This window comes from Oncorhynchus keta, chromosome 4, assembly GCF_023373465.1.
Source record: "Oncorhynchus keta strain PuntledgeMale-10-30-2019 chromosome 4, Oket_V2, whole genome shotgun sequence".
NCBI lineage: Eukaryota > Metazoa > Chordata > Actinopteri > Salmoniformes > Salmonidae > Oncorhynchus > Oncorhynchus keta.
Genome location: NC_068424.1, coordinates 66,267,414 through 66,386,988, shown reverse-complemented (window position 1 = coordinate 66,386,988; position 119,575 = coordinate 66,267,414). Strand labels below are relative to the sequence as shown.

Here is a 119,575-nt window from a genome sequence, read left to right as displayed (position 1 = left end):
GTCTGAGCCGTTTAATTGAGATTCTACTTTGTCTCTATACTGACGATAGCTTGTTTGATTGCCTTGCGGAGGTAATAGTTACACTGTTTGTATTCGGTCATGTTTCCGGTCACCTTGCCCTGATTAAAAGCAGTGGTTCGCGCTTTCAGTTTCACGCGAATGCTGCCATCAATCCACGGTTTCTGGTTTGGGAATGTTTTAATCGTTGCTATGGGAACGACATCTTCAACGCACGTTCTAATGAACTCGCTCACCGAATCAGCGTATTCCTCAATGTTGTTGTTTGATGCAATACGAAACATATCCCAGTCCACGTGATGGAAGCAGTCTTGGAGTGTGGAATCAGATTGGTCGGACCAGCGTTGAACAGACCTAAGCGCGGGAGCTTCTTGTTTTAGTTTCTGTCTGTAGACAGAGATCAACAAAATGGAGTCGTGGTCAGCTTTTCCGAAAGGAGAGCGGGGCAGGGCCTTATATGCGTCTCGGAAGTTAGAATAGCAATGATCCAAGGTTTTTCCAGCCCTGGTTGCGCAATCGATATGCTGATACAATTTAGGGAGTCTTGTTTTCAGATTATCCTTGTTAAAATCCCCAGCTACAATGAATGCAGCCTCAGGATATATGGATTCCAGTTTGCAAAGAGTCAAATAAAGTTTGTTTAGAGCCATCGATGTGTCTGCTTGGGGGGGAATATATACGGCTGTGATTATAATCGAAGAGAATTCCCTTGGTAGATAATGCGGTCGACATTTGATTGTGAGGAATTCTAAATCAGGTGAACAGAAGGACTTGAGTTCCTGTATGTTGTTGTGACCACACCACGTCTCGTTAACCATGAAGCATACGCCCCCGCCCCTCTTCTTACCAGAAAGATGTTTGTTTCTGTCGGCGCGATGCGTGGAGAAACCAGCTGGCTGCACCGACTCCGATAGCGTCTCTCCAGTGAGCCATGTTTCCGTGAAGCAAAGAACGTTACAGTCTCTGATGTCCTTCTGGAATGCTACCCTTGCTCGGATTTCATCAACCTTGTTGTCAAGAGACTGGACATTGGCGAGAAGTATGCTCGGGAGTGGTGCACGATGTGCCCGTCTCCGGAGTCTGACCAGAAGACCGCTTCGTTTCCCCCTTTTACGAAGTTGTTTTTTGGGTCGCCGGCTGGGATCCATTCCGTTGTCCTGGGTGAAAGGTTGCGTGCCAGCAAAGCCACAACACAACACTAAACAATACATTATTTCCACTATAACAAACTGTTAGGGCCTACATAAAGCTGTGCCAACATCAGAGTCCCAACAGTAGTCCCAACACCTTTACCACTGCTACACCTGGCTATCAGCGGAGCCTTGTCTGGCAGCGAAACAGTTCATTATGCTTCATTTACTGCCTTTAAAAAACATAGCTGATATGGATGACTTGCTTAAACAAGTGTGGTTTCTACTGACAATTGAGATGTACAAACTATGGCATAAGGGGATGACAAACGGATAATTGGCAATCTGTAATTTCGATTAAGACATTAATGAGCAAACTAGGACGAACGTAGTCAATGTAACTATTTGTTCAGCACTTTTGAAATGTACAGCGACAGAATTCAGATTATTGGGCAGATTATTAACATTAATTAAAATGACAATACAGACAGACAATGAGCACATGCAGAGCAGCACAGAATACAACAGGACAAGGAAACATATGACAACCAACCCTTAGCAGGCAGACAGACAAAAAGCAACCAAACAATACAACAGAAACATAACAAGGTATACAAAGCTCTCAAGCCATTTGGGAAAAAGTTCAGTTAATAGTTAGCTAATTTAAACCCCTTTCTCCCCTACAATGTTGCAACACGGGTGCAGGGGATCCCAAATCAAAGTTCATGAAAGTGTATATATAAGTCGAGATTCAGGTTAGAGTTACTCACTTCACAGTGGAGACACTCAAACAGGTAAGATGTAATTACCTCAGCATTACAGTACTAGAACATAAAATAATAACTCTGAATCTGAAGAGTGTTGTCTCTGGTTAACGCTGTATTGTATCCGTAGATATCTGAGGACAAAAAATACCTTATCAGTCACACTGAAGGCCATTGAACCCAGTTGCCAGAGGTAAGTGCTTTCTCTCTCAAGTAAAATCTAGCCATTTAAAAAAAGAAAAATTATTCAAATTATATAATATAATTTATATTTGCATAACTTATACAAAATGGCTTTGGAGTATGATGACTCTACTTACTCTATCTAACTTCATCAAATATTTGACAAGCGTTGACAATTTATTTTTCCTTGTTTGACATAAAATACTGTAAAATCACCAGGAAATCATCTAAAAGTAATTTAAATATATGACACCTGTTCATAAGTATTCCCACGCATTAAAAAAAAAATGTTTTAACTTTATTTAACTAGGCAAGTCAGTCAAGAACAAATTGTTATTTTCAATGAGAGCCTAGGAACAGTGGGTTAACTGCCTGTTCAGGGGCAGAACAACAGATTTGTACCTTGTCCCCTCAGGGGTTTGAACTTGCAACCTTCCAGTTACTAGTCCAACAATCTAACCACTAGGCTACCCTGCCTATATGTCATTGTATGACAATGTAATCAAGGTCTGAAATTATTCTGTTCTTCTCAAAATACTGTACTTTATCTGTTTGGGATTATTGCTGTCAATTTGCAGGGAACAAATTATTTATTTTCCAGCCCCCTGACCATCTGAAAAATCAGACCATGGCTGAATGTAATTGGGGACCCCTGGCTTATGGTCTACACTGGTACAGTAATTAATAGTATTAGTAATAAACTTGTAAGAGTCTAACTTACCCCTCCTGTTTCTCCATTTAGTTGATGCCATGGGGTTCCAGAGGGCTTTCCTGTTCCTGGTGTTGATGTGTGCCACAGTGATGGTACACAGTCAACCGGCCGACATCAGCCGTCGTTATACACACTTCCTCCGACAGCACGTCAAGGGGGATATGACAATACAGAAGTGTCAGGGTGTGATGGGCTACTTGGAGTTGACTGAGACTGATAGCGCAAATTGCAAAGTAAAAAACACATTCATTAAAGCCAATTCAAATCAGGTCAGGGCCATTTGTACTGGGGGTGGCACACCTATGGGCAACAGTCTGTTTGAAAGCAATAATCGCTTCCCTGTAGTCATATGTAAGCACAAGTGTAAAAAGAAAACACTATGTCAACACACTCATCCCCGATGTGAATATGAGGGTTCTTCGTCCACCAGGAAAGTTGTCATTGCTTGTGAACGAGAATGGCCAGTGCACTATGGCGACGATATACTTATTGTCTAATTTAGCATATTGCTATGAACTGGTTCACTGAAATAAATAATAATATGCCTAATTTGACACCTGAATTACTGTATCCTGTTTTGTTTTTCACTATGATGACAACACATTACTGGGGATTTTGGACCAATCTTCCTAGTTGTATAAATTGATTAGTGTCCATTGATCTGGAAACAATTAATTATCTGAAAGAATGACCAAAATACGTCTCAGGGTTTGATTAAATTTCAGTCAGTTTTAGTCTTTGAAGGGGGCATACATGATTGTTGGATATTTATGTCAAGGCTTGCTTCATTTATAGGCCATAGTCCCATATTACAGTAATGCTTAACTAGACAGTAAACAAATGAAGCTAATTTCCAAACAAAAGAACAGAAGTGTAACCATAACCTTTGAACTCTCTTGTTTTCTACCACGAACTGAAATACAATTCCAGATTAGGTTTAAGTTTGTTTGATATAGATTTTTCACCAAATCTCCTAATACTTTTTAAATGTTTTATTATTAACCAAAAAACAGCTTGAAATACTGTATAGAGAATTGCTAACAAGATGTCTCACAATTTGGTTTCATAAAGTTAGAAAGTCACATGCATACCATAAAATATTGTTAAAATGTTTGAGCCAAACAGTATATTCAACCAGAGGAAATACCATTGTTTACATATAGATTTCAGTGGGCTTTGTGTGTGGCGCTCCCACATAAAGCGGTTGCTTAATTTTCATGTGTATTTCTGCTGTCATTCCAGGTTCAAGTTTGACATGACTAAATTAGCTGAAGTTGGCTAGCTATAGCTATCAAGTTACAATAATGTTATCTAGACTCTATAGCAAGCATTTTATGTAGAAAGGACGACCAGTCCTTTCGCAACTAAGGAAAAATAATATGACTGGAGGTGTGTTCGTAAATTCAATCAGGAGTGTGAGAGTGCACTCAGAGTGCGCTCTGTGCATTCGTAAATTCAAAATGTTGTCAGATTGTCCTTTCTTAAATTCAGAGAGGATCGCTCTCTGAGAGTTCAGAGCGCTCACTGACTCTCTGGCTGAGGAGTAGGGTTTATAGGAGCGTTCTGACAGTCAAGCACCCAAGCTAACTGGCTAAAGTTGGCTAGCTTGCTAGGTACTTCCAGACACAACTGGTTAGAACTGGTTAGGGTGTTTCCATGTTATCCAGAACATTAGTTTCCTGAGGGGGAATAGACTCTTCATGACTGTCTTGGTGTGTTTGGACCATTCTTGGTGTGTTTGGCTCACATCAACACCATTATCACAGAAACCCTAGACCCACTCCAATTTGCATACCGCCCAAACAGATCCACAGATGATGCAATCTCTTTTGTACTCCACACTGCCCTTTTCCACCTGGACAAAAGGAACACTTATGTGAGAATGCTATTCATTGACTACAGCTCAGCATTCAACACCATAGTACCCTCAAAGCTCATCGCTAAGCTAAGGATCCTGGGGCTAAACACATTTACATTTACATTTAAGTCATTTAGCAGACGCTCTTATCCAGAGCGACTTACAAATTGGTGCATTCACCTTATGACCTCCAGTGGAACAGCCACTTTACAATAGTGCATCTAAATCTTTTAGGGGGGTGAGAAGGATTACTTATCCTTCTCCAACTGGATCCTGGACTTCCTGACGGGCCACCCCCAGGTGATGAGGGTAGGTCCAACTTACATACACCTTCGCCAAATACATTTAAACTCAGTTTTTCACAATTCCTGACATTTAATCATAGTAAAAAAATCCCTGTTTTAGGTCAGTTGGGATCACCACTTTATTTTAAGAATGTGAAATAATAATAGTAGAAAGAATTATTTATTTCAGCTTTTATTTCTTTCATCAAATTCCCAGAAGGTAATTAGTATTTGGTAGGATTGCCTTTAAATTGTTTAACTTGGGTCAAATGTTTCGTGTCGACTTCCACAAGCTTCCCACAATAAGTTGGGTGAATTTTGGCCCATTTCTCCTGACAGAGCTGGTGTAACTGAGTCAGGTTTGTAGGCCTCCTTGCTCGCACACGCTTTTTCAGTTCTGCTCACAAATGTTTTATAGGATTGAGGTCAGGGCTTTGTGATGGCCACTCCAATACCTTGACTTTGTTGTCCTTAAGCCATTTTGTCACAACTTTGGAAATATGCTTGGGGTCATTGTCCATTTGGAAGACCCATTTGCGACCAAGATTTAACTTCCTGACTGATGTCTTGAGATGTTGCTTCAATATATCCACAGAATTTTCTATTCTCATGATGCCATCTATTTTGTGAAATGCACCAGTCCCTCCTGCAGCAAAGCACCCCCATAACATGATGCTGCCACCCCTGTGCTTCACGGTTGGGATGGTGTACTTCGGCTTGCAAGCCTCCCCCTTTTTCCTCCAAACATAACAATGGTCATTATGGCCAAACAGTTCTATTATTATTTCATCAGACCAGAGGACATTTCTCAAAAAAGTACAATAGTTGTCCCCATGTGCAGTTGCAAACCGTAGTCTGGCTTTTTTTATGGTGGTTTTGGAGCAGTGGCTTCTTCCTTGCTGAGTGGCCTTTTAGGTTATGTCGATGTAGGACTCGTTTTACTGTGGATATAGATACTTTTCTACCTGTTTTCTCCAACATCTTCACAAGTACCTTTGCTGTTGTTCTGGGATTGATTTGCACTTTTCGCACCAAAGTACGTTCATCTTTAGGAGACAGAACGTGTCTTCTTCCTGAGCGGAATGACGGCTGCGTGTCCCATGGTGTTTATACTTGCGTACCATTGTTTGTACAGATGATCGTGGTACTTTCGGGCACTTGGAAATTGCTCCCAAGGATGAACCAGACTTGTGGAGGTCTACAACTTTTTTTCTGAGGTCTTGGCTGATTTCTTTTGATTTGGTATGATGTCATTTTCCCCCTTTCCTGGAATATTTTTGAAGTTTCTTATTGAATACCCCAACCAGCTGGTGGTGGTAATGCACCATTAACATTGGATGCCAACCATCATTAAACCCCATCGAAGAAGTGTTCTGGGCTTTGACTTGAGCAGAGAAAGTCTCTGTGGGAATCAGGCCCCTATGCAAGTGGCCATACTTGCATAGTCTTACTGGTGTAACAGTGTTGCTTCCATCCCTCTCCTCACCCCTACCCAGGCTTGAACCAGGGACCCTCTATGCACATCATCATTGGTACAACGCACATCTAGGAACTTTAGCTCCGCCAAGTAATGGATGTGATTTTTCCTGTATTCCTTCAGTTTGATTGTGTTTGATGTCTCAACTAAATACTGTAAAGTAACTTCAGTTTGATGGCTTGATGGTGTGTTTGCAGGTGAGGCTGACAGGGTCATATTCCTCTCAGTAATGGTAGAACTGCTCCTGCTGGCTCTATTCGGCTTTCTGCTGTGGATGGTAACACAATGTGGAATACATACTGTGGAAGCCAGAGGAGGTTGGTGGGAGGAGCTATAGGACTGACTCCTTGAATGTATTAATGGAGCACAAACACTTCAAACATGGAAAACACGTTTGACTCCGTTCAATTGAGTCCATGCCATTATTCCATTACAATGAGCCCATCCTGCTATAGCTTCTCCCACCAGCCTCTGGTGGAAGCTGAATATTGAAATGTCTGATCTTTTGGTTTGTGTTTACCCCAGCTACAAATAAAGTTGTCTATTTTATCCTGTTGTAGTGCAGATGCATCAAGTACTCTGTGGCTAAGACGTACCACATTGTCATACGATGACATATGCCTTTATTTATGCTATTTATGGGGTGGCAGGGTAGCCTGGTGGTTAGAGTGTTGGACTAGTAACCGGAAGGTGGGAAGTTCAAATCCCTGAGCTGACAAGGTACAAATCTGTTGTTCTGCCCCTGAACAGGCAGTTAACCCACTGTTCCCATGCTGTCAAAATAAGAATTTGTTCTTAACTGACTTGCCTAGTTAAATAAAGATTAGAACACAGAGGAAAAGTCACCCCATTAGAAACCCCTCTTTGGTTCCAACTGCATAGGCACAGGAACTTTTATACACTTCAATACAATTGATTGAACAAAATGGTGAAAAGCTCATTTTAAGATTGTGTACTGTGGGGGCTAAACTCTTGACTATGATTACATTTCCATTATTAGCAGCATCTAGGCTGTCCACTTTGAAGAACTGAGACAGAATTGCTATATAAGGAACGGAACATATATGACCAGGGCCTGCTACCATAATAACCTATACAGCTGTGAGATGTGGGCGTTAACAAGCAGGAATCAAATCAAATCAATTTTTATTTGTCACATATACATGGTTAGCAGATGTTAATGCGAGTGTAGCGAAATGCTTGTGCTTCTAGTTCCGACAATGCAGTAATAACCAACAAGTAATCTAGCTAACAATTCCAAAACTACTACCTTATAGACACACGTGTAAGGGAATAAAGAATATGTACATAAAGATATATGAATGAGTGATGGTACAGAGCGGCATAGGCAAGATACAGTAGATGGTATTGAGTACAGTATATACATATGAGATGAGTATGGAAACAAAGTGGCATAGTTAAAGTGGCTAGTGATACATGTATTACATAAAGATGCAGTAGATGATATAGAGTACAGTATATATGTATACATATGAGCTGAATAATGTAGGGTATGTAAACATTATATTAGGTAGCATTGTTTAAAGTGGCTAGTGATATATTTTACATCATTTCCCATCAATTCCCAGTGTATGGAGTTGAGTCAGTGTGTTGGCAGCAGCCACTCAATGTGAGTGGTGGCTGTTTAACAGTCTGATGGCCTTGAGATAGAAGCTGTTTTTCAGTCTCTCGGTCCCAGCTTTGATGCACCTGTACTGACCTCGCCTTCTGGATGATAGCAGGGTGAACAGGCAGTGGCTCGGGTGGTTGTTGTCCTTGATGATCTTTTTGGCCTTCCTGTGACATCGGGTGGTGTAGGTGTCCTGGAGGGCAGGTAGTTTGCCCCCAGTGATGCGTTGTGCAGACCTCACTACCCTCTGGAGAGCCTTAAGGTTGTGGGCGGAGCAGTTGCCGTACCAGGCGGTGATACAGCCCGACAGGATGCTCTCGATTGTGCATCTGTAGACGTTTGTGAGTGCTTTTGGTGACAAGCCGAATTTCTTCAGCCTCCTGAGGTTGAAGAGGCGCTGCTGCGCGTTCTTCACGATGCTGTCTGTGTGGGTGGACCAATTCAGTTTGTCTGTGATGTGTACGCCGAGGAACTTAAAACTTACTACCCTCTCCACTACTGTTCCATCAATGTGGATAGGGGGGTGTTCCCTCTGCTGTTTCCTGAAGTCCACAATCATCTCCTTGGTTTTGTTGACGTTGAGTGTGAGGTTATTTTCCTGACACCACACTCCGAGGGCCCTCACCTCCTCCCTGTAGGTCGTCTCGTCGTTGTTGGTAATCAAGCCTACCACTGTTGTGTCGTCCGCAAACTTGATGATTGAGTTGGAGGCGTGCGTGGCCACGCAGTCGTGGGTGAACAGGGAGTACAGGAGAGGGCTCAGAACGCACCCTTGTGGGGCCCCAGTGTTGAGGATCAGCGGGTGGAAATGTTGTTGCCTACCCTCACCACCTGGGGGCGGCCCGTCAGGAAGTCCAGTACCCAGTTGCACAGGGCGGGGTCGAGCTTGAGATGGAAAGATAATGTTGGAGAATGATCAAGGGAAGCTATTTCATATAGAGTGAGGGGATTATATACGTTATGCAAAGATGGAATACTATAAAGGCAGGGCTCTGTGATATGAGAATTTAGCTTTTTCCATGGAATTGCTCAGCTCTGTTACTCTGTAATAAAGTCTACCTGAATCTACAAGTTCCGGTATCTGTGCAAATATTTGACTCAATATTTTTCCACAACAGTATGCACACCAATGTTTACAAGCTTAGCAACTCTTTTGAAGCGCACCCCTCCACCCCCAAAATATACATAATTTCATGGTTTTCCCTTTTTTAACTTGTGTTTTAATGGTTGTATTGATGTCATACTGTACCTGTGAATCTGTCTGACTGCCATGTGGATATTAATACAAATGTGAGCTTGAACATTAGATCCACTGGTAGCAATAATACAGTTACCAGAAGATACTTGAATTCTGAAAACAGTCCAAATGAATTTACAGGCACAACATTTTCTTGACAGTTTAATGAAATGGAGTAATCTATTTCCCAAAATTGTTACATCTTAAAGTTGTACTGACTATCCTTTTACAGAAATGGAATGTGGTATCTTATATGGGAGTGTTGATATGAGGTCATAGTGGTTCCACTAACAGACTAGAAACCAAATGTTTTTTGAATAAAAACAAATCGCCATCCAGTGACCACTCATTAATTTGAATTGTGCACTTTGATAGTCAAAAGCATCTATCATTGTTTATTTTATTAATGATGCTTCATTAATAAACAGTCAAAATCCATATTTAGACCTGGCGTACATAAGCACTCCCACACAGATTTACTATCCTAACATACAAGGTTAAGAACCTTAGGAAACATACAATCCCATCAAACAAGGATCCTGCAATTTGTCATTAAAACAAGAAAAGAAAGAAGTGTGCTTGAATGTTCACTATACATTGTTATTCTATTAACCATCTTTATTTTTCTATTACACTTCTCTTCTTACACACTTTCATTTCCTTTTCAACCTCTCGTCTCTTGAATCAAGTCGATCCGTCTCTACTTCGTAGAGCTTTTTCTATTACGTTATGATTTAATACTTGCTGTAAGTGTTTGCTCTATGCTTGGTGGAGACTTGAACGTCGTTGGCTACTCTTTCTCATCTTTAACCAGTCTTGTGTCAAATCAGTTTTTATTGACGTTCCCAGTGAAACATTCACTTTCTCTCAACCATCGCTGTTGTGTTAGTAAATGAGACATTTAGGAAAGAATTGTCTGAGGTCCATTTAAAGTGGCTTTTCTTTAGGGTTAAGACACTCACCACACCTCCATTATACACTTTCATCAATCACACATTTCTTTAACACTCATAGCTCATTCAACCAAGCGGCCATTGGGATTTTGTTGATTTTTAGAAAAGTTCATACAAAAGTTTAAAGACTAAGAGCACCATTTTGTAACATCTGTCAACACCCCATTCCTTTTTTTTTTTAAACCTAAGCCTTACTCAAACAATACAAAACCACACACACACACGCTTCTCCAACCGATCATGAGTCTCAGATCTCTCCACAGAAGACCTCAAGGGAAAATTTGGACGAAGGCTAGTCCAGTGGTTCTCAAATATCCCTGGTTAATATCCCACCTTCAAACAAAGACGCATGAAATGCTTGTCCAGCGGTGTGGTGAGGAGAAATGATTCAGTAAAAATGCTATTCTACTTTTTCAATTGTTTCAAGGACATGTTATTGTAAGCTTTCTGACAGACAGTGCAACATAATCCTCTCCTTAATGCACTGCTCCCATAAAAAATAAAAAATAAACATTGACTTGCTTTTAGTGTTGTTTACACATCAGTTTGTCTGTTTTGAAGGAGACCTAAGCTTGTGATAAGCAACCGATTCCACAATGAACTGGCAATTGATGAACAATGAAATGGACATTAACTTCACAACATGCCAATGTTACAAGGAGGTTGTCATCTGAGATGCACATTCCATAGAAACCAGCAGACATAGGGGACCTCCAGGACTTGGGGGAAATACTGCCCCTAACACTTCCAATCAATTCCTGCATCAACATAAAACAACACTTATATCAATAAATACAAAAATACAAATGAACTGAATAAATTAGAAATCACTTCAGGGCAGGCTCCACAAAATGGTGGCATGCTCGAAGCACATTCCTAATAAGACCCTGACCTTACCGTTTATCTTTTCTTTCACTACAAGTTATACCTTCCTCATCTGACTAAAGTATGTGGAGGCTTTAACATTTATTTGTATGAGTGGACAGTGCTTGTGTCTATTTCTATGGGCACAAGCACTGTCCATGACACAAACTGTTCACACCCCTCTAGTTGGCAAAGAACATTTTTTGCTATTTTAAAGGTAATTTCCTGTTATTCTACACATTGTTCCACAGGTTGGAGAGAAAACGTTGCAGTTTTAAAGCTAATTACCTGCAATTCTAGACATTTTGTTCATGTAATACCTGAGGGACTCAAACATTATGACAAATTCAATGGGCTAAAAAAAAACATTAGCTGACATGGGTTAGTTCAGGGCTGCTCAACCCTCTTCCTTGAGATCTACCCTCCTGTGGGTTTTCAGTCCAACCCTAATTTAACACACCTGATTCTACTAATTAGCTGCTCAACAAGACCTTAACTAGCTTAATCAGATACTCAAAATTAGGGTTGGACTGGAAACCTACAGGACAATAGATCTCCAGGAAGAGGGTTGGGCAGCCCTGGGTTAGTTGATCTGCAACTTGCACCCCACAGTTTGGGAACCATTGGGATAGCCAATCATAGGAAATGTAATTTCCCTTGTGCTTGAATACATTTTCCACAAGGAGATTATATTGTGCTGGATTCATGCACATTTTAGATTCAACTCCTCTCTTTCTCCTCTAGAATAAGCAAACGTATTTGTCATTGTGCTGATGATTATAATAGGCACACTTACATCCCTCCTCAACCCAACCTCAGCTGGGTCGTATTCAATAGGCATCAAACAGAAGAAACTGCCTGAAACAAGGTGTGATTGCCTGGATTTATCCATTAAGAAATGCTTATTTTCATTTTGTGTTTCAAAAAGTTTTTTTCATGAGCTGCCATAATGAACACAACCCTGAGCTTCAGGCTGTAGTAACTGGTTATCTCCAAAAGGGGGCGACAGTGACCATAACTGATAACCAAAACAAAACCGCCAGTGAGAAGAAGGCTGGCCGGCTGACAGCTGAGATGGACTGTCCCTTGCTCCTGTTCCACTTTGATCCGGTTCGGTCTCTGACCCGAGGGGGCTTGATGGGTGTCTGGGGGTTAAGTGGGGGCTTACTGTAGGGAGGGGAGTAGGGCCTGTAGCCAGGCCAATCATCACTGTACCTCTCCCCTCCACCGCCTGATCCACTGCCCTCTTCGACCTCACCTTCAGGGAGAGACATGATATCAGACAGGCAGACAAAGGGCAGTTAAAGAGTGCAAATGTTGGGGGGGACAGTAGAAATAGGATTAGAAAGGGGATGACGAACCAGTCATAATATTTCTGTTGGGTGGGTGGTGGGGGACTTACTGTCCATGAAGTCAGTGTCCTGTCCAGCCTGTGCATGTTTCAGTCTGTTGGTGGCTACTCTGAGCTCCATGATGAGCTGTCTGGTCCTCACGTCTGGCCTGGCCATGTCCACCTCTACCTCTGGATTATTGATCTGACTCATCAGCCCATCGCCTGTCACGTCAGGGAGGTACCTGATACACACACACACACATCAAAATGACATAGCAACAGCACTGAAACGAATATCAATATGATAACAAAAACACTAAATATCAGTATGATACATTCTTAGTTACCCGCTCGCATATACAAATCCCCATCTTCTCTCTCCCTTGGACTAACATCCTCCTCGACCTTTACATCTGTCTCTTATCAAACACCCACCTCCCCCTGGTCTGTCCATTCCACCCTCACACCCACCTCCCCCTGGTCTGTCCATTCCACCCTCACACCCACCTCCCCCTGGTCTGTCCATTCCACCCTCAAACCCACCTCCCCCTGGTCTGTCCATTCCACCCTCAAACCCACCTCCCCCTGGTCTGTCCATTCCACCCTCACACCCACCTCCCCCTGGTCTGTCCATTCCACCCTCCTCCCCTGGTCTGTCCATTCCACCCTCCTCCCCCTGGTCTGTCCATTCCACCCTCCTCCCCCTGGTCTGTCCATTCCACCCTCAAACCCACCTCCCCCTGGTCTGTCCATTCCACCCTCAAACCCACCTCCCCCTGGTCTGTCCATTCCACCCTCACACCCACCTCCCCCTGGTCTGTCCATTCCACCCTCACACCCACCTCCCCCTGGTCTGTCCATTCCACCCTCACACCCACCTCCCCCTGGTCTGTCCATTCCACCCTCCTCCCCCTGGTCTGTCCATTCCACCCTCAAACCCACCTCCCCCTGGTCTGTCCATTCCACCCTCACACCCACCTCCCCTGGTCTGTCCATTCCACCCTCACACCCACCTCCCCTGGTCTGTCCATTCCACCCTCACACCCACCTCCCCCTGGTCTGTCCATTCCACCCTCCTCCCCCTGGTCTGTCCATTCCACCCTCCTCCCCCTGGTCTGTCCATTCCACCCTCCTCCCCCTGGTCTGTCCATTCCACCCTCACACCCACCTCCCCCTGGTCTGTCCATTCCAGCAGCGGTCCTCGTTGGTGACATCGGCGGCCACGTTCTTGTCATTGCAGATGGTGTGTGGGAGGGACACCCAGAAGCCCCGCATGGGCCGCAGTCGCTCCTTCAGCTCTGACACCTGGAGGCAGGCGGACGGAAACTGGTTGATGCAGGCTGTAAAGTAAACCCTTATATAGCTGTTGAACATATGGAGGTGGGAAGCTCATTTTAGCCACGTCCTCGTCATCAAACAAACTAGAATGTACTGTATATAAATGGCTGTTGGTATGGCTGTTGTTGAACATATGGACAGAGAGAGCTAACATGGGCATAAACTACAAAAATAATTGTCTTGAATATGAATTGCAGGTAAGAACTCATCTTTTCCTCTCCACCTCCTCTCCCCCTCTCTCCTCTTTCCTCCCCCCTTCTCTTTCCTCTCACACCTCACTCTCCTTTTTCCTCCTCTCCTGATCTTCCCTCATCTCCTACCAGTCGGTCCAGGTTGGTGCCTGTAGCAGTGGTGGGCTTCTCCTCAGGGCTGAACGTACGGAAGGGTCTCCTGTTGCCCCCTGACTCCTTGGGGGAGCGCCGAGAACGGCCCGGGGCCAGTCTGGGACTCCCACAGCCCTGGAACACCTAGAGCCAAACCACAGAGATAAAGCTATACATCAATATCGATGCATCTCTGCAACAATAAGGGTGAAACATGGATTTAAGAAAAAATAGCATCCCAACATTATCACATGCGTTAATAATGGTAGACAGAGGATACTTAAATTAAGAACAATATATGAAGAATAATATGATAACTAGTGAAATTGCACTATGCAGTTTTTACAGGTGCTTACACAATTTGATCAAGCAAAACAAAAGGGGTTTTGGACCCAAAATGGTATTCCATGGGCAGTAATACAACTGTTAAACATTAAGTCTTGTTTCAACCTAGGATGATAGCCGATGTGCATCTTATCAGCCATTCTATTATCTATATTCTATGTACATTCTATGATCTATATTCTATTGCACTGTGGATGTATAGCACATTCTTTTAATATCCCTCCATCCCCTCCTCCTCCTCTCTCCATCCCTGCCTTAGTGGAGGTGGCGATGCTGTTCTCCTGCATGTGCATGATGGCCTCGGACACTTTAACAGAGATGGAGTCTGCAGCCAGCTCCATGTTAAAGGGCCCCTCCAGCTTCTCAGATACTTGATACAGAGCATCTGACAGAGTAGAGTGAGAGAGATGAAAGATGGAACATTGAATAGTGTGAAAACAGAAGGATGAAGGTAGGAAAGGGAAGCGATATAATAAGATATACATTTTGTTTTTATGATGGGTGCCATTTTCAAAACTTTAGATAGAAATGCAATGTATAGAATAGACATGACTCATTTATTCTGTAGAATAGAAATGTGAGTAGGTTCTATACAGTACATTTCTACATGCATCATGTTTAACATCCCACTCTACCGAATCAGCCCAACAAAAGCCACCCACACCCTCCCTAATGCCCGCCTCCAATCTCCACTCACCAATGAAATTGTTCCACTCAGTGTCCAGATCGGCTGTATTGGCCAGGCAGCCCTTCATCACGTTGAGGCAGAGGGCATGGCAGGGGCGCAGGGAGGGCATGCCTCGACACAATGGGCAGTACCACTGACGCATCAGGGCACGCACACACCCTGCACCAGCACTCAACTGGAGGAGGAGACGAAGAGCAGAAGGTGTAGGATGTTAGGGAGATCAACGGAACCACTAAAAGCAGACCAACAGAAGACAGATTATTCTTCTTAATATAAATGCACGGCCACATACACACAGTGTACCTTTGCTGCCTTGTTGACAATGTCACGGCCTGTGGCCAAGCCTTGAACCAGTGCTCTGGCTGCAATGAATGCCCTGGACACCTGAATGAAAGAGAGATCAGCTAATAACTTCTGACACAAATCTACTCCACTGTATATCAATGCACTCAGTTAATTGTTTTCAAATAGTTCTCTCTAATACGATCGCCTATGTGTTACTGTAACATTATCATTGAGTTTCAGTGGTGATTTGAATTACTTATCACACCGGCTTCTTTTGTTAATTATGGTGAAAAACATTACAAATCAGACCAACTTAGAGGGATAATTCAATCAAATTACAAAATAACATATTGGTTTTCTTACCCTGTAAGCAGTCTATGGTCAAGGTAATACCAGTCTATGCTTTGGTTTTGTTAACCCAAATTCCAAAATGACATATTGGTAAACTATGCCTTTAATATGATTCAATATGAATGATGTTAGTTTTCAGTTGATATACCAACCAAGTCTGCCTGACCTGTAAGCCTAGTTTCCGGGGCAGGTCCCCAAAGGGCTGCAGCTGCTCTGCATGTTTGTTGACACACTCCAGGTACTCGTCACTGAACTGATACTGGGGGTTGACCAGAGAGAAGACCCGCTCTACCAGTCTGGACCAGAACTCTGACAGCACCTCCGTCAGGCTCACACTGCCCCCTGTAGACAAAAGAGGGAAAGAATTTAGCAAAATAAATGGAAAATTTGCATTTCTTGTTGGATAAGTCCAAGTACTCATTCCCTGTTTCAGTCAGTTTGGTGCCTCATGAAAATGTCCCTAGGTTAGGTCAGTCTGTTTCTACTTGTTCAGACATTTTGTTGTCGTCTTGTCAAACAAGGCAAAGATGTAGCATTGTCGAACTGATGAGATGGTGAGGGAAATGTACCATAGTGACACGTACACAAATGCAAAGTCCAACAAGAGAGGAGAGAGAGAGAGAACGCTGTCTCCACTAACCTGAGTAGTATCGACGGAGCTCCACAAACAGCTCCTGGAAGACATTGGCGTTCTGGGTGAAGAGGCGCCCGTAGGTCTTAGTAAACATCTGATTCATGGACTTTTCAGACAAGTCTATGAGCTCCCTGAAGAACTCTTGAGAGAAGAGAGGAAGGAATGAGATGGTCAAAAGCACAAGTTGTTGTGATTCAGTGGTTGCACTGGCAGTTAGAATAAGAATAAGCTAGCCATGACTAGCTTATCCCCACTATAGGATATTAGTCTAGCAATAAATAGCCCTCTCAATAGAGAACATTTTACATACCACTCCTCAATGTTGTTGTCATTTTACATCACATTATTTACAGTGTTCCCTTATGCATCCTTATTATGATTGGATTTGCATTCCAGCTCACCGTCAAACTTGCGGTGCCTCTGTGTGAAAGTGGTGTGAAGGAACTGGCTGGTGTCGTCGATGGCCGACAGGAAGTCCGTCTCACTCTGGTGGGCCAGCGTTTCCTCCATCTGACTGGAGCAGCAGGTGTAGTCCTGGGGACACAGACGCAGATGCTCGCCTGGACCAATAGAAAAACAGACAGGGTCAGATGCGAGCCAATCACAGACTTGGACAAGAGGTGTGTGGGCATATTGAGGTGTTCATCTGAACCAACGGTAAAACAAGACGGGATCAGATATGAGCCAATCAGAGACAAGAGGTGTGGGTAGATGCAATAATGGTGAAGACCAAAGGATACAGCAGCTCTTGCTTTGACATCATCAGCACTGAAGTCAACTTATGGTTATGGTTTAGGGGAGACATTTAGGCTACCTCAAATAAACCAGTATTTTTACCTCCTTTAGAGATAGTATGAAAAGAGAGGGGGAGACGTAGAAAGAAGGGCTGATTCGCACCCACACTGACGGTGATGCATATGTGCTTGATGCGACCACGTTATCTGCTAGACCATCCTCAGAAACAGGTTTCTTCACAAAATTACTTACCACCACTGCATATAAATGAGCAATGTATTAGGGCTTTGGTGATGACAGTGTAGCAATATTTTTTTACATGGATCTTTTTTTCTTTAAACGAAGAAGACCAAACTCTTTGGTCTTTTAAAAACCTGCTCCATGTAAAATAGTGTGCTATATCTTGGAAAGTAAATAAATGTGGATGACAACGTGTTTGTTTTTGTTTCCAACATTAGGGCTGTTTGCCTAAAGAAGTTAAGTCCAATTTGTGTTTTGTTTCCTTGCCACGATACTAACAAGTATCCCCCAGCCCTACAATGTATCATATGAGAAATACCGCATTATCAACAACTGAACATTCTATCCTTTTTAGGAAAATGTCAATTACCCTTCATTGTGTCATGCTACCATGATTTTTCAAATGTTTTCAATATAATAGCTCACAAAGTAGGCCTACTGTGTTCATTCATTGAATGTCTTATCAGTTTAGAACACCCACCAATACCAATGTGGCAGTGGTTCTTCTGATCAGGCACATATCCTTCTTCTTAATCCGTCTGTCATTAATAGAGCCTTATTAAACATAAGGTAGTAATTGAAAATGGGCATTTATAAACATGAATTATTAAAACACAATCCAGGTCAGCATCCCAAATGGCACACTATTCCCTATATAGTGCACTACTTTCGACCAGGACACATAGGGAAATAGTTTAAAGTAGTGCACTAGATATGGAATAGGGAGCCATTAGGGACGTAACCAATGTCTTTGTTCAAAAATACCCAGGTTGGACTTAACATGACCGGCGGTAATGATATGCAAACATTAACGAAGAGTAACAAGTCGGCGATCTCCAATGTCTCAACGTGGGCGGAAAAAACATCTTATTGAGGGAAACATAATATTACTTCATGATACCGACACCTGATTCTTTTTCCTCCGAAAAACTTGGAGCGAGGAGCCAAACTCCAACCTTTTATTTTTGGCTCTAGCTTTGATTTCTTCTCTGTCGCTCATTACCAGCCCTCTCTCATTCCTCCAATTCTACTCTCCCTCTCATCATCCCTCCTTCTCTCGGCCATCTGCTCCCCTGGCCCACGGGACAAGAAGAGCCAAGACCCAGACAGAGATAACCAGACACACAATCAATATTGCAGTTCCCACATTCAGCAATCACATATAGCCTACAGTCAAACAAACCCTCATACGTGCAAAGCAGTACAACAAAATCAACATTTGCAACTCAAATGACACTTTAAAAAAGGGCAATCAGCAGTTGTTACATACATTTTTGAACTTATAAATTAATTATATATACCCATTGATTCTTGAAGAATATAACTTAGAAATGCCTCATGAGCTTTGTTCAACTGTCATACACCATCAGAACCAAAAATACACTACATGAACAAAAGTATGTGGACACCGGCTGGTCGAACATCTAATTCCAAAATCATGGGCATTAATATGGAGTTGGTCCCCCTTTGCTGCTATAACAGCCCACTCTTCTGGGAAGGCTTTCCACTAGATGTTAGAACATTGCTGCAGGGACTTGCTTCCATTCAGCCACAAGGGCATTAGTGACGTCGGGCACTGATGTTGGGCGATTAGGCCCGGCTGGCAGTCGGCGTTTCAATTCATCCCAAAGGCATTTGATGGGGTTGAGGTCAGGGCTCTGTGCAGGCCTGTCAAGTTCTTCCACACTGATCTCGACAAACCATTTCTGTATGGACCTCGCTTTGTGCACGGGGGCATTGTCATGCTGAAACAGCAAAGGGTCTTACCCAAACTGTTGCCACAAAGTTGGAAGCACAGAATCGTCTATAATGTCATTGTATGCTGTAGCGTTAAGATTTCTCTTCACTAGAACTAAGCGGCCTAACCCGAAACATGAAAAACAGCCCCAGACCATTATTCATCATCCACCAAACTTTACAGTTGGCACTACGCATTCAGGCATGTAATTTTCTCCTGGCATCCTGAATTTGTCAGTCGGACTGACAGATGGTGAAGCGTGACTCATCACTCCAGAGAACGCGTTTCCACTGCTCCAGAGTCCAATGGCGGCGAGCTTTACACCAATCCAGGTGACGCTTGGCATTGTGCATGGTGATCTTAGGCTTAGGCTGCTAGGCCATGGAAACCCATTTCATGAATCTCCTGGCAACCAGTTCTTGTGCTGACGTTGCTTCCAGAGGCAGTTTGGAACTCGTGGTGAGAGTGTTGCAACCAAGGACTGATGATTTTTATGCGATCCAGCACTCGGCGGTCCTGTTCTGTGAGCTTATGTGGCCTACTACTTCACGACTGAACTGTTGTTGCTCCTAGACGTTTCTACTTCACAATAACAGCACTTACTGTTGACCGGGGCAGCTCTAGCAGGGCAGAAATTTGACAAACTTACTGGTTGGAAATATATCCACTTTGATCGTCACTGAGCTCTTCAGGAAGGCCATTCTACTGCCAATGTCTGTTTATGGAGATTGCATGGCTGTGTGCTCATTTTTATACACCTGTCAGCAATGTGTGTGGCTGAAATAGCTGAATCCACTAATTAGAAGGGGTGTCCACATACTTTTGTGTGTGTGTAATTTTATATAAAAGCTTATTTTACTCCAACTTTTGTAAACAAATAAAATGTAAACAAAGACTATACAGCCTCAAAACATGGTTAAAACTATAGAGATATCATGGATGGTCAGTCCTTGCATCCATAGCTGAATTTGGGAGTGATTACATTTCTTCAGCTCCTTCCCTCAGATTTTTACAGAAACAGGGGTGGGGGTGGATCCTTTTGTTATTGTTTCTACTGCGGATTGCCGCTTTAAAATATCCACAGCTCACTATCTTTGTCTGTCTGTTCTCTCACTTGAGCTCTCACACACACCCCTTGACAATGTCCCATGACAATGCAACAACTAACAGCAGTTCTCAAGTGTCACAAGCACAAAACACTAATTATAATAAAAGCAGTCTTCAAAAAAAGAAAAACGTTGATGATTATTTTCTTTCAGTCATTCCCTGCTCAGTCTAAAACAGCCATACTAATTAGGGGCGAGGCTCTTTGTTACACACCGGTGTAAGCAATTTACTTATCCCATAAATAAGCCTTCCTGACAGACAATCCTGTTAATTGTCAATTTCGCTTTATTCAGCAGTTTCTATCACATGGCATATTATCCAAGCAGTCTCTCAAACCCTTCATGTTGTGTAAAATAACCTATAGCCTACGTTTGATGATTATTTTAAAACAATAACCACCAGTTTATCTTGAATAGCCCGTCTTACCGGAGATTTGAGTCAGCGGGGCAGTGTTCGTACTGTAGCCCTTCTCTGCGTACACATGCCGTGTCTCCGAGCAACTCCTACCCGCTGTTACCGGGCCCCAAGTCCAAGACAGGGCAGCCAGCGTGCAGAGCAACACCAGGGGGTACTTCTGAGCATATAACCGGGAAACCATCTTCCACTGTCACTCACGGTAAATAGGCGAATTAATGTTTGACAAAAGATTGGCGACCAGGCAGCTCAAAAATGACAAAAGAAACGAGAAACTAAGACTAATAATTCCATAGATTTTTCGAGGAATTTATCTCCAGTTCCCAATTTTGTCTGTGAAAAGAAACACAACTTCCAAAGATCAACTAGTCTATATTTTTCCAGAAGGAAAAAAAAATCTATCGACAATTGGTCTGGGTGCCGTGAATAAATGAGCGCCTGGTTTGTCGGATGCTCAGGTCCCACCCGGTGTTTTCTCCATCCCTTGTCTCGCTCTCTGCTTCAGAACAATGAGCGGTGCAGCACGAGGGTGGCCGCAAGGGGTGAGGTGCGGCCATTGGGGGGCTGTTATAGCAGAGCCACCGCAAGGTCCTAAATTCGCAACCGCCAGACTGAACTATTATTTGGAGCCACTACAACCCCATGTGAAAAATGAAACACCCTTTTCTACATAATAAAAATACCACACAATCTATTGCAGGCACACAATTTAAATATACTAGAATCAAAATATCGCTGTTTTGAGATTTTTATGAGTTTATTGACATACCTAAAGAACAATTAATCCTGTATTTGCATTTCTGAAGGTCACATGCAAAATAATGTTGTCCAGCCACCAGAATGTTTTGTAAATTGGGTATGTCATACAAGATGCAACCGTTTCCATGGCCAGCAAGTAGGTCTATTTACAGAAAAATCCATTGGCTAATGCAAACAGGCTTTTCCATTGAATTGTTCTTTTTTTATTACTATTAATTGCTTGATTACAGTAACAAACCAACGCAAATGTGATCAGCAGTCCAGTACTAACACTGGCCCATTAAATGTCAATTGAGAGCTATATTACCTCTTTCATGATCATTGGAGCCCCTATGGGCCCCCAGAATCCAGATGTAGCCTATTGTGAGAGAGACATAATACCCAAAGATGATTCCATCTTCAACATGAACATTCTGCATTCATAGTGTTGTACATTAAATGTTAGAATCAAAGTAGCTAACACGTGACCTGGTATGAGCCAGTGATCATAGGCCTACAATCCAGTCTACCACAGTGTTGACCTGGCCTGGGCCTTTTTTATTACACTTGATTGAATGGAGGAAAACATATTTTAGGTCTGGTAAAGACCTGCAAAAGGGGTACACTTGTGTGTGTTTTCATACCAGCACTGCCTGTGGAACAGATGTTACTTTTCAACCACCCCCAGGCATTCTTTGCCTTATTCTGTTACTGATCAGTATTGGTGAGGGTAAATAGGCTATATGGATGTAGGCAGTGGGTAATTTAGAGCAGTAATAATTTTAAGTCATTTAGCAGACACTTATTGAGAGCAACGTACAGTAGTGAGTGCATACATTGTTGTACTGGTCCCCCATTGGAATCAAACTCACAACCCTGTTGTTGCAAGCACCATGCTCTACCAACTGAGCTACACGAGACATAATATATGAGACTGCAATATACAGCATCAAAATATTGTCCTATCAGAATTACAATCATTTCTTTACCCTATTAAAAGATATGCAGACTCTAAAGTATGTTGAAAATAGCACAACACAACCAGTATATTCTTTGTGAGAGTTTGTGTTATAGACATAGTTTATGTTGAGAGTTAATGGGGTCCTATGGTAATAAAATCCATGCCTATATAATTCCAAATCGACTTTTCAAAAGTGTTAGGCTGTACATTTTTAACGGAACGTCCGTTGTATATATCATTAGCGCTGACATGTGGTCAGTATTCCTTCTGTATCTTCCTCTAAATACAATTATTAAGGGTGTAAAGCATGATCCTAGGTCGGTTGTCTTTAGGGCCAATCCGTTCACAATTTTTCGTTACCGTGCGGAAATATGTGCTAACAACCAATCATATGAATCACATCACAATTTGTCAGCCAATCGCTGAACTCCACTGAGAATTGTGTGATTTTCGCGCCGGCGCGTAGTGTGTATTTTTTTCCAGTGATCGTCTGTCATCGGATCTGAGGGAAACCAGCTCTATCCACAATAGTTAGCTAGCTACCAAATCATTACTTCAGATTAACACTACACTACTATCCAGGTAGGTAGCTAGAGACCATTTTGTATTATTTGACACATGTTGTAGTTTAAAAAGTTAGCTTGCTAGTTTAAATTTCGTATTGTTGACTAACTTTTAAGGCTAACGTTAAACACCTAAGTTATCTGTAAGAGTAGCTAGCTAGCTAGCATGTTCGTTCTTGTCGGTTTTGCTTTTGCCAAGGTAGAATTGTAATATCCCGAACTCAATATGCTTGATCATATCCTAAAACTGTTGTTTCTTCTATTCGCCAACCTGTTTAGCCAAAGTTCCTGAATCCAACCGTCATCTACCTTTGTGAAGTGAACTCTATAATACCATTAACATTACTGGCTGACCAGAAATATGGAAGTGCAACACTCTGATGAATCAAGCCATGACAGGTAAGTTATGCTAGCTAGCTAAACATGACAGTCATGGGTATCACAAATATAAAAAGAACCAGCTAGCTATATAATTATGCAGACTTATTGCATTAGCTAGATGGTGTGATTGTTTATGACTTGTGTTGGCTTTGTTCATTACTACTTTTATTTGCAGTCTTGAGGAGATCGAGGACATCTCAGACTCTGGCAGTGACTTTGAAGTCCAGCTGAAGGACATGAAGCGGAGAAAACAGACCACTGCACTACTAGGACCTCGGGTCTGTAATGTTTTTTCTCACACACACACACACACACACACACACACACACACACACACACACACACACACACACACACACACACACACACACACACACACCCCACCACAGGAGGTTGGTGGCATTTTAATTGGGATTTACAGGCTTGTGGTAATGGCTGTATGGGAATGAGTGGAATGGTATCAAATTAGGGATGGGTGTGGATAATCAAGTTCTGGAACCGGATCTTTAACCAGAGATAACATTTTGTTCAAATACTGTAAAGCTATTTGGTCAAAATGTTGTCTTCAAGACAAAGTTAATGTGCTTTGACTAGTGTTCAATTTGTACATGTGTGTTTGCGGAACACAACAAAAAAGAAACCAAGCCAAGCATCACAAAGTTCTGCTCCCTAAAGGTCCTTTCCCCTTCATGTCTAAATCATTCAATTGTGTTTCCACCACTCCCTTTACACGCGAGTGCTGAGTGCACCTACAGAAATAAATTACCATAAAAATGTATCTAACTGTTGGGGAACACAAGCTACATTCCTTGCCAAATTACTTCAGTTTTATCACAAATTCAAAATGGACTGGTTAACTGAAGTGGGGAAATATGTGTTCCAACAAAGTTTTGGAATAATTGCATAATTTTTGTTTAGGGTTCTTTCCGGATGACACTAGCTACACAGCCACAAAGTCAACATTGGGTATTAGAAGTTGACTGATTATGATTTTTCAACACCGATACCAAAAAAGCCAATACTGATTAATCGGCCAATTTTATTTATTTATTTATTTGTAATAATGGCATTTACAGCAATACTGAATGAACACTTCTTTTTTAACTTAATATAATACATAAATAAAATCAATTTAGCCTCAAATAAATAATGAAACATGTTTAATATGGTTTAACTAATGCAAAAACAAAGTGTTGGAGAAGAAATTAAAAGTGCAATATGTGCCACGTAAGAAAGTTAAGTTCCTTGCTCAGAACAGGAGAACATATGAAAGCTGGTGATTCCTTTTAACATGAGTCTTCAATATTCCCAGGTAAGAAGTTTTAGGTTGTAGTTATTATAGAAATTATAGGGCTATTTATCTCTATACGATTTGTATTTCATATACCTTTGACTATTGGATGTTCTTATAGGCACTTTAGTATTGCCAGTGTAACAGTATAGCTTCCGTTCCTCTCCTCGCTCCTCCCTGGTCTCGAACCAGCAACACAATGACAATTAGCGCGCGCTAATTAGCTAGACATTTCACTTCGGTTACACGAGCCTCATCTCGGGAGTTGATAGGCTTGAAGTCATAAACAGCGCAATGCTTGACGCACAACGAAGAGCTGCTGGCAAACGCACAAAAGTGCTGTTTGAATGAATGTTTACACGCCTGCTTCTGCCTACCACCGCTCAGTCAGATACTTGTATGCTCAGTCAGATTATATGCAACGCAGGACATGCTAGATAATATCTAGTAATATCATCAACCATGTGTAGTAAACTAGTGATTATGATTGATTGTTTTTTATAAGATAAGTTTCATGCTAGCTAGCAACTTACCTTGGTTTACTGCATTCTCGTAACTCCTTGTGGAGTGCAACGAGAGAGAGGCAGGTCGTTATTGCGTTGGACTAGTTAAGGTTGCAAGATTGGATCCCCCGAGCTGACAAGGTGAAAATCTGTCGTTCTGCCCCTGAACAAGGCAGTTAACCCACTGTTCCTAGGACGTCATTGAAAATAAGAATCTGTTCTTAACTGACTTGCCTAGTTTATTAAAGATTAAATAAAGGTGTAAAAAAAAATATAAAAAAATAAAATCGGCGCCCAAAAATACCGATTTCCGATTGTTATGAAAACTTGAAATCGGCCCTAATTAATCGGCCATTCCGATTAATCGGTCGACCTCTAGTTATTATGTTATAATTAAATCTATGATTTAACATTTGATAGAGCAGTCTGACTGAGCGGTGGTAGGCAGCAGCAGGCTCGTAAGCATTCATTCAAACAGCACTTTCGTGCATTTGCCAGCAGCTCTTCGCTGTGCTTCAAGCTGTTTATGACTTCAAGCCTATCAACTCCCGAGATTAGGCTGGTGTAACCGATGTGAAATAGCGAGCTAGTTAGCGTGGTGCGCGCTAATAGCGTTTCAGTCAGTGACGTCACTCGCTTTGAGACCTTGAAGTAGTTGTTCCCCTTGCTCTGCAAGGGCCGAGGCTTTTGTGGAGCGATGGGTAACGATGCTGTTCGCAACGAGCCAGGCGGCCCTAACTGCTGCATATACCCTGACTGCTTGCACGGAACGCAAGAGAAGTGACACAATTTCCCTAGTTAAAAGAAATTCATGTTAGCCGGCAATATTAACTAAATATGCAGGTTTAAAAATATATACTTGTGCATTGATTTTAAAGAAAAAGATTGATGTTTATGGTTAGGTACACATTGGTGCAACGACAGTGCTTTTTTTGTGAATGCGCTTGTTAACTTCTTGGTGACAGGGGGCAGTATTTTCACGTCCGGATGAAATGCATGCCCAAATTCAACTGCCTGCTACTCATCCCCAGAAGATAAGATATGCATATTATTAGTAGATTTGGATAAAAAACACTGACATTTCTAAAACTGTTTGAATCATATCTGTGAGTATAACAAAACTTGTGTAGCAGGTGAAACCCAGAGGAAAAACCATTCAGATTACATTTTTTTGAGGTCACTCTCTTTTTAAATGGGTTTTCATTGGGAATCCCGATTTCTAAGGGACCTTCTTGCAGTTCCTACCGCTTCCACTGGATGTCACCGGTCTTTAAGAAATTGGTTAAGGTTTTTCCTTTGTGTAATGAAGTAGCCCTGTTCAAAACGAGAGTCACTTCAAGTGTACTGTTAGAGGCTCGTGCCAAGAACGGTAGCGTCAGTTTGTTTTCCTCCTGTATTGAACACATATCCTCTCGTCTTCAATTTTGTCGATTATTTACGTTTAAAAATACCTAAGTTGTATTACAAAAGTAGTTTGAAATGTTTTGGCAAAGTTTACAGGTAACCTTTGGGATATTTTGTAGTCACGTTGCGCAAGTTGGAACCGGTGTTTTTCTGGATCAAATGCGCCAAATAAATTGACATTTTGGATATATATGGACGGAATTAATCAAACAAAAGGACCATTTGTGATGTTTATGGGACATATTGGAGTGCCAACAAAAGAAGCTCGTCAAAGGTAAGGCATGATTTCTATTTTTATTTCTGCGTTTTGTGTCGCGCCTGCAGGGTTGAAATATGTTTTCTCACTTTGTTTACGGAGGTGCTACCCTCAGATAATAGCATCGTTTGCTTTCGCCGAAAAGCCTTTTTGAAATCTGACATGTTGGCTGAATTCACAACACGTGTAGCTTTAATTTGGTATCTTACATGTGTGATTTCATGAAAGTTAGATTTTTATAGTAATTTATTTGAATTTGGCGCTCTGCATCACCCGTTTGGCGAAGTAGGCTGTTATTCGATGAGAAATTAACAGGCACCGCATCGATTATATGCAACGCAGGACAAGCCAAATAAACTAATAATATCATCAACCATGTGTAGTTTGATTGTTTTTTATAAGTTAAGTTTAATGCTAGCTTGCAATTTACCTTGGTTTCTTGCTGCACTTGCATAACAGGTAGTCAGCCTGCCGCGCATGCTCCTCGTGGAGTGCAATGTAAACAGCCACGATCGGTGTCCAAAAATAGTGATAACCGGTTGTTATGAAAACATGAAATCGGCCTTAATTAATCGGCCATTCCGATTAATCGGTCGACCTCTTGTACTTACCCCAACCAGAATCCATGGATTACAGGCAACATTCGCACTGAGCTAAAGGGTAGAGCTGCCGCTTTCAAGTGCGGGACTCTAACCCGGAAGCTTACAAGAAATTCTGCTATGCCCTGCGACGAACCATCAAACAGGTAAAGTCAATACAGGGCTAAGATTGAATCATACTACACCGGCTCCGACGCTCATCTTATGTGGCAGGGCTTGCAAACTATTACAGACTACAAAGGGAAGCAAAACTGCAAGCTGCCCAGTGACACGAGCCTACCAGACGAGCTAAATCACTTCTATGCTCGCTTCGAGGCAAGCAACACTGAGGCATGCATGAGAGCATCAGCTGTTCCAGACCACTGTGTGATTATGCTCTTCGTAGCCGACGTGAGTAAGACCTTTAAACAGGTCAACATTCACAAGGCTGCGGGGTCAGACGGTTTACCAGGACGTGTGCTCCGGGCATGTGCTGACCAACTAGCATGTCCTTGATTGAGTCTGTAATACCAACATGTTTCAAGCAGACCACCATAGTCCATGTGCCCAAGAACAAAAAGGGAACCGGCCTAAATGACTACAGACCCGAAGCACTCACGCCCGTAGGCATGAAGTGCTTTGAAAGGTTGGTAATGGCTCACATCAACACCATTATCCCACCGATTATGCAATCTTTATTGTACTCCACACTGCCCTTTCCCACCTGGACAAAAGGAACATTTATGTGAGAATGCTATTCTTTGACTACAGCTCAGCGTTCAACACCATAGTGCCGTCAAAGCTCATCACTAATCAGGAGGATAGAGTTGTGGTCGGATTTACCAAATGGAGGGCAAGAGAGCTTTCTACGCGTCTCTGGAGTACAGGTGATCTAGAATTTTTTTTTTTCTCTGGTTGCACATTTAACATGTTGATCGAAATTTGGTGGAACTGATTTAAACCCTGCATTAAAGTCTCCGGCCACAAGGAGCGCCGCCTCTGGGTGAGTGGTTTCCTGTTTGCTTATTGCCTTATGCAGCTGACTGAGTGCGGTCTTAGTGCCAGCATCTGTCTGTGTTGGTAAATAAACAGCCACAAAAAGTATAGCTGAAAACTCTCTGTGCAGGTAGTGTGGCCTGCAATTTATCACAATATACTCCTACTTCAGGCGAGCAAAATCTAGAGACTTCCTTAGATTTTGTGCACCAGCTGTTGTTTACAAATATGAACAGACCACCCCCCACCCTCGTCTTGAGTGTGCTGTTCTTTCCTGTGCAGCGTATATCCCGCTAGCTGAATATCCATGTCGTCATATTGACTATAAATACACTAGGATATCAGCTCCAAGTGATTTTAATTTATGAAATCTGTTCCCAAGTATTCCCACACATAATAGAGAGATGTGTTTGTATAGAAATGTAAGCAAGGTTTGAAATTATTGTTTTAGTCACATTATATCTGTTTGGGCTCCTTGCGTCAATTTGCAGTCTACACATTTTCCGTTGTTATGTTACCCCCCCACCCGATCAACTGCAAAAATAATCGTCCCGTGGCTGAATCTAGTTGATGATCCCTGGCCTAGGCTATTACCCCTAAACATAGACATTTTCCACACTGAAAATATGCAAAAACATTAGTTTGATAAAGACAGAGTGTATTTCATTTGAATCATTAAGCCACACCAAACAGATTGTCTTGGCCATAATTCATCCCCATGCAGTGTTCAATTTAGAAAATTCCAAGGAACAGGCATAATAAACTCAATCAAAACGTCTTTCTGTTGAAAATAAGGGGGGAGGCTTTGGATCACTTCTGGCTGTAAGCGAACGAGTGATGCGCTTTTGGAGCAATACTGGCTGTATCCAAGGCTCAGCCAATCGTTCACATAACAGTATGCAGCACACGACTGAAGAGAGAAGAGACAACCAATTTGTAGTTACAGAATCATTGTGCGCTCTGGAAAGACAGCAGAGAGTGTAAAGGCAGTTTGCCAGTTACAGCATTGCGTCCCCTGAATGATAATGAAGAGGTAGGTGAGAAGCCTGACCACGGAGATGGGGGGGTGAGAAGGTGATGAAGTGTACCGAAAAACTGGCATTTGTAAAGTTTGAGGTGAGGGAGAAAGTGTGGTGGAACAAATATTATTAGCATTGCTAAGTATCTTGCTAACTGGATCAAATTCTCCATTAGCTAGCCAGAGAAATTTAGATAAATGTGCAAATATTTTTTCCAGTTATATAATTTTTTGCCCTTTTTCTCCCCAATTGGTAGTTACGGTCTTGTCCCATTGCTGCAATTACCGTATGGACTCGGGATAGGCAAAGGTAGAGAGCCATGCATCCTCAGAAACACGACCCTGCCAAGCTGCACTTTCTTGACACACTGCTCGCTTAACCCGGAAGCCATCCGCACCAATGTGTTGAAGGAAACACCGTACCACTGCCGACCGTGTCGGCGTCCATGCGCCCGCCTCACCACAGGAGTCGCTAGAGTGCGATGTGATAAGGACATCCCGGCCGGCCAAACCCTCCCCTAACATGAACAATGCTGGGCCAATTGTGCACCGCCTCATGGGTCTCCCGGTCGCGGCCGGCTGCGACACATCCCTGGATCGAAGACGGGTCTGTAGTGATGCTTCAAGCAGTGCCTTAGACCGCTGCCCCACTCGGGACACCCTTAAAAGTAGCTTTTCATAGCTTCCAGTCAAAAAAGGTCAAATGCCCATCCCTTTATAAAATACATCAAACACATGGGTTCCATTCCATTCACTCCTTTCTAGCCATTTTAATGAGCCGTCCTCCCCTCAGCAGCCTACACTGACACACACAGATTCAGACATAGCGACCACTATGAAAGTTAAGCAGGTGCCATAATTTTTTTTTCAACGAAGACATAGCTAACCCCTCACTGTAACATCTGTTTGTTTAGATGCTATAGAGCTACATAAACTGTTTTGGGGGGAGCACCAACACTAACTACACTATTTATAGAATTACATTAATTCACTCACAATAGCCTTTTGAACCCTTTGTTTTATCCCCAGCCACCCAAGAGACCTAGGCGTAAAGCTGCATCCCAGGCCAGCCCAAATCCCAGCACCACCTCCACCCAACAAGCCCGTTCCCCTCAGCCACCGCAGCCTTCCCTGGGGAGAACTAGGCAGCTCGGCTCCCCCAGGCGAGAGAGAGAGAGGAGGGGGAACCAGGGCATGAGCGCTGGGGATATGTATGAGGCTGTGAGGTCTGGAAAGAGTGCTATGGTGGTGAGAGAGGGAGTGAGGTATTGGTGTGGGGGGAGAAACAAAGAGAATAGGTAGTGGGAGGGATGCCGGGGAAATGAAGCCTTTACAGCCCACAATGGGGATGATTATCATGCACTGTCAGTAGCTGACAGATCTGATCCTACTAAGGCCCTTTGATGTAGAGGTAGGAGAGCTGCCATTGGGTCACATAGTCAATGATTGACAGCTCATGGTTGTCCCACCCACTGTTGGGCTCTGAAACTCCAGTTCCCCAGTCTCTTGGGGTTAGGGAGTAAAAGTGTGTTGAAAACAGTTCCCTATTATATATAGTTGCACAATACAGATTTTTTTTCAGCCTTCAGCACTCTCACATAGATGGATACGTTTACTCAACTCAATGAGTACAAATTGCAGCCTAGTACTTTAGAATAGTATCTCTGCTCTAGCGCTGACCCCAATAAATACGTTTACTCAACTCAATGAGTACAAATTGCAGCCTAGTACTTTAGAATAGTATCTCTGCTCTAGCGCTGACCCCAATAAGTCGACTAGTCGATTGTTTGGTTGTTAGACCGTTTTAGTCGATCAAATCCCCGCGCTGACTATATGGTACAAAATATGTCATTCTGCCCCTGAACAAGGCAGTTAACCCACTGTTCCTAGGCCGTCATTGAAAATAAGAATGCCTAGTTAATAAAATAAATTAAAAAATATATATATATATATATTACCGTTCAAAAGTTTGGAATCGCTTAGAAATGTCCTTTTTACATAGTTGACCATGGCAATAGAAGTTACTTTTTAGGTTTGTATCATTTAGATTTGGATATAATTTTTATTAACCACATGACAATGATTTTGAGACATGAAGACATTATTATAAGTTAAATGAAACTGTCACGAAAATGTGCATATGAAAAACATAAATTGCACACAGATCGGTAGAACTGGTAAGATAAATTGTCATTCAACATGAGAAAGGTTGCCGACTCCTCGTGTAGCCTATTACCGGCAACTTCAGGAGAGTAATGTCAGAATCTGCAAAAGCCAGCAGGAGAGAGAGGAGAATAGTTCGGTCAGGTTAGGTTTTTTTTTTCTTCTGTTTATCAAGATCTCTTGCGCCCTCTTGAGGCATTTGTCTTATTTCATTGAACCTTAAGCTCAATGCATACAGTTGATTTTATTAAAACACATAGGGTGTGTCTATGTGGAAAAATACACATACGACTTTCGGTACAGTCCTACTCTACTCATACTCTGCTGTCCTAGAGAGTTGGAGAGACTGGGCGGGAGAAGATGACAGACAGAAAATATGGTTAGAGGTTAAAGGGGAATGGGATGAAAGTGTGTATACCCATTTCTGTTTAGGGAATGATAATTAGAAAGAAGGGAGGAGGACGTTAACTGGTAAGAAAGGAGTAACTAATCGCCACATAATGATGACAGTTTTGACTTTGTATGCTGCTCTCCCCTCATTGGCTGTGGCCTCCCTGTCAATCTCCAGGCGGTGGTGGATGAGTGGCTAGACAGCTACAAGCAGGACCGGGATGCGGGCCTACTAGAGCTCATCAACTTCGTCGTTCAGTGCTGTGGCTGCAAAGGTCAGGGGTGTCTGAGAGACAGAGAGGGGGGTGATTGGGTTCAGGGGTCACTAGAATTTATTTTAACCTGATCCCCAAAACAGCTATTGATTAGCACTCCGTCTATTGATTTCTGGGCCGGCTAACAATGCAAGGACCAGCGTCAAGCGGCCTGTCATTCCAGTGTATACTTACACTGGTCTATGGATGGATGAAAGACTGATGAAGAATGTTATGGGGGATGGAGGTTTAAAACACATCATGTATTTAGCACTGGGTTTCACATCCAATTTTTTGTTCATTAACAAATATTAGTTTGTGTTAGCATTTCATGTTTAGAGAAAATGAACTGCTTGTATGCTAGGGCCAGGTGATGTCACCAGGGTTGTGTTCATTAGGATGCAATGGAAAATGTTCAAATGTTTTGCAACACAAAATTAAAATGGGCTTTAACAGATAAGTCCAGATAGTCGTTTTCGTCCGTTTCTTGTCTAATGAACACAACCCTTCTCCTTAGGTGTGGTGAGCAGAGAGATGTTTGACGGTATGCAGAACGCTGAGATCATCAGCACACTGACCAAAGAGTTCAATGAGGTGAGAGAGCGGGGATGCCTTTTGGGACAAAGTCAGAGTTGAACTTTAGAGTTTTTTTTATTGTGTTTTACACATCTCTTCGGCTCATGTAAAGTGCCCTGGGTTTGAGAAAAGCTTTATATGAATGATGATACCATAATTATTTCATTGGAACAATGTTATTCAATTATATTTCCCACTGCTAATTTACACAACATTGAGCCCAAAACTAAGGAGATATTTTTATCTCTCATATCTCCTGTTCTCCCCAACACAGGACTCTGTGAACTACCCCCTGTGCTCCCCTGGCCCACAGTGGCGTAAGTTCCGGGCTAGCGTGTGTGAGTTTGTGCAGGTGCTGGTACGCTCCTGCCAGAACAGCTTTCTGTACGACGAGTACCTCTTCTCCGCCCTGCTGGCACTGCTCACCGGCCTGTCTGACTCCCAGGTCAGGGCCTTCAGACACACCAGCACCCTCATCGGTGAGACACTGGACAGCCACCGCATATTGACCACAGTAGTGTTTTTGTTGAGTCCCAGCACACACTCATTGGTTCAATGTATTTACCAGCGAGGTGTGCTCTGTCTGTCTGTGTGCATGACTGTCTGTATGTCAATCTGTGCATGACCATATTTTGGGGCATGTCTGGCCTTGTGTGTCCATTCCTATATGTAACTGTGTCCCCTCCCCCTAGCGATGAAGCTGATGACTGGTATAGTGGAGGTAGCAGTGATGGTGTTTGCCCAGATTAAGACCACCCAGAGACGGTATGACGCGGAGAGGAGCAAGAGTGCCGAACACAGAGCCTCAGAGAGGCTGGAGGAACTACAGGCCACCATCAGCGAGGTAATGCGCGCGCACACACCCTGATACGGCTCATCTTCAGCACCTCCCTACACGTTCTGTTCAGTCTCTCTTGTGTGTGTGTGTGTGTGTGTGTGTGTGTGTGTGTGTGTGTGTGTGTGTGTGTTAAGCTGCGGGAGCACCAGGAGGAGCTGTCCTCCATGATGAATGCTACGTTTCGGGGTGTGTTTGTGCACCGCTACCGAGACCGCGTAGCTGAGATCAGGGCCGTATGTATCGAGGAGATGGGCGTGTGGCTCCGAGAAAACCCCGGAGACTTCCTCAACGATGGATATCTCAAGTACCTGGGCTGGACCCTGCACGACAAGGTGGGCAGGCAGACAGACGTCCAACTAGTGTTGTCACAATATCAACATTTTACTAATGATACAATAACAGGCCAAGTATCACGATACCGAGGAGTAAAAAAACGTCCTGTTCACCCTGACCCCCAGACGCTTGTTCCCATTTTCGAAAAGTTAAGCGCGTGTGCTACACAAAAAACCTGCCACTGATATTCACACTTTACTCAATACAACACATTGAATTTGACTTCAAACTGTTCACTTTATAATATAATACTGCATAGAATTGCTAATTCCCTGATATTTGCAAAGGCCGAGCTGTGATTTGGCTGGAGGAATGGGAGGAAGGAATATACATAATGATCTGCATGTCAGTAAGGGGAAAACACTGCATGAAACCTCTACTCTCATAAAACACACTACCTCCCTCACACACTCCTGTCTGCCTCCCTCTCTCATAAAACACACCACTTTCTCCCAACAAACATACATTCTATTTGCAGTGTGTAAGTAGCACCAGAAAGAGATATCTTTTTCATATAGTTAGCCTTATATGACTATAGTTAGTCCTATATGACTATAGCCTTGTTTTTATTAATTTGTTTAACCTTTATTTAACTAAATCAAATCAAATTTTATTTGTCACATACACATGGTTAGCAGATGTTACTGCGAGTGTTGCGAAATGCTTGCTGACTAGGCAAGTCAGTTAGGAACAAACTCATATTTACAATGACGGCCTAGACCGGCCAAACCCAGATGACGCTGGGTCAATTGTGCGCCGCCCTATGGGACTCCCAATCACAGCCGGTTGTGATACAGCCTGGAATTGAACCAGGGTGTCTGTAGTGATGCCTCAAGCACCGAAGAACAGTGCCTTAGACCGCTGCGCCAGTCGGGAGCCCTTATCTGACTAGTGTGTTCTATATGAATATAGTTAATCCCTATATGAATATAGTTAATCCCTATATGAATATAGTTAGTCCCTATATGAATATAGTTAGTCCCTATATGAATATAGTTAGTCCCTATATGAATATAGTTAGTCCTTATATGAATATAGTTAGTCCTTATATGAATATAGTTAGTCCCTATATGAATATAGTTAGTCCTTATATGAATATAGTTAGTCCCTATATGAATATAGTTAGCCCCTATATGACCGTAGTTAGGCCCTGTATGACTAGAGTTGGCCCTGTATGACTAGAGTTGGCCCTGTATGACTATCGAGTTTTGGCCCTGTATGACTATAGAGTTGGCCCTGTATCAAATCAAATCAAATGTTATTTATATAGCCCTTCGTACATCAGCTGATATCTCAAAGTGCTGTACAGAAACCCAGCCTAAAACCCCAAACAGCAAGCAATGCAGGTGTAGAAGCACGGTGGCTAGGAAAAACTCCCTAGAAAGGCCAAAACCTAGGAAGAAACCAGGCTATGTGGGGTGGCCAGTCCTCTTCTGGCTGTGCCGGGTGGAGATTATAACAGAACATGGCCAAGATGTTCAAATGTTCATATAATATATATGCCATTTAGCAGACGCTTTTATCCAAAGCGACTTACAGTCATGTGTGCATACATTCTACGTATGGGTGGTCCCGGGAATCGAACCCACTACCCTGGCGTTACAAGCGCCATGCTCTACCAACTGAGCTACAGAAGGACCATATAAATGACCAGCATGGTCGAATAATAACAAGGCAGAACAGTTGAAACTGGAGCAGCAGCACAGTCAGGTGGACTGGGGACAGCAAGGAGTCATCATGTCAGGTCGTCCTGGGGCACGGTCCTTGGGCTCAGGTCCTCCGAGAGAGAGAAAGAAAGAGAGAATAAGAGAGAGCATATGTGGGGTGGCCAGTCCTCTTCTGGCTGTGCCGGGTGGAGATTATAACAGAACATGGCCAAGATGTTCAAATGTTCATAAATGACCAGCATGGTCCAATAATAGTAAGGCAGAACAGTTGAAACTGGAGCAGCAGCATGGCCAGGTGGACTGGGGACAGCAAGGAGTCATCATGTCAGGTAGTCCTGGGGCATGGTCCTAGGGCTCAGGTCCTCCGAGAGAGAGAAAGAAAGAAGGAGAGAATTAGAGAACGCACACTTAGATTCACACAGGACACCGAATAGGACAGGAGAAGTACTCCAGATATAACAAACTGACCCTAGCCCCCCGACACAAACTACTGCAGCATAAATACTGGAGGCTGAGACAGGAGGGGTCAGGAGACACTGTGGCCCCATCCGAGGACACCCCCGGACAGGGCCAAACAGGAAGGATATAACCCCACACACTTTGCCAAAGCACAGCCCCCACACCACTAGAGGGATATCTTCAACCACCAACTTACCATCCTGAGACAAGGCTGAGTATAGCCCACAAAGATCTCTGCCACGGCACAACCCAAGGGGGGGGCGCCAACCCAGACAGGATGACCACAACAGTGAATCAACCCACTCAGGTGACGCACCCCCCTGTATGACTATAGAGTTGGCCCTGTATGACTAGAGTTGGCCCTGTATGACTAGAGTTGGCCCTGTATGACTAGAGTTGGCCCTGTATGACTAGAGTTTTGGCCCTGTACGACTAGAGTTTTGGCCCTGTACGACTAGAGTTTTGGCCCTGTACGACTAGAGTTTTGGCCCTGTACGACTAGAGTTTTGGCCCTGTACGACTCTTACCTTTCAACAACATCTCATGAGTAGCCGACCCTTCTCCTTTCTTCCTGTGCCAAGCTGCAAATCTGTTTTTCCTTTCTGGCACTGCTGCGTGACAGTGAACTTGCAACGCCTATCAGACTGGCCTGTGCTCTTTGTTATGCCAGGGAATAAATGATATACAGTGAATCAACTTTGCTAGCTCTACTGGCTGCTCCAATCAATGTATCAAATGTTACAACAGAAGACTGACCAGGGTCTACATCCCCCATCGCCATCACGGCTAAAATTATATTTTAAAAACTGATGGAAGAATAGATGCACAAGAAGAGTGGACAGAGAAAAGCAGGTCAGTGATGGCTGGAAGGGGAAGCAGGTTAGTGATGGCTGGAAGGGGAAGCAGGTGATAACATCTGCCGCACGCACGTGAGATGTGCATGAAAGTAAAGTGGACATTAGACAGGTGCATACAAGAGACTAGTTGCTTGTTGCTTAAACTAATTTAAGCTGAATGTATAAACAATTGATTTTATAACAGGCGCCAGCGGGTTCTATAGATTGGGAGGGCCAAAAAAGTTGGTAGTATCATATGAAACGGTACTACGGCATTCTAAAATCTTGGTATCATGAAGTTTTGGTAAGCGATAATACCGCGGTACACTACACGCAACACAGGCACACAAGGGGTGCCACAAACATTCTATCGAGTTGAATATCCTAACTTTGCTTTGAAAGATGACAATGATATGGTGTCTATCCAGATAGTTTGAAAGTAAACAGTGCAAGAATGTGTTGCATGTGGTGTGAGACTGCTCTTCCCCCACAGCAAGGCTCAGTGCGTCTGCAGTGTGTGCGGGCCCTGCAGGGCCTCTACAAGGAGAAGGACTTAATTGGACGCCTAGAGCTTTTCACCAGCAGGTTTAAGGTAGGCCTCCTTCTGCATCTCTTTATCTGGTCTCCCCATCTTGCTCTCGCTTTCTCTATCTCTGTTTCTTTCTCTATTTCTCTCTCGTTCTTTCTCTCTCTCTCTCTCTCCCTTTGTTTTTGTCAGTCTCCCACAGTTTTTTCTGTCCTTCAGTGTCATCTTTCAGTGTGTCTGTCCTTAGCTGGGCACCAATTAGGGTGTAGCACAACTCCCATGTTAAAAAGCTCTCCACCATCACTAAGCGTGTGTGTGCCATCGCATTTTGGACACTCAAAATACAGGATGCAGGTTACGTCACCATATCAACTATACCACTAAACAATAGCCATTTGCAGTGGTATTTTCACCCTCTCTGTCCCAGTTTGTGGTAACCATTTGTGGTAGGGTTTTCATGATTCCAGTATCACGATGCTACGATACCAGATATCCCATGGCAAAAAAACAGTAAAAGACGTATTCCTAACCAATTGTGTGTTTTTTTGGTTTCTTTGCGTTGTTTGTAACTTGTAACTTATTTTTATTACTTATTTTGTATATAATGTTTCTGCTACCGTCTCTTATGACCGAAAATAACTTCTGGGCATCAGAACTGGGACTACTCACTACAGATTGGCAGAATCCTTTTTTTCCTTTAACGAGACCGACATGAATGATATACTGCTTCTCCGGGAACAGACCCAGATCCCCGTCATTTGCGTGAAGAGAAAGCGGAGAAAAAGGGGCCAGAGAGCGGGCTGGCTTCTGAGAATCTGTAGGCGATCTAATAAACCCCCACTTCCTTCCATTCTGCTAGCAAACGTGCAATCTTTGGAAAATTAAATCTATGACCTACGTGGAAGATTAAACTACCAACGGGACATTCAAAACTATAATATCTTATGCTTCACGGAGTTGTGGCTGAACGGCGACATAATCAACATACAGCTGGCTGGTTCTACGCTGTATCGGCAGGACAGAACAGTGGCGTCTGGTAAAACAAGGGCGGCGGACTATGTATTTTTGTAAATAATAGCTGATGCACGATGTCTAAGGAAGTCTCAAGGTTTTGCTCGCCTGAGGTAGAGTATCTCATGATAAGCTGTAGACCACACTATCGACCTAGAGAGTTTTCATCTGTGTTTTTCGTAGCTTTCTACATACCACCACAGACTGATGCTGGCACTTAAGACCGCATAAGCAAACAGGAAAACGCTCACCAAGAGGCGGCGCTCCTAGTGACTGAGGACTTTAATGTAGGGAACCTTAAATCCGTCTTACCCAATTTCTATCAGCATGTTAAATATACAACCAGAGGGAAAAAACGATTGACCACCTTTATTCCACACATAGAGACGTATACATTAGAATCCAAGATGGCGTAGCGTTTCTCTTTGTCTTAAACCGTGTCTTGTCCCGTGTAAATAGCCAGTCTTTTTCGTATATATCTTAATCTCACATTCTATCTACAAACAAAATATACTTTCCTGCAACCCGCCTCACCCAATGTGGTACGGGTCTGCTATTTTTATTCCTGATAACTGGAACTTCCATCAGGAGCTAGCCAGCTAACTAGCTACTAGTCTTTGTTAGCCACGGCTAGCGGGCTTCACCTTTTTCTCGGTCACCAGCCAGCCTTAGCTCGGACAATACCTGCCAGTCTGCACAGCGCGATATCCAGCCAGAGCATATCGGACTGCTTCTCTCTACCACATCACCAGATTCCTGCCGCTCTGGATCATTGCAGCTTGATAGCTGCAAACGAGTGGCTACTGTTAGCTAACGCCTCTGTCCCGAAGCAAGCACCAGCTAGCCTTGAGCTAGCCTCGAGCTAGGCTCATATACCAGCTAATTCTAGGGCTACAATACCTCCTTTGCCAACTGGCCTGGACCCTTTATTGTCGACACGTAGCCCTGCTGATCCATCACGACTGGACTGCGGACGTGATCGCCCGATGTGGTCTCAACAGGCTATTCTGTTACGATGTCGCTGAAGAACCATCTACTAGCCCTGGCCCGCTAGCTTTTCTGAACGCTGTGTCCCCTGCTCGCCTAGCGTAGTAGTGACTACCGAACGGTACCCTGGCTCACTTATTGCTGCTCTTTTGACCCTATGATCACTCTGCTACAAAGCTGATGCCCCCTGGACTGTTTCAATAACACAGTACCTCATTTTGTTTACCTGTCGGCCCCAGCCTCGATCTCAGGTCCTGTATGTACCTAACTGACCCACTCTGCCCATTCATTGCCATTTACCCGTTGTTGTCTTAGCTCTCCTGATCAACACTTGTGATTGCTTTATGCCTCGCTCTAATGTCAAAATGCCTTGTCTACTGCTGTCTTGGCTAGTTCTTATTGTTTTATTTCACTGTAGAGCCCTTAGTCCCGCTCAACATTCCTTTGATAGCTCTTTTGTCCCACCCCACACACGTGCGGAGACCTCACCTGGCTTAACTGGTACCTGCAGAGACGAAACCTCTCTCATCGTCAATCAACGCCTTAGTTTACCTCCACTGTACTCACATCCTACCATACCATTGTCTGTACATTATGCCCTGAATCTATTCTACTACTTCCAGAAATTTGCTCCTTTTATTCTATTTCCCCAACGCAATAGATGACCAGTTCTTATAGCCTTTAGCTGTACCCTTATTCTACTCCTCTTCTGGTCCTCTGGTGATGTAGTGGTTAACCCAGGCCCTATAGCCCCTAGTTCCACTCCTATTCCCAAAGCGCTATCATTTCTTGACTTCTGGAACTGTAAAAGCCTTTATTTCATGCATGTTAACATCAGAAGCCTCCCTAAGTTTGTTTTGTTCACTGCTTTAGCACACTCCGCCAACCCTGATGTCCTAGCCATGTCTGAATCCTGGCTTAGGAAGGCCACCAGAATTTTCCATCCCCAACTACAGCATTTTCTGCCAAGATAGAACTGTCAAAGGGGGTGGAGTTAGCCTGCAGAGTTCTGTCATGCTATCCAGGTCTGTGCCAATACAGTTTGAGCTTCTACTTTTAAAAATAATTTAAATCTCTCACTGTTGCCGCTTGTTATAGACCCCCCTCAGCCCCCAGCTGTGCCATGGACACCATATGTGAATTAATTGCCCCCCATTTATCTGCAGAATTTGTACTGTTAGGTGACCTAAACTGGGATTTAACACCCTGGCCATCCTACAATCTAAGCTAGATGCCCTCAATCTCACACAAATTATCAAGGAACCTACCAGGTATAACCCTAAATCCATAAACACGGGCACCCTCATAGATATCATCCTGACCAACCTGCTCTCTAAATACACCTCTGCTGCCTTCAACCAGGATCTCAGCAATCACTGCCTCATTGCCTGCATCCATAATGGGTCCGTGGTCAAACGACCACCCCCCATCACTGTCAAACGCTCCCTAAAACACTTCAGCGAGCAGGCCTTTCTAGTCGACCTGGCCTGGGTATCCTGGATAGATATTGACCTCATCCCGTCAGTAGAGGATGCCTGGCTGTTCTTTTAAAAGTGCTTTCCTCACCATCTTAAATAAGCATGCCCCATTCAAAAAAAATTGAATTAAGAACAGATATAGGTTCACTTCAGACTTGACTGCCCTTGACCAGCACAAAAACATCCTGTGGCGTACTGCATTAGCATCAAATTGCCCCTGTGATATGCAACTTTTCAGGGAAGTTAGGAACCAATATACAAAGGCAGTTAGGAAAGCAAAGGCTATCTTTTTCAAACAGAAATTTTCATCCTGTAGCACAAACTCCCAAAAGTTCTGGGACACTGTAAAGTGTATGGAGAATAAGAGCACCTCCTCCCAGCTGCCCACAGGACTGAGGCTAGGAAACACTGTCACCACTGATAAATCTACGATAATCAAGAATTTTAAAAAGCATTATTCTATGGCTGGGCTAGACAATCTGGACCCTCTATTTCTAAGATTTTCCGCTGCAGTTGTCGTAACCCCTATTCAACCTCTTTCATATCGTCTGAGATCCCTAAAGATTGGAATGCTGCGGCGGTCATTCCCCTTTTCAAAGGGTGAGACACTCTAGACCCAAACTGTTTCAGACCTATATTTATCCTACCCTGCCTTTCTAAAGTCTTCAAAAGCCAAACAGATCACCGACCATTTTGAATCCCACCGTACGTTCTTCTCTATGCAGTCTGGTTTCCGAGCTGGTCATGGGTGCACCACAGCCACTCTCAAGGTCCTGAACGATATCATAACCGCCATCGATAAAATATAATACTGTGCAGCCGTCTTCATTGACCTGGACCAGGCTTGCGTCTCTGTCAATCACCACATTCTTATCGGCAGACTCATCAGCCTTGGTTTATCAAATGACTGCCTCGCCTGGTTCACCAACTACTTCTCAGATAGAGTTCAGTGTGTTAAATCGGAGGGCCTGTTGTCCGGACCTCTTGCCGTCTCTATAGGGGTGCCACAGGGTTCAATTCTCAGGCCGACTCTTTTCTCTGTACACATCAATGATGTCGCTCTTGCTGCTGGTGTTTCTCTAATCCACCTCTATGCATACAACACCATTGTGTATACTTCTGGCCCTTCTTTGGACACTGTGTTAACAAACCTCCAGACAAGCTTCAATGCCATACAACACTCCTTCCGTGGCCTCCAACTGCTCTTAAATGCAAATAAAACTAAATGCATGCTCTTCAACCAATCGATGCCCACACCTGCCTGCCCGTCCAGCATTACTACTCTGGACGGTTCTGACTCTCCTTCCAGACTCACATTAATTAAGCATCTCCAATCCAAAATGAAATCAAGAGTTGGCTTCATATTTTGCAACAAAGCATCCTTCACTCATGCTGCCAAACATATTCTCGTAAAACTGACTATCCTACCGATCCTTGACTTGCAATGTCATTTACAAAATAGCCTCCAACACTATTCTCAGCAAATTGGATGCAGTCTATCACAGTGCCATCCGTTTTGTCACCAAAGCCCCATAAACTACCCATCAGTGTGACCTGTATGCTCTCGTTTCTTGGCCCTCGCTTCATATTCGTCGTCATACCCAATAGCTCCAGGTCATCTATAAGTCTTTGCTAGGTAAAGCCCCGCCTTATCTCAGCTCACTGGTCACCATAGCAGCACACACCCGCAGCACGTGTGCCTTACCTCCCTAATCTTACTACATTTGCACACACTGTATATAGATTTTTCTATTGTGTTATTGACTGTACGTTTGTTAATCCTATGTATAACTCTGTTGTTTGTGTCGCACTGATTTGCTTTATCTTGGCCAGGTCGCTATTGTAAATGAGAACTTGTTCTCAACGGCCCTACCTGGTTAAATAAATAAAGGTGAAAAATACATTTCAATTTTAAAAAAAATACAAAGCTCGCCCTCCATTTTGCAAATCTGACCTTAATTCTATTCTCCTGATTCCTGCTTACAAACAAAAATTAAAGCAGAAAGCACCAGTGACTCAAATCAATTAAAAAAGTGTTCAGATGAAGCAGATGCTAAGCTACAGGACTGTTTTGCTAGCACGGACTGGAATATGTTCTGTTGTTCCTCCGATGACATTGAGGAGGACACCACATCAGTCATTTGCTTCATCAATAAGTGCATCAATGACGTCCCCTCCCACAGTGACTGTAAGTACGTACATACCCCAAACAGAAGCCATGGATTACAGGCAACATCCGTACTGAGCTAAAGGTTAGAGCTGCTGCTTTCAAGGAGTGGGACTCTAACCCGGAAGCTTATAAGAAATTCCGCTATGCCCTCCGACAAACCATCAAACAGGCAAATAGTCAATGCAGGACTAATATCGAATCGTACTACACCGGCTCTGACACTCGTCGGATGTGGCAGGGCTTGCAACCCCTTGCAGACTAGAAAGGGAAGACACAAGCCCACCGGACGAGCTAAACTACTTCAATGTTCGCTTCGAGGCAAGTAACAGTGAAACATGCATAAGAGCACCAGCTGTACCGGATGACTGTGTGATCACGCTCTCCGCAGCCGATGTGAGTAAGACCTTTAAACCGTTCAACATTCACAATTTGCAAATAAATAAATTAAAAACCCTACAATGTGATCTTCTGGAGAGAAAAAATTATAATTTTGTCTGTCATAGTTGAAGTGTACTACCTATGATGAAAATTACAGGCCTCATCTTTTTAAGTGGGAGAACTTGCACAATTGGTGGCTGACTAAATACTTTTTTGCCCCACTGTATATTGTGGGTGCTATAGCTTGCCAATTAAACTAATGTGACTCTAGGTGACAACATAATGCTGTTTATATCTAACAGTAGGACTGTTTTCTTCAAGAAAATAAATCTGCTTCATGTTTTGTTTCCTTGCCGCAATAATTCCGATTATCGCGATACTGGTATCGTGACAACCCTAATTTGTGGTATTTTAACTCTGTACGTATTGCAGTTTGCAGGTTTTGTTTGTGTCTAGAACAGATGGCTAATAGTCAATTCTCCAACATGTCAGTTCAAATGGCTTCATAAACACCTTCAAGCCCTATGTGTTGCATGAGATAGTGGCTGTTTATTCCTTGGCTTAGTGAAATTGGACAGCTCCATCCTTTCTGTTGTCTTTGTGTGTGTGTCGTGTGATTCTGTTTAGGAGAGGATGCTCTGCATGGTGCTAGACAAGGACCCAGACGTGGCGGTGGAAGCTGTCCAGCTGCTGCTGCTCCTCCAACAGTGAGTGAGTGTGTGTGTGTGTGTGAACGTCTGCCAGCAAGTGCTTGCCGTTATGAAATTCTATAGTGTGTGTGAATGCGTGTAACTGTGTTGTGGCTATGTGAATTTCTTGTATGTTTATTTTTTGGTTCACACAGGTAGTAGATTGATGCGTATGCGGGAGTGTGTGGCATTTACTCTGTAAATAATGTGTGTGTGTGTGTGTGTGTGTGTGTGTGTGTGTGTGTGTGTGTGTGTGTGTGTGTGTGTGTGTGTGTGTGTGTGTGTGTGTGTGTGTGTGTGTGTGTGTGTGTGTGTGTGTGTGTGTGTGTGTGTGTGTGTGTGTGTGTGTGTGTGTGTGCGTGCGTGTGCGCAGAAGGACAGAGGAAGGCTTGTCCGAGGAGGAGTGTAGCCATGTGTATCCTTTGGTGTTTGCCTCCCGCAGAGGCCTGGCATCTGCTGCTGGTGCCTTCCTCTACCACAAGTCAGTCATCTCTCCATCCTTAAACCATCTCTAACGCTCTCCATTCTCTCTGTCCCACATGATATCCCTTTATCCTCTAGCCATCCCTACCACTATCACTTAAAAATATCAATCTATCTTGTGTGTCAGACTGTGTAGTGCGATGAGCAGCGAGCCACAGGAGACAGACATGGGCAGTCGCCGGGCCGCCTTCTTCAACCTGCTGGTCTCCTTTTACATCCAGAGTGAGGTAAAGCGCACTACATTGCTGCCTGCCATAAGATGAGGGACAGAGTCTGACAGACCAACCAAGCTGCACACCCCTATGCTTATTTTTAATGTTCAATGTATGATTATTTTGACCCTTAATTATTGATGTTACTGTCGTCCCATTGACAATATTGATTATTATTATTTTAATTATGGTAATATTGTAAATCTCCAAAATAAGCTTTGGCAATATGTACACTACTGTTCAAAAGTTTGGGGTCACTTAGAAATGTCCTTGTTTTTGAAAGAAAAGCAGATTTCTTTGTCCATTAAAATAACATCAAATTGATCAGAAATACAGTGTAGACATTGTTAATGTTGTGAATGACTTGTAGCTGGAAACGGCTGATTTTTTTAATGGATTATCTACATAGGCGTACAGAGGCCCATTAGCAACCATCACTCTTGTGTTCCAAGTTTATAATTTTAAAAGGCTAACTGACCATTAGAAAACCCTTTTGCAATAATGTTAGCACAGCTGAAAACTGTTGTGCTGATTAAAGAAGCAGTAAAACTGTCCTTCTGTAGACTAGTTGAGTATCTGGAGCATCAGCATTTGTGGGTTCGATTACAGCCTCAAAATGGCCAGAAACAAAGAACTTTCTTCTGAAACTCATCAGTCTATTCTTGTTCTGAGAAATTAAGGCTATTCCATGCGAGACTTTGCCAAGAAACAGACGATCTCGTACAACGCTGTGTACTACTCCCTTCACAGAACAGCGCAAACTGTCTCTAACCAGAATAGAAAGAAGAGTGGGAGGCCCCGGTGCACAACTGAACAAGTGGACATTAGTGTCTAGTTTGAGAAACAGACGCCTCACAAGTCCTCAACTGGCAGGTTCATTAAAAAGTACCCGCAAAACAGTGAAGAGGCGACTCCGGAATGCTGGCCTTCTAGGCAGAGTTGCAAAGAAAAAGCCATATCTCAGACTGGCAAATAAAAATAAAAGATTAAGATGGGTAAAAGAACAGACACTGGACAGAGGAAGATTAGAAAAAAGTGTTTGATGTGTTGTTCGGATCATAAAGAAGAACATTCGTGAGACATAGAAAAATGAAAAGATGCAGGAGGAGTGCTTGACACCATCTGTCAAGCATGGTGTGATGGTCTGGGGGTGCTTTGGTGGTGGTAAAGTGGGAAATTTGTACAGAGTAAAAGGGATCTTGAAGAAGGAAGGCTATCACTCCATTTGGCAACACCATGCAATACCCTGTGGACAGCACTTAATTGGAGCCAATTTTCTCCTAAAACAGGACAATGACCAGCTCCAAACTATCCATTAACTATTTAGGGTAGAAGCAGTCAGCTGGTATTCTGTCTGTAATGGAGTGGCCAGCACAGTCAACACAATTATTATTTCAATTAAAAATCATTATTTATAACCTTGTCAACATCTTGACTATATTTCCTATTCATTTTGCAACTAATTTCATGGATGTTTTCATGGAAAACAAGGACATTTCTAAGTCCTTCTAAGGCTTTCGACTCTGTCAATCACCAAATTCTTATCGGCAGACTCAACAGCCTCGGTTTTTCGGATGACTGCCTTGCCTGGTTCACCAATTACTTTGCAGACAGAGTTCAGTGTGTCAAATCGGAGGGCATGCTGTCCGGTCCTCTGGCAGTCTCTATGGGGGTGCCACAGGGTTCAATTCTCGGGCCGACTCTTTTCTCTGTATATATCAATGATGTTGCTCTTGCTGCGGGCGATTCCCTGATCCACCTCTACGCAGACGACACCATTCTATATACTTTCGGCCCGTCATTGGACACTGTGCTATCCAACCTCCAAACGAGCTTCAATGCCATACAGCACTCCTTCCGTGGCCTCCAACTGCTCCTAAACGCGAGTAAAACCAAATGCATGCTTTTCAACCGATCGCTGCCTGCACCCGCATGCCCGACTAGCATCACCACCCTGGATGGTTCCAACCTTGAATATGTGGACATCTATAAGTACCTAGGTGTCTGGCTAGACTGCAAACTCTCCTTCCAGACTCACATCAAACATCTCCAATCAAAAATCAAATCCAGAGTCGGCTTTCTATTCCGCAACAAAGCCTCCTTCACCCACGCTGCCAAGCTTACCCTAGTAAAACTGACTATCCTACCGATCCTCGACTTCGGCGATGTCATCTACAAAATGGCTTCCAACACTCTACTCAGCAAACTGGATGCAGTCTATCACAGTGCCATCCGTTTTGTCACTAAAGCACCTTATACCACCCACCACTGCGACTTGTATGCTCTAGTCGGCTGGCCCTCACTACATATTCGTCGCCAGACCCACTGGCTCCAGGTCATCTACAAGTCCATGCTAGGTAAAGCTCCGCCTTATCTCAGTTCACTGGTCATGATGGCAACACCCATCCGTAGCACGCGCTCCAGCAGGTGTATCTCACTGATCATCCCTAAAGCCAACACCTCATTTGGCCGCCTTTCGTTCCAGTACTCTGCTGCCTGTGACTGGAACGAATTGCAAAAATCGCTGAAGTTGGAGACTTTTATCTCCCTCACCAACTTCAAACATCAGCTATCCGAGCAGCTAACCGATCGCTGCAGCTGTACATAGTCTATAGGTAAATAGCTCACCCTTTTCACCTACCTCATTCCCATACTGTTTTTATACTGTTTTTATTTATTTACTTTTCTGCTCTTTTGCACACCAATATCTCTACCTGTACATGCCCATCTGATCATTTATCACCAGTGTTAATCTGCAAAATTGTATTATTCGCCTACCTCCTCATGCCTTTTGCACACATTGTATATAGACTGCCCATTTTTTTCTACTGTGTTATTGACTTGCTAAATTGTTTACTCCATGTGTAACTCTGTGTTGTCTGTTCACACTGCTATGCTTTATCTTGGCCAGGTCGCAGTTGCAAATGAGAACTTGTTCTCAACTAGCCTACCTGGTTAAATAAAGGTGAAATAAATAAAAAAAATAAAAAAAATAAGTGACTTCAAACTTTTGAACCGTAGTGTACATTGTTATGTCACGCCAGTAAAGCAAATTGAATTGAAGAAATATGCTACACTCTCTCCTGTCTCTCTCAATTAAATTGAAGGGTTTTATTGGCATCTGAAACATGTTAACATTGCCAAAGCATGTGAACAAGATAATTAACAAAAGTTAAATAAACAATAAAATTGAGAAGTAAGCATTACACTCTACAAAAATTATGAAAGAATAAAGAAATGTCAAAGGTCATATCATGTGCAGATAGTTAAAGTACAAGGGAAATAAATAAACATAAATATGGGTTGTATTTGCAGTGGTGGTTGTTCTTCACTGGTTGCCCTTTTCTGATAGCAACAGGTCACACATCTTGCTGCTGTGATTGCACACTGTGGTATTTCACCCAGATATGGGAACTTATCAAAACTGGGTTTGTTTTCAAATTCTTTGTGGATGTGTGTATTCTGAGGGAAATGTCTCTAATATGGTCATACATTTGCAGGAGGTTAGGAAGTGCAGCTCAGTTTCCACCTCATTTTGTGGGTAGTGTGCACATATCCTGTCTTGTCTTGAGAGCCAGGTTGGCCTACAGTGACTTTTCTCAATCGCAGGGCTATGCTCACTGAGTCTGTTCATAGTCAAGGCTTTTCTTAAGTTTGGGTCAGTCACTGTTACAGGCAAATAGCATTCTAGTTTGCTCAGTTTTTTTGTTAATTCTTTCCAATGTGTCAAGTAATTGTCTTTTTGCTTTCTCATGGTTTGGTTGGGTCTAATTGTGTTGCTGTCCTGGGGCTCTGGGGTCTTTTTGTGAGCAGATCCCCAGGACCAGCTTGCTTAGGGGACTTTTCTCCAGGTTCATCTCTGTAGGTGATGGCTTTGTTATGTAATGTTTGGGAATCTCTTTTCTGGATTTTAATAATTAGCGGGTATCGGCCTAATTCTGCTCTGCATGCATTTGATGTTTTACGTTGTACACGGAAGATATTTTTGCAGAATCCTGCATGCAGTCTCTCAGTTTGGTGTTTGTCCCATTTTGTGAATTCTTGGTTGATGAGTGAACTCCAGACCTCACAACTATACAGGGGCGGCAGCGTAGCCTAGTGGTTAGAGTGTTGGACTAGGAACCGGAAGGTTGCGAGTTCAAACCCCCGAGCTGACAAATCTGTCGTTCTGCCCCTGAACAGGCAGTTAACCCACTGTTCCCAGGCCGTCATTGAAAATAAGAATATGTTCTTAACTGACTTGCCTGGTTAAATAAAGGTAAAATAAATAAAAAATTTAAAAAAAGGGCAATGGGTTCTTAATAATTTTTGCTAGATCCTATTGGTCTGTCAAATTTTATGTTCCCTTTGATGGCATAGAAGGCTCTTTTTGCCTTGTTTCTCAGCTCATTCACAGCTTTGTGGAAGATACCTGTGGGGCTGATGTTTAGAATCAGCAGAAAATCCAGGTGCTGCTGTAGGCCCTTTCTCCCCTGTCTCTCCCATCTCTCCTCTCTTGCTCTCTCTTGCTCTCTCTCGCTCTCCTGTCTCTTCTCTCTCTGGTCTCTCTCTCTCTCTCTCTCTCTCTGGTCTCTCTCTCTCTCACTCTCTCTGGTCTCTCTCTCACTCTCTCTCTCTCTCTCTGGTCTCTCTCTCTCTCACTCTCTCTGGTCTCTCTCTCTCTGGTCTCTATCTCTCTCTCTGGTCTCTCTCTCTCTCACTCTCTCTCTGGTCTCTCTCACTCTCTCTCACTCTCTCTCTGGTCTCTCTCTCTCTGGTCTCTCTCTCTCTCTGGTCTCTCTCTCTCTCTGGTCTCTCTCTCTCTCTCTGGTCTCTCTCTCTCTCTCTGGTCTCTCTCTCTCTCTCTGGTCGTTCTCTCTCTCTCTCTGGTCGCTCTCTCTCTGGTCGCTCTCTCTCTCTTTCTGGTCTCTCTCTCTCTGGTCTCTCTCATTCAATACAGTTTCTGGGTCAAACACTTTTTCCTGGCTTAATTAATAAAAATGTTTGAAATAAATAGCTTTTCCTTTTCAGTTTATTAGGTCATTGAAAATGTCAGTTTAGTTCCAGAATTTACTGATCAAAATTCAAATTGATCCCAACCCTGGTATATACTGCAACACCACAACATACTGTCCCTTTCATTCCTCTCCCTCTTTTCTCCCTTTCGATGTCTCTGAATCTCCCACCCTCCCCCTGTCTGTGTGTCAGTTCCATGAGCACGGGGCCTACCTGGTGGACAGTCTATGGGGTGTAGCAGGCGCTGAGCTGAGGGACTGGGACACCATGACATCACTGCTGGTACAGGAGGCTGACCAGGGACGAGGTACAGAGTTTGTTTAATGTTTACCTAACAACGACATTGGACATTGTTGTTGTATACCACTGGTAATGGACATTGTTGTTGTAAACCACTGGTAATGGACATTGTTGCTGTAAACCACTGGTAATGGACGTTGTTGCTGTAAACCACTGGTAATGGACGTTGTTGCTGTAAACCACTGGTAATGGACGTTGTTGCTGTAAACCACTGGTAATGGACGTTGTTGCTGTAAACCACTGGTAATGGACGTTGTTGCTGTAAACCAGTAGTAAAAAATGTTCACTTTCACCCTTGTCCCCTCTTCTTCTTGCCTGCTTTTCTTTCCTCGAATGCCCTCATCTTTTTCCCTCCCTCCTTCTCTATTTCTTCCCTCTCCCTCCTTCCCCGACTATCCCTCACCTTGTTCTCATTCTCTCTCCCCTCCATCCCTCCTTCCATCTTCCTCCCCATCCCTCCCCCTCGCCCTCTCTGTCTGTCAGGTCTGGTGGATGAGGAGGAGGGGGCGTTGATAGAGTTGATGATGTGTGCTGTCAGACAGGCAGCTGAAGGATACCCGCCTGTAGGAAGAGCTCAGGCAAAGAAGGTGACCACCACCAACACTAAACCATCAGACAGGAAAAAGACTGCAGGGTCACTAAATTGCATTGACAAGAGAGAGGTGTGTGTGTGTTGTTTTTATTTTTTAGATCCTGAGCATGAAGGATAAGAAGACCCAAGCCCAGGACAAGAGACGCATCACCACCCATTTTATCACCCTCCTGCCCCAGCTACTGGCCAAGGTAGTGACAAAGAGCATATTGATACCGCTGCATGATAAACCAGAAATGGATCCTAACACACCTGTCGCTCAAACCCGTCAACACATGCTACTTTACTAGGGAAAGTATTCAAACCCCTTGACTTTCCACATTGTTTTATGTAACAGCCTTATTCTAAAATATATATATATATATATATATATATATTGTTTAATCCTCATCAATCTACACACAATAACCCAGAATTACAAAGCAAAAACAGGTTTTTATAAATGTTTGCTTATTTATTACAAATGTAAAATCACATTTACATAAGGTTTCAGACCCTTTACTCAGTACTTTGTTGAAGCACCTTTGGCAGCGATTACAGCCTCGAGTCTTGGATATGACGCTACAAGCTTGACACACCTGTATTTGGGGAGTTTCTCCCATTCTTCTCTGCAGATCCTCTCAAGCTCAGTCAGGTTCGATGGCAAGCCTTGCTTTTCAGGTCTCTCCAGAGATGTTCGATAGTGTTCAAGTCCGGGCTCTGGCTGGGCCACTCAAGGATATTCAGAGACTTGTCCCGAAGTCACCCCTGCGTTGTCTTGGCTGTGTATTTTGGGTCATTATCCTGTTGGAAGGTGAACCTTCGCCCTAGCCTGTGGTCCTAAGTACTCTGGAGTAGAGGTCGACCGATATTGTTTTTTCGATGCCGATTATTGGAGGACCCAAAAAAGCTGATGCCGATTAATCGGCCGATTTAAAAATAAATAAAAACATGTTTTTATTTATTTGTAATAATGACAATTACAACAATACTGAATGAACACTTATTTTAACTTAATATAATACATCAATAAAATCAATTTAGCCTCAAGTAAATAATGAAACATGTTCAATTTGGCTTAAATAATGCAAAAACAAAGTGTTGGAGATGAAAATAAAAGTGCAATATGTGCCACGTAAGAAAGTTAAGTTCCTTGCTCAGAACATGAGAACATATGAAAGCTGGTGGTTCCTTTTAACATGAGTCTTCAATATTCCCAGGTAAGAAGTTTTAGGTTGTAGTTATTATTATTGTAGTTAGGAATTATAGGACTATTTCTCTCTATACGATTTGTATTTCATTAACCTTTGAGCTTCCGTCCCTCTCCTCTCTCCTACCTGGGCTAGAACCAGGAACACATTGACAACAGCCACCCTTGAAGCAGCGTTACCCATGCAGAGCAAGGGGAACAACCACTCCAAGTCTTAGAGCGAGTGACGTTTGAAACGCTATTAGTGCGCACCCCGCAAACTAGCTAGCCATTTCACATCTGTTACACCAGCCTAATCTCAGGAGTTGGATAGGCTTGAAGTCATAAACAGCGCAATGCTTGAAGCACAGTGAAGTGCAGGAAAATGCTGTTTGAATGAAGACTGCTGCTGCCTACCATCGCTCAGCCAGACTGCTCTATCAAATCATAGACTTAATTATAACATAATAACACACAGAAATACGAGCCTTGGGTCATTAATATAGTCGAATCCGGAAACTATCATCTCGAAGAAAAAAAAGTTTATTCTTTCAGTGAAATACGGAACCGTTATGTCTTTTATCTAACGGGTGGCATCCCTAAGTCTAAATATTCCTGTTGCATTGCACAACCTTCAATGTTATGTCATAATTATGTAAAACTCTGGCAAATTAGTTCGCAACAAGCCAGGTGGCCCAAACTGTTGCATATACCCTGACTCTGCGTGCAATGAATGCAAGAGAAGTTACGCAATTTCACCTGGTTAATATTGCCTGCTAACCTGGATTTCTTTTAGCTAAATATGCAGGTTTAACAATATATACTTCTGTGTATTGATTTTAAGAAAGGCATTGATGTTTATGGTTGGGTACACGTTGGAGCAACGACAGTCCTTTTTCGCGAATGCGCACCGCATCGATGATATGCAACGCAGGACACTCTAGATAAACTAGTAATCTCATCAACCATGTGTAGTTAATCATTGATTGATTGATTGATTGATATAAGATAAGTTTAATGCTAGCTAGCAACTTACCTTGGCTTACTGCATTCGCGTAACAGGCAGGCTCCTCGTGGAGTGCAATGAGAGGCAGGTGGTTAGAGCGTTGGACTAGTTAACTGTAAGGTTACAAGATTGAATCCCGAGCTGACAGGGTAAAAATCTGTTGTTCTGTTAAATAAAGGTGTAAAAAAAATGTTTTAAAAAATTGGTGTCCAAAAATACAGATTTCTGATTGTTATGAAAACTTGATATCGGCCCTAATTAATCGGCCATTACGATTAATTGGTCGACCTCTACTCTGGAGCAGGTTTTCATCAAGGAAAACTCTGTGCTTTGCTCTGTTCATCTTTGCCTCGATCCTGACTAGTCTCCCAGTCCCTGCGGCTGAAAAACATCCCCACAGCATGATGCTGCCACCACCATGCTTCATCGTAGGGTGCCAGGTTTCCTCCAGACATGCCGCTTGGCATTCAGGCCAAAGAGTTCAATCTTGGTTTCATCAGACCAGAGAACCTTGTTTCTCATGGTCTGAGAGTCTTTAGGTGCCTTTTGGCAAACTCCAAGCGGGCTGTCATGTGCCTTTTACTGAGGACTGGCTTCCGTCTGGTCACTTTACTATAAAGGCCTGATTGGTGGAGTGCTGCAGAAATGGTTGTCCTTCTAGAAGGTTCTCCCATTTCCGCAGAGGATCTCTGGAGCTCTGTCAGAGTGACCATCTTCTTGGTCACCTCCCTGACCAAGACCCTTCTCCCACGATTGCTCAGTTTGGCCGGGCGGCCAGCTCTAGGAAGAGTCTTGGTGGTTCCAAACTTTTTCCATTTAAGAATGATGGAGGCCACTGTGTAACATAACAAAATGTGGAAAAAGTCAAGGGGTCTAAATACTTTCTGAAGGCCCTGTATAGTTCATATATTATGTTTTAGGACTGGTTTAACGGTTAGTTATTTTTTCATTGATAGGGTTTTTTATGGATGTGTAACTTGATCACCATGGCTATTTGATGTTACAAACATATTTCTGATTCTAAGCTTTTTTCAAATTGTTTTGTAATTTTGTCACACAGTACTCGGCAGACGTGGAGAAAGTGACTTGCCTTCTGAAGGCTCCGCTTCATTTTGACCTGGAGACCTACAGCAGCACTGGTAGACTGGAGAAGGTGAGAGAGAAAGAGAGAGACAGGAGAGAGAGAGAGTACGAGAGATTTTTTTACTAGGACACTACTCCTACATTCTCCCACTCAATACCTCCCTCAACCCAACAGACCCACCAGTTGAGAATCGCTGGCAGAGAGCACCCTTTACACAGCTGCTCCCCCTGTAGGCTAAAATACAACATGACAAGGGTTGTCAACTCAAGTCACATGACTTGGACTCAAGTGCACCTTCTCTCTTTATTCCCCCCCATCTCCCCCTTCAGTATCTGGATCTGCTGCTGGCCCAGGTGTGTGGCATCGTGGAGAAACACACGGAGTCGGGTGTTTTGGAGGCTTGTGCTCGCGTGACGTGTGCCCTCAGCCAGGACAAGTACACCTTCTCCGGCCGTGCCGACCTGGTCGTCAGCCAGCTACTGGACAGTCTGACCGACCGCTTTAGCTCCCACCTCAACGAGCTGCTGCAGGTACACACACACACACACACACACACACACACACACACACACACACACACACACACACACACACTCTCTTGAAGCATGTTGATGATATTCTATCCCTCCCTCTATCTCTGTGCTCAGGGCACTGCTGATGAAGATGAGGTGTACAGTGCTGCTACTGCCTTGACGAGAATTGCAGCCTTCAGCAGGTGTGTGTGTGTGTGTGTGTGTGTGTGTGTGTGTGTGTGTGTGTGTGTGTGTGTGTGTGTGTGTGTGTGTGTGTGTGTGTGTGTGTGTGTGTGTGTGTGTGTGTGTGTGTGTGTGTGTGTGTGTGTGTGTGTGTGTGCGCCATATTGGTGTTAGACTGAAACTGAGGTGTGTGTTTTCAGTGCCAAGGACCTGACTTCATGGAAGCTGTTTGAACCCTGCTTTCAGCTGCTGAAGAGTGGAGTGGAGTCCAGAGATATCGACAAAGAGGTCTGTGTACACACACACTGACTGACACACATCTATTGAACATTGCAGGAAGAAATGTCATGTAAAATAACCAACCTCCATCATTGTTGTCCCATGTCGTTTCAGCTGATGGTTCCTGCTCTGAAGTGTGCAGCGTTCCACGTGCTCTGGGAGAAAGTCAGGGTGGCCAACTCTACACCAACCAAGGTGCTCATAGCATGGCACTGCCTGCCTGTCTTGTTAAGATGGCCCTACTTCCCTACCTTATGTACCCTCTGAGGTGCCCCCCTTAGAGCATGGCACTGCTAACCTGTCATATTTACCAGCTCACCAGCTGTGGACAGCAGGCAATTAACACAGCAATCTGTTGGAGTGCACCACAGCGACACTCGCAGGCTCAGTCTCACACATATAAACAGTTATGACTAGGCATTCACATGTGTTGTTTACCCAAGCTTGAGCCCTGGCATAAACACAGACAAATAATTTTCTTAGTACTGCTTAGTCACTGTCTGTCACCGTTGTTCTCAATCTGTTGCTCTGTCCCTCTCTCACTTTCCCTCTCTCTCCCTGACTCTCCCTCACCCTCCCTCTCTCTCTCCCTCACACACACACACACATCATGTACACACATATCTGCAAATTCATATGTACCCATGCACCATTCTTTCACACACCCCTCCAAGGCAGAGGTAAAGCGTCTGAAGAAGGAGGTGCGTTCGTTCTGCGTCGTCTGTCAGAGCTGCCTGTCTGTGGGCCAGCCAGAGATCAGGGACCAGGTTAGTGTGTGTGTGTGGGGGGGGGGGGGTATTGATATGTGTGTGTGTTCAACATGGTTGAGGTCAATTCAAGAAGTAAACTCACATTTCTAATTCAATAACTCAAAAGGGTCAGCTATTTTCAAATGACTTCTGAGTAAACTGAACAGGAGAAGTGATTTATGCCATGGTTTTAACACATTTTTTAAAATTATTATTTGACTTGACTGACATCAAATGGAATTAAACCCTGGTGCTGGAGTGTGTGTTGATGTGTTGTGTCTCTCTCGGTAGGCATTTGAGCTGCTGTGTGACATGCTGCTGTTGTTTGGGGTGAGCTCAGTGAGGTCTCAGCCCACCTTGCAACCCCTGGCCCACCCCCCCTCCGACTCCCTCCGCTTCGACATGGCTGCCTTCCTCCTTGACTATGTCTTCACTGAGCCTGACGACGACCAACTGTCCGGTAGGGCAACCATCATAACTACACTACCTACACCAAAATGGCACCCTACTCCCTATTTATTATACTACTTCTGACCTGGGCCATCTCTTTCTCTCTTCTCACCCCTGCTATCTCTCTCCCTCTCCCTCACTTCTTTCTCCAGGTGAGGCAGAGGGAGTTGAAGAGGTGAAGATGGCTACTCTCCAGCGGCGGCGCAACCAGCTGGCCGGCTACTGTAAACTGGTTATCTACGGCATCCTGGATCTCAGCACTGCCACTGATGTCTTCAAATACTACAGCAAGGTAGAGGAGATGGAGGGGAGGGGAGAATATATATATATATATATATATATATATATATAGAGTGGGAGAACAGGGAAAGAAGGATAGGAGAGGAATGAGAGAGGGGTAGAAATGGGGAGGGAGTGAGAGAAAAGATGGAAGGATTAGTGAGAAATAGAGGATTAGTGAGAGAAGGGCATGAGAGGGGAATGTGCAGTGAGTGGGAGGAGTGTGAGAAAAGGTTGAGGAGGAGGGGTGCGAAGGTGGAGGGAGATGGGTGAGAAGGGAGGAGGGGTGAGAAGGTGGAGGAGGGTGTCATGACTTGGTCCTTTCTGGGTATAGATCGTAGCTTCCCCCTCACTCTCACTCTCCTATACTCAGGTTCTGTTATCTCAGGTCGTCAATTCCTGGCAGAGACTTTATCCATGGCCATGCAGTATGGAGAGAGAGACACAGAGAGAACAAATAATTTCACGTGGCGAACTCCTAACTCCAAAATGGGAATATGAAACAAAATGTTCACTTGTGAGAAGGTGGGAATGGTCCGTGGACACTTAAGGGACGGGTATGACGAGGGTGTTTCATTTGATGACCTCAGAGACGACAGGAAACACACATAACTATAACTCTGAATGTGTACATTTCTTAATTATCTGGTTACCATCTGGTCCTTCTGTAGCTCAGTTGGTAGAGCATGGCGCTTGTAACGCCAGGGTAGTGGGTTCGATTCCCGGGACCACCCATACGTAGAATGTATGCACACATGACTGTAAGTCGCTTTGGATAAAAGCGTCTGCTAAATGGCATATATTATTATTATTATTATATTATTATTATATTATCTAATTCTTGTATAAAACGAATGAGTAAAGATGAAACTATTTGTGAAATGATGTGATGTTAAACCTTTAATGTGAGAGAATTGTATTCCCTTTAAAGTTTAACTAAGTCATTGGCCCGCCCCCGTGAGCACAGACACAATCAGGCGTCATAGAGGTGCCTTTTCTACTGTTACAAATAAAGCCCCCTCCTGAGGAAATCCTCTTCAGACCACACGTACCTCGGTATAAACTGAGATGGTACAGGTTTGAGTACCAAGACTAAGCAAACCAACAGCGTGACCTGTGATTGCGAATAGTTAGTGAATTCCTAACCACACCACGTGGAGCATTGACTACACAGCTGGAAATGGTTAAACTCTGAGACTATCGATCCCTACAGAAGAAGAGCAAATTTTAGATATGAATTACTAGTCTGCAGCTAGAAATTATGTCAACCTGGGATGCGAATACCGGCAACCACCGAAACATCTATTCTATTCTACATTTCTGAATGGCACTCTGAAGTATCCATTCTAACCATGTAAGACTTGGATCTTCAAGGAAACTGAGAGAGAGAGAGAAAGAGACACGGATGAACTGACTCCAACAGAAAATTTCACGACAAATGGGTGTAAATATATATTGATTGCAATTATTCCCGAATGAGTGAGCATTCATGTGCAAAGGATTAGCATTTCAATTGATATAATTATCAACTGGTTGTAAATTCTATTGTGTGATTACTATGACGGTAAGAGAAGAGCAACGGTTGCTAAATGGTTTGCTGGCTGTCTCCAGCAAAACCATTTGAAGTTTTAAATGTGTTTATTTCTTGATCCGTTTTTTCCTTTCCGCTCTGTCTCAGTCCACACACACTTCCCATTGTCCACCAAGCTGTCATATCGGCTTAGCCCACTAGGGAATCTTCCCTATCATTTGTTAGTAACATATCTACTGTTTGTTTGTTTATGAATAACATATCTACTGTTTGTTTGTTTATGAATTTCTGTGATTATTTAGTTAGTAAATAAATGATTAAGCCAATTGGTGTATGGATGATTAATAGTAAAGTCTGGGTTCGTGCAGATAATCAATAATTTACGTGAGGTAAAGAATAGTTCATTGATTGAAGAATAATTGATGTAGTCTGAAGATTTTCCGTGGTGCCCCGACTTCCTCGTTAATTGCATTTACATGATTAGTTTAATCACGTAATAATAATTACAGAAAATTGATTTGATAAAAATAAGTCTCCACTTTTAATCATGCCAAAGACATGACATGGGGTTGGAAAAGGATGACAGGATATCTGAAGAGGAGTGAGTCAGGGAAAAGAGTGGGTGAGAAACTAACTGATGAAAGTGGTAGCTGTATTAGAGAAATAGTAACGGCGTCTTTTTGTAGGCACTGCTTGAGTTTGGCTGGCGGCTCGCTGAAGTTGGCTAGGCTCAACCGAACGAGTGTGCTCGCATACTTCCTTAAAAGACCTTTGCTTGAAAAACGAGAAAAAAGCGTAAATAGTACTTTGTCCATTTTGAGACACCGTAGCCAGTATACACTTACTCAAAATATTCTGAATTAATCCAAGATAACTCAAGAAATCTGTCATAAATGTTTACGCTTTTTCCGGGGAGATCTTAGTCTCACAATTTTACATCTAAGATTTAGTGCAGTATTTCTAAATGAAAAAAATGTGCATGAAACTGAGTCATCTCTCATTGAATGACATCAAAGACTTTATTGAAGAATCCCTACTGTTAACCAATCACTGACGACGGCTTGCCTTAAGAAAAAATGATATGTGCCCGAAACAAACAAAAAAAAACTTACCGAAGTCCAAAACGAACAAAAACGTCACAAAATGTCATAACATATGCAGGAACTCTTTCAAACTGATTCGGTTGGGAAGCATACAGACGCCTTAACTCTGCCATAGTTCGTTGGACAAAAGCCTTTCAGGAAAAGAAATGTAGTTTTGGTAAGGTTTTTGGATAAATGCCGAAAATAGATCAGTGGTAAACACATGCTTAGGAGATATTGTATGTTTTGTTCTATGATATCAGCTTCATCAGCTAATGTCACTTTTAGTGAATTTAAGAATTTGTTATTAAAAAGCACAAAGGCTTCATAATTCATAAATGTTATGTTAACTGACTGAAATTATCTCATAGAACAATGTGTTTAAGATCTCTTGAGCCTGTGTTAACCTCAGACCTTATTATCAGCATTTATCCCAAAACCCTATTTTTTTCTCTATTCATTTTCCCCATAGGGATGGTTGAACCAACCAGAGGAAACTAATTTCCGTGTTTTAGGACTATTAGCTGTAGAAATGCAGAGATGGACAGGTAGAACCAAAAAGATATGGAGAGGTAGAACCGGAGAGGTAGAACCAGAGAGATACAGAGAGAGAATTAATCATTGTAATTTTAGAGTTAGAACCATAGAAATAGGATGAGTCATTGTATTTATAGAGGTAGAACAATAGAAATTGGATTAATCATTGTATTTATAGAGGTAGAACAATATAAATTGGATTAATCATTGTATTTATAGAGGTGGAACCATAGAAATTAATTATTAATAATTATAATAGTAGAAACCATAGAAATACATTGAATCATTGTAATTCTAGTGGTAGAACCATAGAGAGGGTGACAGTCTTGTCTACTTCCTCTAGTTCTACAAAGACTACGGTGACATCATCAAGGAGACTCTGAGCAAAACCAAGATGATCAGTCCAGTGCAGAGCGCCAAGACTGTCTGCCTGAGTCTGCAGCAGGTGTGTGCATGCTTAAATTAAATAATGTTTATTACAGATATACTACATATTCATATATTACCGTGTGTGTGTGTGTGTGTGTGTGTGTGTGTGTGTGTGTGTGTGTGTGTGTGTGTGTGTGTGTGTGTGTGTGTGTGTGTGTGTGTGTGTGTGTGTGTGTGTGTGTGTGTGTGTGTGTGTGTGTGTGTGTGTGTGTGTGTGTGTGTGTGTGTGTGTGTGTGTGTGTGTGTCAGTTGTTCTCAGCACTGGCTCCAGAGTGCGTTGGTGGAGGCCAGGAGTTTGGGGAGATCAGAGAGCTAGCTAAAAGGCTGGCCATGAGCTTCGGCATAGACCTACACCGCATCCGCAAACCATTGGTGTCCCTGCACATGTCAGTCACATATACACACTAAATGTCAATATACACTACCGTTTAAAAGTTTGGGGTCACTTAGAAATGTCCTTGTTTTTGAAAGAAAAGCTAATTTTTGGTCCATTAAATAACATCAAATTGATCAGAAATACAGTGTAGACATTGTTAATGTTGTAAATGACTATTGTAGCTGGAAACAACAGATTTTTTATGGAATATCTACATGGGCGTACAGAGGCCCATTATCAGCAACCATCACTCCTGTGTTCCGATAACACGTTGTGTTAGCTAATTAGCTAATTTTTAAAAGGCTAATTGATCGTTAGGAAACCCTTTTGCAATTATGTTAGGACAGCTGAAAACCGCTGTCCTGATTTAAAGAAGCAATACAACTGGCCTTCTTTAGACTAGTTCAGACGCCTCACAAGTCCTCAACTGGCAGCTTCATTAAATAGTACCCGCAAAACACCAGTCTCAACGTCAACAGTGAAGATGCGACTGACCTTCTAGTTCTGTTTTTTGCTTATCTTAATCTATAATTTTTATTGGGCAGTCTGAGATATGGCTTTTTCTTTGCAACTCTGCCGAGAAGGCCAGCATCCCGGAGTCGCCTCTTCACTGTTGAAGTTGAGACTGGTGTTTTGCGGGTACTATTTAATGAAACTGCCAGTTGAGGACTTGTGAGGTGTCTGTTTCTCAAACTAGACACTCAAATGTACTTGTGCTCTTGCTCAGTTGTGCACCGGGGCCTCCCACTCCTTTCTATTCTGGTTAGAGCCAGTTTGCGCTGTTCTGTGAAGGGAGTAGTACACAGCGTTGTACGAGATCGTCAGTTTCTTGGCAATTTCTTGCATGGAATAGCCTTCATTTCTCAGAACAAGAATGGACTGACCAGTTTTAGAAGACAGTTATTTGTTTCTGGCCATTTTGAAGCTGTAATCGAACCCACAAATGCTGATGCTCTAGATACTCAACTAGTCTAAAGAAGGCCAGGTGTATAGCCTCTTTAAGCAGGACAACAGTTTTCAGCTGTGCTAACATAATTGCAAAAGGGTTTTCTAATGAACATTTAGCCTTTTAAAAATATAAACTTGGATTAGCTAACACAACGTGTTATTGGAACACAGGAGTGATGGTTGCTGATAATGGGCCTCTGTACACCTATGTAGATATTCCATAAAAAATCTGCAGTTTCCAGCTACAATAGTCATTTACAACAATAACAATGTCTACACTGTATTTCTCATCAATTTTATGTTATTTTAATGGACCAAAAATTAGCTTTTCTTTCAAAAACAAGGACATTTCTGAACCCAAACTTTTGAACGGTAGTGTATGTATTGTCCCAATTGAGAAATGATTTGTGCAGACAGTCATTTACAATTTACAAAAACATACGCACACTTGACAAAAAATCTGTTTAAGCTCAAACTTTTTGATAAATAAAGTTATTTCTTGCTGGTATGTAGAAGTGTTCTCTGTTGGTCAGGGATGGTATCCGGTTTGCGTTACGGGAGGCAGCAGAGGTGGAGCAACCCCCCAATCTGCCCTTCCTTGAGATACTCAGCGAGTTCAGTTTCAAACTCCTACGTCAGGACCGAGCCCAGCTGTGAGTCACACACACACAGCAACTAGACACATAAGGATATGCATGTCCTTTTTTTCACATTTCCCACTTGCACACAAGAAACACAAATAGAGCTGTCTGTTTGTTTCATATCTACATGAAGTGCCTAAAGGATAGTCCTGACCTGAGTCTGTTTCTCCCTCCCTCCCTCCCTCCCTCCCTCCCTCCCAGGTCTGCTTTCCTGAGTGCTGAGTGTGGCTCTGCTGCCCCCTCTTGGCCAGCTCTGAGGATGTACCAGCGCTCTCTGCAGTCTGGCTCCTCCAAGCCCCGAGAGGATGGGGAGAGGAGCGCAACGCTGTCCCCCCACAGCACCCCTGCAGCCAAACGCAGGAGGACTACCCCCCAGGGTCAGAAGCACACATACACACATATTACTAACAAAAGAGATAAAGGTATAGAGAGGTAATTATTATTATGGATCCCCATTCGTTCCTGCCAAGGCAGCAGCAACACGTCCTGGGGTCCAGCAAAATTAAGGCATTTTATGACATGTTAAAGTGACCATACATTCACAGATTTCACAACACACTGTGCCCTCCGGGCCTTACTCCACCACTACCACATATCTACAGTACAGTATTGCGCTGGTGAACCATAATTCCTGATTTTTGTGACCCATCTTTCTACAACCCATGGCCCAATGTAATCGATCAAATGTGTTAAGAGGGGAGTAATGGCTTGGAACATTTGAGAAGGTGAATGGTTTTCTTTAAAAAGAGATGGGTTGTTGGATAGGTGGAGTTTTGCGAGCTGAACAGAGACCTTTGAGTTTTGACCCACAAAAATCCTATAAAACTCATGAGTTGTATTGTATATGTAATTCTATGGTTTGACCCCTGACCTCTCCTCCAGGGTCAGTGTCCAGCGCTAGCAGAGGGCCATGGCTGGACAGCAGCAGTATCCATAGCAACGTGGCCACCCCAGGTCTCACCTCCACCGTGCAGAGACAGCCGTCCAAGCACCTGCCCGTCACACATAATACACAGGCCTCCACCACAGGCTCCGACAAGGGTAGCATCATCTCCGAACCCGAGTCTGTTGACGACTTTTCAGAGGGGTAACTTTCTCACCTTTTAACCTAATAGAGAGAACTAAATGTTTTACTTAGCTACACTCACCTACTTATTTATTTGCTTAGTAGAGCTAAAACATTTAATTTGGCTCTCTACTCCAGCATTTTGGATTTAAGATCAAATGTTTTATATGAGGGTATTTTCAGATATATATTTTTTACTGTTTAGAAATGAATGCTCTATGTATCTAGTCCCCCCATTTGAAGGTGTCATAAGTATTTGGAAAAATTAATGTATAGTTTATTAAATTTAGTCAAACGTTTAGTATTTGGTCCCATGTTCATAACATGCAATGATTAAATCAAGCTTGTGACTCCAACTTTGTTGGCAGGATTTGCTGTTTTGGTTGTGTTTCAGATTATTTTGTGCCCAATAGAAATTAATGGTAAATAACCTATTGTGTCATATTGGAGTCACTTTTATTGTAAATAAGAATATAATATGTTTCTGAACACTTCTACATTAATGTGGATGCTACCATGATTACGGATAATCCTGAATGAATTGTGATTCATGATGAGTGACAAATTTACAGATGTACAAATATCATAACCCCAAGACATGCTAACCTCTCACCATTACAATAACGGGAGGTTAGCATTTTGGGGGGCGTATGATATATATGCCTCTAACTTTCTCACTCAACATCCACAGCGGCATCCACAACAACCTGGCCACCCCAGGCCTCACCTCCACCGTGCAGAGACAGCCGTCCAAGCACCTGCCCGTCACACATAATACACAGGCCTCCACCACAGGCTCCGACAAGGGTAGCATCATCTCCGAACCCGAGTCTGATGACGACTTTTCAGAGGGGTAACTTTCCCACCTTTTAACCTAAAAGAGAAAACAAAATGTTTTACTTAGCTATATATGCATCTACATACACTACCGTTCAAAAGTTTGGGGTCACTTAGAAATGTCCTTGTTTTTTTAAAGAAAAGCTCATTTTTTTGTCCATTAAAATAACATCAAATTGATCCGATATACAGTGTAGACATTGTTAATGTTGTAAATGACTATTGTACCTGGAAATGGCAGATTTGTTATGGAATATCTACATAGGTCTACAGAGGCCCATTATCAGCAACCATCACTCCTGTGTTCCAATGGCACATTGTGTTAGCTAATCCAAGTCAATTAAAAAAATTAAAAAATTAAAGGCTAATTGATCATTGGAAAACCATTTTGCAATTATGTTAGGACAGCTGAAAACTGTTGTTCTTATTAAAGAAACATTGAGTATCTGGAGCATCAGCATTTGTGGGTTTGATTACAGGCTCAAAATGGCAAGAAACAAAGACCTTTCTTCTGAAACTTGTTAGTCTATTCTTGTTCTGAGAAATTAAGGCTATTCCATGCGAGAAATAGCCAAGAAATGGAAGATCTCGTACAATGCTGTGCACTACTCCCTTCACAGAACAGCGCAAACTGTCTCTAACCAGAATAGAAAGGAGTGGGAGGCCCCGGTGCAAGTACATTAGTGTCTAGTTTGAGAAAAAGACTCCTCACAAGTCCTCAACTGGCAGCTTCATTAAATAGTACCCGCAAAACACCAGTCTCAACGTCAACAGTGAAGATGTGTCTCTGGGATGCTGGCCTTCTAGGCAGAGTTGCAAAGAAAACCCATATCTCAGACTGGCCAATAAAGAAAATATTAAGAAAAGAACACAGACACTGGACAGAGGCACTCTGTTACAATGTATTTCTGATCAATTTTATGTTATTTTAATGGACAAAAAATGTGATTTTCTTTAAAAAACAAGGACATTTCTACGTGACCCCAAACATTTGAACGGTAGTTTATATTCATTTACCTACTTTGTCCATTTCTCTCTCTCTTCTGGCAATTCCTGTCCCCTTTCTCTGTCTGAAAACAGTTACATTTGAGTCATTTAGAAAGACGCTCTTATCCAGAGTGACTTACAATAAGTGCATTCAACTAAAGTAGCTAAACAATCACATATCACAATCACTGTGAGTAAAACCTTCTCCAAAAATAGCAGCAATCTGCTAAATTAGTGCTAGTAACAGAAGACAATTTTAAATGCAGGAAAACTCCACAAACCTTACCTTAGTTCCTACTGGTGTTTGCAGATGGGAAGAGACTGGATAGGCAATATGAAGGAAGCTCCCCATAAACCACTGGAAGGAAAGGTGGAGCCATCATATGCCTTACACCTATCCCATATCTTCCTATTTGCAAACACCAGTAGGATGTACCAGTATGTAAAATCACTTTTTAAATTACTAGTTAATTATTTGCAGGGGGGGGGCAGATTTGTCCTGTTATACACAAATATGTAATGGAAATGTGTTGCATACCCCAACTCTCCCTGAAACACCCGTAGGGAGTGGGGTCACACCTGTTCAGTGCCCCTGGAGCAATTAGGCTTAAGTGCCTTACTCAAGGCCACAGAGACAGATTTTTCACCTTGTAAGCTCCCGTATTTGAAAAAGCGACCTCTCTGTTACTGGCCTAACGCTATAATCTCGAGGCCACCTGTCTCCCCTTTGAGTTAATAGGTGTAATGAAAAGTGCATTAAAAATGTAATGTATTATTAAACCTGTCTAGTTTGTTCAGATCTACAATCACTGAAGAGGGAAGGGGCTAGGGGTTGTTCCTTTTTGAATATGTTTTGACTTTGTATCTTGTCCAGTTCACTGCAGCGCAAGGTGGAACCCAGGCGAAGGAGCAAGCTGCCTATTGCACAAGCCAGCCCCTCTGGGCACTGTGACCTCGAATCACATCTCACCATGTGTGTATGTCTGTGTGTTTTTGCATGAGTGTGTGTTTGCGTGTGTGTGGGTTTAGGGAGAAAGAAAACATTATTTTATCTGATCATGTAATGTTCATACGATCTTGTTTCCAATTTCACATGACAAAGTTATACTAAAATAAAAAGAGAATTGATGTGGCTGCATTTTTTTTATTTAAAAAAAATGTTACCTTTATTTAACTAGGCAAGTCAGTTAAGAACAAATTATTATTTTCAATGACAGCCTAGGAACAGTGGGTTAACTGCCTGTTCAGGGGCAGAACGACAGATTTGTACCTTGTCAGCTCGGGGGTTTGAACTTGCAACCTTCCGGTTACTAGTCCAACGCTCGAACCATTAGGCTACCCTGCCGCCCCATGGGTAGCATGGGGGGTTTTCTGTTACATTTGAAAGAGTTTGTGGTTTGAAATACTCATGTACAATATGTGTTATTAGGCTGAGTCTGATAGAGGAAGATGAGGATGATGAAGGGGAGGAAGAAGAGCCTGAGATTGAGGACTTCGAGAGTGACGATTCTGACCACCACACCGACTTTACACTGGTAAAACACAAACCCACTCAGATCTGCCTTGTTGGTGCACTGGCCCTATAATGTCTACCATGGTTGCTATTCCTTTGTTCCCTCACCTCTTTCTCCTTTTCTCTCCAGCCGTCCACCCGTCGCTCCACCAGTTACTTAGAGGAGTTGTTTCAGTGAGGGAAAGGACCCCAACACAGTAACAAGAAGAACAGCACTTCTAGGAGAAGATAGTCTTACGTTGGTATCCCTCAGACAGGCATTTCAGGGTTAAGCAGTACAGTACATAAAGTTGTTACACTTGTTGTAAGCTCTTATTAGAATTGTTTTGTTGAATGAATAAAATACAAGTGCCTTACATTATGAATGTTTCAAAGATGCAATGTGAAAAATATCTTCATGGCTCATATAGGAATTGTTAGACACATGGTGTTTTTTTGTTTTTCTTGTTTATGACTTTGTGGTTGTGTTTCCAACTGTTAAATGAGCACCGATTTAATATGTATCAATAAAGAACCAATTTCTGAGGATATTGTTCCGTGGTTTATTTAAACAGATGAAAGGTGAGCTTTTAAGGCAAGATGGGGATATTGTATGTTAGTACATGTTTGTATACTTCAGTTCCATCATACCCATCGCAAGACCCACTGATTGATGCTTATTTATAAAACCCTCGTATCTCTCACTCCACCCTATCCCAAAGCACGACTGGAACAAACTGCAAAAAAACACTCTAACTGGACCGTTTTATCTACATCTCTTCATTCAAACTCAGTCATGGACACTCTTACTGACAGGTGTGGCTGCTTCATGTCATGTTTTGTTGTCTCTATCTTCTTGCCCTTTGGGCTATTGTCTGTGCCCAATAATGTTTGTACCATGTTGTGCTGCTGTCATGTTGGGTTGCTACCATGTCGTCATGTTGTGCTGCTGTCATGTTGGGTTGCTACCATGTCGTCATGTTGTGCTGCTGTCATGTTGGGTTGCTACCATGTCATCATGTTGTGTTGCTGCATTGATATGTTGTTGTCTTAGGTCTCTTTAGTGTTGGTGTCTCTTGTCATGTGTGTTTTGTCCTATATTTTTATTTTATTTTTAATCCCAGCCCAGCCCCCATCCCCGCAGGAGGCATTTTGCCTTCTGGTAGGCTGTCATAGTAAATAAGAATTTGTTCTTAACCTACTTGCAAAGTTAAATAAAAAATACAAAAAATCTCAAATGATCCAGTTATTGATTAACTGTATATGGCTAGTTAGAATTATTGAAGAACTGCAATAATGCATTTTTCCTTCCTTTTAACTTTCACTGATCTGAGTTTCCAAGACTTCTTCAAAGATGCTTATTGACTTCAGCTATTTACTTTCCTGTCATTAAATGTTCAAATGTGTCATGAAATGAAGGACAATATGTTGGTGGTGTCATTGACATTTTTTATTAAATTAATTTATACTGAATAAAAATGTAAATGCAACATGCAAAGTGTTGGTCCCATGTTTCTTGAGCCCAAATTTGATTTATACATCCCTTTATACATCTCTGTTAGTGAGCATTTCAAGTTTTTGCAGAAATGTCCAACAGAGCTTCGGACAGAGAATTTAATGTTAATTTCTCTACCATAAGCCACCTCCAACTTCGTTTGAATGAATTTGGCAGTGCATCCAACATGCCTCACAACCGCAGACCACTGTAACAAAGCCACCCCTGGACCTTCACATCCGCTTCTTCATCTGTTGGGTTGTCAGAGGGGGGATGTACTGAGGAGTATTTCTGGTAATAAAGCCCTTTTGTGGGGAAAAGTAATTCTGATTGGCTGGCCTGGCTCCCTAGTGGGGAGGCCCAGCAAGAGCTGCACAGTCATGTGAAATCCATTGATTAGGGCCATTTAATTTATTTTTAATTGACTGATTTCCTTCTGTGAACTGTAACTCAGTAAAATATTTGAAATTGTTGCACGTTGCGTTTATATTTTTGTTCAGTATACCTTTTTATGCACAGAATTTTCGAGGTCATTGCTTGAAAGCATGAAACGCAATCTCAATTTTTCGCGCCACCGATGACGTGGTATGCTAGTTTGTTGAATCATGTGACCACCGCATCGCCGCAATTTTCGCGCCACAGTGAAGCCACGCCTTTGGTAATAGAAATACGCGTTTTGATTGGAGCACGCAGACGACAGACTCGCGCCAGTTTTTGCAGTTGGACCTCCAATTTGTTGTCTCCCAGTGCAGAAAGAAAATACATTGTTAAAAAAATATATATAATAACTGATAAGTTACTTAACACAGTGGGTTTAAGTAAAACCACATTACTCAACAATCATGGCTCCTAAGGATTACTTGGCTGAGAAAGGTATGTTTTTTTTTTAAACAAGCTTGCTGAAGTTAGTCATTTTGATAATGGAGGCTAGTAGCATGCTCACTCATCATAACTACGTCTGAGTAAAAATGTATGTCAGAAACCATGCAATTGGACTTTATAATTACTTAATAAATAGCTTGCTTTCTTTTGGGGGTAAGTTGGTTGACTAGTTAACGTTAATCAGTTAACGTTACTTTGTGGTATTTGTCTGCTCAGCCAAGAAGCCAACAATGAGTTAATATCTAGCAATTTACTAACATGTAAACTGTTCAGGCTTGGTCGCCCCTACCCCAATAAAGGAGTTTTAACGTTACGTCTAAGGACCATCGCTACATGTTCTGTTTAGACTGGCTCTTGAAGCCAAAATAGACACGTACTCATTCTAAACGGGAATCGATTCTCAAGTGCGGTAATATTGCTGTTATAGAAACAAATCCACCTACGTTGATATCACAGTTTCACAAATGCAGCATATAAGCGTAATGTACAATGTTGACAGTATTTGTGACAACACGTTTGTGACGTCCGTCTTGCGTTTAAACTCAGGTGATCGGAGACGCAGATAGCAAACGTTTGCTAATTCGTACAGGTAGTCGACGTTTATATGCTTCCAAAACCGTACTGCAAAAGATGGGTGATAACTTTAAAGTCGAGCGTCGGGGCTCTAGCCCAAAACCCCCCGTACAGAACTAGTCGTGGCCTGTCTCCTCGTGCACAACACTATCTGGCTCCTTGTGAAGTTGTTTTGGTAGTTAACATTTTGGGCAATGATACCGGTTAGGGATTTCTACGGGGTGGCTTGCATGTTACCAATCTAAACATATATATTTTTTAACTAGCTTCAATTCTCAGTAACCCGGATGGAACTCGAGAGGACAAAGAATTACGCGCGAGGAGCACATGGTCTATGGGCGGAGAAAGCTAATGCTAGGGGTTGCACTGATAGTGAACGATAACTCCCCAATACTACAAAAGTGACTCAAAGAAAGAAGTGTTAACATTTTTTGTGTATTTCGTTTTCATAATTTGACAGTGAAGTGGAATAATTGGCTTGCTAATTAGCAATCCACAAGCATTTTCGCGAACGATACCCTTCTCATCCGCCGGAGTAGGCTGTTCTTTGTTACAGGCAGCGGCAAGTATGGGCGTTATGTTTTGTCGTTTGCTAGCTTCTGCTGGTCTAAAGTCCAGGCTAACGTACTGGTGAATTCGACCATGGCACGTCAATACACTGGTATTGAAACTTCGTTATGTTTTGAATCAATAACCAACTCAATCCATCAGTTACATTGGGACTGTTTTGTGGGCAATGGTATAGCGGATGATTCCCCTGAGTGACCAGGCTCAAAGCCATGTGCTGCTTTGTTTACAAAAAAAACCATTCCAAATGCAGAATGTTTAATTTTGGGCTCTACTAAGACAGTAAGTGGAATATGCATATTGTGTAGCTAGAGATTGGTTTCGTTTTGAGGTGTCTAAAATACAGAATGTTTCACATTTTGAGGTGGGAGTTATTTTCCCCAAAACGGACACAACGTTTTTGTTGTTGAAGTGCACAGCTAACCAAACCTTTAACGTTAAATAATTGGTTACATTGTTGTGAAGGTTTGAACTCATCCACTAATTTGGAAAACATTTGAAGTCCGAGTTAAAGGGACAGTACTTAAATGATTCTTCGAGATTCTGTGGGATGCGATGTTAGAGGTCAACACAGCTTGCGGTATATAAGGCCCTGGACTCCAATGATGGCAATTTTCAAACGTTAAACCCCACACAAATGTATAAATCTCATTACCTGAATTGTATTGACACTGAACAATTGTGGATGGGGAGCTAAATTAGATTGTTCACTCAGTTTGACACAAGTTCCCCAGTTCAGACCCAGGCTATACTCTGCCTGTAATATTCATAGCATTCAATGTACACTGTTAAGTAGACTGTTCTCTCTTTCCTGCAGAGAAGTGCAAGAAGTTCCTTCAAGAGTTTTACAGTGAGGATGACAATGGAAAGAAGGTCTTCAAATATGGAGCTCAACTTGTGAGTATGGCACTGACTTTCATGATCCTGTTCTTTCTGTAATGCGTCTTGCCAGTCCTTTGTCATTTAACTTAAAGTCCATGATCTAATATGATAAATGGTTTTAAACCATGAAAAACAAATTGTCAAAGTATCTGTCGGGGTGAGCCTGAAAGCCAACATCTTTCTCCCCTGTCAACTCACTGAATGGTTGAGTCACAGTAATACATGGCATTATTTTGAAGAAGAGAACCTGAAAGCTGAAACTTGTTGGTTCTACTCTGCAATAAATAAGTGAGGTGGTGGCAGTGACCCTTTAACCAATGACTGATGGGCTGGAACGGTTGTCGTTGTTTGCAGAAAAGGGCTGTGCAACATCTGTGCTCGGCCACAAATCAAAATATTCTACTCTCTGATAGCAGTCCTGTTTTCTGTAGGTTTCCCTGTCCCACAGGGAGCAGGTGGCTTTGCAAGTGGACCTGGACGATGTGGCCGAGGAGGACCCAGAGTTGGTGGAGAGCATCTGTGAAAACGCCAAACGCTATATGGGACTGTTCGCTGATGCCGTCCACGAGCTGCTGCCAGAGTACCGTGAGAGAGAGGTATTTTTTTTAGCTGCATTAATACAAACGTGCTCATTTAAGACCTGTCCTGCTTGACTTGGATATTGATTCTGATCAGGCAGTTGCTAATTGTTAGTTTTAAGGATGAAATAACCTGTAAAACACTGAGTCTGAGACTTAACTGCCCCGATACCCATCTCTTTCACCCAGGTGGTGGCCAAGGATTCCCTGGATGTGTACATTGAGCATAGGCTGATGATGGAGCAGAGAGGTCACGACACCGCAGACACCAGGGATCCTCGCAACCAGTACCCAGCAGAGCTCATGAGGAGATTGTGAGTTCACTTAGCTAGCATGTTTGCCATTGTCTCTTGAGTTGGAACTGGACATGAACCTGGATGAATTACTTAGGAAAGTGAGAACTGGTATATATATATAGTACCAGTCAAGTTTGGACACACCTACTCATTCAGGGTTTTTTCTTTATTTGTGCCATTTTTATGCGTTTTAGAATAATAGTGATGACATCAGCGTGAAATAACACGTGGAATCATGTATTATCCAAAAGTGTTACACAAATAAAAAATATTTGTATTTCTTCAAAGTAGCCACCCTTTGCTTTGCACATGCTTGGCATTCTCTCAACCAGCTTCATGAGGTAGTCACCTGGAATGCATTTCAATTAACAGGTGTGCCTTGTTAAAAGTTCATTTGTGGAATTTCCTTCCAATCAGTTGTGCTGTGACAAGGTAGGGGTGGTATACAGAAGATGTTCCTTTACCAAATAGGATAAAGTCCATATTATGTAAGAGAAACAACAGTCCATTACTCTAAGACATGATGGTCAGTCAATCTGGAAAATGTCAAGAACTTTGAAAGTTTCTTAAATTGCTGTCGCAAAATCCATCAAGCGCTATAATGAAATTTGTTCTCGTGGGGACCGCCACAGGAAAGGAAGACCCACTGTTACCTCTGCTGCAGAGGATACGTCCATTGGCGTTACCTGCCTCAGAAATAGCAGCCCAAATAAATGCTTCACAGAGTTCAAGTAACAGCTAAATCTCAACATCAACTTTTCAGAGGAGACTGCATGAATCAGGTCTTCATGGTCGAATTGCTGCAATGAAACCATTACTAAAGGACACCAATAAGAAGACTTGCTTGGGCCAAGAAACACAAGCAATGGACATTAGACCTGTGGAAATTTGTCCATGTGAGATTTTTTTGTGAGACTCTTGAGTAGGTGAACAGATGATCTCTGCATGTGTGGTTCCTGGAGTTAAGTGTGGAGGTGCATTGCTGGTGACACTGTCTGTAACTTAATTAGAATTCAAGGCACTCTTAACCAGCATGGCTACCACAGCACTCTGCAGCGACATACCATCCCATCTGGTTTGCACTTAGTGGGACAGTCATTTTGTTTTTCAACAGGACAAAGACCCAATACACCTCCAGGCTGTGTAAGGACTATTTGACCCTTGAAGGAGAGCGATGGAGTGCTGTATCAGATGACCTGGCCTCCACAGTCATTTGACCTCAACCCAATTGAGACGGTTTGGCATGAGTTGGACTGCAAAATGAAGGAAAAGCAGCCAACAAGTGCTCAGCATATTTGGGAACTCCTTCAAGACTGTTGGAAAAGCATTCCAAGTGAAGCTGGTTGTGTGAATGCTAAGTGTGCAAAGCTGTCATCAAGGCAAAGGGTGGCTACTTTGAAGAATCTCAACTATTAAATCTATACTTTTTTTGGTTACTACGTGATTCCATATGTGTTGTTTCATTGTTTTGATGTCTTCTATTCTACAACATAGAAAATAGTAAAAATAAAGAAGCCCTTGCATGAGTAGGTATCAACTTTTGACTGGTTGTGTATATCAAAAAGTATCCTTATTTTGACTGGGTGCATGTTCTACTAGACACATGCCATGCCCATTCATGTCATGGTGGCTGATTTGTGTATTTGGGCAACACGGAATAACAATTATTGCATCCCCTCTGATCTCTCTCTCTCTCAGTGAGCTCTACTTCAAACCGCCCAGCACTGCCAAACCCAAAGTGGTCCGTGATGTCCGTGCAGACAGCATTGGCCAGTTGGTGACCGTTAGGGGCATCGTGACCCGTGCCACTGAGGTCAAGCCCATGATGGCAGTAGCCACCTACACCTGTGACCAGTGTGGGGCAGAGACATACCAGCCGGTAAGCGATTGGCGTCTTACTGCACCAACTTGTCAAGGAAAGTTGATCAATTATATAATTAATTGACTTGCTCTCATGGTTGGGTAAATGCATTAAACACTGTCTGGTACAGAAACATTTCAGTTCTCTCGGGTTCCTTTCCTTGTGCTAACCCAGACACCCCCCTATCTTATCAGATTCAATCCCCCACATTCATGCCCCTCATCATGTGTCCCAGTCAAGAGTGTGTCACCAACAAGTCAGGTGGCCGCCTCTACCTGCAGACCCGAGGCTCAAAGTTTGTCAAGTTCCAGGAACTGCGCATACAGGAACACGTAAGGACCTTTGACAAAGGAATCTGAAATGCAGCAACACATTCAAATCATGTAGCTGTCTGGCGTGAGAAGTTGAAGGCAAATAAACAAGCACAAGTCTGACTTTGTGCTGATTTGAATCCCTAACTAACCTGTGCCTCCATCCATCTCCAGAGTGACCAGGTTCCTGTGGGAAACATCCCCAGGAGCATGTCCATCTACACGCGCGGGGAGAACACACGCGTGGCCCAGCCCGGAGACCATGTGGCTATCTCCGGCGTCTTCCTCCCCCTGCTGCGTAATGGCTTCAGGCAGGCTGTCCAAGTGAGTGCACTCAAACGCGTTACAAAGTTTCCTTAAACCTTTTTTGAGAATTATCCTCAAGTTTAACAACGTTACATACTGTCATTTGGAGGAAAACTGGAATTTTACTCTACCTGTGACTTGGCTGAGATGTAAAGTAAGGCGTGTTGAAGTTAGAATGGCCCCTAGGGCAGGAGGTTGTTTCTGTAACCTGAGGCTACAGATGTACAACTACATCCCCTGGACAGCAGGCTACTTGGCTGGCTTAGAGGTGCTGCTGCAGTTTCTATTTCTTTTTATTTAACTAGGTAAGTCAGTGAAGAAGAAATTCTCATTTACAATGCTGGGCCAATTCTGCGCCGCCCTATGAGTCTCCCAACCATGGATGGATGTGATACAGCCTGGATTCGAACCAGGGACTGTAGTGACGCCTCTTGCACTGAGTTGCAGTGCCTTAGACTGCTGCGCCAGTCTGGAGTTGTAATGTGTCTTGACTGTTTCTCTCCCTCTCAGGGTCTGCTTTCAGAGACGTACCTGGAGTCCCACAGCATCACTCTAATGAACAAGACCGAGGATGATGAGCTGGGCACAGCAGAGCTGAGTGAGGAAGAGCTGCGCCAGATCACAGGTATGTGCGCGTGTGTCCCCGCCCCCCCCAGGTTCTTAATCCTTTCAGTGAAAACAGATCAATGTTGGCAGTATTATGAAGCTTCTCGTTGCTTAAATGTTTCCTGCCTTTTTGGATCTACCAACAGTGTTTTGGGACTGGGTTGTTTTCAGACCTTTCACATGCTGTTTGTCCAAGAGGATGTTCTGATGGGAATGGACTGAGTGTAACTGAATAGTTTGGTTCATGTGCTCCGTTCTTACTTACAGAGGAAGATTTCTATGAGAAGCTTGCTGGCTCCATTGCTCCTGAGATTTTTGGCCATGAAGATGTGAAAAAGGCTCTGCTGCTGCTGCTGGTTGGAGGAGTGCAGCAGGCCCCCAAGGGTATGAAGATCAGAGGTGAGTGCAATAAAACCCTTCCACTGCCCTGTAACATTGTCCATTTTTAAAATGGCTGCTTTGGCTTTCATTTGAGTTAACTGGAGTTTTGGGATGTTTTACTAATGCCCCGGTTTGGCTCCTTCCAGGCAACATAAACATCTGTCTGATGGGAGACCCAGGAGTAGCTAAGTCCCAACTGCTGTCTTACATTGACCGCCTGGCTCCTCGCAGTAAGTACTATCTGAAATATTTCCTCTCCCTTTTTCACTGGTCCCAGGTCACACAACTGGTGAAGGCAACATCCTAAATGGCCTACTGGATATTGACTAAAAGGTTTATACCCTTTTGCACAGTTGTTGGATTAATATGTAAGGAAAGTGAGGTCCTCAATCGTATTCAAGTAAATAAAGGATTTAAAGATAATTGTATTTGTGCTCCTGACATCATGGGCCTAGCCATGACCGTTCTCCCTGACCCCCTCCAGGCCAGTATACAACGGGCCGAGGTTCTTCTGGCGTGGGCCTGACTGCAGCGGTGATGCGTGACCCCCTCACCGGGGAGATGACCCTGGAGGGCGGCGCGCTGGTGCTGGCCGACCAGGGTGTCTGCTGCATCGACGAATTTGACAAGATGGCAGATGCCGATCGCACAGCCATCCACGAGGTGATGGAGCAGCAGACCATCTCCATTGCCAAGGTGAGCTTTCTCCTTACCAAAGCCATATCTGCTTGGCAACTAACACTAGTTGTGTAAGGCTGTTCATGGGTGGTTTTAACAAAGGAGAACTGCCAAGATTTTCTACCTGTACCCCTACAGCAGGTTGGTGTTTGTCTTCCATCTTGTCCTCGAGACAGTGCTGAGTGATATATTTATTTTTTCCCCTTAATGTGCCAGCCGTGAAGTTGAATTTGGCTATATTGTACAATTTCATGAAAACCAAAATTCTAATTGAAGGTTACGCGTTAGGGTTAGGTTTAACTTTGACTTTGTGGCATTACCAGCTAGTGAACACTGCAAAGTTGCCTCCGGAACCAGATTCATGACAAATAACACTGACCTGCCCCGAGAAGACAACAGAGAAAACGTCTGTCTCAACGCTGAGCTTTTCCCCTACTCAAAGAGATTTGGGATTGACTATTATCCTGGTATTTAACAAATGTTCCATCTCGGGTATGCCGGTCTTTACCTCTAAAACCGGAAGTGTCATTCAAAAGCATATAAATGTCTGGATTTGATTAGAACTTAGATCAGCATGAACATTCTAACCTGATGCTACCGAGCCTGGTGAGTCATATATTTTATGAGCCCTTCATTAAAAGATATTTTGAGCCTAAGCAAGCCCAAATGATTATGCAATTATCCAATACATACAGTTGAAGTCAACATTTACATACACCTTAGCCAAATGCATTTAAACTCAGTTCTTCACAATGCCTAACATTTAATTCTAGTAAAAATTCACTGTATTAGGTCAGTTAGGATCACCACTTTATTGTAAGAATGTGAAATGTCAGAATAGTAGAGAGAATGATTTATTTCAGTTTATTTCTTTCATCACATTCCCAGTGGGTCAGAAGTTTACATACACTCAATTAGAATTGGGTAGCATTGTCTTAAAATTGTTTAACTTTGGTCAAATGTTTCAGGTAGCATTCCACAATAAGTTGGGTGAATTTTGGCCCATTCCTCCTGACAGAGCTGGTGTAATGGAGTCAGGTTTGTAGGCCTCCTTGCTCGCACACGCCTTTTCAGTTCTGCCCACAAATTTTCTATAGGATTTGGGTCCGGGCTTTGTGATGGCCACTCCAATACCTTGACTTTGTTGTCCTTAAGCCATTTTGCCACAACTTTGGAAGTATGCTTGGGGTCATTGTCCAGTTGGAAGACCCATTTGCTACCAAGCTTTGCTACCAAGCTTTAACTTCCTGACTGGTGTCTTGAATTTATCCACATAATTATCCTTATGATTCCATCTATTTTGTGAATTGCACCAGATCCTCCTGCAGCAAAGCACCCTCACAACATGATGCTGCCACCCTGAATTTTCCAAGCTGTTTAAAGGTACAGTCAACTTGGTGTATGTAAACTTCTGACCCACTGGAATTGTGATGCAGTGAAATAATCTGTAAACAATTGCTGGAGAAATTACTTGTCATGCAAAAAGTAGATGTCCTAACCGACTTTCCAAAACTATAGTTTGTTAACAAGAAATTTGTATGTAAACTTGCGACTTCAACTGTACTCTATATGATATAGGCTACTGCACGTTACGCACAACAAACATAAAAGCTCATAGCTGTAACTAGCTACAGTACGTTCTGAAAGTATTCAGACCCCTTTACGTTACAGCATTCTAAAATGTATTAAATGTGATTTCCCAACCCCCCTCGTCTACACATAATACCCCATAATGACAAAGTAAAAACGGGTTTCTAGAAATGTCCGATTTTTTTACAATAAAATTTGGAAACATCACATTTACAGAAGTATTCAAATCCTTTACTCTGTGCTTTGTTGAAGCACCTTTTTGTCTTCTTGGGTATGACGCTACACTCTTTGCACACCTGTATTTGTGGAGTTTTCACTTTATCATGAGATAGCTGAGGCTTATTTTTAGATGGGAAGAAAGGCTCCAACAAAGCTCTCGTTGTAGTGAATTCACCATTTGCTGTCCACCTGTGATTATGCAGCAACCGCTCCAGAGCTGTCGTCTACCTGCTTGCCTTTCTAGGAGACTTTCTCCCCCACTCTCACCTTATTAATACGTTAATGGTTGAAAAAGTGTCATGACATTGTAATTAATACATTTGGTCACCGGTCTGCAGGCTACATCATTTATGTTAAATTATTTTGATGGAGCGCCACGTCTCCAACAGCACCCTGGAGAGGCGCGCTGGGCATGGACAAGCTAAATATTTTGCGCCCCTACCTGGGGCAGCCTCAGCACGCACCTAAATAGCCCCCATGCCACTGGGCGAGTGAAGTAATTCTTTTAGCCAGAATAATGTTTGTGTGGAGGTGCATCTTGGTGGGCTGTATGCCTTCCACCCATTTAAGTCCATTCGCTCATTTTTCATGCCTCTGACATAGTAAAGGTGTAGCCTAAAGTTATTTTTACATTTACATTTAAGTCATTTAGCAGACGCTCTTATCCAGAGCGACTTACAAATTGGTGCATTCACCTTATGACATCCAGTGGAACAGCCACTTTACAATAGTGCATCTAAATCTTTTAAGGGGGGTGAGAAGGATTACTTTATCCTATCCTAGGTATTCCTTAAAGAGGTGGGGTTTCAGGTGTCTCCGGAAGGTGGTGATTGACTCCGCTGTCGTGATTGACTCCGCTGTCGTGAGGGAGTTTGTTCCACCATTGGGGGGCCAGAGCAGCGAACAGTTTTGACTGGGCTGAGCGGGAACTGTACTTCCTCAGTGGTAGGGAGGCGAGCAGGCCAGAGGTGGATGAACGCAGTGCCCTTGTTTGGGTGTAGGGCCTGATCAGAGCCTGGAGGTACTGAGGTGCCGTTCCCCTCACAGCTCCGTAGGCAAGCACCATGGTCTTGTAGCGGATGCGAGCTTCAACTGGAAGCCAGTGGAGAGAGCGGAGGAGCGGGGTGACGTGAGAGAACTTGGGAAGGTTGAACACCAGACGGGCTGCGGCGTTCTGGATGAGTTGTAGGGGTTTAATGGCACAGGCAGGGAGCCCAGCCAACAGCGAGTTGCAGTAATCCAGACGGGAGATGACAAGTGCCTGGATTAGGACCTGCGCCGCTTCCTGTGTGAGGCAGGGTCGTACTCTGCGGATGTTGTAGAGCATGAACCTACAGGAACGGGCCACCGCCTTGATGTTAGTTGAGAACGACAGGGTGTTGTCCAGGATCACGCCAAGGTTCTTAGCACTCTGGGAGGAGGACACAATGCAGTTGTCAACCGTGATGGCGAGATCATGGAACGGGCAGTCCTTCCCCGGGAGGAAGAGCAGCTCCGTCTTGCCGAGGTTCAGCTTGAGGTGGTGATCCGTCATCCACACTGATATGTCTGCCAGACATGCAGAGATGCGATTCACCACCTGGTCATCAGAAGGAGGAAAGGAGAAGATTAATTGTGTGTCGTCTGCATAGCAATGATAGGAGAGACCATGTGAGGTTATGACAGAGCCAAGTGACTTGGTGTATAGCGAGAATAGGAGAGGGCCTAGAACAGAGCCCTGGGGGACACCAGTGGTGAGAGCGCGTGGTGAGGAGACAGATTCTCGCCACGCCACCTGGTAGGAGCGACCTGTCAGGTAGGACGCAATCCAATCGTGGGCCGCGCCGGAGATGCCCAACTCGGAGAGGGTGGAGAGGAGGATCTGATGGTTCACAGTTTTCCCATTTTGTTTTCATGATTGTGACAGGCTCATGTTTGCAACAAATGCACTTTCGCCCGTGTTGAGATAGTGGTCGCTGTCCGCAGTCCTGAAATGCATCAGTGCACTGTTGAATTGGTGCCTTTTCCTAGACCATGTTGTTGTTATAAGCATAATAGCAAAGTTAATCAGCATATTGGTGTTGAGAACAATAGAGGCAGCAGGAGACAAGAACACAGTCCTTACCTTAATTGTTAAAGAAAAGTAAGGAGAGGAAACATCTTAATTCGGTCTATAATAAATAGACCGGCTTCAATGTGCCTGGCTTTAAAAGTCATCCATATACAGTGCCTTAAGTATTCAGACCCCTTGATTTACCATTGTTACAGCCCTTTTCTAAAACAGGTTGGCTTACCTGTTTGACAGATGCAATTATCCATAGATTAGGGCGTAATGAATATATTTCAATTAACAGGTTTCCTTATGTAACTCAGTAAAATCGGACATTTTCATGTTTTATTTTTCTCTGTGCCATCTAGAATAAGATTATCTATTTTGGATGCAATTTGAAGTGTTTGAGAGATTGCGAGTGCTTACGTGTGTACTTAAGAAAGAAAAAATGATATTTGAGTGATGGGTTGTTTTAAACTTTTGCAGCTGCAATTAAAATATATAGTCTTTAGAAAGCCAGGTGGAGGTGGTTAATGAAACGTTAATTCTGTCTTTATATTACTGTAGCATGGGCTATGCTGCAGCAAATGTTGGCCTACCTGTTTACTATGGTGAGATGCGCTCCATACTGAGCATTGATTTATCATGCAGAGGCTGTAGAAGCCAGATTTAGACATTTCATATAATTTAACAGCCATGCTGTTCAAATAAATAATTTTATAATTGACCGGTTTCTCTTTATTTATCCTGGTAAAAGGGATTCGTTTTGTGCTGTAAATCTCTGTAACCGGGTTCCCGCCATTCAACCCTAAAGAGAATATGGGTGACTGACTCACTCTGTTCCCTTCCCTGATCAGGCGGGCATCATGACCTCCCTCAACGCCCGCTGCTCCATCCTGGCAGCCGCCAACCCTGCCTATGGCCGCTACAACCCGCGAAAGACCATAGAGCAGAACATCCAGCTGCCAGCCGCCCTGCTCTCCCGTTTCGACCTGCTGTGGCTCATCCAGGACAAGCCTGACGCTGAGGCCGATCTCCGCCTGGCCCAGCACATCACCTATGTTCACCAGCACTGCCGCCAGCCACCCACTCACTTCACCCCCATCGATATGAAGCTCATGAGGTCAGTTGACTTATTGCTCTTTGTGGGGCTGGTGGTACAATAACCAACTATTTAGAAATCTTTGACTAGAAATTCCTCTCGCGTGCATGTTTTAGCTTATGTGACTAATTGTATGCTCCCTCCAGACGTTACATCTCCCTGTGTAAGAGGCGACAGCCCGTCATACCTGAGTCGCTGGCTGATTACATCACGGCAGCCTACGTGGAGATGAGGAAGGAGGCGCGTGTCAGCAAGGACTGCACCTTCACCTCTGCCCGTACACTCCTGTCCATCCTCCGCCTCTCCACTGCCCTGGTGAGACTCTCACCCCATACAGGCTCCTTCTACCCTGACTGGGAGCATATTTAGGATGTGGAGCGGAGTCAGACTGGGTGGTTGGACCGTCTACTACAGCCCAGTTTGTGCTAAAGTGCTTACAGTGCAGGTAGTGGTGATGCCCAGCCTACCCGCAGTATGAGCACTTCTTTCACACGCTGGGCACTAGGCCTCGTGTGTACGCTCATGCCTGCACTGACTGCTCTTTTGAATGACTGTTTCCTGTCCACTAAGACTGGAGGAATGTGATGCTTCTCACTCTGTGGTCTCGTAGCTCCTGGGTGTCAAAAGTGCTGTTTGTGCAGGTAGCTGACTCACCCGCCCTACTGCAAAACCAGCACTTCCCGACACCCTGACTGCACTGTGCTACATCATCTGAGTGGCTACGAGGGTAAGCCTGCCACTCCACTGGGTGACCCTGTACTTATTGAAAAGGTGCAACCCTTGGTCACCATTAGAAATGCATTGTTTTATTTAAGCATGGTTAAAATATTCAGTTTCGGCCTTCATCTGAGTAATCGCACAAAAAGGATGGACAAGTTCATATAGAGCATGGGGAAGACTTATGGCGAACTCTCTCCAACTGGTGGTGCTAATGAGAGGTGTGGTAGACTATAGGTTGGTCTTCAGGGGTACGGTGGTCTGTCTCCACCTAGTGATAAAATTCAGAAACTGGTAAAACGATTGGGAAGACTGGGCAAGCATTGTTCCACTGAAGTCGGTATTGATGTAAAACCATTACTGTAAAATACATCAACGGCATAGGCAAAAAGGACTAACACAACTGATTTAAAGTTAGTGAGCTCCAATAGCCAATTGGGGGGAGGGGTTGACCCTCAACCTAATTTTGTCAAATACTACTTCCATGCCCTTTATGGAGTTTGTGCTGAATTAATATTGTACTCAAGCCTGGGTATAGTTAATGTGTTTTTAATTTGTCTGTTTTCCTGTCTGGTCCCGGTCAGCTTTGCAGGGTGGGCAGTCAGCCTTTTTGTAGGAGTAGCTGTGCAAACCCAAGCAAAACTGACTTTGACCGGAACCAGTCGTCGCTTGTTAGAGCCTTCTACAATACAACCATGGCCTGTACATCCACCATCACTGTTTTAATTAATCATATTGTGTTGATTGACTTTCAAGCCTCATCCATCGGGAGAGACTAGCTGGTGTTGAGAGGCGGAGACTTGGGCAATTGCCAGCCATTCCAGAGGGCATTGCACTTGTCTCGGTCTGACAGTGCCGGCACAGCGCGACCTACGATGGGAATGTCTGAAAGACACGAACAGTTGACTATTGCATTTATTGTTGGTGTGTTCTGTGCTGTAGCCTATATAGCTAGCTTGCCTGACCTGTGGTCTCACGTCCCACCCCCCCTCACAGGCCCGTTTGCGGCTGGTGGATGTGGTGGAGAAAGAGGATGTGAACGAGGCGATGAGGCTCATGGAAATGTCCAAGGACTCCCTGCAGGCCGACAAGTCCAGCACCACCAGGTCAGCTCCTCTCCTCCTGCTCTGTGTGAAACTGCCAACAAGACAGTTCCTGGTGACACGCTGTTATGCATTAATAAGATCTCTTGAGTGGATGCCTTTTGGGTGAAGATTGGGTTATAGCAGAGTAGGGGATGACTTCAAATTGTAATGAGTATTCAGGAGCTATACCAAGTGGTTAAATTCCAGGGTTTTTACTGCCTTTGGTTCACATGACCGTGTGTATACTGGAGAAGACCTTAAACCCTATAGAAATAAGCACTTCACCACACGTTCCTGTTGACTTCAAATGTTTTGTCACATACTACTGTGCTAGTCTACCTCGAGGGATTCAAAGGAGCTGATGGAAGAATGTTGCGCTGTATGTTTCAGAAGCAGCAGCGCTATATGGCCAATTTGAAGCACAGGTTGGGTCAATGCAATTTTCTGTCTGTTTATTTGGACATTGATTTGTTCCTGTCAAATAGGCATTCCGTTTCTGAACAGACGACCCCAACCCTGATGAAGTTCCACAACTTTGGACCCTCAACCTTTTTTAAAAATGTTTATCCCGTTGTTTTCCAGAGCCCATCGGCCAGCGGACGTGATCTTCTCCCTGCTGCGTGAGCTGGCCACGGAGGGTGTGAAGGGCCGGGGTGGGTCTGGGGGCCTGGTTCGCATGGCAGAGGCCGAACAGCGGTGCGTTTCCCGTGGCTTCACCCCTGCCCAGTTCCAGGAGGCCCTGGAGGAGTATGAGGAGCTCAACGTGTGGCAAGTCAACCAGGCCCGTACCCGCATCACCTTCGTCTAAAGCAGGGCTGTTTGATTCCAGTCCTAGAGGGCCTGAATACTTTCTGGTATTTAATTGTACTCAACTGGTGTCCCTGGTCTGAATTAGTCCCTGATTAGGAGGAGAGGATGAAAACCAGAAGTGTTTCGGCACTCCAGGACTTCACTCGCCACAGGCCTTTTTCGCCCAAACCCGGTCAAGGGCTCTGCCTGTGACGAGATGCTTAATGGGCTGCTGACTGCGATGGGACAACTTAGTGTGTCCCCATCTATGCCGTTGCAACAAATAATTAAATGTAAACATGCATGGTGGTTCTTGGCTTTGTTTTGGAATGGTTAAATGTTGCTAACTTTTCTTCCTTAGCTATTAAATGCTTTTTTTAAATGTTTAGATGGCTGCTCTCAAATAAAACTCTGTAAATACAATTATTTGTTATGCAATCTTTTTGACTCAACCTCTTTTGTATTACATATACAATGGTCATTGGAGTAGGCCTTTAGCTCTAGTTAAATCAATGCCTGGAGCTGACATTTTGAGCTTCTGTGTTACAACTTTAATATACTTTGGCTATAGTGGAATTAATGGACAATACTTTCAATGTGCTCTTAAATACTTGTACATTATGAATGTCAGTGTTCATAAATTCATGGCTTAACTTGATTTTGTGGCTTGTTACTCAATTTCTTAACTATTCCTATAGTTTTGAAAATCTATTGAAAGCTTCATTTCCTAATACATCATGACTTGTGCCACTGGGTTATTTGATACAGCAGGCTACTTACTGTATGTAGGTCACTGTCCCTCTGACTAAAATAATTGTGGTTCTGTTCATGTGGAAAGAAGAGCTGTAAAGGCCCCTGACACCTGGTTTGTTTTAGGATCAGTCTTGCTGTGTAGACAGTGTTTTATGCGTTCAGTAGCGCCTGTCCATGGTTGTCTCGCCTGTAACTACATTGAATACAATCGTGCATGTTTTTGTGAAACTTCTGCAATATAGGCCTATTAAAACCCGCAATGCAGGGAAATGTAAAATTATTCCGTAAACCTGAGTTGATAGCCCAGGCGAGACTTAAACATAACCCGAGTGTAATTTATGTATGGTCCACTGTTTGATTTGACCACAATAGGACAGCGTCGTCTCAACGTAAATTCTCCACCCAGCCAGGTGTTCGTTCAAATCCATCTCATCGAAATTATACACCTGTCGCAGAAAGGTGCTTATTTCCTCAAATACAACATTCGGCTGCAGGGTCGTGCACATTTTTGGGGGACGTGTTAAAACAGGGCACGCAATTATTTTTAGCTTGTCATTACAGCCATAAACGGGGATGCATTTTCAAAACGCAAGATAGGCTACAGAAATAAACTGCGTTTTACACCTGCATTTGGAGCTGAAAGTAATTCATGTTAACAGCCAATTTCAACTAGGGATATGTCACTCATCTGGAGTCCAGAGCAAGCAAAATCATATGGCCTAAGTGTGGCGGTTGCAGGATCGGATGGAAAGCATGTTTTGTCTGTACCGCACCATCACTTTGAAGGGAAATATCGTAATAAATTAGCCAGAATGTTACATCTTCATCCCATACTATTGAAGGCAGTACGATGTTAAAGCTCCTTATCTTTAGACATATCGCCAGTAGACACCTAAACTAGGCCCATCTGGAACAGGACAATTCTCAATCGCCAGGTAACTTATTGTTCTGGCAAAGATGCGTCCGTATTAGATTGCTAAACTGCGTTGTATATGGGTGATCAACGTAGACCTACTTTGTTTTTGCTAGGCAAAACTGGAGGAACTTTAACAAGTTCTTTCTGGTCACAAATCTGGATATGAGCGGCAATTTTTAGCGCCAATTGATGACTGGTCGGGTCAACAACCAACTTTTTGGTACTGAAGTATAGATGAGAATTTAAGGACGACTTGCGTGCAGTGGGTACAGAACAACTACAAAAATATAGCATTTTAGGGGAAATTATACCACCACCCAAAAGGGCATTTGGAGACGAAGGGGCATGTTAAATATTGCCCCCATTGGTGTACTTTAGATGGAAAAATGAAATCTATCAACAAAAAATTGAAAGTTTTATGGACATTTATTGTGTCCCTCGAAACTAACGGTTTCATTTGCCCTTTTTATTAACGACTTGGTCGGACAGTTCCTCTGATTTCAACACACTGCACACAGGCTTGTATATAATGTTCAGTTGTAGTGTTATTTTCTACACATTCTTGGCTTCATGCTATTGTAGGCCTAGATTGCTTGGGTCCACTTTTGAAAATTCTAGTTTTGCACTGATGAAAAGGCTGTAAGGTTTTTTCCTACCATGGCAATATTTTCCCCAGGGATACCCTGCTATTTCTACTCAGCAGGTAATGTTTCCTCCCAGACTTACTGCGAGTTTCCATTTGAAGTCAGGACCTTTTATGACTTTGCTGCTCACGTCCAGGAGTTTTTATTCTTAATTGGCGCCAGAGGCTCTGTATTAAAATAGCGTTTTAAAGGAAGGAGGAGACAATATTATTGTTTCAATGGTTTTGTGATTCTATTGGACAGGCACTCACACGTCAGACTGATTGACATGGAGACCTGTATTTATCACACCTACCCTCACCGGTACAGGAAAGACAGCAGCCCATGCACAGGTCAGTACGGAGTTTCTTCTTTAGCACATATGATCTGATAATTTAAGTAATATTATTCACAATAATCAGTATATTTTCTAAACTGCAGGAAGAGGCATTTTACACAGAAATTGTATCTCATCTCTCCTTTTATATATTTCCATGCTGTTAAATACCGAGGATAACCAAATATATGCTGATCGTTCACTGCTGTTTGAATGTATTTATTTGCGTTGTCATCTGGTATTTGGCATGCATGGTTTAATTGCATTTGGGGATTGGCTATTCTTAGAACAAACAGAGGAAAGTGTTTATATGTGAAGATCAGATCTTGAACAGTTCCCAAGTTTAACTAAATATATAAAATGTCATAATGTTACTTTCCCACTCGGGAATTAAAACAATGTGATATTTAGATTTTTAGTTTGAAACTGTTACAGGTCACATGTAAATACATGCATCTCAGTATGTACATTTAATTAAATCATGTATGTCAATGCTCACTGAAAAACAAAACAATTGAGGCATGTACAATGTAAGTGATAAAATGCAGTGGCTGGTTTGCAGGTGGTCAAGATGATTTCTCCATTGTGGCTGGTGGGGGCAATATGCTGTCTAACGTTGCTACCAGGTGGGATAACGTTATTTTAGGCTACAGGAGTTTGGTCAAATTAAAGTTATTGAAATTATTGTCCTAAGTAAATAGAAAATATTCAATGTGGAATTGGATGGTAACTGATAGAGTCTATGGCATGTGTATCCTCTGCAGTTTGGCTGGAAGCAAAGTCTCTTCTGAATACTATCAAGCAGGAAGGTAACTGAATGTTTAGGGGGGGGGGTGACATTTAAAGTTTTTTGCTTTTGAACTTCTTGATAAAATTATGTGTAGTACCAATGCTTTACTTTTGTTTGATACTGAAAGCAACATATCTATCTGTGGTAGTTATAAATGGTAGTTGGCCTCATGTCTTTCTCCCTCTGTGGCTTTGCTCTCCCTCTCCACTGATCCACCTGTCCCCACAGAAATGAGCCCTGTTAGTGATGTGAGTATTGATTCGGACAAGGCTCATGGCTTCCTGACTCACTCACGACCAAAGCGCAATGTGGAACCCAGGTGGTACAGAGGCAACCCTGACTTCCAGGCTTACTACCGCTACTACAATAGCATTGGACACACAGAGGGGGTGAGAGAGGAAAGAAAAACAATCAATAACACTCACACAATGCATGAACTAATGAAGCACTAACTACTAACTAATGAGGCACTGGCAACTAACTAATGAAGCACTAACCACCACTAAGAATAAATGAGGCATTTGTTTTCTCAAATTATTCCATCTCCCTCTGTATGATTGAAATAAAGACAAGATACATATTTTTTAAAATCTGTTTTATACCTCTCAGCTGTATGAGATTGACCGGATCAGGCTGCTGTACCAGCAGATGAGGCAGCTGGAGCATGTATACGGCCCCAACGCCTCACACTTCCAGAACAAACTGGGAGTACCCACCATCAAGAAGTGTGACCCGGCCATGGACAAAAAATGCAAAGCCCTACCCCCTCCCCCTCCTGCCCCAATAAAAAGCACATCTCAACCCCCTCCTGCTCCTGCCATCTCCCAGGCTGACGTCATGTACCTGTGCAATGCCAAGGACCCCCTCTGCAAGCCCCATATTGTCTACCTCCCCACCGGGGCATTGCCCGTACTGTGCGACCCCCGCTACCACCCCTCCTGCAACCTCCACAAGCTCCCTCCACCACCACCACCCCCAATGCTTAAAAAATCTGCCCCACAACTACCACCAACCGCCCCAAAAAAGTCATCTCCCCCTCCGGCCCCCATCCACACCTACAAGGGCATGGAGTATGACTGCAATCCCTACTGGGACCCAGACTGCCTGATAGACCACCCACCCAGACCATTCCATGGCAAAGCTGGCCCACCCCCTCCTCCCGTTGAGGAGGAACCAGCTGAGGCCTCGCCACCCCCTGCAGCCAGCAACAAGAAAGTGGCCCATCCCTATCCCTACTATGGCTACCCCTATAACTATAACTATGGGCATGAACTCTATGATCCAGTCCGCTTCCAGTACCCCTCACCACCTTATGATTCCCCTGATGATAGTGGTAGTGACTAGCTCATCAAAGCTCTAAAGGCAGCTTTACTTACGCCTCAAGTGTTTTGGCAATAATGAAAGAAGAGTTGTTTTCCCCTGAAGATGTAGATTTAGAAGGACGAAGCAGCAGAGACCATAATTATAGGTATTTGAGCTATAAAGCATGTAACCGTCTTATCAATGTTATGGGCAGGAGAGCAAACCTAATTGTACAGCAATGACCTGCAGGAGAGTGATGCAATATTACAATGATTGGAAATATTACGATGATAAGACTGATTTATTACTGTCCAATGCGCCATTGTCTATTCAGCATCCAAAATCATTATTCAATTACACAATTTTCATAGCAAAAAAAATAAAGTAAATATTGACTCATTATGAAAAATAAACTTTTAAAAAACTGTCTCTGGCTTGTCTCTCTACTGAACTCCGTTTGCATGTATACCACATGCCAGTATTGCTTGTTCTGCTAGTTACTGTAGGTTTTGTGTAATTAAAAGGCAAAAATGAAGTTACGTGGCAACAGTGAGAGCTTGAAAGAGAGGAGGATAAAATCCAATAGAGGAGGAAAGCTGACTCCTGTCTTTGCCATATGGCTGGTAAACTCGGGCTACTAAAGAAAAAGTGCAGGCTGGCGGTCATTATGTTGACATCTGCTGCCTTTTAATATCCAAATAAATGCTGACCTGAAACTGTCCTAACTCTGTTTCCTCCACCCCTTTCCTGTCTAATGCACCTCACACAGTACCCCCCCCCCCAAGGCCATGCACAGCAGGAACAGACTACATTTAAAAAAAAAAAAACATTTTTAACTGTAAACACATTGTCACCTCCGGCCAATAATCCTAAAAACCATGCTGACTCCACAGACCTGAATTTATACACTTGTTTTAACCTGTGGGTCTCTGTATTGTGTTGTGTTTGTGTATCTACTTGAGTACAGGCTACCTTTAAGCCAAGAACGTGGGTTTGATTCCAGCTGGGGTCACCAACACGAAAATGTATGCATGTATCACTAAATTCTTAGTCCTGTTTATACCTGGTTCTAACATACGTCTTTTTCGCTGATCTTATCCACATCCTGATTGTGCCCGCATTTTTAAACCGGATTACTGTAGATTTAAATACGCATTATGATCTGATCTTCCTTACCATCTCCGGAGGTAGTCAGGGGGACCCATTATGTCTGGATATCTTAAAAGTGTAGACGGATCTGGACAGTGAAATTACTTACTTTTTTTCTACTGTGTTATTGACTTGCTTATTGTTTACTCCATGTGTAACTCTGTGTTGCTGTCTGTTCACACTGCTATGCTTTATCTTGGCCAGGTCGCAGTTGTAAATGAGAACTTGTTCTCAACTAGCCTACCTGGTTAAATAAAGGTGAAAAAAAAAATAGTTATCATCCTTATCCTACCCTCTAAACGCAACTGACTTATGGCATCAATGTGTCTTAAAATAAATACATTATTTTGAAAGAGTAAACTACATATACAAAAGTATAGGACACCCCTTCAAATTTGTGGATTCGGCTATTTCAGCCACACCCGTTGCTGGCAGGTGTATAAAATTGAGCACACCGCCACGCAATCTCCATAGACAAACACTGGCAGTAGAATGGCCTTACTGAAGAGCTCGATGACTTTCAACGTGGCGGTATCATCATATGATACCACCTATCCAACAAGTCAGTTCGTCAAATTTCTGCCCTGCTAGAGCTGCCCCGGTCAACTGTTATGACTGGTAATGTGAAGTGGAAAGTCTAGGAGCAACGGCTCAGCCGTGAAATGGTAGACCACACAAACACAGAACAGGACCGCCAAGTGCTGAAGTGTGTAAAAATAATTTGTCCTCGGTTGCAACACTCACTACTGAGTTCCAAACTGCCTCTGGAAGCAACTTCAACACAACTGTTCATCGGGAGCTTGGTGAAATGAGTTTCCATGGCCGAGCAGCAGCACACAAGCCTAAGATCACCATGCGCAATGCCAAGTGTCGGCTGGAGTGGTGCAAAGCTCGCCACCATTGGACTCCGGAGCAGTGGAAATGCGTTCTCTAGAGTAATGAGCAAGGTCCATATAGAAATGGTTTGTTGAGATCAGTGTGGAAGAACTTTACTGCCCTGCACAGAACCCTGACCTCAACTCTATCAAACACAATTGGAACGCTGACTGCGGGCCAGGCCTAATTGCTTAACATCAGTGCTCGACATCACTAATGCACTTGTGGCTGAATGGAAGCAAATCCCCTCAATGTTCCAACATCTAGTGGAAATCCTTCCCAGGAGAGTGGAGGCTGTTATAGCAGCAAATGGGGGATCAACTCCATATTAATTCCCATGATACTGGAATGAGATGTTCAATGAGCAGGTGTCCACATACTTTTGGTCATGTAGGGTAGCCTAGTGGTTAGAGCATTGGACTAGTAACTGGAAGGTTGCAAGTTCAAACCCCCGAGCTGACAAGGTACAAATCTGTCGTTCTGCCCCTGAACAGGCAGTTAACCCACTGTTCCTAGGCCGTCATTGAAAATAAGAATTTGTTCTTAACTGACTTGCCTGGTTAAATAAAGGTTAAAAAAAATGTAGGGCCAGGATATCTGGTCACAATGCAGACACATTTTACTAATGCAATGGCTACAATCATAATGTGAATTAGACCAGGACAAAGGACGCATGTTAGCACCAAGTATAAACAAGGCTCTTGAGTAAAAGTGTCAAATACCAGTTATGTTACGAGTGTCTGTTCACTAGAGATGGACGGAAGCACTACTGTGTTATTATATACCAGGTGGTTTGAACCCTGAATGCTGATTGGCTGAGAGCCATGGTACATCAGACAGTATACCATGGGCATGACAAAACATTACTATTTACATTGTTAACCAGTTTTAGAATAGCAATTATGCACCTCAGGGGTTTGCGGTATATGGCCAATATACCACGCCCCTGGCTGTATCCAGACACTCCGCATTGTGCACAACTGCCATTAATTGGCAATATACCACACATCCTCTGGCCTAACTGCTTAATTCTATATTTGTTAATGAATATGAATGTTAGCTATAATTTAAATTGATAAATGGCCTTATGACTTTTTATTGGACAAACAAATGAAAATCCCAAGAAAAATCAGCAGATTATTTATTACTTACAGAAACATGGAACAACAAAACAAAGAAAAGGGGAAATTGTATTTTCTGTTCACATACATGAATTCATTAATGTGCATACTCACAAATGTTAACGTGCGAGTGAAAATGTGAGTGATTTTGTACACGGTTTCCTTCTTTCTTCCTGTTTGTGTGTGTGATTTTCTGGTATAGACAGGAGGCCTTTGCGACACTTCTAGCATTTGCTACCTTTGAAAACAAACTGGTTTGATGAGAACAACATTAACTGGTATCTGAGTGTGTGTCACAAGTGTTACTTAACATAAAATACAGACAAACAAATGGAAAAGCAGTGCTTGTGACCTCTCCCTCTTTCTCTGTGTCACTCAAAAGAACAGTCCTCTCATCCTCCGGCCGATGCCCTGTCTATCGTACAAGACATTGAACTTGTTGATGAACTGGTTCATGCTGTTGCAGGTCTTAGTGATGGTACCTAGGTAAGCCATGAGGCCCACGTCATTGCATTGCTGAAAAAAGTGAGAAGGAGATTAATATGCTTTTACAGTACTGTGCCAATCCATCCTGTCTAAGCATGCTCAAAATCATTACCCTTGAGTGATTTAAAGAAGGAATTTTGTTAAGGTTTTATTAATTCAAAACAACGTACGTTAATTATCCTGATTATGACATCACCAAGACTATAATCTAAAAACAATGGTGCGCACATGTTCACACCAAGAGCTGAGTTTTGCCAAGTGCCTAGGTGGGGATGACTTACATCATAAAAGTCAGTCTTGAATTTGATGGTGCTGAGAACAGGCAGTCTATGGCACAGGGCATTGGCTTCTCTGAGGATCTCGTGGTTAAATGGCACCTCTCCTGGTTCGTACCAAATCAGAAGGGGAGAGTTAAGAGAGCATGAGGGAAAAATATACACACAACACAACAGGTGAGATAAGATACAGTTGGCATATACCAAGGAGAAGAGACAGGTTTGAAAGACCATGTTTTTTTTTTTAAAGCAAGGGCTGGAAATTATATCGATGTTAGTATCAGCATCTTCTTTCCAGACTCACTTGAACATGCATTATTTTGGTCTTTCATCCCTCATCACAACAGAGTATGCAGTTCTCTCACCTGCTTCCACTGCTTTGACATATTCCAAGATGACTTTCACCCTGCTGTGGAGCATCTTAATTGCACTGTGTTGTGCTATGAGATGTTCGGCCACTGAACAGAAGAGACACACATAATGGCGTGAAGGTGTTTAAAAAATGCCTGTCAGACAGTGGGGGGTAAATAGGTCACCTTAACTACAGTTACCTGTTGAATTCTCCCCTGTGCCTGTGGCTGTCATGCGAGCCACGTGATCCACTCCGATTCGTTCCGCCTCTTCTGTGGCCAGAGTGTACCCCAGCTCAGCAAACAACATGGTCGCCTGGGATTGGTCAAGTCAGAAGGACAGACAAGCTTACAAATCAGCCACTTGTACTAATCACACTGGTGTGTTTCCACTAGCCAGTAATTGCCTTAAAAAATAAAGAAAAAAAGATCAACTAAGCCTATAAATAAAATGGTTGCTGGCCAAATTGACCAGGAGGGGAAAAAAAACAACGGAAGGCAGACTATCAGCGCATCACCCACTTATGGGAGAGCAACAGCCTCTGCCATATGGACACATTGATACACTGTGATCATTGGTGGTTAAATGAGCGCATGGAACTCAGATGGCTAATAACTTCAACTAATTCAAAATACATTAAACAATTCGGGTTCATTCAATCTCATTGATCTCTCTACTAAACCGGCCTGCCCCCCTTTCTATCTGTCCTGACTTGAGCTATCGCAACATTGTATCAAATCAATCAACTGTATGGAACTGAAAGCTGTCTCTAGCGAACTTGCAACAATGTATTAACTAGCCTATTCAGGACCCTCAAAATTTCCTGCACACTAGTGAGCTCAGGTCAGACAGCTGTTCTTGCGCAATGAACTTACTGTGTGAGGTGATGAAAATAAATGACTGAGAAGCTCAGCTTATTAGTAGTAGCTGTGGTGAGTTAAGACAATCAGAAATCAAAATGGGCACATTCCTACATTTGAGCCAGGTAGGCTACTTCAAAGCATCCCTCAACAAGACAGAAACCAGACCCATGTTCATTGCTTACATGGAGCACTTCAAATAAAAGACATTGACAAAATGTACAAAACTCCTAAATGAGGGTTATGAAATAAACCACAACTTCTTTCTCACAAGTTTAGCAGGTTGTGAACTCTGGAAACAATGTTTCCACTCTGAGAATGAGAACATAAATGACTGTAGTAACAAAATGCATTAACAGAAATGAATGTAACCAAATGACAGGGATTAACGGTACATTTACTACTGGTGACATATGTAATGGGGAATGTATCAAAATAAACAAATCAAAGAGAAAGCAATTCACACAATGGAACAACGAATGCACAATAATTGGCAGGAGATAGCTGAGTGCATTCTGGAAAGCAGAGCGCAGGCCTTCTGGAGAGACACAGTTATAGGCCATCTTCACCACACCCCCCTTCCCCTTGTCTCACCATTTAAAATTAAGACTAATTATCTTCACACATATTTTAGATACTTTTCACTGACAGCCGCCACTCAAATCAGCTAGACCTTTTGCCACGGCTGCAGTCTATAAAATACTTCCTCACATGCCATTTCTCTCCTGTTCTATTGGTTTTCATATCAACTTTCTTTCCTTGTCCAGAAGCAAAAGGCACAATCCTAGTCATATTAGCAACCCATTCTAGTTTTTGCATCATTAGATTCACCATCTTTCTAAATTTCTAACGGAGATTTTAATCTGTCATATACCGCTGGCATCAGGTGAGGTGTTTAGAATGGCGTTTTTTTTAAACCGCAAATTGCATTTTGGCAAATGTTTGAAAATTACTTTTTATTGGCTGCTTCATTACAGGAGTTGCATATTTTGTTAAGATTAATTACCATAATCTAAATGTGAATTCTGTCATTCTGAGCACCATGGTCGGACGCCCTAATGGGTTACGCACCCAATGCATACGGGTCCGGGAAATTTCTCAAATGGGCGGGAAATTAAAATCTTCCCGGTTACGTTGTCCAGCGCCACATTTTCCTAACGGAAACCCTGGTGTGTGTGTGTGTGTGGTAGGAGAGCTTGAGTTACCTCTCCACTGATGATGTCGATGACAGACTCATACACACTGACAGGGAGCTGGGAGAGATGGGACATGAGCTTCAATTACCACAAGTAGAAAAGCTATCTCTACCGCATCATAGCAATATAACTGAACGACATAAAAGTAACTAAAAGTTTCATTTAAGAATAATATTTGACACTAACATATACAGTACCATTCAAAAGTTTACACCTACTCATTCAAGGGTTATTTATTTATTTGTACTATTTGCTACATTGTAGAATAGTGAAGAAAACAAAACTATGAAATAACATATATGGAATCATTTAGTAACCAGAAATGAGTTAAACAATTCCAAATATATTTTTGATTGTTCAAAGTAGCCACCCTTTGCCTTGATGACAGCTTTGCACACTCTTAGCATTCTCTCAACCTGCTTTACCTGGAATAATTAACAGTCTTGAAGGAGTTCCCACATTTGCTGAGCACTTGTTGGCTGCTTTTCCTTCACTCTGCCTTCCAAATCATCCCAAACCATCTCAATTTGGTTGAGGTCGGGTAATTGTGGAGGACAGGTAATCTAATGCAGCACTCAATCACTCTCCTTCTTGGTCAAATAGCCCTTGTGTTGGGTCATTGTTCTGTTGAAAAACAAATTATTGTCCCACTAAGCACATACCAGATGGCATGGCATATAGCTGCAGAATGCTGTGGCAGCCATGCTGGTTAAGTGTGCCTTGAATTCTAAATAAATCAGACAGTTTCACCAGCAAAGCAACCCCACACCATCACACCTCCATGCTTGGAACCACACATGGGGAGATCATCCATTCACTTACTCTGCGTCTCACAATGATACGGCGGTTGGAACCAAAAATCTAAAATTTGGACTCATCAGACCAAAGGACAGATTTCCACTAGTCTAATATCAATTGTTTGTGTTTCTTGGCCCAAGCAAGTCTCTTCGTCTTATTGGTGTCCTTTAGTAGTGGTTTCATTGAAGCAATTCAACCATGAAGGCCTGATTCACAGTCTCCTCTGAACAGTTGATGTTGAGATGCTTCAGAGTTCAAGTAACAGACACATTTATTTGGGATGCAATTTCTGTGTCTGGTAACTAATGAACTCATCCTCTGCAGCAGATGTAACTCTGGGTCTTCCTTTCCTGTGGAGGTCCTCATGAGAGCCAGTTTCATCATGATGGTTATTGAGACTTCACTTGAAGAAACGTTCAAGGATCTTCAAATTTTCCGGGTTTAACTGACCTTCATGTCTAAAAATAATGATTGGCGGTCGTTTCTCTTTGCTTATTTGAGCGGTTCTTGCCATAATATGAACTTGGTCTTTCTTCTGTATACCACCCCTACCTCGTCACAACACAACTGATTGGCTCAAACGCATTAAGGATAGAAAATCCACAAATTAACTTAACAAGTGACACCTGTTAATTGAAATGCATTCCAGGTGACTCCCAGATGAAGCTGATTGAGAGAATGCCACGAGTGTGCAAAACTGTCATCAAGGCAAAGGCTGGCTACTTTGAAGAATCTCAAATGTATTTAGATTTGTTTAACACTTTTTTGGTTACTACATGATTCCATATGTGTTAATTGATAGTTTTGATGTCTTCACTATTATTCTAAAATGTAGAAAATAGTAAAAAGATAGGAAAAACCCTGGAATGAGTAGGTATGTCCAAACTTTTGACTGGTACTGTACAGTGGAAGTCAGAAGTTTACATGCACTTAGGTTGGAGTCATTAAAACTTGTTTTTCAACCACTCCACACATTTCTTGTTAACAAACTATAGTTTTGGCAAGTCGGTTAGGACATCTACTTCGTGCATGACACAAGTAATTTTCTCAACAATTCACTATATCACAATTCCAGTGGGTCAGAAGTTTACATACACTAAGTTGACTGTGCATTTAAACAGCTTGGAACATTCCCGAAAATGATGTCATGGCTTTAGAAGCTTCTGATAGGCTAATTGACATCATTTGAGTCAATTGGAGGTGTACGTGTGGATGTTTTTCAAGGCCTACCTTCAAACTCAGTGCCTCTTTGCTTGACATCATAGGAAAATCAAAAGAAATCAGCCAAGACCTCAGAAAAAGAAGTGTAGTGTTTCTAAATGGTAGGTACCACGTTCATCTGTACAAACAATAGTACGCAAGTATAAACACCATAGGACCCGTCATACCGCTCAGGAAGGAGACGCGTTCTGTCTCCTAGAGATGAACGTACTTTGGTTCGAAAAGTGCAAATCAATCCCAGAACAACAGCAAAAGACCCTGTAAAGATGCTGGAGGAAACAGGTCAAAAGTATCTATATCCACAGTAAAACGAGTCCTATATTGACAAAACCTGAAAGGCCGCTCGACAAGGAAGAAGCCACTGCTCTAAAACCGCCATAAAAAAGCCAGACTACGGTTTGCAACTGCACATGGGGACGAAGATCTTACTTTTTAGAGAAATGTCCTCTGGTCTGATGAAACAAAAATAGAACTGTTTGGCCATAATGACCATCATTATGTTTGGAGGAAAAGGGGGATGCTTGCAAGCTGAAGAACACCATCCCAAACGTGAAGCACGGGGGGTGGCAGCATTATGTGGTGGGGGTGCTTTGCTGCAGGAGGGACTGGTGCATTTCACAAAATAGATGGCATCATGAGAATAGAAAATGATGTTGATATATTGAAGCAACATCACAAGACAGTCAGGAAGTTAAAGCTTGGTCGCAAACGGGTCTTCCAAATGCACAATGACCCCAAGCATATTTCCAAAGTTGTGACAAAATGGCTTAAGGACAACAAAGTCAAGGTATTGGAGTGGCCATCACAAAGCCCTGACCTCAATCCTATAGAAAATTTGTGGGCAGAACTGAAAAAGCATGTGCGAGCAATGAGGCCTACAAACCTGACTCCGTTACACCAGCTCTGTCAGGAGGAATGGGCCAAAATTCACCCAACTTATTGTGGGAAGCTTGTGGAAGGCTACCCAAAACATTTGAGCCAAGTTAAAACAATTTAAAGACAATGCTACCAAATACTAATTGAGTGTATGTAAACTTCTGACCCACTGGGAATGTGATGAAAGAAATAAAAGCTGAAATAAATGATTCTCTGCTATTATTCTGACATTTCACATTCTTAAAATAAAGTGGTGATCCAAACTGACCTAAGACAGGGAATTTTTACTAGGGTTGAATGTCAGAAATTGTGAAAAAAAACTGAGTTTAAATGTATTTGGCTAACGTGTATGTAAACTTCTGACTTCAACTGTACATCGTCCATTCTATAAAAAAAATCTAAATGAGAAACTCACATCTGTGTGTTTGGTCATCGGGTTGAGCTTGAGGAAGAGAGGACTCTCAATTATCTCACACACCTGAAGTGAAAAGAGGAAAAGCCAATAAGGAAACAGCACACAGTTGGCCAAATAACCTCAAATGACTGACATTTACATCTTTCAAATCACAACAATTCACTGACCAATTACAGTAACAGTTACTTTTATCATGCCTTTAATTTCTCTCCCATGGAAAATGCCCAACCACATGGAAAATAAATGTATTCTCTTTTGCTCCACCTACCTGCTTGTGAATGTGGATGTCTGATTGGTCACAAGGACCCCCTGTGGTATACCAGCCCAGGAATTCCATGTCCTTGAAGACCTGTTTGACTGAAAGAAAGCAGAGGTCAGATGCAGTAGGAATTCCATGTCTTTGAAGACCCGTTTGACTGAAAGAAAGCAGAGGTCAGATGCAGTAGGAATTCCATGTCTTTGAAGACCTGTTTGACTGAAAGAAAGCAGAGGTCAAGAAGTCAAGTAGGTCCCCCCACTAATGTAATCTTATTCACTGTGACCTAAAAGGCAAAACTCATCCTAGACCAGCACCTATACAGAGGTTCAGTTCAATATATAACACCAAGGGCTTCAGGTACAAGCCTACTATGACATTTTTCCACTTCAGAGATGGTGGGAAACCATGACACGGCACATCAATCAATCACAACTTTTTATCTAGCACTTTCACCAATATCAGTAATCAATGGGGAGTGACATCTGACATTTTCTTTGTATGGTAGGTTGGTGAAATTAGACTCACACTGCTCCTCCTTGGTGTAGTAGTACTCCTTGTCAATGTGTGCTCGGTCATCTACCAATTGATGAAGCAGCTCAAAGGAGTTCATCACCTCAATGTTTCTACCCTCCTGCTTCCCGATTAACGCGCCAATCACTTGGTGAGAAGGAAAGGATGCAATGCAATATTAGGCAGATGGTTGGAATTGATACATATGTAGGCTATAGCAAAGCCCATTGAAATTGTGTCATTAACTGTAACCTCTCCCATGTATGATTCCCTTCACACTGTTGAGGTGTTGGTTCTCTTGTAGAGTCTTAACTACTTTAATTGATGTCTTAAAGTTGAAATACTTTGAAAGAAGTTTAGACATTTACAGAGCAATTTACTGAAAAAAATCTAAATATCTCTCATTCCCTTATTCCATGCCAAATGTAAGACTGTATACAACTATCGGTATTCTTGAAAACTGATCAGCTCACATACCCTGCATGGGCCGCCCCTCCTGGGAGCGGATGCGAATCCAGTGATCTGAGATGTTGAGGATGACCAGAGGATGCAAGGCAACAGAGACACTGCCGGTGACCCCAGAGACCATAACACTGGGGCTGGCTGTGGGACAGAGAGAGAGGGTGGGTTTCCTTTATTGTTAGTCATCTCTAAAGCCAAACGTAGCTAATATGGCCTTAACACGACCACCTGCCTCAGAGCAAACAAAGCATTTGTGTTCTTGTCTTTTATAATATATATTTTTTGACGATTGTTACAATATCCGTGTGCAGGTGAATTGGGTGGATTTGAGTAATCTAACTTTACAGGAAGAGTAACGTTACAGTGATGACTAGTTCAATTTAAAAAATGGCATTGATTCTATTCCTCAAAGCTTTGATTTTTCAACAATGCTATCCCAATCCACATTTTAAAAGATGCCATCATGAAACTTACTAACAGCTTAGAAAAATATAGGTAACTACTCGCTAGGTATAGAGGACCTGTTACTGCGCTGTTATTAAAACTAGCTAAGAAGGCAAAATAGTTAACGTTTTAACATGTTAACTGTTACCTAACCAGCAATCGATAAACTAACGCTAGTGGTTTACATTGTTTCGTTTAGTTAGGTAATACTGACGGACCAATCAATATGTGACGGCGGTTGAATTAGTTCGCTAACTAGCAAACATTAACTGCACTTGTTTGGAAATTGCATGTACCAGTAACGTTAATATACACACAAGTACTGGACAGTCACCTTATCTAAATTAACTAACGTTAGGTAGCCTCGCTGTAGTAACGTTAGAGAACGTATAAGCGAAATAATGGCAAACTAAATGCGCTAACACCATCGACAAATGAGTATAGTTTAAACCTACACAATATGTATACAACCTTATCATAATCAGATAAATCAATTGTGCTTTTAAAGGAAATTACCTGCCCCATCCACCTCCATTCCACCACCATTGCTCGTCGCCATCTTGTCCGATTTACAGCTGCGCAAGCCCAGTACGAGGCGTTTTTTCTCAAACGCCAACACGGAACCCAAACCGCGTACGCTGTCGTGCATACATTTATTTTGCCCCCTACACCAAATGTGATCACGACACTCAGGTTAAAATATCAAAACAAACTCTGAACCAATGACATTAATTTGGGGACAAGTCGAAAAGCATTAAACATGTATGGCAATTTAGCTAGTTAGCTTGCACTTGCTATATAATTTGTCCTATTTAGCTAGCTTGCTGTTGCTAGCTAATTTGTCCTGGGATATAAACATTGAGTTGTTATTTTACCTGAAATGCACAATGTCTTCTACTCAGACAATTAATTCACACATTCAACCGAATCGTTTCTAGCCATCTCTCCCCCGTCCCCGCCTTTTCATCTTTGAATTGATGGTGATTGGCATCTACACTTTTTCCAGGACAACCAGCAAAACATTTTGTCTTTCAATCACCCACGTGGGTATAACCGATATGGAGATGGCACGTGGGTACCAGCTTCTATAAACGAACGAGCAGATGGGAACCGCAGGACTTTCAGCGCGATATGCTTCAGAAATGGGAATGACTTTTAGTTTAGCCCTTGGCAACGCAGACGCTCGTTGGCACGCTGGAGCAGTGCAATAATTGAATAACATGGGTTTCTAAATTTATTTTGCGACGCTCGCGCACGCAACGTGTCCGGTCTGGTCAGCATGTAAGGGGCAGTGTTTGCTGCATTTACACAGGAGTTTTGGTGATATAAGCTTCGGAAATTATGCCGTGGTTATGCTTATTTATTATTTAAAATGTTTAAGCTATTGTATATATTTGGTACGGTCACATAAAATGTGATAATTTCGAGCATGTAGTATTTCGGAACGTTGTGGCTTTAGCACCCATTTCTGCGGGGTTTATTATTTGAATGCAACTTTGGTACGTCAGTGTATTTTGTCCGTGTACTCGACGGTACTTTTTGTTTACAAAATGGCGGACTTCAGAACTTCTACCCTCGATTACTTTCCAGAGAACATTTTAATTGATATTTTATCATATTTAGGTGTGCGAGAGCTCATCCGATCAGGAAGGTAAAACAAGTTAGCTGAAGTCGAAGTGCTCAATATCAATTTTCGTGATAACGTCAATGTTAGCTTGAAGAACACTTCTCTTTGTCATGTCATTCATGTGGTGTATTTGCAGGGTGTGTAAGAGATGGAGACGTCTTGTAAAAGACCAAAGATTATGGCGAGTTGTTGATCTAACTGCATGGAAAGGGGTAAGAATGGTGTCCATTATTGCATGTTGATCTTACCATTTCAAGATTTGTCATGAAAATATTTCTGAGGCTACCATGTCTGTCTAAAGACGTCAGCCATTTTGTGATATAGCCATGTTTATCAGGTTCTACATTCAATATTTCAGAAGACTTGATTTTATTATTCATAGCTACTTGTTTGAGACCTCTCTCATTCTGCAACAAAATGCAATGTTGATACTTGCATTGCAGGCTTATTTCCAGTGTTGGGGGAAGTTACTCTGAAAATGTGTATAATTTACAAAATTACCAATTACTTAACACTAGAAGAAGTTAACCTACACTAAAGCTGCCCTTATTAAGACAAATATGGTTTACTTAACTAAAGTTACTTTGAAGAAGTAGTTCACTACATCCAAACTATTTTGTGAAGTTGTATAATTTTAAGTGTCAGGCTACAAATTGCAAGAACGATGACTTTGGGGTCATATGTTAACATAATGTGTAATGTAGCCTATTAAACACAAACTGTTTCAAGTGAGAATTAGGATGGTTGAATCCTGAAAATGAAAGGAAATTATTACCTACTAAAAACACTTAATTCTTTGCAAGAAACAGTGTAGTTCTAGTAGTTAGCGATATGGTAATGAACTACTGAAAACACTACCTGGTTTGAATTTAGTTCAACTACCACCAACCTACTGCAGAATGTAGGTGAATTACTAGTTGAACTACATGTAGTTCACTACTCCCCAGCACTGCCTATTTCCTACCTGTTGACTAGCTAACTCTACAGTACTTTCAAGTCATCGCTCAAACACTGATGCATTGTTTCTTCCCCATCTCTCCCTCATTGGATGTTTTCATTCTTCAACTGCTCATCCTGCCCTTGGTGTCCATTTTGGGTCAGGTGACATCGCGCATGCTGTGGGTTCTTCTACGCCAGTATCTGGGCACTGGGCTCCGATGCCTACGGCTGCGTGGCTTGCTGCTCTCTGCTAGAGGTGGGGCCTTTCTCTCAGAGTCCTGGCTCAAGGCTTTGTCCTCCAGGTGTCCCCGTCTGCGTAGTCTTTCCCTGCTGCATGCAGACCTGAGAGGCTTGCACAGTTGCCAGCTCCTGCCCACAACACTGCAGGTCCTAGAGTTGCGTGGCTGCGAGCTACCACAGGGCTTTTTCACCCAGACCCCACTCAGTCCTGAGAAACAAGCTGGAATGGCATCAACCGCTGCTACTCAGCAACAGGGACGTGTTCAAACTGGGAAAGTGCCTGCCTCCACATCAGGGATTGCCATTGAGACGATGGTCCTTGACAACGTGCCCTCCTTCACAGACCAGCACCTGCAGAGTCTGGCGTCTTGGTTGAGGCTTAGCCGCCTAGAGCTCCGCAACGTCCTTCGTGTCACCGCAGAAGGCCTTAGGCGCAGTGCCGCCCAAGAAACCGACTCAGGCTTAAATGGGCTCTCCAGGCTCAAGTACCTGGAGATAGGGCACTTTGGGCGGCCGGGCGCCCAGCTGCAAATGGCCTCCCTGGGGCTCGGAGTGGGCTGGCTGGGCCTAGAGGAACTAAGCCTTGGCGGTAAGGAGGTGGGACCAGGCCTGCTGTCCGCCAGCCGTCTGAGGGACCTGAAGCGCCTGCGCCTGAGATGCTGCAAGCTGAGAGAGATGCAGGTGCTACGTAGCTGCAGGACACTGCGGGACCTGCGCAGGTTGGAGTTCTGTGAGGTGTTCTTCCAGGTTTGCCCAAAGACACCAGAGAGAGAGGGGGAGGTGGAGAGGCAAGGAGAGGGTGAGGAGGGGAGGGAGGGTGGCAGAGATAGTGGTGATGATAAACTGGAGGAGAATGACCCCGTGCCAAGTCTGCGCCGCTCACTTGCTGCTCTGCTGCCACAATGTGCACTGGTGTTCACCAACTGCACCGTTACAATAACCTCAGACTAGATTACATACTGGATATGTTACACATTTGGTCCCTTATTCTACTGTTGTAAAACATTCCTCTCAATTCAGCCTGTTGCAAACTCATGCTTTACCTTCATTCACATATGTAAAAAAATATATAAAAAAAAATAGAAAGCTGCAACAATTTTAAACTCGCTTACAGCTATGCTATTGAACAAAGGGACGGTTCCTGTGACGCCCATTAAACCATTATGAGAGGTTTGCTGTATTCCCATCAACAATGGAGAAGTGGTGGTTCCTCTTTTAGTCTAAATGTGTGTAAGGAAGTGGTTCAACTTAAAAGCTTGTTTTAATTGTACACCAGAGAAGCATTGCAGTGACCAATAAATTATGACTTCAATCATGTACTGTAACGGACCTGCTACAGCCATCGGATGTCCAGCACTGCCATCAGCCATTGAGGGAATTCTTCCTTTGAAAACATTGAAACCTGCTGTACTGCTTGCGTTGTCTAATGGCAAGCTCAATAATTGCAGAGGTTCTGTTCTCGGCGGCTGATGTGTGCATTCATTCTATCTTGATTTTGGTTGGTTTCTGTGTAGCAGGTAGGACGTCACATTGAGGGGGGTTAAATAACAGCTTGGACAGTTATCTGTCAGTTGCTGGTATTATGCAATTTCCAAACCTATTGCAGTTAAAATTTGCTGTAGCTCACTATGTTTTGCTAACTGGAAAAATACACGTATCCCCACTTGAGTTGTGTGATTCTCCAAAGCAGTATGTTATCTGTATTAATTACGAGAAAGTAGAAATGAAAACTGTTATAAGCTTTTTCCATCAAGAAACAAACTGTGGTAAATAAAAATGGCACAATGTATTTTATGTGCGTGGGAAATGATTATGAGTAATGTTTCAGGGTTGAACTCCTATATATGCTTTGTAAGTAATTCAGAACAAAGGAAAGGACATTGGGATACCATGATATGTCGGGGAGGGGGGAGTCAATGTTATTTAATGATAAAATTATAAACTGTGCAAGTAGTTCAGCGTGCACGAGATGGAAGACTGTTTTTAAATACGTTTTAATCCTCAAATATGACACACAGCCATAAGACAACAGCCTAACCTAATAATGCAACACAACTGTGCTTCTACACCTGCATTGCTTGGGGTTTTAGGCTGGGTTTCTGTACAGCACTTTGATATATCAGCTGATTTAAGAAGGGCTATATAAATACATTTGATTTGAAAACATTCTAGTATATTTCAGCCAATAACACATCAGTGGGCCTGCAGTCATAGTGACTGGTAGTGAAATGCATTACTGAACGTGAGCGTAAGTGTCTAATGGACTATTCTCATTGTAAGCGGTAATTTTGCAGTAGCACGTTGATTTTGAGAAGGTGAAAGAGGAGACTTAAGTTCCAGGATTTGGTAAAAGTTTTAATACAGAGCTTTGGGGTACATGTGAAAATGCAAATGCTGATAGTGACAGGCTGAAAGATCCATGAGATGTGGCCAATAGCATGGTGGTAGAGCATGGCTAAAAGGCTCATTGTTGTTCGGAGAATAATAATTTAGTTGGCTCAAAAGTATTGTGAGCGTGACACATTTTTTTGGTTGTTTTGGCTCGGTACTTTAGAACTTTGAATTTGAAATGATACAATGACTGAAGTTAGTGCAGGCTGTCCATTTTAATATGAGAGTATTTTCATGCATATCGGGTGAACTGTTTACAGCACTTTACATATTCCCTTCATGTTAAGGGACCAAAAGTATTGGGACACATTAACTTTGTGTATTAAAGTAGTAAAAAGTTAAGTATTTGGTCCCATATTCCTAGCACACAATGGTTACGTCAAGCCAAATGTTTGTTTTGGTTGTGTTTTAAATTATTTTGTGCCCAATAGAAAGGGTAAATAATATTGTCATTTTGGAGTCTCTTTTATTGTAAATAAGAATAGGATATGTTTCTAAACACTTCTACATTAATGTGGATGCTACCATGATTACGGATATTCCTGAATAAATCATGAATAATGATCATTATGAAAGTGAGATGCACAAATATCCTACCCCCTCAAAAAAATGCGAAAGTCTCCTTGTGAGAGGTTAGCATGTGTTGGGGGTATGGTATTTGTGGGTCTAACTTTCTCACTCCATTATTCAGGATATGGATGAAAATACCCTAAATGTAAAGCTGATAGTCTGTACTTTAACCTCAGTCATTGTTTTATTTGAAAACCAAAGTGATGGAGTACAGAGCCAAAACAAAACAACTTTCACTCTCCCAATACTTTTGGAGCTGACTGTATATAGTCATTCTTAATGACATAAACATGCATCATTACAGACAGTGTTTGGTATGAAACTGCTACAACATTCAGTGAACAGAGAGACATTTGCTACTCTGTCATGGTTTCTGGTACAGAGTGTTTTATTTATTTTAATTTTATTTAACTTGGCATGTCGGTTAAGAATAAATTCTTATTTACAATAACGACATACCCACGACGCTGGGCCAATTGTGCGCCGCCATATGGTACTCCCAATCCCGGCCGCATCTGATTCATCCTGGATTCAAACCAGGGACTGTAGTGACACCTCTTCCACTGAGATAGTGCCTTAGACTGCTGCGCCAATCGGGATCAAAGAGTACATGATGGTCAGTAGTTTGAACTAGTTCAAGATTGGAAGACGGGATGTACTTTGGGTGGGAAAGAGTAGGTCTTCTCAAGACTGAAGATGACTGTTTAGAGAAGACATTCTACTGTTGTGGTGGAACAAGTGAGCGTGGTTTTTTAGTTAACCTTCCTGGTATTTGTGGATCTTGGTCGCACCTCAGGGAATCACTTCTATCCTCACATAATATTTGTTCTCAGATACAGTATGTGTGTGCATTCTGCAATAGCCTTTATCGCTGTGTAAAAATGGCCTGTTTCAGCGTGTGTAAATGTACAGTAAGTCAGAATTTCTTTCATGATAAGTAGAAGCTCAGTATTGACAAGTCATGATAAAAACTGAGCTTGACCAGTCTTGATTAGTGGGCTCTGGAAGATCATGGGTCTGTACACATTCTAATAGCCCCTAACACCTTGTCTATTATCTTCATATCACACCCCAGTTCAACTCAGCAGGCAATCTACTCCAAACATTTATTTAGTAGGCCTACAACCTAGCTCATACATTTTTAAAACGGGTAGTAACAGGTAGTAATAGGTGAACGATTCAGAGGTCTATTTCTTGCATTAGAAAACACTATTAGTTTCGTTTTCTCAGTATTGAGGATAAGCTTCAATTGACACAAGGTATGTTGAACAGTATAAAAAACAGTTCACATGTTCTGGAAAGCTTTTGTAAGAGACAAGGCACAACAGTAAATAACAGTATCATCAGCATAAAAATTAAGTTGTGCATTTTGGACATTTTTGTCTAAATCATTTATATAAATAGTGAATAAGAGAGGACCAAGTACAGAGCCTTGGGGCACACCATTCAATACAGACAATTTAACAGACATAAGCCCATCAAATTGAGTGCACTGAGTTCTATCAGACAGATAGTTAGCAAACCATGTAACTGCATGCTCCGAAAGACCTACCCTCAACAATCTCTGCCTTAGTATAGCATGATCAACTGTATCAAAAGCCTTAGAGAGATCAATAAAAAGTGAGACACAGTGCTGTTTTTTGTCAATGGCTTCAGTGATATCATTTAAAACCTTTATGGCTGCTGTAATTGTGCAATGCTTCTTCCTGAAGCCCGATTGGTACATTGATAAAATAGAGTTCTAATGATTCTAATGATCTAATGATTTCAGGGCTTTATGTACCACCTGCACTGAGAATGGCAAAAAGGTAAAAGTTTGACCAGCTCTCACTGGTTCATCCACACAGGGTTGTACAGAGACAGATAACACTGAATCAAACAGCCTACCAGATGATACAAAGTACTCATTGAAACAATTCAGCATTTCAGTTTTGTCATATATAGCAACAGATTCATTCAAAACACATGATGGTAATTCATTAACATTACTGTTACCAGACATAGACTTAATAGCCTTCCAAAACATTCTAGGGTCATTCAGGTTATCAGTGGTAACAGACATAAATATTCAGACTTGGCCTTCCTGAGAAGAAAAGAACACTTGTTTCGTAACTGCCTAAAAATAAGCCAATCAGCATCAGAACATGATTTCCTTGCTTTAGCCCAGGCTAGATTACGGTCGTGAATAATACAAGACAGCTCAGAAGAAAACCATGGATTATCCTGCCCTTTAACCCTGAACCTGCGGAATGGGGCATGTTTGTTTACTATTTGGGAAAAACCATCATGAAAGAATTTCCAGGCAGTTTCCACATCCGGGATAAGCTCAATCTTGCTCCATTCAAAATAAAACAAATCATGAAAGAAAGCCTGCTCATTAAAACACTTCAAATTTCTCTTACGGATAAAACATGGGTTTGTCTTTGGAACCTTAGTATTTCTAACAGCAACAACAGCACAATGGTCACTTAAATCATTACAAAAAACACCAACCGCAGAATATTTATGTGGAACATTTGTCAATATTAAATCAATGAGGGTAGATTTATCTGGGCATTTAAGATTTGGGCGAGTGGGTGACTTAATCAACTGGGTAAGATTCATAGAATTACAAAACATTTTTAAATCATCAGACACCGGCTTTAACCAACACCAGTTGAGATCACCAATCAAGATCATGAGTGTTTATTTAACCAGATAGTGCATATGTCCCTTTGAAGCTGTCATGATGATTGATATGTAGGGATCTCGTTGAACTGGGTGATGTGTTTGAACATTTCAAAGTGTATGGACCCCACCCTGTTGTAGTGACCATAGGGCTGTTGTCTATGAAACAGGAATGACCTGGGTTATTGGGGGGCAGCCACATTATAAATAAACCCCAGAACACCAAACAAGAAATTAAAATAAACCCCGAACACTAAAAATCAATTTAAACATGTCTCCTCGGCCAATTGTATGTGTACTTTGTGCCTCGAGTCAAGAACACAATGACAAAAACATAGAGGACATTCTGTGTGAGGCCCCTGAATGTTTTAATGGAGTGCTGGATATGAGTGATGGCCATATGGTTTACATTTTCCATCCGGAGGATTCAACTGTGAAGATTTTCACAGACAGCTGCCACAGCCCCCTTTATCAAACAAAACCTGGGTGTTTTTCTCCTGCGCTGCATTTGAGAGAATGGCTTAAGAGGCAAGGTCTAGATTTTAGACAACTAACTTCACATTTCAACTTTACCAAAATATTCTCTATGATTTGGACATTTTCCATACAACGTACAATGTATAAACATCAAACATATACTAGGTAAACATTTGACGTTACAATGTTTTCGTAATAACGTAATCTATTAACCTTTAATAACAAAACAAAAATGACATACATTTTCATATTCCATCTATTGTCATGACCACCATTGTGGCTGACGGGAACCATTGTTCCAAAGTCCCTTTATTTCATGTTTAATGTTCTGAGGTTGGTTCTCCATAGTAACAGGACAAAAGGAATTTGTCTGTGGCCTAAGAGTTACCATGGGCGTGAGGGGTCATAAAACCCCCACATCTTCAGACCCCTAGATCTCTCCTCCTCTGTTGGGGTTGAGAGATCATCTGTAGAATTGTGGTCTCCTGTAACCTGACCTGATCAGGACAGTCATGACACCACTAAGACCTGTCTTCAGGCATTCACTTCAAAGATTGAATCAGAGCATGCATAAACAGTCATGCTAACTGTACAGGCTAAAGATGTGCGGAAACACATTTCCAGCCTGAGGTGACCTTGGGACACCACAGACAGATTTCCTGAGGTGTCATCATCAGGTGATAAATTGAAAGCATACAATGCGTAACCCTCTGCAAAATAATTTCTGTCAATAGGTAAAGAGAGATCTTTTAGATGCCTCCCAGTAGCCAGAAATAGATTGTAAAATTCTCGCACAGATATGTTGTTATTAAATTGCGGTTGGAAAGGCTTAGCAGGGACCTGACATCCGTCCTGACAGAGAGCTACATACTCTGCATTGAAGTGTTGAAAAATAATTTTTATGTAAGCTGCCCGTATAAGAGGCGTGATCAACCAAACCGTTAAACATGTAGCGGTGTAAAGGGCCTAGAAAAAGGATTTCTTGACTGCAGATTCTACTGCCCACAGGTATGCTAAAGGTTTTCATGGTAATTCTTTGGAGAGGGTAAAGGACATTGCCTTTCATCAAAGCATGTGAGTGACCCAGACGAACTGCTGGAGATGGACACTTTTTTAAATAAAAAGCGTTGCCCCCAACACTTTTAAACTGAATATTATGACAAAAACAAAACAGAATTGAATATTATGACAAAAACAAAACATAATAATTCATTGTTTTATGCATAGATATAATACTTCTAAAATAAATGTATTGATCCACACAATACACCTTCAAGTATCTTGTGGACAATACTCTGTGCAGGTTGTTCTTTTTCCTTCTGTTCCACCCCATGGTCTAGATGGTTAGCATGTCTGTTCTTCTTCCTTCTGTTCCACCCCATGGCCTAGATGGTTAGCATGTCTGTTCTTCTTCCTTCTGTTCCACCCCATGGCCTAGATGGTTAGCATGTCTGTTCTTCTTCCTTCTGTTCCACCCCATGGCCTAGATGGTTAGCATGTCTGTTCTTCTTCCTTCTTTTCCACCCCATGGCCTAGATGGTTAGCATGTCTGTTCTTCTTCCTTCTGTTCCACCCCATGGCCTAGATGGTTAGCATGTCTGTTCTTCTTCCTTCTGTTCCACCCCATGGCCTAGATGGTTAGCATGTCTGTTCTTCCTTCTGTTCCACCCCATGGCCTAGATGGTTAACATGTCTGTTCTTCTTCCTTCTGTTCCACACCATGGCCTAGATGGTTAGCATGTCTGTTCTTCTTCCTTCTGTTCCACCCCATGTCCTAGATGGTTAGCATGTCTGTTCTTCTTCCTTCTGTTCCACCCCATGGCCTAGATGGTTAGCATGTCTGTTCTTCTTCCTTCTGTTCCACCCCATGGCCTAGATGGTTAGCATGTCTGTTCTTCCTTCTGTTCCACCCCATGGCCTAGATGGTTAGCATGTCTGTTCTTCTTCCTTCTGTTCCACCCCATGGCCTAGATGGTTAGCATGTCTGTTCTTCCTTCTGTTCCACCCCATGGCCTAGATGGTTAGCATGTCTGTTCTTCCTTCTGTTCCACCCCATGGCCTAGATGGTTAGCATGTCTGTTCTTCTTCCTTCTGTTCCACCCCATGGCCTAGATGGTTAGCATGTCTGTTCTTGCTAGAAAAGCCAAATAGAACTCCTTATTCCAGATAAGAACTAACATAAATTAATAGAACAACCTTAAACAAAATGTTTAGCTCCTTTGGACATTTGCTTGGAACAGATTGCAGCCCTCGACAAGAAGCTGTTGCCTTGTTCCACTTCCTCCCCCAGAGTTGTGCCAGCTCCTTCCTGATTCCGTCCTCCCCACTTAATCTTAATTTACATTCAAAAAAATATTGACTTAATATTGCAATTATGTGAATAACAAACATCTAAATGGGAAGCCTTGTAAAGGACAGAAGCTAGAAATTCTCTTTGACCAGTTTAATAAAGAAAAACTTACCTCGCATTTCAAACGATGTGCCTTTGCATGCATGACAGAAAGAAGTGGCTTCATGTTTAGAAGAGTGGCGAGCTCTGGACAATGAAGGGCAACTTTGGTCAGGTATGGCCAAAATTTGCAGATCACATCCGTACACATGAATTGTATGTTCCTGCTGCCAGACAATTCCTTCTGCAAGAACAGTGGGTACGCAAGTATCTCTCCACGCATCATGTTGAGGCTCCTTAGAAGTATTCCGTGGCGGCAGACGGTAACTTCGAGTCCCTCTTCATCAAGTTTGTTGTTTGTTTTCCTTGACGACTCTTTAGCTGCTGACTACTGGGATGCTCCACATACCCCTTTTCCATAACCCTAGACAAGGGAAGTAGAAGAGTAGAAGTAGGAATAATGTTTTCGGGGGAGGGGGAGTGTTAACGGGACAGTGGTTAGGTTTTTAAAATCTAGCTGGGGCGCTGAGCTACCCCCTGTGTTCGCTACAATGGAGATCAGAAGTTGGAAATTGACTGTCAAAAAGAAGCACTTGTAAAGTGTATTGCATTTCTGAACAGAGGGAGTGGTGTAACGACCCTGGACTTGAAGAGAGAGGATTACCATCTCTCCAAAATGATAGGTTTTTATTGGAATAGTGTATAACGAGTCTGCCTTTGAGTGGCCCGGTGCCAGTCCTATTTCACAGATTAGATGATACACAGGAAACATACATGTTTTGTCTTTGTATGGACATAGTTCAAAGTCAGACACATCCTCATCCTTGCAGATAAATACGCCATCAAAGAATCCTTTGTCATCAGTCCTTGAAAGGATACGTGAAATACATTAAATATATGACATATGAAATAGCAATCAACCTCAGTAACTGATTGTGGGACACTTGACAATGTTGATAATTCATTTCATTACAAACTCAAAACATTTAAGGTAAAAATGACCTCGACTGCATTTGAAAACGTGTTAATTGATAAATTATGAATAGTTTTACATACCCTTTTTTGAATCGATACAGCTTCTTGTTCCCGTCCACTGACACTACAAGCATGCTGGGTGAACAGGCTGGGCAGTCAAAGTCCTATATATCACAGACCTGATCAATTTCAGAGCAGCAGTACGTCCACTCAAATAAGCTTTTTTGAAAAGTGTCCCCACAGATCATTCCGTTCTGGTAAGGGAAAAAAATACATATAGAAAACATATTAAATAACTTACAACAATACTATAAACAAAACATACTATAATTCACTATGGCTGACTGGACTTGAGTTAAAGTAGGGCCAGTACATAGTATTGACAGCAAAGCAGGTGAAAGTCAATGCAAAAGTAAGACGAGTACTTATGTTGTAAACAGCAGGAAATATTGGATGCAAGAGGGGCACAGATAAGATGCATGGCAGGACAGTGGTGCAGGAGGCTAACACATATTGTAGCAAGAGACCTGAAGTTTAAACATAGTTATAGTACTGGAAATAAAGTTATGTTACACAAAGTGTTGTAACATAGTTAACCTGAAGTCATACATTGGTAAAGCTGAGTATAATTGATTGTTACCCTGTCAAAGTAGTCAGTACGCTGCTCTAAAATCCGCATAAACGCCAGACAGGACATTCCTGGGGCTGACACTTTCAGCTCCTCAAAAGAGCTGAACAGATCTACATGGTATATGGTGTCACAGTTGACAGTGACAGGCCAGTACCCATTCTTTATCAGATCTGCCAAGTTTGCTGTCCAGGTGCTAAGACAAGTTGTGCAGGTCAGCACAGGCACTGTGACATTGTAGCGACCTTGAGGAAAAAAATGTAGTCTGAATTAATGTTGTTTTACATTGCATTGCTACATCACTGTTTGGTTCTTGTAGATATTGCACATACCATTTATTCCTACGAGTATTATATGTTTCCCAGGGCCAACATGGATGGTGCTTGTCAGGCAACCACATATCACCTCTGGTACATCCAATGGTAAGAAACAATCGAGGGACAATATGTATATACAACAATAAACAAGAATACATTTGAACTTTGATATAATACATTCAGCCACAAAAAAATTAAAACACACCCTGTTCATGAAGTGCATATTTGCCATCACTGTGGGACGATATGGCTGTAGTTGGAGGAAGGGGCGTGTAGAAGCCCTCGATCATGAACTCTCTGTTGTGCAGGGGGAAATTTGCATGTGTAGAGACATCGCAGTCTTCGCAGTAAAGCTGTTTCGGCAGACAGTATCTACATCGCAGAATAGCCCTTTTCACATTGCATGACTGACAGATCTTCTGAGAAGCATGCTCTGCAGCCAGCAGAGAATCTACCATCTCAGGCCTGGACTCCCTCCACCTATCCTGTGAGAGTTCCTTCCTCACACTCCAACTGTGTGATGCACCAGGCACAGCAGGATTTGAACACTCAGGGTCTTCTAAGTCAGCTAGGAGGATGTTAATTTCTCTATGAAGTATTGCTTTTTTGAAAACACAAAAATGGGAAAATGATTCAATTAAGAATATTATATAATTAATCTATTAAAACACACATAGAGCTGTAAGTAGGTGACAGCAAATATATCTCTGCACAATCTATGGTGTGACAAGCCAAAAACATCAGCTTTGATTCTACAGTAAAATCAATTACATGGCAAACCAAAATGTTGAGTAAAGTCTAAATTGGAATATCAAACAATATAACTTGATCCCATCATCGAATAGAAATTCTGAATGTTCTTAAAACAGCAACAACACACTGAGTACAAAACATTCTCTTTCCCTGACAGATTGACCAGGTGAAAGCTATGATCCCTTATTGATGTCACCTGTTAAATCCACCAGTGTAGATAAAGGGGAGGAGACAGGTTTAAGAAGGATGTTTAAGTGTTGAGACATGGATTGTGGATGTGTGCCATTCAGAGGGTGACTGGGCAAGACAAAATATTTAAATGCCTTTGAAAGGGGTATGGTAGTAGGTGCCAGGTCCAACGGTTTGTGTCAAGAACTGCAACGCTGCTGGGTTTTTCACGATCTACATTTACCCGTGTGTATCAAGAATGGTCCACCACCCAAAGGACATCCAGCCAAATTGACACAACTGTGGGAAGCATTTGAGTCAACATGGGCCAGCATCCCTGTGGAATGCTTTTGACACCTTGTAGAGGCCATGCCCTGACGAATTGAGGCTGTTCTGAGGGCAAAAGAGAGTACAACTCAATATTGGGAATATTTTGTACACTCAGTGTATTTTGACTACAGAGTAAACTCTCCTCAAAGGCAAATGCTTCCAGCTTCCACAATTACAGACAGTGGTTACAAAAGGAAAGACACTGTGTAAACATTCCAATAGTGGATTTGAATGAATTCAACTAAGACTAATTCCATAATGTGGAATGGGAGATTGCTTCATATTAAAGGAAATGTGGAGGAAAAAGCTCTGCCAGGATGTTGTTATTGCCCTCCCCTACAGAAGTACCAGGATGTTGTTATTGCCCTCCCCTACAGAAGTACCAGGATGTTGTTATTGCCCTCCCCTACAGAAGTACCAGGATGTTGTTATTGCCCTCCCCTACAGAAGTACCAGGATGTTGTTATTGCCCTCCCCTACAGAAGTACCAGGATGTTGTTATTGCCCTCCCCTACAGAAGTACCAGGATGTTGTTATTGCCCTCCCCTACAGAAGTACCAGGATGTTGTTATTGCCCTCCCTACAGAAGTACCAGGATGTTGTTATTGCCCTCCCCTACAGAAGTACCAGGATGTTGTTATTGCCCTCCCCTACAGAAGTACCAGGATGTTGTTATTGCCCTCCCCTACAGAAGTACCAGGATGTTGTTATTGCCCTCCCCTACAGAAGTACCAGGATGTTGTTATTGCCCTCCCCTACAGAAGTACCAGGATGTTGTTATTGCCCTCCCCTACAGAAGTACCAGGATGTTGTTATTGCCCTCCCCTACAGAAGTACCAGGATGTTGTTATTGCCCTCCCTACAGAAGTACCAGGATGTTGTTATTGCCCTCCCCTACAGAAGTACAAGGATGTTGTTATTGCCCTCCCCTACAGAAGTACCAGGATGTTGTTATTGCCCTCCCCTACAGAAGTACCAGGATGTTGTTATTGCCCTCCCCTACAGAAGTACCAGGATGTTGTTATTGCCCTCCCCTACAGAAGTACCAGGATGTTGTTATTGCCCTCCCCTACAGAAGTACCAGGATGTTGTTATTGCCCTCCCCTACAGAAGTACCAGGATGTTGTTATTGCCCTCCCCTACAGAAGTACCAGGATGTTGTTATTGCCCTCCCCTACAGAAGTACCAGGATGTTGTTATTGCCCTCCCCTACAGAAGTACCAGGATGTTGTTATTGTCCATCATTCCTACCCAAGGCCTGAAACTCATGAGCAGCCCCCACTGGCCCCCCAACAGGTAAGTGTTTATGTCAACTACATCCTCTGTCCATGGAGTACTACATCTATGTCTCCCATGGGATGGAATGTTTTCAGGTCCCCTGGATACAGAGCCCAACAGCTGTTCAGCAGTAACATCAACAATGGTCAGTGGAATTATCAAACTGGTCAGAGTACACCTACCTTGCCAGTCTCCTCTAAGAATGGGTCTCAGCACTCTTTTGGGTCCACAGATCCACCACACATCAGCCAGACCACTAGTTTGGTTTAGGCCTTCAACTGGCCAAGTGGCATTGATGGTTGTGTTTCTACTGCAATCAGCTTCAGGCAATCTCCCATAATCAATGCCATTACCTGTACCCGTGATGCAACTGTAATTGCCCCCATATGCCTTAACACCCCAAGGGGCCCGATGAGGAGGTACTATAGGAAACACAAGGCTCAAAGAGGAACAGAGAGTTGAATTGGGCTGAACCTGGTAAAAACCTCTCAGAATACACAACCACCTCCTTCTCCTATAGCAAATGGGTGTGTAGCCAGAACAGGTCTAGCATTACCGCAGATAATGCAGTCCTTTCTTTTCAGGGTCTTAGCTGTATACCTCATATAAGACAGCCACAAATTGTCCCTACCATCAAAACCAGTCTCAGTGCCTAATTGATCAATAGCTGAATAGTCTCTAACGTTAATTACCTGAATGAGATTTGACACAGTGGTGGTGGGTGGTAGGCTCGGTCCAGGGGTGGTAGAGGAGTGTGTCTGGCTCTGGTTCGTCTGGGACCTCTGTGGCTTTGGCAGCATCTTAATAGAAAACTCACCCATCGTGTCTGTCCCGGTCCTTTGTAGTCCGAGGGTGTAAGTGCCTGCATCAGAGAGCTTAATGGTTTTGATGGTTAGTAGGATGTCATCACCTTTACAGAGTTCAACAGTGCTCCCAGGTTTCCCCCATATCATGGAAAACCTATCCACCTTTGTGGGATCCCCTATGCTATAAGGATACCCTCTTCTCCAATCCCAGAACTGTCCCAAGTTGGCTATCATGCAATCCCCATACGGACACCCTCCCCCATTACACAGGTACACTGGCACTCCTGTACACAGGTGTTAAAACCAAACACAAATATCTCAATTTCTTCCCTGCCCTGTTGGCTCAAAATATGTCCCAAATAGTTAACATGAGTCTACCATCATTAAAACTTATCCTAGCTAATTTTCACACCACATTCATCAGAGAATATATAATGACACTATAATGTAAATTTCACTGCCTTTTTGTATTAAATTACCTTAATATCAGTATTACAAATGACCCTAGATTCTCCATCCAAATGGCTTTCCAATGAGGCTGATCAGACCACAAAGGAAAGTTACAATGGAGGTCATAAGTCATATTGTGTTATTTGTGTTGTGGAGAAATGACCAGGCAGGAGACGGGAGTACAGTTAGTTTTCATTTAGTCAAAACCCCTCGTGCTCTACAGTTCCCGGCACCCCAGTGCGCATGTGCATTTCCTATTAGGTGTAGTAACGTAACACTGCCGTAATCCATTACTGCTTAGTAACAGCACCGTAACTAATATAAACAGATGTAGATCCCAGATACTACACATACCACCCCTCCAAAGAAGTGTTCCTTACTATATTAAACAACATTCCTTTATCAAAAGATTTCACCTATTTAATTAAGACTCAGAAAATAAAAACGTATAATATTTCATATGTGAGTGTACCCCTTTAAGATATCATGTCTCTGGGAACATGGAAATCCCCTTAAACCCAAAACATTTACTACAAAAACAAAACCTAATAATTATGATAATCCCCTCAAACTCAAATAATTTGTCTCGATGTTTCATGTCTTACATTCGTGTTTCTCCAAATTGTCTCCCCAAAATACTTCTTAAATACCCTGCCAAAAGACACACACACAACTGTGATAAATGTACACTGTACCTTTAACATAAAATAAAATCAGCCTGTGTGGATGTATGTGTAATGCAACATAGCTGACTTGAGACATTGTTAACAGTTTCAGGGCCATGGGCCTTTCTCATGATGGAAAAATACAGAATAACATGAAGACAGGACCTGTGCAATGAGTTGGGGGAGGCACATTCAGAACGTAGTGTTGCGAGAACAAACGGTCTTTTGTTAGATAAATGGAGCCAGGTTCCTGATAACTGCATCATCTGCACAGCTACAACACTGACCTCTGAAGTGCTTAGGGGGCTGGGACCAGCTCTGCGCCAACAATCAACGATAGGCTGGGTGTGTCTAAACCACGCCCAGTCTCTACTCTGACAGGCCGGCTCGGAAGCAGGAACTATTTCTGTCAGAGTATATTTATAATATCTTTGTCAAGAACAAGTCAGTTCTCTGTTTTGCCCTGCGAGGTGGGACAGAGAGCCCGTATATACGAAAATTGCATTTACCACTTATTGCTTAGCTAATAAAAAATACATGGCATAAAATCGGTGACTCATTGTCATATTTATCCTGATACCAGAGGGACAAGAGCCATGAGAAAACTGGTTTTGATCAGTATTGGAAATAAAAGTGCTGAAAACAAATTGGCTCCCTATTTAAAAAGAAGATGGAGAACAAACTATAAAGGCAAAATACTGGAGTTTTGGTGTAGGTATAGACAACGAGCGCAAAAATAATATTGCGATAGTCAAAACAATACGATATATCGTCAAAAATAATATTATGAAATGTAACTGTATAGATTCTTTCCCCTATCACTATAATCTAATATGTTAAGACAAGCTAAGACCATGGTATTAATTTAAAGGCCCAGTGATTTACTGTGAAAATTATGATAACACCCTTTTAGTGTAAGGGCTATTTGAAAGTCAGAGCAAAATTCTTGCTTGAAAAATTTCTCATTGTTCAGATTTAATTTTTTAAATCACAGGATTAATTGTTATCCAGAAATTATTTGATATTGAGATAAAAATGGCTGCATTGGCATTTTGGTATTTTAATAGGATCCCCATTAGTTGATGCAAAAGCAGCAGCTACTCTTCCTGGGGTCCACACAAAACATGACATAATACAGAACATTAATAGACAAGAACAGCTCAAGAACAGAACTACATTATTAATTTATACCAAAGGCACACGTAGCCTACATATCAATACATACACACAGACTATCTAGGTCAAATAGGGGAGAGGCGTTTTGCCGCGAGGTATTGCTTTATCTGGTTTTTGAAACAAGGTTTGCTGTTCACTTGAGCAATATGAGATGGAAGGGAGTTCCATGCAATAGTGGCTCTATATAATACTCTACGCTTTATTGAATTTGTTCTGGACCTGGGAACTGTACAAAGTCCCCTGGGGGCATGTCTGGTGGGATAAGTGTGTGTTTCAGAGATGTGTGTAAGTTGACTATGCAAACAATTTGTGATATTCAACACATTAATCTTTCTTATAAAAAGCAGAAGTGATGCAGTCAGTCTCTCAACCCTTAACCAAGAGAGACTGTAATGCATAGTATTTATATCAGCCCTCAGATTACAATGAAGAGCAAGATGTGCCGCTCTTTTCTGGGCCAGCTGCAGCTTTACTATGGCTTTCCTTGCAGCACTCAACCACAAGACGGGACAATAATCAAAATAAGACCAAATTAGAGCCTGCAGGACTTGCTATTCGGCAGTGTTGTAAAAAGTACCCAATTGTCATACTTGAGTATAGAAAATGACTCAAGTTAAAGTCACCCAGTAAAAAACTGAAAGTGTTCGTTTTTAAATATACTTAAGTATCAAAAGTAAATGTAAGAGTATAAATCATTTCAAAGGAAGGACACACCTTACAGGTTTGGCATATATATATATATTTCTTTTTTATTAAAAACAAGAACAGTTTCTTGATAACTATAACTACAATAATACCATTATTTTAGAATTTAAAAAATGACTGAGAAAAACTAAGCTAAGGAACCATGCATGGACAACACAACATCGACTTGGTTGAGTTAAAATAAAGGAAGTTCCTTAGAAGCTACAACTATTTTTGATGGTTTTCTTTCTCAACAGACCACTTCCTCTGTAAGTCAAAGAGAATGTTTATTTCAAGGCCCAAGTACATAATTTTGGTTGGTGTAGATAGGGGACTCGGGCCGGCCTTGCCCTATCGGAGACGTCGTCTGTAGAGGGGGGAGAGAGAGAGGGGAGAGGTTAGTCTCTTGTGAATATATTGGGCCTTTAAAAAAACATTTTCTCTTTCGCATACAGAGGAAGTGATCTGCTGAGAAAGATAACAGTCAAAAATGGGTGTAGCCAAACTAAGGAACTGCCTTTATTTGAACTCAAACAAGTCCATGTTGTGTTGTCCATGTGTCGTTCCTTAGATGAAAAATTATTGACAAAGACAAGCTAAGACAATGGTATATCTTGTAAAAAGTTATAGAAACTGTTCTTGTTTTTAATAAAAGTTATTTCAAAATATATAAGCCAAACCTGTAATGTTTGTCCTTCCTGTTCAATGTTTAAGTTGAGGGACTCTTATTAGAGAATAAGAACTGGTCCCTATTCAACCTGACAAGAGCTTGAGA

At 42.6% G+C, this 119,575-nt stretch overlaps 7 protein-coding genes across 15 annotated transcripts; 5 read left to right on the top strand and 2 right to left on the bottom strand.

Moving 5' to 3' along the window:
• The first annotated feature begins 1,846 nt into the window (after positions 1-1,846).
• On the top strand, positions 1,847-3,369 carry LOC118380994 (ribonuclease-like 3). The gene is made up of 3 exons (XM_035767959.2): positions 1,847-1,942; positions 2,043-2,105; positions 2,838-3,369. The coding sequence occupies exon 3, from the start codon at positions 2,846-2,848 to the stop codon at positions 3,302-3,304; it is 459 nt and encodes a 152-aa protein (XP_035623852.1). The 5' UTR covers positions 1,847-1,942; positions 2,043-2,105; positions 2,838-2,845; the 3' UTR covers positions 3,305-3,369.
• Positions 3,370-10,109: 6,740 nt separating this feature from the next.
• Positions 10,110-20,825, bottom strand: gpc2 (glypican 2). The gene is made up of 11 exons (XM_035767947.2): positions 20,654-20,825; positions 16,809-16,967; positions 16,414-16,548; positions 15,940-16,115; positions 15,441-15,521; positions 15,147-15,312; positions 14,704-14,834; positions 14,102-14,248; positions 13,612-13,748; positions 12,513-12,685; positions 10,110-12,368 (listed from the first exon to the last, which is right to left on the bottom strand). Exons 1-11 carry the CDS (start codon positions 20,823-20,825, stop codon positions 12,097-12,099), a joined length of 1,749 nt encoding a protein of 582 aa, XP_035623840.1. The 3' UTR covers positions 10,110-12,096.
• LOC118384049 (cohesin subunit SA-2) lies at positions 20,706-66,850 on the top strand. Of its 7 annotated transcripts, none has more exons than XM_052512976.1 (33): positions 20,706-20,843; positions 23,183-23,302; positions 23,460-23,562; positions 30,360-30,578; positions 32,062-32,158; positions 32,655-32,731; positions 32,988-33,192; positions 33,406-33,557; positions 33,686-33,883; positions 37,340-37,438; positions 44,024-44,103; positions 44,459-44,566; positions 44,696-44,795; positions 49,968-50,082; positions 50,559-50,662; positions 50,766-50,858; positions 53,902-53,994; positions 54,255-54,455; positions 54,573-54,640; positions 54,821-54,908; positions 55,014-55,094; positions 55,574-55,666; positions 55,940-56,108; positions 56,251-56,390; positions 59,871-59,972; positions 60,206-60,342; positions 61,814-61,933; positions 62,123-62,298; positions 62,804-63,008; positions 63,679-63,840; positions 65,686-65,784; positions 66,241-66,346; positions 66,455-66,850. In XM_052512976.1, exons 2-33 carry the CDS (start codon positions 23,265-23,267, stop codon positions 66,500-66,502), a joined length of 3,876 nt encoding a protein of 1,291 aa, XP_052368936.1. In that variant the 5' UTR covers positions 20,706-20,843; positions 23,183-23,264; the 3' UTR covers positions 66,503-66,850. The 7 variants fall into 7 exon arrangements, 5 of the variants coding, with proteins under 5 accessions (XP_052368936.1, XP_052368925.1, XP_052368966.1 ...); XR_008126366.1 differs by lacking the exon at positions 20,706-20,843 and adding an exon at positions 22,788-22,922 and having other exon boundaries at positions 65,686-65,788; XM_052512965.1 differs by lacking the exon at positions 20,706-20,843 and adding an exon at positions 22,788-22,922.
• Positions 66,851-68,484: 1,634 nt separating this feature from the next.
• mcm7 (minichromosome maintenance complex component 7) lies at positions 68,485-83,673 on the top strand. Its single transcript, XM_035767937.2, has 15 exons — positions 68,485-68,671; positions 70,638-70,717; positions 71,134-71,298; positions 71,470-71,594; positions 73,275-73,455; positions 73,632-73,769; positions 73,923-74,072; positions 74,565-74,679; positions 74,928-75,059; positions 75,188-75,271; positions 75,526-75,737; positions 80,415-80,680; positions 80,806-80,974; positions 82,373-82,482; positions 83,044-83,673. Exons 1-15 carry the CDS (start codon positions 68,641-68,643, stop codon positions 83,267-83,269), a joined length of 2,184 nt encoding a protein of 727 aa, XP_035623830.1. The 5' UTR covers positions 68,485-68,640; the 3' UTR covers positions 83,270-83,673.
• A 1,558-nt stretch (positions 83,674-85,231) lies between these two features.
• LOC118383994 (uncharacterized) lies at positions 85,232-88,630 on the top strand. Its single transcript, XM_035770355.2, has 5 exons — positions 85,232-85,895; positions 86,442-86,505; positions 86,644-86,688; positions 86,898-87,058; positions 87,279-88,630. Exons 2-5 carry the CDS (start codon positions 86,451-86,453, stop codon positions 88,011-88,013), a joined length of 996 nt encoding a protein of 331 aa, XP_035626248.1. The 5' UTR covers positions 85,232-85,895; positions 86,442-86,450; the 3' UTR covers positions 88,014-88,630.
• Positions 88,631-91,120: 2,490 nt separating this feature from the next.
• On the bottom strand, positions 91,121-100,309 carry cops6 (COP9 signalosome subunit 6). Its single transcript, XM_035767925.2, has 11 exons — positions 100,146-100,309; positions 99,787-99,935; positions 98,842-98,967; positions 98,380-98,511; positions 97,864-97,952; positions 97,596-97,658; positions 94,295-94,342; positions 92,430-92,544; positions 92,244-92,336; positions 91,885-91,985; positions 91,121-91,633 (listed from the first exon to the last, which is right to left on the bottom strand). Exons 2-11 carry the CDS (start codon positions 99,917-99,919, stop codon positions 91,493-91,495), a joined length of 1,041 nt encoding a protein of 346 aa, XP_035623818.1. The 5' UTR covers positions 99,920-99,935; positions 100,146-100,309; the 3' UTR covers positions 91,121-91,492.
• A 91-nt stretch (positions 100,310-100,400) lies between these two features.
• LOC118380943 (F-box/LRR-repeat protein 12-like) lies at positions 100,401-103,870 on the top strand. Of its 3 annotated transcripts, none has more exons than XM_035767915.2 (4): positions 100,405-100,769; positions 100,894-100,921; positions 101,034-101,109; positions 101,999-103,870. In XM_035767915.2, the coding sequence occupies exon 4, from the start codon at positions 102,011-102,013 to the stop codon at positions 103,025-103,027; it is 1,017 nt and encodes a 338-aa protein (XP_035623808.1). In that variant the 5' UTR covers positions 100,405-100,769; positions 100,894-100,921; positions 101,034-101,109; positions 101,999-102,010; the 3' UTR covers positions 103,028-103,870. The 3 variants fall into 3 exon arrangements, with proteins under 3 accessions (XP_035623797.1, XP_035623808.1, XP_035623803.1); XM_035767910.2 differs by having other exon boundaries at positions 100,407-100,551; XM_035767904.2 differs by having other exon boundaries at positions 100,401-100,921.
• The last annotated feature ends 15,705 nt before the right edge of the window (positions 103,871-119,575 follow it).

Bases quoted from the DNA above. Each gene is read 5' to 3' on its own strand.
- LOC118380994 (XM_035767959.2), top strand. From the start codon at position 2,846: ATGGGGTTCCAGAGGGCTTTCCTGTTCCTGGTGTTGATGTGTGCCACA.
- gpc2 (XM_035767947.2), bottom strand. From the start codon at position 20,825: ATGGTTTCCCGGTTATATGCTCAGAAGTACCCCCTGGTGTTGCTCTGC. The intron at 15,522-15,939 runs GTCAGGCAGACT...TCTTTCATTCAG, and splicing joins CCCGGAAACTAGGCTTACAG to GTGTCCAGGGCATTCATTGC. The intron at 12,369-12,512 runs GTAAGTCCCCCA...CTCTCCCTGAAG, and splicing joins GGACACTGACTTCATGGACA to GTGAGGTCGAAGAGGGCAGT.
- LOC118384049 (XM_052512976.1), top strand. From the start codon at position 23,265: ATGGAAGTGCAACACTCTGATGAATCAAGCCATGACAG. The intron at 53,995-54,254 runs GTGAGAGAGAAA...CTCCCCCTTCAG, and splicing joins GCACTGGTAGACTGGAGAAG to TATCTGGATCTGCTGCTGGC. The intron at 65,785-66,240 runs GTGTGTATGTCT...ATGTGTTATTAG, and splicing joins CTCGAATCACATCTCACCAT to GCTGAGTCTGATAGAGGAAG.
- mcm7 (XM_035767937.2), top strand. From the start codon at position 68,641: ATGGCTCCTAAGGATTACTTGGCTGAGAAAG. The intron at 71,595-73,274 runs GTGAGTTCACTT...TCTCTCTCTCAG, and splicing joins GCAGAGCTCATGAGGAGATT to TGAGCTCTACTTCAAACCGC. The intron at 80,681-80,805 runs GTCAGTTGACTT...TGCTCCCTCCAG, and splicing joins ATCGATATGAAGCTCATGAG to ACGTTACATCTCCCTGTGTA.
- LOC118383994 (XM_035770355.2), top strand. From the start codon at position 86,451: ATGATTTCTCCATTGTGGCTGGTGGGGGCAATATGCTGTCTAACGTTG. The intron at 86,506-86,643 runs GTGGGATAACGT...TATCCTCTGCAG, and splicing joins CTGTCTAACGTTGCTACCAG to TTTGGCTGGAAGCAAAGTCT. The intron at 86,689-86,897 runs GTAACTGAATGT...CTGTCCCCACAG, and splicing joins GAATACTATCAAGCAGGAAG to AAATGAGCCCTGTTAGTGAT.
- cops6 (XM_035767925.2), bottom strand. From the start codon at position 99,919: ATGCACGACAGCGTACGCGGTTTGGGTTCCGTGTTGGCGTTTGAGAAA. The intron at 97,953-98,379 runs GTGAGTCTAATT...GCTTTCTTTCAG, and splicing joins CTACACCAAGGAGGAGCAGT to TCAAACAGGTCTTCAAGGAC. The intron at 92,337-92,429 runs GTAACTGTAGTT...TCTTCTGTTCAG, and splicing joins CACAGGGGAGAATTCAACAG to TGGCCGAACATCTCATAGCA.
- LOC118380943 (XM_035767904.2), top strand. From the start codon at position 100,821: ATGGCGGACTTCAGAACTTCTACCCTCGATTACTTTCCAGAGAACATT. The intron at 100,922-101,033 runs GTAAAACAAGTT...GTGTATTTGCAG, and splicing joins GAGCTCATCCGATCAGGAAG to GGTGTGTAAGAGATGGAGAC. The intron at 101,110-101,998 runs GTAAGAATGGTG...ATTTTGGGTCAG, and splicing joins ATCTAACTGCATGGAAAGGG to GTGACATCGCGCATGCTGTG.